This window comes from Ambystoma mexicanum, unplaced genomic scaffold (assembly GCF_040938575.1).
Source record: "Ambystoma mexicanum isolate Mex_15411 unplaced genomic scaffold, UKY_AmexF1_1 Mex_scaf12, whole genome shotgun sequence".
Classification (NCBI taxonomy): domain Eukaryota; kingdom Metazoa; phylum Chordata; class Amphibia; order Caudata; family Ambystomatidae; genus Ambystoma; species Ambystoma mexicanum.
This window is the reverse complement of record NW_027182347.1, coordinates 1,030,826-1,175,004: the sequence shown is the minus strand read 5'-3', so window position 1 is coordinate 1,175,004 and position 144,179 is coordinate 1,030,826.

The following is a 144,179-nucleotide window of genomic DNA, read 5'->3' as shown; positions in this document are numbered from 1 at the left end:
GATACTTGGCTCCTGTATTCCTTCGTTCGTGAGAACTCAGGAGATCGACATGGTAGTGGTGTTTCCAGCCCCCTCTTATCCACGGTTCCCTTCGCGCCAAAACGGAGGGGACCCAATGGGAGATCCGCTCATCAACACTCACACCATTCGTGGACCTATCACGGACCACGGTGGTCCCAGGCATTCACACCACCCTAGACTCTCTGGCACCCAGGATGTGTATTGGGACCAGACATCACAGCCCACATCCTGGAGGCACACACAAGACATGTAGAAGCCTGCGAAAGCATCTGTGTTTCGCGGGAAAGCACATGCCCAAATAAGGAAGGCCCCAGGTCGGCTCGACCTGGGGAAGGTGAAGGGAGCAAGACGGTCAGCGGACAGGACAAAGGAGCCTCGTGGTCTGGCCATTTTGGGATCTAGGCCACCATTTTGGGTTAAGCGCGAGAAACGCGCTTAGAACGCCAAAAGGAGCTCAAAACACAAGAAACGATCGCTGCCACCATTCCCGTCCGTGAATCACTTGCACCAATCAGTTACAATCCTGAAAGAGTATCTAGGGCCTGTAGAAGGCTAGAGACCCAAGAGAGCAGTAACTTAGCTTACAGTGCCCTCTTGTGTCATGTTGCACGAAAGCCGCAACATGATACAAGAAACTACGGAAACCAGCGTTTCCTGGTACTGACTGTCTTAAGGGCATGACAGTTTCCCCGTAAGAAAGGAGCGAAAGCCCAGAGGAGTGCGGCAGAAGGCTGCACTTCTTGGGCAAAGTCGAGAACAAGGTGAAAAACAACAGCAAAAAGTTTAGGGGTTGCCACATGGAAGGAAAATTACCTACAATTACGAAATCGTTCCTAACACTCGCCCCTCCCAGACTATGGACAGGGGGAACTAATCCACCCCTGGATGAGTCTCTTGTTCAGGTCGGTTAAACATTCTGCACAACCCATCAGCATTGCTATGTTGGACACCTGGCCTATGCTCAATAGTGAAGTCGAAGCCTTGTAGACTTATGGACCACCTAAGCAACTTTGGATTCTCCCCCTTCATGTTTATTAGCCACTTTAAGGGCTTATGGTCAGTTTGCACAGTGAAGTGGGTCCCATAGAGGTAGGGCCTCAGCTTCCTTAGGGCCCACACAACAGAGAAACATTCTTTCTCTACCGTGGACCATCTGAGCTCTCTGTCCTTAAACTGGCGACTAATAAAACCAATAGGGTGTTCCTTACCCTTCTCATCTACTTGCGATAGTACAGCTCCTATCCCAGTGTCAGAGGCGTCCGTCTGCACGATAAAAGGTCTTTGATAATCAGGGGCCCTGAGGACAGGGGCCTGGCACAAGGAGTCTTTTAAGCCATTGAAGGCCTTCTCACACTCGTCGGTCCAAGTTACCTTCTTGGGTTTCTTCAGAGTTGTGAGGGCAGTCAGAGGGGCAGCTATGGTGCCATAGTCTGCCACAAAATTGCGGTAATACCCCGTGAGTCCTAAGAAGGCTCTCACTTGGGTTTGTGTAGTGGGGGTAGGCCAGTCTTGTACTGCTTGTACTTTACTGGGTAGAGGCTGTATCCTCCCTCCACCTACTTCATGTCCAAGGTAAAACACTGAGCCTTGTCCAATCTGGCGTTTACTAGCCTTTATGGTCAAGTGTGCTTTCTGAAGAGCCTGGAGCACAATCCCGAGGTGTTTCACATGGTCTTCCCAGGTGGCACTGAAAACTGCTATATCGTCCAGATATGCAAGACAGAATTCGTCCAACCCATTCAAAACATGATGCACAAGCCTCTGAAAAGTGGCAGGTGCATTCTTCAACCCGAACGGCATTACCCGGAATTGGTAAAGGCCGTCTGGAGTAGAAAACGCTGTCTTCTCCTTGGCATGTTCTGCTAAAGCTATTTGCCAATAGCCAGCAGTGAGGTGAAACGTGCTGAGGTACTTGGAGGCACCCAAAGTATCCACCAGCTCATCTGTTCGAGGCAAGGGGTGTGCATCTGTCTTGGTGACAGCATTCAGAGCCCTGTAATCCACGCAGAACCTCAATTCAGAAGTGCCTGCCTTAGGAACGAAAACCACAGGGCTGGACCAAGGACTACTAGAGGGTTCAATCACCCCAAGGTCTAACATCTTGTTGACCTCGGTCTTAATATAAGACCGTACTTTGTCTGACATCCTGTATCCCCTACTTTTGGTAGGTACACTGTCTCCTGTGTCTATGTTATGTTTGCACCAAGGTGTCAAACCAGGCGACTGTGAAAACAGGGGGGAAAACTGCCTAAGCAAACTTTTCACCTCAGCCTGCTGATCAGAAGTCAGGTGAGGGGCCACTCGGACACCCTCAAAGGAGCTATCTGAAGGACCGCTTTGGAACAGGTCGGGGAGAGGTTCAGACTCCTCTTCCTCAACATCTGAAGCCAGTAACAGTGCTGCGATTTCGACTCTTGGGACGAAAGCCTTCAGCCTATTCACGTGAAACACTTTTGGAGCATGTCCAGGCCTTCCAAGGTCCACTAAATAGTTAACCTCACCCAGGAGCTCCACCACTGTGTAAGGGCCTGACCATTTGTCCTGTAAAGCTCAAGGCCTTATGGGATTCATGATCAGGACTTTCTGACCAGGTGTAAAGTTGATGAGGGAAGCTTTCTGGTCGTACCAATGTTTCACCAGCGCTTGTACTGCCTTCAATTTATCACTAGCCAAGCCCATCAGAAGTACCATCCGTTTTCTGAGCCCTAGCACATAATCAACTACGTTGGTAGTAACAGGGGGAGTGGGCATCTCCCATCCCTCTTTGACTATGGCTAAGGGTCCCCGTACAGGATGACCAAACAGAAGTTTGAAGGGGCTGAAGCCAATACCCTCCTGTGGTACCTCTCGGTAGGCAAACAGTAAGCATGGTAAAAGAAGATCCCATTGTCTTCTCTGAAGCTTCTCCAGAGCCCCAATCATGCTTTTTAACGTTCTGTTGAAACGTTCCACCAGACCATTGGTCTGGGGGTGGTATGCAGAAGAGAACTTGTAGGTGACCCCACATTCTTTCCACATAGCCTGCATATACTTCGACATAAAGTTGCTGCCACGATCTGACACAACTTCTTTAGGGAAGCCAACCCTAGTAAATATGCCAAGTAAAGCTTTTGCAACTGACTTGGCAGTTACAGTTTTCAATAGGATGGCCTCAGGATATCTGGTTGCATGGTCGACCAGCACCAGGATAAACCTATTGCCCGAGGATGTTTGCGGGTCAAGGGGACCAACGATGTCGATCCCTACCCTTTCAAATGGTACCCCCACAACTGGGAGCGGTACCAACGGAGCTTGGATTGTCGAGCCAACCTTACCAGATAACTGGCAGGAGGCACAACTCCTGCAGTGACTTTCTACTTGCACCCCCATCTTGGGCCAGTAGAAGTGCATGGATAACCTTTGCTTGGTCCTCTTAATACCAAGGTGACCAGCAAGGAGCACTTCATGCGCCAACTGCAGGAGGAAGGGCCTAACAGCAAGGGGAACCACCAACCTCCTATGGTCTCCTTCTGTAGACTCTGTGGGCTCACTATACAGGAGTCCACCTTCCCAATAAATCCTATGCGTCCCAGGAGGTTCACCCTCAAGCTGGGAGCAGGCCTGTCTCCTTAGGCCTTCCAGAGATGGGCACTCACGTTGGCCTTTACTGAATTCGTCCCTATCAGGACCTCCTTCAACTAACAAGTCTTTTAGTTCAGGATGGTCGTTGGGGTCAAATACTTCAGGCATCGCCACCTCCTCGTCAGGCCCGGGCGATTGACCAACTTCCTCCACCGCAGTGGTAGGCGAGCTCGGGGGAATATTCTCTTTCCCTCGTCTTGACTTGTTGACTCCTTTCGCCTTGGGTTTCCCCTTCGGCTGGGGCGGCGTATTGGTCTTGGCCAATGCTGCCCGTGCTTGAGACCGTGTGTAGGGTCTTTCGGCAGTGTCTCCTACGAGCCCTAAAGCTCTGAGATCATTACCTAACAAGACCTTTCCCGGGACGTTTCTCTGAATGCTCACTGGAATCCTGACTGCTGTACCATTTAAAGTAAGATTTACAGGTATTACTGGGAACATACGGAGTGGGCCGTCAGCCAACTTAGTGGGCATCAGAGTAGCTCTGGCAACTTCCTCTGAGTCTACCAAGGTAGAATCCACTACAGTTCGACTGCACCCACTATCCCTAAGAGCTGGAGTATCTACTCCATTGATCAGCACACTGTCTTTAAAGTAGTGCTTGGTATTATCTGGAATCCTAGCATAAGCCTCTGCGACTTTAAGCTCCCAGGAACCCAGGGAAACTAAAACTACCTCAGCCTCTATCCCGCTGGGAAATGAGTCTGAGGAGAAGGATGCTCCTGTAATCTCTTCTTCCTCGTAGGAGGAGAAGGCCAGATTAGCGGAGTGGACCCCCAAAGGTCTAACCTTACACCGGGGATCCGCCTTCACGTGGTCAGTTGCTCCACAAGCAAAACAAGATCCATTGGGTCTGTTTACATAGGGAGGCTTATTGTAACCAGAGTTCTGTTTCGGAGGCTGACCTCCACTACCCTGTGAGTTCTCTTGTGTCTTACCCTTATTTTTCTTTTTGTGGCCCTTTTGAGAAGAAGATTTATCAGATTCTCCACCCTCCTTATCTTTGGACTTTTTCCCTTCCTCCTGCTTACCAGGATGAGTTTTGTCCTTATGGGACACTCGATGTGACACCCATAAGTCTGCTGCAATGGCCAGCTTCTTAGGATCTATCTCCTTCGAATCGGCCAAATGCTGCTTAAGCTCCGGGGAAGAAGATGCAAAAATGTGTTCCAGCATGACAAGATTTATCATGCCTTCGAAGGTAGAAACCTTATAACCTTCGACCCAGCCAGTTAAGTTTTTCAAGGATTCAGTGACATAAGATACCCAAGTACCACCTTCCTTTTTCTTATACTCTATGAATCGTTTCAAATATTGGGCCGGAGTCTTCCCAAACTTTAAAATGAGAGTTTGCTTTAACATTGCGAAATCAGCTCGCTCAGCCTTCGACATTTCCATAATGGCACTACAGTCAGAATGGGGCAGTCTGCTGAGTAACCAGGCAATCTTATCAGCATTGTCAACTTGTTGAACTTCGCATGCATACTCAAACGCATTCAGCCAGTCCATAATGTCATTCCTTTCCTCATACACACTGACCAGATCTTTCAGAAACCGTGGATGAGAGGAGGCCCCAGACCCATGTCCAGGACCCTTGGACCCATTTGCAACCTGAAGCTTGGCCAGTTCCAACTGGTGATCCCTGTCTTTCTGTTTTTCTGACTGTTCGATTTTTAGTTTGGCTATGCTGAATTCAAGCTCCTTCTGCCTAAACCGCAGCTCTTGCTTCTTGAATTCAAGCATAGCCTCCCCATCAACACTGGCAGAGGAAACATTAGACATCTCATCCTCCCTGTCCTCGTGGTCGCGGTGGATCAGTGCAGCGGCAGAACCGTCGGTTCTACCAGTGAGAGCAGCCCCACCTCCTTCCGCACTGTCCTCAGAAGTTATAGCGTCAAGCTGCGCTTCTTGCCACGCCACGATTCTTTGGATCATATCCAATTTCGTGCCTTGAGAGGAAACACCTCTCTCCGCACACATCTTTTTCAATGTTTCTGATTTGGAAGCATTTAAAGTTAACAAGGTATTTGTTTCCATACTGTTAGATAGGACTATGGCCTTTTGAAAGTTATACTACAACAATTCACTACGTGTCCTGGTAGGAATAACTTGAAATGCCTTAGTTCGTGCGCAACACTGGATACCTTCAGTGGTATCCCACCGCTGTACACCAATATGTTAAGACGGATTTCTGAACTCTGTCCTGGTGGCGCAGAAGTTCAGAAGGCCAACCTAATTACTTGGAACAGGGTAACCTCTGGACAAGCCAGACCAATCAAGGTAGCGATCGCGGCGGTCAAGACTAGGTCTCAAGAGGGGTGAGGGTGACTGAAAGCCTGCAATGAGCACACAAAGCAAGGACACTTACAAACTACTCCAAACAGGTGCTATATTAAAAATATATACACATTTATTCCAAGGCCTTTAAAACAATGACCGTAGTGAGAAATCACAAACCAACTCTAGTAAACCAACACATACGGGCAAAAGGGGAGTCTCTTCGAGGGAGATCAGGCAGTTCAGTTTAGTGCACAAACGAAGAAGAACAGTGTTCCGCGACTCAAGCGCAGCCTCCACTGTGGGCAGAAGCAGAGCGCGAGTCCGGAAAGGCGTGCTGTTTTGACACAGCGGGGAAAAGCTATGGGCTCCTGCAGGAGGGTGACCAGTTCCTAGCTATGCTACTCACCGGTCCCCGATGCAAGCAGACCCAGGCTTCTCCGCGTCAGTTTCAGTCGCTGGCAGGTTCAGAAGAGCAGGGGACGTCTCGTCGTCGTGTTGAGTCTGCAGCAGCAGAGTTGAGTAAAAGACGTCCCAAACGAAGGAACCCGCACAGTTTGTTACCACAGCAGGGCAACGGAGCGGCCGTGTGTATCTGAGCCAAATGTACACTACTCACTTCAGACCTGGGAACGCCAAGTGTACGAATCGTGTGAGAGTGACAAGGACTCGATATACTACACAACCTGGTGGCAGTTACAGAGCAAGACTCCTGTGTAGGCTGGTCAGTCTGCTGGATGGCCCAGAGACGCTTCCGAAGGCTTACTAGCAGGAGCTGGTGAAGATGCCGAGAATAGCTGTCCCCGCTATTCCAAGGGTCGAAGTACTAGTACAGGCCTTCTGGTTCGATCAAAGGTGAAAAGGGTTTCACAAGGCGACAGCAGTGCAGAGGAGCAGTCCTTCAGCGGGTCACCAGCGATTCCTCGGTTCAGCCTCTTGGTTGCAGGATACTTGACTCCTGTATTCCTTCGTTCGTGAGAACTCAGGAGATCGACATGGTAGTGGTGTTTCCAGTCCCCTCTTATCCACGGTTCCCTTCGTGCCAAAACGGTGGGGACCCAATGGGAGATCCGCTCATCAACACTCACACCATTCATGGACCTATCACGGACCACGGTGGTCCCAGGCATTCACACGGGACCAGACATCCCAGCCCACATCCTGGAGGCACACACAAGACATGTAGAAGCCCGCGAAAGCATCCGTGTTTCGTGGGAAAGTACATGCCCAAATAAGGAAGGCCCCGGGTCGGCTCGACCTGGGGAAGGTGAAGGGAGCAAGACGGTCAGCGGACAGGACAAAGGAGCCTCGTGGTCTGGCCATTTTGGGAGCCAGGCCACCATTTTGGGTTAAGTGCGAGAAACGCGCTTAGAACGCCAAAAGGAGCTCAAAACACAAGAAACGATCGCTGCCACCATTCCCGTCCGTGAATCACTTGCACCGATCAGTTACAATCCTGAAAGAGTATCTAGGGCCTGTAGAAGGCTAGAATCCCAAGAGAGCAGTAACTTAGCTTACAGTGCCCTCTTGTGTCATGTTGCACGAAAGCCGCAACATGATAAAAGAAACTACGGAAAACAGCGTTTCCCGGTACTGACTGTCTTAAGGCCATGTCAGTTTCCCCGTAAGAAAGGAGCGAAAGCCCAGAGGAGTGCGACAGAAGGCTGCACTTCTCTGGCAAAGTCGAGAACAAGGTGAAAAACAACAGCAAAAAGTTTAGGGGTTGCCACATGGAAGGAAAATTACCTACAATTACGAAATCTTTCCTAACAAATATCACATCTCATGTTATAGGAAGAGTCTCAGGTTTGGTATAAGCATTGAGATATCACATCTCTGCAATCGGAAGTGTCTCAGGATTGGGATGGGAAGGAGTTGGATATCCCATCTCATGTTATAGGACGGGTCTCAGGATTGTTATTAGAATCATTGAGATATCATATATATTGCATGCTGTAGGAAGGGTCTAATGATTGGAATGGGAAGGACTTGGATATCACATCTCATGCTATGGATAGGCTCTCAGGTTTGGAAAGGGAAGGAGTTGGATATCACATTTCATGTTAGAGGAAGGATCTCAGGTTTGGTATTAGAGGCATTGAGATATCACATCTCATGCTATAGGAAGGGTCTCAGGATTGGAATGGGAAGGAGTTGGATATCACATCTCATGCTATAGGAAGGGTCTCAGGTTTGGTATAAGCATTGAGATATCACATCTCATGCTATAGGAAGGGTCTCAGGATTGGAATGGAAGGAGTTGGATATCACATCTCATGTTAAACGAAGGATCTCAGGTTTGGTATTAGAAGCATTGAGACATCACATCTCATGCTATAGGAAGGGTCTCAGGATTGGAATGGGAAGGAGTTGGATATCACATCTCATGCTATAGGAAGGGTCTCAGGTTTGGTATAAGCATTGAGATATCACATCTCATGCTATCGGAAGGGTCTCAGGATTGGAATGGGAAGGAGTTGTATATGACATCTCAAGCCATAGGAAGGGTCTCAGGTTTGGTATAAGCTTTGAGATATCACATCTCTGCTATCGGAAGGGTCTCATGATTGGAATGGGAAGGAGTTGGATATCCCATCTCATGTTATAGGAAGAGTCTCAGGTTTGGTATTAGAAGCATTGAGATATCACATCTCATGCTATAGGAAGTGTCTCAGGATTGGAATGGGAAGGACTTGGATATCACATCTCATGCTATAGGGAGGGTCTCAAGTTTGATATTAGAAGCATTGAGATATCACATCCTATGCTATAGGAAGGGTCTCAGGATTGGAATGGGAAGGAGTAGGATATCACATCTCATGCTATAGGAAGGATCTCAGGTTTGGTATAAGCATTGAGATATCACATCTCTTCTATCGGAAGGGTCTCAGGATTGGAATGGGAAGGAGTTGGATATTCCCATCTCATGTTATAGGAAGGGTCTCAGGTTTGGTATTAGAAGCATTGAGATATCACATCTCATGCTATAGGAAGGGTCTCAGGATTGGAATGGGAAGGACTTGGATATCACATCTCATGCTATAGGGAGGGTCTCAAGTTTGATATTAGAAGCATTGAGATATCACATCTCACGATATCGGAAGGGTCTCAGGATTGGAATGGGAAGGAGTTGGATATCACATCTCATGATAAAGGAAGGGTCTAAGGTTTGGAAGGGGAAGGATTTGGATATCACATCTCATGTTATAGGACGGGTCTCAGGTTTGGTATTAGAAGCACTGAGATATCAAGTCTCATGGTATAGGAAGGGTCTCAGAATTGGAATGAGAAGGAGGTGGATATCACATCTCAAGCTATAGGAAGGGTCTCAGGATTGGAATGGGAAGGAGTTTGATATCACATCTCATGCAATAGTATGGGTCTCAGGTTTGGTATAAGCATTGGGATATCACATCTCATGCTATCGGAAGGGTATCAGGATTGGATTTGGAAGGAGCTGGATATCCCATCTCATGCTATAGGAAGGGTCTCAGGTTGGAATGGGAAGGAGTTGGATATCACATCTCATGTTATAGGAAGGGTCTCAGGATTGGAATGGGAAGGACTTGGATATCACATCTCATGCTATAGGAAGGCTCTCAGGTTTGGAAGGGGAAAGAGTTGAATATCACATTTCATGTTAGAGGTAGGATCTCAGGTTTGGTATTAGAGGCATTGAGATATCACATCTCATGCTATCAGAAGGGTCTCAGGATTGGAATGGGAAGGAGTTGGATATCACATCTCATGCTAAAGGGAGGGTCTCAGGTTTGGAAGGGGAAGGATTTGGATATCACATCTCATGTTATAGGAAGGATCTCAGGTTTGGTATTAGAAGCATTGAGATATCACATCTCATGCTATCGGAAGGATCTCAGGTTTGGTATTAGAAGCATTGAGATATCACATCTCATGCTATCAGAATGGTCTCAGGATTGGAATCGGAAGGAGTTGGATATCACATCTCATGCTAAAGGGAGGGTCTCAGGTTTGGAAGGGGAAGGATTTGGATATCACATCTCATGTTATCAGAAGGATCTCAGGTTTGGTATTAGAAGTATTGAGATATCACATCTCATGCTATAGGAAGGGTCTCAGGATTGGAATGGGAAGGAGTTGGATATCACATCTCAAGCTATAGGAAGGGTCTCAGGTTTGGTATAAGCATTGAGATATCACATCACATGCTATAGGAAGGGTCTCAGGATTGGAATGGGAAGGAGTTGGATATCACATCTCATGTTATAGGAAAGATCTCAGGTTTGGTATTAGAAGCATTGAGACATCACATCTCATGTTATAGGAAGGGTCTCAGGATTGGAATGGGAAGAAGTTGGATATCACATCTCATGCTATAGGAAGAGTCTCAGGTTTGGTATAAGCATTGAGATATCACATCTCATGATATAGGAAGGGCTCAGGATTGGAATGGGAAGGAGTTGTATATGACATCTCATGCCATAGGAAGGGTCTCAGGTTTGGTATAAGCATTGAGATATCACATCACATGCTATAGGAAGGGTCTCAGGATTGGAATGGGAAGGACTTGGATATCACATCTCATGTTAAACGAAGGATCTCAGGTTTGGTATTAGAAGCATTGAGACATCACATATCATGCTATCGGAAGAATCTCAGATTTCCAAACCTGAGAGCCTTCCTACAGCATGAGATGTGATATCCAAGTCATTCCCATTCCAATCCTGAGACCCTTCCTATAACATGAGATGTCATATCCAACTCCTTCCCATTCCAACCTGAGACCCTTCCTATAGCATGAGATGGGATATCCAACTCCTTCCAAATCCAATCCTGATACCCTTCCGATAGCATGAGATGTGATATCCCAATGCTTCTACAAAACCTGAGACCCATACCATGGCATGAGATGTGATATCAAACTCCCGTCCTATACCATGAGACTTGATATCTCAATGCTTCTAATACCAAACCTGAGACCGGTCCAATAACATGAGATGTGATATCCAAATCCTTCCCCTTCCAAACCTTAGACCCTTCCTTTATCATGAGATGTGATATCCAAGTCCTTCCCATTCCATTCCTGAGACCCTTCCTATAGCATGAGATGTGATATCTCAATGCTTCTAATACCAAACCTGAGACCCTTCCTATAACATGAATTCTGATATCCAAGTCCTTCCCATTCCAATCCTGAGACCCTTCCAATAGCAGAGATGTGATATCTCAATGCTTCTAATATCAAACCTGAGACCTGTCCTATAACATGAGATGGGATATCCAACTCCTTCCCGTTCCAAACCTGATACCCTTCCTATAGCATGAGATGTGATATCCAATTCCTTCCCATCCCAATCCTGAGACACCTCCGATAGCAGAGATGTGATATCTCAATGCTTATACCAAACCTGAGACTCTTCCTATAACATGAGATGTGATATCTAACTCCTTCCAGTTCCAAACCTGAGACCCTTCCTATAGCATGAGATGTGATATCCAACTCCTTCCCATTCCAATCCTGAGACCCTTCCTATAGCATGAGATGTGATATCTCAATGCTTATACCAAATCTGAGACCCTTCCTATAGCATAAGATGTGATATCCAACTCCTTCCCATTCCAATCCTGAGACCCTTCCTATAGCATGAGATGTGATATCTCAATGCTTCTAATACCAAACCTGAGATCCTTCCTATAACATGAGATGTGATATCCAACTCCTTCCCATTCCAATCCTGAGACCCTCATGATAGCATGAGATGTGATATCTCAATGCCTCTAATACCAAACCTGAGATACTTCCGATAGCATGAGATGTGATATCTCAATGCTTTTAATACCAAACCTGAGATCCTTACTATAACATGAGATGTGATTTCCAAATCCTTCCCCTTCCACACCTGAGACCCTCCCTTTAGCATGAGATGTGATATACAACTTCTTCCCATTCCAATCCTGAGACCCTTCTGATAGCATGAGATGTGATATCTCAATGCCTCTAATACCAAACCTGAGATCCTACCTCTAACATGAAATGTGATATCCATCTCCTTCCCTTTCCAAACTTGAGACCCTGCCTATAGCATGCGATGTGATATTCAAGTCCTTCCCATTCCAATCCTGAGACCCTTCCTATAGCATGTGATGTGATATCTCAATGCGTATACCAAACCTGAGACCCTTCCTATGGCATGAGATGTCATATACAACTCCTTCCCATTCCAATCCTGAGACCCTTCCTATAGCATGAGATGTGATATCTCAATGCTTATACCAAACCTGAGACCCTTCCTATAGCATGAGATGTGATATCCAACTTCTTCCCATTCCAATCCTAAGACCCTTCCTATAACATGAGATGTGATGTCTCAATGCTTCTAATACCAAACCTGAGATCTTTCCTATAACATGAGATGTGATATCCAACTCCTTCCCATTCCAATCCTGAGACCCTTCTTATAGCATGAGATGTGATATCTCAATGCTTATACCAAACCTGAGACCCTTCCTATAGCTTGAGATGTGATATCCAACTCCTTCCCATTCCAATCCTGAGACCCTTCCTATAGCATGAGATGTGATATCTCAAGGCCTCTAATACCAAACCTGAGATCCTTCCTCTAACATGAAATGTGATATCCAACTCCTTCCCCTTCCTAACCTGAGACCCTTCCTATAGCATGAGATGTGATATCCAACTCCTTCCCATTCCAATCCTGAGACCCTTCCGATAGCTTGAGATGTGATATCTCAATGCTTCTAATATCAATACTGAGACCCTCCCTATAGCATGAGATGTGATATCTAAGTCCTTCCCATTCCAATCCTGAGACCCTTCCGATAGCAGAGATGTGATATCTCAATGCTTATACCAAACCTGAGACCCTTCCTATAGCATGAGATGTGATATCCAACTCCTTCCCATTCCAATCCTGAGACCCTTCCTATAGCATGATATGTGAAATCTCAATGCTTCTACCAAAACTGAGACCCTTCCTTTAGCATGAGATGTGATATCCAACTCCTTCCCATTCCAATCCTGAGACCAGTCCTATAGCATGAGATGTGATATCTCAATGCTTCTAATACCAAACCTGAGATCCTTCCTATAACATGAGATGTGATATCCAACTCCTTCCCATTCCAATTGTGAGACCCTTCCTATAGCATGAGATGTGATATCTCAATGCTTCTAATACCAAACCTGAGATCCTTCCTATAACATGAGATGTGATATCCAACTCCTTCCCATTCCAATCCTGAGACCCTCATGATAGCATGAGATGTGATATCTCAATGCCTCTAATACCAAACCTGAGATACTTCCGATAGCATGAGATGTGATATCTCAATGCTTTTAATACCAAACCTGAGATCCTTACTATAACATGAGATGTGATTTCCAAATCCTTCCCCTTCCACACCTGAGACCCTCCCTTTAGCATGAGATGTGATATACAACTTCTTCCCATTCCAATCCTGAGACCCTTCTGATAGCATGAGATGTGATATCTCAATGCCTCTAATACCAAACCTGAGATCCTACCTCTAACATGAAATGTGATATCCATCTCCTTCCCTTTCCAAACTTGAGACCCTGCCTATAGCATGCGATGTGATATTCAAGTCCTTCCCATTCCAATCCTGAGACCCTTCCTATAGCATGTGATGTGATATCTCAATGCGTATACCAAACCTGAGACCCTTCCTATGGCATGAGATGTCATATACAACTCCTTCCCATTCCAATCCTGAGACCCTTCCTATAGCATGAGATGTGATATCTCAATGCTTATACCAAACCTGAGACCCTTCCTATAGCATGAGATGTGATATCCAACTTCTTCCCATTCCAATCCTAAGACCCTTCCTATAACATGAGATGTGATGTCTCAATGCTTCTAATACCAAACCTGAGATCTTTCCTATAACATGAGATGTGATATCCAACTCCTTCCCATTCCAATCCTGAGACCCTTCTTATAGCATGAGATGTGATATCTCAATGCTTATACCAAACCTGAGACCCTTCCTATAGCTTGAGATGTGATATCCAACTCCTTCCCATTCCAATCCTGAGACCCTTCCTATAGCATGAGATGTGATATCTCAAGGCCTCTAATACCAAACCTGAGATCCTTCCTCTAACATGAAATGTGATATCCAACTCCTTCCCCTTCCTAACCTGAGACCCTTCCTATAGCATGAGATGTGATATCCAACTCCTTCCCATTCCAATCCTGAGACCCTTCCGATAGCTTGAGATGTGATATCTCAATGCTTCTAATATCAATACTGAGACCCTCCCTATAGCATGAGATGTGATATCTAAGTCCTTCCCATTCCAATCCTGAGACCCTTCCGATAGCAGAGATGTGATATCTCAATGCTTATACCAAACCTGAGACCCTTCCTATAGCATGAGATGTGATATCCAACTCCTTCCCATTCCAATCCCGAGACCCTTCCTATAGCATGATATGTGAAATCTCAATGCTTCTACCAAAACTGAGACCCTTCCTTTAGCATGAGATGTGATATCCAACTCCTTCCCATTCCAATCCTGAGACCAGTCCTATAGCATGAGATGTGATATCTCAATGCTTCTAATACCAAACCTGAGATCCTTCCTATAACATGAGATGTGATATCCAACTCCTTCCCATTCCAATTGTGAGACCCTTCCTATAGCATGAGATGTGATATCTCAATGCTTCTAATACCAAACCTGAGATCCTTCCGATAGCATGAGATGTGATATCTCAATGCTTCTAATACCAAACCTGAGATCCTTCCTATAACATGAGATGTGATATCCAAATCCTTCCCCTTCCGAACCTGAGACCCTCCCTTTAGCATGAGATGTGATATCCAACTCCTTCCCATTCCAATCCTGATACCCTTCTGATAGCATGAGATGTGATATCTCAATGCCTCTAATACCAAACCTGAGATCCTACCTCTAACATGAAATGTGATATCCAACTCCTTCCCTTTCCAAACCTGAGAGCCTTCCTACAGCATGAGATGTGATATCCAAGTCCTTCCCATTCCAATCCTGAGACCCTTCCTATAACATGAGATGTCATATCCAACTCCTTCTCATTCCAACCTGAGACCCTTCCTATAGCATGAGATGGGATATCCAACTCCTTCTTATGCCAAACCTGAGACCCTTCCTATGGCATGATATGTGATATCCAACTCCTTGCCATTCAAATCCTGAGACCCTTCCTATAGCATGAGAAGGAATATCCAACTCCTTCCCAATCCAATCCTGAGACCCTTCCGATAGCAGAGATGTGATATCTCAACGCTTCTACCAAACCTGAGAACCTTCCTATAACATGAGATGTGATATCCAATTCCTACCCATTCCAAACCTGAGACCCTTCCTATTGGATGAGATTTGATATCCAACTCCTTCCCATTCCAACCCTGAGACCCTTCCTATACCACGAGATGTGATATCTCAATGCTTCTAATACCAAACCTGGGTCCCGTCCTATAACATGAGATATGATATCCAAATCCTTCCCCTTCCAAACTTGAGACCCTTCCTTTAGCATGAGATGTGATATCCAAATACTTCCCATTCCAATCCTAAAACCCTTCCTATAGCATGAGATGTGATATCTCAATGTTTCTTTTTTTTTTAAATATTTATTTTTTGTTATTTTCCAAACAACAAACAACTTCTCACCCACATTAGGGTGGAATTAGCCTAGCCATGTCCCTCCCAACCTCCCCCTCTACTCCCCCCCACGCCTCCCGACCCTTATATATTGTGTACTGCACCAAGGCTATGAGTATGCGTCCGAGACGGATACTGTTTTTACTGCGTGGTGGTTGGGGAGGTCGGCGCCCCCACTGACTCATTCATCAAAAAAGTTACCAAAGGTCCCCAGATGTCAGGTGGGCGTGTGTGCTGTGGTAGCAACTTAATGAAGTCTGTCTCGACATCCTGGCAATAGAGTATGTCTCTGCGCCATGCGGTGATAGTTGGGGGAGGACCGCGGCTCCATGCCATGGCAACTCTTCTGCGAGCCAGTGTCAGTAGAATACCTGCTAACTTTCTCGTAGGGGCCTTCAACAGTCTGGTCATGCCCAGCAGAGCTGCAGTGTTGGCTGGGAGAATCGGTTCACCGATTATCTTACTCGTGATTTCCAGCACCTGGGGCCAGAATGAGGCCAGTTTAGGGCAGTCCCAAGCCAGATGTAAAAAGTCTGCCGACACCAATCCACACCTCTCACATCCGAAGGAGGAGTCTGGACTCTGCATTTTTGCTTTTGCAGGTGTGAAGTACGTTTGATGCAGGTAGTTGAAGTGGATTAACTTGAGGCGGGTATTGAGGGCAATCTTCTGGGTCTGTCTAAGGATAAAGGACCAGTCGGTGTCGGAGAAAGTTAAATTTAGGGCTTTTTCCCATCTAGATTTGGCTCGGGACACTGTGGAGGACGAGTCTGTAGTTATGGTTCTGTAGATCTGTGAGAGAGGTCTCCCCTCACCTTGAGATTGGATTGCCGAGTGCAAGAGCTGCCATATTTGGGGTTGCTGCGGAAAGGAAGGTAGGATTGCTCGCAGCGTGTGGCGTACCCTGAAATAGATAAATATGTCTAGCGAGGTAGTGCCGCCTTTTTCCCTCACCTGGTCGGGAGTTAGGAAACCGTCATCTGTGAAGAGGTCCCCCAGATTCCTGATTTGAAGTTTCTCTAGCCATTGGAGATAAACTTTTTCGGACGTCAACGGGATCCCGGGTATGAATTTTGCTGGTAGGAGTGGAGAGTATCTTGTGTCGATATTGTATCTTTGCACCAATAGCTTCCATATCTTGTATGTTGTTAGGATTACATTCATCGTATCGTTGGGGACCGGGATTTTTGCGAAGATGACGGCTCTCAGTAGGTTCGGCGAGGCTAGGGCTCTTTCAATTTGCACGTGTGGTCGGACAGGGTTTGTGGCGTACCAGTGGCTGAGAAATTGTGCCTGAGCCGCCCAGTAGTACCTCTCCAAATCGGGGAGTGCCAGGCCGCCTTTTGTTACTGGGAGGGCTAGCGTGGAGTGAGCCACTCTGGCGGGTTTGCCGGCCCACAGCAATTCCAGGACCAGACTCCTTAGTTTTTTCAGGAAGAGTTGTGGAAGTAGGATGGGAATGTTGGTGAAGAGATAGAGAAGCTTCGGCAGAATCACCATTTTGACAAGAGAGGCTCTGCCCCATAGTGTTAGGGGTAAGGTTTTCCAGCGGGCTACCTTTTCTGTTAGGGACTTGAAGACCACTTCGTAATTGTCCTGGAATATTTCTTGGTGATTTAGCGACATTTGAATGCCCAGGTATCGCACCTTGGATAATTTCCAGGTGAGGTGGAAGTCATCTTTAAATGGCTGAGTCGCCGGGGTGAGCGGGAAGATGATTGATTTTGTTTGATTAATTTTGAGGCCAGATGCTGCCCCGAATTTGATCACTTCGCGCATGATTGGGTTCAGGTTTTCTACTGGGTCTCTTATGTAAAGAACCACGTCATCCGCGTACAGTGAGATGATGAGTCTGTGCGGGCCTATGACCAGACCTCGGTGTTGACTATGCTCACGTAAATTGGAGGCAAGGGGTTCCATTACCAGGGCGAATAGTAGAGCTGACAGTGGGCAGCCCTGTCTGGTGCCTCGTTGCAGGTTGATGATGGACGATCTGGCTGTGCCGACTATTATGTTGGCTGTAGGTTTAGTGTATAGCAGAGAAACTAGTTTAATGAAGCGAGCCCCCAGGCCCATCCTTGCGAGTACTGAGAATAGGAATGGCCATTCCACCGAGTCGAATGCTTTTTCAGCATCAAGAAGGAGGGCGATGGCTTGTTGGGCTGGGTCTAGTGCTCCCATCACCCCAAACAGTCTCCTAATGCCGAAAGTGGTATTGCGGCCTGGTATGAATCCCGCCTGGTCAGCAAGAACTAGAGCAGGCATTAGCGGCATCAGTCTATTCGTTAGGATTTTTGCTAGAATCTTGTTATCTAGATTTAAGAGGGAGATGGGGCAGTAGGAAGCACATTCATCTGGTGGCTTGTCTGTTTTAAGCAGGAGAATCACATTGGCTTCACGCAAGGTCTGAGGTAGGGTACCTTTCTCCAGGGCTTCATTGTATACATCGGTCAAAAGGGGAGCAAGGGTAGACGTGAAGGCTTTATAGAATTCTCCGGTTAGGCCATCAGGGCCGGGGGCTTTGGCGTTCGGGAGCGATTTGATTGCTTCAGTTATTTCTGCTGGGGAGATCAGTTCATTGAGGGGTTCTCTCAGCTGTGCCTCTACCCAGTATAATTCGGTCTCCCTCAGGTAGCTCAGTGGCGCATCGGAATTTTCGGGGTGTTGGGAACTATAGAGTTCTTGATAGAAGCGTCCAAATTCTTCTGCCATGTCGACATCTGTGGACAATGTTCTTCCCTGTTGACTACGGATTTCTGTAATAGGCGTCGGTGTGTGGTCAGCTCTCACCAACCTCGCCAGGAGAGCTCCAGGTTTTTGTCCCTCGCCGTATTGTCTGATTACTGTGCTGCGGTGGAGAAATTTCAGTTCGCGCTCGGCGAGTGCGTGAAACCTCAGCAGTTCCTCTTTCAGGGCAGCTTTCGCCTTTGGTTCGCTCGAGTCTCTGGTTTGGCATTCGAGGTCTTTGAGGTGGTCCTCGCAGGTTGTAAGTTCACGTCTAATGAGTTTGATGATGCCGCTCTCTTTAGTCTGACATACGCCCCTTACGAAGCATTTCAGGGACTCCCACAGCACACCGGCCGAGGATACCGACCCTATATTGGCTTCAAGAAAAATCTCAACCTCTTCCTTTAGCTCTGCTGCGAAGACCGTGTCTAGCATGGAGCCCGTCTTGAAGCGCCAATTCTGTAGTCTGGGAACAGATTGGGAGGGGAGGAGACAAAGGACCATTGGAGAGTGGTCTGATAGAGTCCGTGGCAGGATGTGACAGGGACCGGGCTGCAGGGGGCCTGTTCTGGATAAGAATAGGTAGTCGATACGAGAGCTGGTATTGTGGACTGCTGAGTGGAAGGTGTAGTCCCTCAGGTCCCCGTTAACCGTTCTCCAGGCGTCCTTTAGGTCGAAGGCTCGGCAAATTTCTGTTATTTGCAAGCTGGCTTTAGAGATCTGTTGTGACGAGGAGTGTGATCTGTCCTTGGCCGGGTCTATGACAGTGTTCATGTCGCCTCCCCAAACCACCGTGGAGTGCTCGAGTGAGGAGAGTTGCGACACTACCCAGCCAAAGTTGTCTGGACCATCTACATTAGGGGCATAGGAATTAATGAAGGTTATCGCCTTGCCTGCTATTATGCCCTTGACTAGGACGGATCTTCCTATGGAGTCTTTTGCAACGTGCGTTAGACGGAAGTTGGTTCTTCTGTGTACCAGTATGGCCACTCCTCTGGAGTAGGAGGAGTATGACGAATAATATCTATGGCATCCCCACGATTTGGCCCATGTGCGTTCTTTCTCGGGTGTTAGGTGGGTTTCCTGTAACATTGCCACGTCAATTTCATGTCTCCTTAGGTATTGGAGGATTTTGCGGGTTTTGGATGGGATGTTACCACCCCTTATATTCCATGTTGCAACCTTGAATGTTGAGAGTAAGAGAAAACTCGAAATTGCGTTGGGAACGCATTGGTCCTGTGGTTGGTGTACATTGTTCGTGACATGATGGGCTTGGAGCATGTCGTAATATATCACATGGCGTATGGCGCATGGCGACTGGGAGTAGAGAGTGGGGAGCGAGTCTGAGGGGAGGCATCATGGGAGGGTGCTGGCTTTTCCTTGTGAGAGATTCGTACATAACAAGTTCTGGCGGTGCCAGGAGGGTGGTTGTTAGTCCATCCCTGAACAAAAAACAGTAAACAATCCAACAGTCCTTAGAACTAATCCCATTACGCGGACAACCCCCAACATGTCCGACGGGATCCCCCCCAACCTGAGTGAGGGAACAGATGCTGTGCTCGGGGCGCTAGGGGCCTCTCCAAGAACTCTGCCCTATTGTTTAATGGGGCGTGAGCATGTTCCGGCAGTTTGTGTGCGTTTCAGGGTCGGGCCCGGGTTTTATGGAGGATTCCTGGGGATCCTCTCTCTCCGTGCGCGGGGTCGTTGAGGGTCGTGAGCTGGGCAACCGTTACGGTCCAGAAATAGGTGTACTTCCTCAGGAGAATTAAAGAAGTGGGTCTGCTCATTATGTTGTACCCTGAGACGTGCAGGAAACATCATAGAATATACGAGCTTTGCCTCTCGAAGTCTTTGTTTGGCGCTGGTGAAGGCTCTTCTCTGGGTCTGTACTGTCGATGAGAAATCGGGATAAATATGGATTTTGTCTCCGTCGTGGTGTAAATCGCCTTTCTCCCTTGCTAGTCGCAGGATGGTGTCACGATCTCTGAAGTTGAGCAACCTTGCTATGATGACTCTGGGAGGTGCGCCCGGGGCCGGTCTGGAGGACGGGGTCCTGTAGGCCCTCTCTATCATGAACATTTGCGAGAAGGAGTCTCGGTCGAAGAGGGTGAGGCACACCGACTCCACAAAGTCCTCCATCTTCCTTGGGGTGTCGCTTTCCCTGACCCCAACAATACGGATGTTGTTTCGCCTAGAGCGACCCTCCAGGTCCTCGCATTTGGCCATTGTTGCGGCCATTTGGTTTTCGAGTCGCGTGACCTTGTTGGAGAGGGATGTGGCACCGTCATCGAGGTTCGAGATTCTCTGTTCGGTGTCATTTAGCCGTTCTGTATGTGTGTCTAGGCGATGTTGCATCAGGTCGACTTTGGAGGATAGACTGTCCAGCTTGTTGTTCAGACTCCCTATGCCTGCTTTTAGATCTAAAAGGAGTTATTTTATTTCCATCGGATAACTTTCGGTTACTGGTTGCCCAGAGCTGCATGGTGGTGGGTCATCTTCTTGTTGTGGGTTTGGGGTTTTGGGTGCCGTGTTGCTATCAAATGTCAGCTTTTTTTGTAGTTTGTCCACTTTGCCCATCTTGGCTGATGTATGTGAGCCTTCCAAGCAAAGTGGGTCCGTGGCGGCTAGGTGGCTTGTAGTTGTTGCCGAGACTGGGGGAGAATTGGTGGCGGGAGTGACGTTAGGCTGGCGGAGGTGTGACTACCAGTACAGTGTCAGGAGATTTGGGGCGATGTGGCCGAGACTGGGCCTCACCAAGGCCCTGGGGGAGATCAGCCCCCTGGGTCGTAGCCACTAACGGACAGCTTCGCCGGGGGCCGCGTTTTGGGAGTGAAGCAAAATATTCTCGTGGCTCACGGAGATCTTCGGCACGTACCTCAGGTCTTTGTCCTTCGGACGGGTGTCCCGACCTCCACCGCTCGCGTCTCCGCCTCCCGGATCGGCGCGGCCTGGCACAGCAGCCCTGGGGAATCGGGAGGGACGTCACCCCGATCGGCGTGCAGGAGTCGCAGCCGGGAGGAGGGGGGGGCTACTCCGGATCGTCAAGCGGCGACACCCAGCCTCCTGGGGGTCCGCCGGCGAGGTGGTCTCGGGAAGGATGGGCCCTCGGCGTCTCCACCAGCCCAGGCCTCAGCCTTGTGTCCGGAGCTCCGACACCGCACCAGCATGCGACGGGACCCGGACCGGCTCCGGGGGGGGGCGGCGGCACCCCACGAGGGCTGCCGGCGCTCGTGGATGATGGATCTCCGAGGGAAGGAACGGCTGTTCCGCGTCCTCCGCCAAGCCACACCTCTCTCCCCGGCGTCCGTCCGGCGCCCAGGCAGGCCCCGGCCCCCACGCCGATGCAGTGATGTGGGGTCCCGAGCTGGTCGATTTTCCTCCAGATTCCGCCGAGGAATGTTCAGAGCACCCAGAAGCAGGGAGAAGCCTTCTGTTTTCCAATGTGCAGCCGGGAACCGCAGGATTCAGCAGGATTTATTTCGGGCAGAGCGGGAGCTCAGGTGAGAGCGGCCATCTTGGTTGGTCCTCTAGCGCCCTCTATGTGTGATATCTCAATGTTTCTAATAAAAAACCTGAGACCCTTCCTATAGCAAGAGATGCGATATCCAAATCCTTCCCATTCCAATCCTGAGACCCTTCCTATAACATGAGATGTGATATCCAACTCCTTCCCATTCCAACCTGAGACCCTTCCTATAGCATGAGAAGGGATATCCAACTCCTTCCCAATCCAATCCTGAGACCCTTCCGATAGCAGAGATGTGATATCTCAATGCTTATACCAAACCTGAGACCCTTCCTATGGCATGAGATGTGATATCCAACTCCTTGCCATTCAAATCCTGAGACCCTCCCTATAACAAGAGATGTCATATCCAACTCCTTCCCATTCCAAACCTGAGACCCTTCCTTTAGCATGAGATGTAATATCCAAATCCTTCACATTCCAATCCGGAGACCCTTCCTATAGCATGAGATGTGATATCTCAATGCTTCTAATACCAAACATGAGATCCTTCCTATAACATGAGATGTGATATCCAACTCCTTCCCATTCCAAACCTGAGACCCTTCCGATAGCATGAGATGTGATATCTCAATGCTTCAAAAACCAAACATGAGAACCATCCTATAACATGAGATGTGAAATCCAAATCCTTCCCTTCCCAAACCTGAGACTCTTCCTATAGCATGAGATGTGATATCTCAATGCTTCTACCAAACCTGAAACCCTTCCTATAGCATGAGATGTGATATCCAACTCCTTCCCATTCCAATCCTGAGACACTTCCTATAGCATGAGATGTGATATCACAATCCTTCCCCTTCCAAACCTTAGACCCTTCCTTTATCATGAGATGTGATATCCAAGTCCTTCCCATTCCATTCCTGAGACCCTTCCTATAGCATGAGATGTGATATCTCAATGCTTCTAATACCAAACCTGAGACCCTTCCTATAACATGAGATGTGATATCCAAGTCCTTCCCATTCCAATCCTGAGACCCTTCCTATAGCATGAGATGTGATATCCTAGTCCTTCCCATTCCAATCCTGAGACCCTTCCGATAGCAGAGATGTGATATCTCAATGCTTATACCAAACCTGAGACCCTTCCTATGGCATGAGATGTCATATACAACTCCTTCCCATTCCAATCCTGAGACCCTTCCTATAGCATGAGATGTGATATCCAACTCCTTCCCATTCCAATCCTGATACGCTTCCTATAACATGAGTTGTGATGTCTCAATGCTTCTAATACCAAACATGAGATCCTTCCTATGGCATGAGATGTCATATAAAACTCCTTCCCATTCCATTCCTGAGACCCTTCCTATAGCATGAGATATGATATCCAACTCCTTCCCATTCCAATCCTGAGACCCTTCCTATAGCATGAGATGTGATATCTCAATGCTTCTAATAACAAACCTGAGATCCTTCCTATAACATGAGATGTGATATCCAAATCCTTCCCCTTCCAAACCAGAGACCCTCCCTTTAGCATGAGATGTGATATCCAACTCCTTCCCATTCCAATCCTGAGACCATTCTGATAGCATGAGATGTGATATCTCAATGCTTCTAATACCAAACCTGAGATCCTTCCGATAGCATGAGATGTGATATTTCAATTCTTCTAATACCAAACCTGAGATCCTTCCTATAACACGAGATGTGATTTTCAAATCCTTCCCCTTCCAAACCTGAGACCCTCCCTTTAGCATGAGATGTGATATCCAACTCCTTCCCATTCCAATCCTGAGACCCTTCTGATAGCATGAGATGTTATATCTCAATGCCTCTAATACCAAACCTGAGATTCTACCTCTAACATGAAATGTGATATCCAACTCCTTCCCCTTCCAAACCTGGGAGCCTTCCTATAACATGAGATGTGATATCGAAGTCCTTCCCATTCCAATCCTGAGACCCTTCCTATAACATGAGATGTGATATCCAACTCCTTCCCATTCCAATCCTGAGACCCTTCCTATAGCATGAGATGTGATATCTCAATGCTTCTAATACCAAATCTGAGATCCTTCCTATAACATGAGATGTGATATCCAACTCCTTCCATTCCAATCCTGAGACCCTTCCTATAGCATGGGATGTGATATTTCAATGCTTATACCAAACCTGAGACCCTTCCTATAGCATGAGATGTGATATCCAAATCCTTCCCATTCCAATCGTGAGACCCTTCCTATAGCATGAGATGTGATATCTCAATGCCTCTAATACCAAACCTGAGATCCTTCCTATAACATGAAATGTGATATCCAAATCCTTCCCCTTCCAAACCTGAGAGCCTACCTATAGCATGAGATGTGATATCCAACTCCTCCCCATTCCAATCCTGAGACCCTTCCTATAGCATGAGATGTGATATCTCAATGCTTATACCAAACCTGAGACCCTTCCTATAGCATGAGATGTGATATCCAAATCCTTCCCAGTCCAATCCTGAGACCCTTCCTATAGCATGAGATGTGATATCTCAATGCCTCTAATACCAAACCTGAGATCCTTCCTTGAACATGAAATGTGATATCCCACTCCTTCCCTTTCCAAACCTGAGAGTCTACCTATAGCATGAGATGTGATATCCAAGTCCTTCCCATTCCAATCCTTAGACACTTCCTACAGCATGAGATGTGATATCTCAATGATTCTATTACCAAACCTGAGACCCGTCCTATAACATGAGATAGGATATCCAACTCCTTCCCATTTCAATCCTGAGAAACTTCCGATAGCAGAGATGTGATATCTCAATGCTTAGACCAAACCTGAGACCCTTCCTATAACATGAGATGTGATATCCAACTCCTTCCCGTTCCAAACCTGAGACCCTTTCTATAGCAAGAATCTAATATCCAACTCCTTCCCATTCCAATCCTGAGACCATTCCTATAGCATGAGATGTGATATCTCAATGCTTCTAATACCAAACCTGAGATCCTTCCTATGACATGAGATGTGATATCCAATTCCTTCCCATTCCAAACCTGAGACCCTTCCTATAGCATGAGACGTGATATCTCAATGCTTCTAATACCAAACCTGAGATCCTTCCTATAACATGAGATGTGATATCCAAATCCTTCCCCTTCCAAACCAGAGACCCTCCCTTTAGCATGAGATGTGATATCCAACTCCTTCCCATTCCAATCCTGAGACATTTCTGATAGCATGAGATGTGATATCTCAATGCCTCTAATACCAAACCTGAGATCCTACCTCTAACATGAAATGTGATATCCAACTCCTTCCCCTTGCAAACCTGAGAGCCTTCCTATAGCATGAGATGTGATATCGAAGTATTTCCCATTCCAATCCTGAGACCCTTCCTATAACATGAGATGTGATATCCAACTCCTTCTCATTCCAACCTGAGACCCTTCCTATAGCATGAGATGGGATATCCAACTACTTCCAAATCCAATCCTGATACCCTTCCGATAGCATGAGATGTGATATCTCAATCCCTCTAATACCAAACCTGAGATCCTTCCTATAACATGAGATGTGATATCAAAATCCTTCCCCTTCCAAACCTGAGACCCTCCCTTTAGCATGAGATGTGATATCCAACTCCTTCCCATTCCAATCCTGAGACCCTTCTGATAGCATGAGATGTGATATTCAATGCCTCTAATACCAAACCTGAGATCCTACCTCTAACATGAAATGTGATATCCAACTCCTTCCCTTTCCAAACGTGAGAGCCTCCCTATAGCATGAGATGGGATATTCAAGTCCTTCCCATTCCAATCCTGAGACCCTTCCTATAGCATGAGATGGGATATCCAACTCCTTCCCATTCCAATCCTGAGACCCTTCCGATAACAGAGATGTGATATCTCATTGCTGATACCAAACCTGAGACCCTTCCTATGGCATGAGATGTCATATACAACTCCTTCCCATTCCAATCCTGAGACCCTTCCTATAGCATGGGATGTGATATCTCAATGCTTATACCAAACCTGAGACCCTTCCTATAGCATGAGATGTGATATCCAAGTCCTTCCCATTCCATTCCTGAGACCCTTCCTATAGCATGAGATGTGATATCTCAATGCTTCTAATACCAAACCTGAGACCCTTCCTATAACATGAGATGTGATATCCAAGTCCTTCCCATTCCAATCCTGAGACCCTTCCTATAGCATGAGATGTGATATCCTAGTCCTTCCCATTCCAATCCTGAGACCCTTCCGATAGCAGAGATGTGATATCTCAATGCTTATACCAAACCTGAGACCCTTCCTATGGCATGAGATGTCATATACAACTCCTTCCCATTCCAATCCTGAGACCCTTCCTATAGCATGTGATGTGATATCTCAATGCTTATACCAAACCTGAGACCCTTCCTATAGCATGAGATGTGATATCCAACTCCTTCCCATTCCAATCCTGATACGCTTCCTATAACATGAGTTGTGATGTCTCAATGCTTCTAATACCAAACATGAGATCCTTCCTATGGCATGAGATGTCATATAAAACTCCTTCCCATTCCATTCCTGAGACCCTTCCTATAGCATGAGATATGATATCCAACTCCTTCCCATTCCAATCCTGAGACCCTTCCTATAGCATGAGATGTGATATCTCAATGCTTCTAATAACAAACCTGAGATCCTTCCTATAACATGAGATGTGATATCCAAATCCTTCCCCTTCCAAACCAGAGACCCTCCCTTTAGCATGAGATGTGATATCCAACTCCTTCCCATTCCAATCCTGAGACCATTCTGATAGCATGAGATGTGATATCTCAATGCTTCTAATACGAAACCTGAGATCCTTCCGATAGCATGAGATGTGATATTTCAATTCTTCTAATACCAAACCTGAGATCCTTCCTATAACACGAGATGTGATTTTCAAATCCTTCCCCTTCCAAACCTGAGACCCTCCCTTTAGCATGAGATGTGATATCCAACTCCTTCCCATTCCAATCCTGAGACCCTTCTGATAGCATGAGATGTTATATCTCAATGCCTCTAATACCAAACCTGAGATTCTACCTCTAACATGAAATGTGATATCCAACTCCTTCCCCTTCCAAACCTGGGAGCCTTCCTATAACATGAGATGTGATATCGAAGTCCTTCCCATTCCAATCCTGAGACCCTTTTTATAACATGAGATGTGATATCCAACTCCTTCCCATTCCAATCCTGAGACCCTTCCTATAGCATGAGATGTGATATCTCAATGCTTCTAATACCAAATCTGAGATCCTTCCTATAACATGAGATGTGATATCCAACTCCTTCCATTCCAATCCTGAGACCCTTCCTATAGCATGGGATGTGATATTTCAATGCTTATACCAAACCTGAGACCCTTCCTATAGCATGAGATGTGATATCCAAATCCTTCCCATTCCAATCGTGAGACCCTTCCTATAGCATGAGATGTGATATCTCAATGCCTCTAATACCAAACCTGAGATCCTTCCTATAACATGAAATGTGATATCCAAATCCTTCCCCTTCCAAACCTGAGAGCCTACCTATAGCATGAGATGTGATATCCAACTCCTCCCCATTCCAATCCTGAGACCCTTCCTATAGCATGAGATGTGATATCTCAATGCTTATACCAAACCTGAGACCCTTCCTATAGCATGAGATGTGATATCCAAATCCTTCCCAGTCCAATCCTGAGACCCTTCCTATAGCATGAGATGTGATATCTCAATGCCTCTAATACCAAACCTGAGATCCTTCCTTGAACATGAAATGTGATATCCCACTCCTTCCCTTTCCAAACCTGAGAGTCTACCTATAGCATGAGATGTGATATCCAAGTCCTTCCCATTCCAATCCTTAGACACTTCCTACAGCATGAGATGTGATATCTCAATGATTCTATTACCAAACCTGAGACCCGTCCTATAACATGAGATAGGATATCCAACTCCTTCCCATTTCAATCCTGAGAAACTTCCGATAGCAGAGATGTGATATCTCAATGCTTAGACCAAACCTGAGACCCTTCCTATAACATGAGATGTGATATCCAACTCCTTCCCGTTCCAAACCTGAGACCCTTTCTATAGCAAGAATCTAATATCGAACTCCTTCCCATTCCAATCCTGAGACCATTCCTATAGCATGAGATGTGATATCTCAATGCTTCTAATACCAAACCTGAGATCCTTCCTATGACATGAGATGTGATATCCAATTCCTTCCCATTCCAAACCTGAGACCCTTCCTATAGCATGAGACGTGATATCTCAATGCTTCTAATACCAAACCTGAGATCCTTCCTATAACATGAGATGTGATATCCAAATCCTTCCCCTTCCAAACCAGAGACCGTCCCTTTAGCATGAGATGTGATATCCAACTCCTTCCCATTCCAATCCTGAGACATTTCTGATAGCATGAGATGTGATATCTCAATGCCTCTAATACCAAACCTGAGATCCTACCTCTAACATGAAATGTGATATCCAACTCCTTCCCCTTGCAAACCTGAGAGCCTTCCTATAGCATGAGATGTGATATTGAAGTATTTCCCATTCCAATCCTGAGACCCTTCCTATAACATGAGATGTGATATCCAACTCCTTCCCATTCCAACCTGAGACCCTTCCTATAGCATGAGATGGGATATCCAACTACTTCCAAATCCAATCCTGATACCCTTCCGATAGCATGAGATGTGATATCTCAATCCCTCTAATACCAAACCTGAGATCCTTCCTATAACATGAGATGTGATATCAAAATCCTTCCCCTTCCAAACCTGAGACCCTCCCTTTAGCATGAGATGTGATATCCAACTCCTTCCCATTCCAATCCTGAGACCCTTCTGATAGCATGAGATGTGATATTCAATGCCTCTAATACCAAACCTGAGATCCTACCTCTAACATGAAATGTGATATCCAACTCCTTCCCTTTCCAAACGTGAGAGCCTCCCTATAGCATGAGATGGGATATTCAAGTCCTTCCCATTCCAATCCTGAGACCCTTCCTATAGCATGAGATGGGATATCCAACTCCTTCCCATTCCAATCCTGAGACCCTTCCGATAACAGAGATGTGATATCTCATTGCTGATACCAAACCTGAGACCCTTCCTATGGCATGAGATGTCATATACAACTCCTTCCCATTCCAATCCTGAGACCCTTCCTATAGCATGGGATGTGATATCTCAATGCTTATACCAAACCTGAGACCCTTCCTATAGCATGAGATGTGATATCCAACTCCTTCCCATTCCAATCCTGAGACCTTTCCTATAGCATGAGATGTGATATCTCAATGCTTATACCAAACCTGAGACCCTTCCTATAGCATGAGATGTGATATCCAACTCCTTCCCATTCCAATCCTGAGACCCTTCCTATAACATGAGATGTGATATCTCAATGCTTCTAATACCAAACCTGAGACCCTTCCTATAACATAAGATGGGATATCCAACTCCTTCCCATTCCAATCCTGAGACCCTTCCGATAGCAGAGATGTGATATCTCAATGCTGATACCAAACATGAGACCCTTCCTATGGCATGAGATGTCATATACAACTCCTTCCCATTCCAATCCTTAGACCCTTCCTATAGCATGAGATGTGATATCTCAATGCTTATACCAAACCTGAGACCCTTCCTATAGCATGAGATGTGATATCCAACTCCTTCCCATTCCAATCCTGAGACCCTTCCTATAACATGAGATGTTATGTCTCAATGCTTCTAATACCAAACCTGAGATCCTTCCTATGGCATGAGATGTCATATAAAACTCCTTCCCATTCCATTCCTGAGACCCTTCCTATAGCATGAGATGTGATATCCAACTCCTTCCCATTCCAATCCTGAGATCCTTCCTATTGGATGAGATGTGATATCCAACTCCTTCCCATTCCAATACTGAGCCCCTTCCTATACCATGAGATGTGATATCCAAAACCTTCCCTTTCCAAAACTGAGAGCCTACCTATAGCATGAGATGTGATATCCAACTCCTTCCCATTCCAATCCTGAGACCCTTCCTATAGCATGAGATGTGATATCTCAATGCTTATACCAAACCTGAGACCCTTCCTATAGCATGAGATGTGATATCCAAATCCTTCCCATTCCAATCCTGAGACCCTTCCTATAGCATGAGATGTGATATCCAAATCCTTCCCCTTCCAAACCTGAGACCCTCCCTTTAGCATGAGATGTGATATCCAACTCCTTCCCATTCCAATCCTGAGACCCTTCTGATAGCATGAGATGTTATATCTCAATGCCTCTAATACCAAACCTGAGATCCTACCTCTAACATGAAATGTGATATCCAACTCCTTCCCCTTCTAAACCTGGAAGCCTTCCTATAACATGAGATGTGATATCGAAGTGCTTCCCATTCCAATCCTGAGACCCTTCCTATAACATGAGATGTGATATCCAACTCCTTCCCATTCCAATCCTGAGACACTTCCTATAGCATGAGATGTGATGTCTCAATGCTTCTAATACCAAATCTGAGATCCTTCCTATAACATGAGATGTGATATCCAACTCCTTCCCATTGCAATCTTGAGACCGTTTCTATAGCATGAGATGTGATATCTCAATGCTTATACCAAACCTGAGACCCTTCCTATAGCATGAGATGTGATATCCAAATCCTTCCCCTTCCAAACCTGATAGCCTTCCTATAGCATGAGATGTGATATCCAAGTCCTTCCCATTCCAATCCTGATACCCTTCCTATAACATGAGATGTGATGTCCAACTCCTTCCCATTCCAACCTTAGACCCTTCCTATAGCATGAGATGGGATATCCAACTCCTTCCAAATCCAATCCTGATACCCTTCCGATAGCATGAGATGTGATATCCCAATGCTTCTACAAAACCTGAGACCCATACCATGGCATGAGATGTGATATCAAACTCCTTCCCATTCCAATCCTGACACCCTTCCTATAGCTTGAGATGTGATATCCAACTCCTTCCCATTCCAATTCTGAGACCCGTCCTATACCATGGGACTTGATATCTCAATGCTTCTAATACCAAACCTGAGACCGGTCCTATAACATGAGATGTGATATCCAAATCCTTCCCCTTCCAAACCTTAGACCCTTCCTTTATCATGAGATGTGATATCCAAGTCGTTCCCATTCCAATCCTGAGACCCTTCCTATAGCATGAGATGTGATATCTCAATGCTTCTAATACCAAACCTGAGACCCTTGCTATAATGAGATGGGATATCCAACTCCTTCCCATTCCAATCCTGAGACCCTTCCGATAGCAGAGATGTGATATCTCAATGCTTATACCAAACCTGAGACCCTTCCTATGGCATGAGATGTCAAATACAACTCCTTCCGATTCCAATCCTGAGACCCTTCCTATAGCATGAGATGTGATATCTCAATGCTTCTAATAATAAACCTGAGATCCTTCCTATAACATGAGATGTGATATCCAACTCCTTCCCATTCCAAACCTGAGACCCTTCCGATTGCATGAGATGTGATATCAAACTCCTTCCCATTCCAATCCTGAGACCCTTCCTATACCATGAGATGTGATATCTCAATGCTTCTAATACCAAACCTGACACCCGTTCTAAAACATGAGATGTGATGTCCAAATCCTTCCCCTTCCAAACCTGAGATCTTTCCTTTAGCATGAGATGTGATATCCAACTCCTTCCCATTCCAATCCTGAGACCCTTCCTATACCATGAGATGTGATATCTCAATGCTTCTAATACCAAACCTGACACCCGTCCTAAAACATGAGATGTGATGTCCAAATCCTTCCCCTTCCAAACCTGAGATCTTTCCTTTAGCATGAGATGTGATATCCAACTCCTTCCCATTCCAATCCTGAGACCCTTCCTATACCATGAGATGTGATATCTCAATGCTTCTAATACCAAACCTGACACCCGTCCTAAAACATGAGATGTGATGTCCAAATCCTTCCCCTTTCAAACCTGAGATCTTTCCTATAACATAAGATGGGATATCCAACTCCTTCCCATTCCAATCCTGAGACCCTTCCGATAGCAGAGATGTGATATCTCAATGCTTATACCAAACCTGAGACCCTTCCTGTGGCATGAGATGTCATATCCAACTCCTTCCCATTCCAATCCTGAGACCCTTCCTATAGCATGATATGTGATATCAAAATGTTTCTAATACCAAACCTGAGATCCTTCCTATAACATGAGATGTGTATCCAACTCCTTCCCATTCCAAAACCTGAGACCCTTCCTATAGCATGGGATGTGATATCTTAATCCTTCTAAAACCAAACCTGAGAACCATCCAATAACATATGTGAAATCCAAATCCTTCCCTTTCCAAACCTGAGACCCTTCCGATAGCATTAGATGTGATATCTCAATGCTTCTAAAACCAAACATGAGAACCATCCTATAACATGAGATGTGAAATCCAAATCCTTCCCTTTCCAAACCTGAGACCCTTCCTATAGCTTGAGATGTGATATCAAACTCCTTCCCATTCCAATCCTGTGATAGCTTGAGATGTGATATCCAACTCCTTCCCATTCCAATCCTGAGACCCTTCCTATACCATGAGATGTGATATCTCAATGCTTCTAATACCAAACCTGAGACCCGTCCTAAAACATGAGATGTGAGATCCAAATCCTTCCCCCTCCAAACCTGAGAACCTTCCTATAGCTTGAGATGTGATATCAAACTCCTTCCCATTCCAATCCTGAGATAGCTTGAGATGTGATATCCAACTCCTTCCCATTCCTATCCTGAGACCCTTCCGATAGCAGAGATGTGATATCTCAATGCTTGTGCCAAACCTGAGACCCTTCCTATGGCATGAGATGTGATATCCAACTCCTTCCCATTCCAATCCTGAGACCCTTCCTATAGCATGAGATGTGATATCTCAATGCTTATACCAAACCTGAGACCCTTCCTATAGCATGAGATGTGATATCCAAATCCTTCCCATTCCAATCCTGAGACCCTTCCTATAGCATGAGATGTGATATCTCAATGCCTCTAATACCAAACCTGAGATCCTTCCTTGAACATGAAATGTGATATCCCACTCCTTCCCTTTCCAAACCTGAGAGTCTACCTATAGCATGAGATGTGATATCCAAGTCCTTCCCATTCCAATCCTTAGACACTTCCTACAGCATGAGATGTGATATCTCAATGATTCTATTACCAAACCTGAGACCCGTCCTATAACATGAGATGGGATATCCAACTCCTTCCCATTTCAATCCTGAGAAACTTCTGATAGCAGAGATGTGATATCTCAATGCTTAGACCAAACCTGAGACCCTTCCTATAACATGAGATGTGATATCCAACTCCTTCCCGTTCCAAACCTGAGACCCTTTCTATAGCAAGAATCTAATATCCAACTCCTTCCCATTCCAATCCTGAGACCATTCCTATAGCATGAGATGTGACATCTCAATGCTTCTAATACCAAACCTGAGATCCTTCCTATGACATGAGATGTGATATCCAATTCCTTCCCATTCCAAACCTGACACCCTTCCTATAGCATGAGATGTGATATCTCAATGCTTCTAATACCAAACCTGAGATCCTTCCTATAACATGAGATGTGATATCCAAATCCTTCCCCTTCCAAACCAGAGACCCTCCCTTCAGCATGAGATGTGATATCCAACTCCTTCCCATTCTAATCCTGAGACATTTCTGATAGCATGAGATGTGATATCTCAATGCCTCTAATACCAAACCTGAGATCCTACCTCTAACATGAAATGTGATATCCAACTCCTTCCCCTTGCAAACCTGAGAGCCTTCCTATAGCATGAGATGTGATATCGAAGTATTTCCCATTCCAATCCTGAGACCCTTCCTATAACATGAGATGTGATATCCAATTCCTTCCCATTCCAACCTGAGACCCTTCCTATAGCATGAGATGGGATATCCAACTACTTCCAAATCCAATCCTGATACCCTTCCGATAGCATGAGATGTGATATCTCAATCCCTCTAATACCAAACCTGAGATCCTTCCTATAACATGAGATGTGATATCAAAATCCTTCCCCTTCCAAACCTGAGACCCTCCCTTTAGCATGAGATGTGATATCCAACTCCTTCCCATTCCAATCCTGAGACCCTTCTGATAGCATGAGATGTGATATTCAATGCCTCTAATACCAAACCTGAGATCCTACCTCTAACATGAAATGTGATATCCAACTCCTTCCCTTTCCAAACGTGAGAGCCTCCCTATAGCATGAGATGGGATATTCAAGTCCTTCCCATTCCAATCCTGAGACCCTTCCTATAGCATGAGATGTGATATCTCAATGCTTCTAATACCAAACCTGAGACCCTTCCTATAACATAAAATGGGATATCCAACTCCTTCCCATTCCAATCCTGAGACCCTTCCGATAGCAGAGATGTGATATCTCAATGCTGATACCAAACCTGAGACCCTTCCTATGGCATGAGATGTCATATACAACTCCTTCCCATTCCAATCCTGAGACCCTTCCTATAGCATGAGATGTGATATCTCAATGCTTATACCAAACCTGAGACCCTTCCTATAGCATGAGATGTGATATCCAACTCCTTCCCATTCCAATCCTGAGACCCTTCCTATAACATGAGATGTGATGTCTCAATGCTTCTAATACCAAACCTGAGATCCTTCCTATGGCATGAGATGTCATATAAAACTCCTTCCCATTCCATTCCTGAGACCCTTCCTATAGCATGAGATGTGATATCCAACTCCTTCCCATTCCAATCCTGAGACCCTTCCTATAGCATGAGATGTGATATCCAAATCCTTCCCATTCCAATCGTGAGACCCTTCCTATAGCATGAGAACCATCCAATAACATATGTGAAATCCAAATCCTTCCCTTTCCAAACCTGAGACCCTTCCGATAGCATTAGATGTGATATCTCAATGCTTCTAAAACCAAACATGAGAACCATCCTATAACATGAGATGTGAAATCCAAATCAATGCTTCTCAATCCTGTGATAGCTTGAGATCTGATATCCAACTCCTTCCCATTCCAATCCTGAGACCCTTCCTATACCATGAAATGTGATATCTCAATGCTTCTAATACCAAACCTGAGACCCGTCCTAAAACATGAGATGTGAGATCCAAATCCTTCCCCTTCCAAACCTGAGAACCTTCCTATAGCTTGAGATGTGATATCAAACTCCTTCCCATTCCAATCCTGAGATAGCTTGAGATGTGATATCCAACTCCTTCCCATTCCTATCCTGAGACCCTTCCGATAGCAGAGATGTGATATCTCAATGCTTGTACCAAACCTGAGACCCTTCCTATGGCATGAGATGTGATATCCAACTCCTTCCCATTCCAATCCTGAGACCCTTCCTATAGCATGAGATGTGATATCTCAATGCTTCTAATACCAAACCTGAGACCCGTCCTAAAACATGAGATGTGAGATCCAAATCCTTCCCCTTCCAAACCTGAGAACCTTCCTATAGCTTGAGATGTGATATCCCAAAGCTTCTAATACCAAACCTGGGACCCGTCCTATAACATGAGATATGATATCCAAATCCTTCCCCTTCCAAACCTGAGACCCTTCCTTTAGCATGAGATGTGATATCCAAATCCTTCCCATTCCAATCCTGAAACCCTTCCTATAGCATGAGATGTGATATCTCAATGTTTCTAATAAAAAACCTGAGACCCTTCCTATAGCAAGAGATGTGATATCCAAATCCTTCCCATTCCAATCCTGAGACCCTTCCTATAACATGAGATGTGATATCCAACTCCTTCCCATTCCAACCTGAGAACCTTCCTATAGCATGAGAAGGGATATCCAACTCCTTCCCATTCCAATCCTGAGACCTTCCTATAGCATGAGATGTGATATCTCAAAGCTTCTAATACCAAACCTGCGACCCGTCCTATAACATGAGATATGATATCCAAATCCTTCCCCTTCCAAACCTGAGACCCTTCCTTTAGCATGAGATGTGATATACAAATCCTTCCCATTCCAATCCTGAAACCCTTCCTATAGCATGAGATGTGATATCTCAATGTTTCTAATAAAAAAACTGAGACCCTTCCTATAGCAAGAGATGTGACATCCAAATCCTTCCCATTCCAATCCTGAGATCCTTCCTATTGGATGAGATGTGATATCCAACTCCTTCCCATTCCAATACTGAGACCCTTCCTATACCATGAGATGTGATATCTCAATGCTTCTACCAAAACTGAGACCCTTCGTTTAGCATGAGATGTGATATCCAACTCCTTCCCATTCCAATCCTGAGACCCTTCCTATAGCATGAGATGTGATATCTCAATGCCTCTAATACCAAACCTGAGATTCTTCCTATAACATGAGATGTGATATCTCAATGCTTCTAATACCAAACCTGAGACCCTCCCTTTAGCATGAGATGTGATATCCGACTCCTTCCCATACCAATCCTGAGACCCTTCTGATAGCATGAGATGTGATATCTCAATGCCTCTAATACCAAACCTGAGATTCTACCTATAACATGAGATGTGATATCTCAATGCTTCTAATACCAAACCTGAGACCCTCCCTTTAGCATGAGATGTGATATCCGACTCCTTCCCATTCCAATCCTGAGACCCTTCTGATAGCATGAGATGTGATATCTCAATGCTTCTAATACCAAACCTGAGACCTTTCCTATAACATAAGATGGGATATCCAACTCCTTCCCATTCCAATCCTGAGACCCTTCCGATAGCAGAGATGTGATATCTCAATGCTTATACCAAACCTGAGACCCTTCCTGTGGCATGAGATGTCATATACAACTCCTTCCCATTCCAATCCTGAGACCCTTCCTATAGCATGAGATGTGATATCCAACTCCTTCCCATTCCAATCCTGAGACCCTTCCTATAGCATGAGATTTGATATCTCAATGCTTCTAACACCAAACCTGAGATCCTTCCGATAGCATGAGATGTGATATCTCAATGCTTCTAATACCAAACCTGAGATAATTCCTATAACACGAGATGTAATATCCAAATCCTTCCCCTTCCAAACCTGAGACCCTCCCTTTAGCATGAGATGTGATATCCAACTCCTTCCCATTCCAATCCTGAGATCCTTCTGATAGCATGAGATGTGATATCTCAATGCCTCTAATACCAAACCTGAGATCCTACCTCTAACATGAAATGTGATATCCAACTCCTTCCCCTTCCAAACCTGAGAGCCTTCCTATAGCATGAGATGTGATATCCAAGTCCTTCCCATTCCAATCCTGAGACCCTTCCTATAGCTTGAGATGTGATATCCAACTCCTCCCCATTCCAATTCTGAGACCCTTCCTATAGCATGAGATGTGATATCTCAATGCTTCTAATACCAAACCTGGGACCCTTCCTATAACATGAGATGGGATATCCAAGTCCTTCCCATTCCAATCCTGAGACCCTTCCTATAGCATGAGATGTGATATCTCAATGCTTCTAATACCAAACCTGAGACCCTTCCTATAACAAGAGATGTGATATCCATGTCCTTCCCATTCCAATCCTGAGACCCGTCCTATACCATGAGATGTGATATCTCAATGCTTCTAATACCAAACCTGAGACCCTTCTGTAGTATCGGGAATGGTAAGAAGACATCTGGGTTCAGGTAAGGCACAGGAGACCAGTATATATAAAAGGAGTGAGTTTATTTATAAGTTACAGAGTTACAGGGCTAGTTATATAGAAAGGGGCAGAGAGCTAAACAGATGACATCCTTTCAGTCAGGTTCTCCCATCCTGTGTTCCCAACTGTAGTTCCTGGAACCCTCAGGTCCCATCACATTCCATATGACATAGCTGTATTCTACTAGCAGCACTGTGTGCACCCAGTGCAAATAGATAGGTACAATACTACACATCTCCCTCTCTTCAATTGAACACTAAACAAAGCATCACAAACCAAGCATTAAAAGAGGCTCTCAAAATTACACACTCCTGCAAATCCGTAAAACCTATACAACATTCACAACCAAGAAAGCGTATCCACATTCACGTAACTAACAATCAAAACAATCAAATACACAAATCACCACCTGCCCGGGACTGCCACTCCCGGGCCTCACAACTGCCACTTGCGAGCACATACGTTCTTTGCCACACTCTCAACCATCAAAGCGTATCTCCTCCCACTCCACCTGTCACATGGAGACAAGGGTCTGCCACACCCAGCACAACCGCGTACTCACGCAACCATCAGGAACTATCTAACATTCATATGAACCTCTTATATTTTATCCTTATCAACATTACATTTGCCTCACAACCATAACTGCATAACTACATACACCACCATTCCTCTCCGAAACACCTGTGGTTTGCGCCATCACATATTCACATACACACCCTGCCATAAGAAACAATGAAAAGTGGGAAAATGCAGAAAAGAAAACTCACAAAACAAAGATCACATTAAAACAACGCAACTGGAAAAGAACAGCGCGAGAAGAGAATACACCGCGACAGAGACTGATCAGATCTGAGTCCAAGTGCAAAAGATCTTTGAAAACAAAATTGTTTTGAATGCAGCCAAAAATTGAAAGCATCCAAAGTTTTAAAAAACATGTTAGGCCAAGGAAAATAAACTGGTAATATATTAATATGCATGCCATAAGTACTATGCCCAAAAATTGTATACGTACCACGCAACATTCGTGTCACATTTAACCATAGGGCTTTCTCATTTAACATGAAATCACTCATTTTTTTCACTCATGTATTGCATGACATCAGAACGATGCTGTGCCAAAATGTTATACTATAACATGGCATCAGAACGATGCTGTGCCATTTAAATTATACTTATTACAATCCACATCATGGATAATATATCATTAATGAACATATTTCCCCTTTGGATTGATACACATTTAAAATATCAATATGCATTGCAAATATATATATGAATTGCAGCATTTGGAGACCTGAAAATCCTATAATATTGTTAAACACTACACACAGGAAAAAAACATTTTCTTTTTCTTTGTGTTGTTTGTTGGTTAGGTTGTTGGTGTGATATAGTGTTATGCATAAACACACACAACCTCTCTCCCTCATAAAGTGAATGCAATCACCAATTGCACTCTGTTACCCTTTTAAATATTGGCATATGCATCCATACAAGGTAACATATACTACCATGGCACACACCCTAAACATTCAGATTATGGCAATACTGACTGGTTCCTATTAGTTGCAAGCATTACAAAATTTCATTACTATTAAACATTTAAATAGATTGAAGTGCATAAAATACACATGAAACATCAGCCAGAAACATTTCTGTACTTAAAAGTAAAATGTCCATGAATTACACGTGGAATAAACACTGCTTTCATTAGTGTGGAAGGCATTGCTAATGCCCCCTTCATTTCGTACCATAAATAAGTTCTGGCAGGTTAATGGCAAAGTAAATCATTAACCTTTAACCTTGTCTCGGCAGCGCTGCGGTTTATAAAACACAGTATCTGTCAATTCGTCCATTTCTCCATGAAGTACTGCCAACACTCTGTAAATACAGCAGCAAACGTATCGGCATTCATTTTAATTAAAACCCATTTCATTGTGCTCCAGATGCAGCGCTGGTGTTGCACTGCGAGTCATCTGCTTTCCTTTTAAAATTGACCAGAACAACTCCATCGTAACGCGGTGTATAAATCCCTGGAGGTTAACATCCCATCCTCGTCGCCATTTGTAGTATCAGGGATGGTAAGAAGACATCTGGATTCAGGTAAGGCACAGGAGACTTGTATATATAAAAGGAGTAAGTTTATTTATAAGTTAGAGTTACAGGGCTAGTTATATAGAAAGGGGCAGGGAGCTAAACAGATGACATCCTTTCAGTACGGTTCTCCCATCCTGTGTTACCAACTGTAGTTCTTGGAACCTTCAGGTCCCATCACATTCCATATGACATAGCTGTGTTCTACCATCAGCAGCACTGTGTGCACCCAGTGCAAATAGATAAGTACAACACTACACATCTCCCTCTCTTCAATTGAACACCAAAGTATCACAAACCAAGCATTAAAAGAGGCTATCAAAATTACACACTCCTGCAAATCCGTAAAACCATTACAACATTCACAACCCAGAAAGCGTATCCACATTCACGTAACTAACAATCAAAACAATCAAGTACACAAATCACCACCTGCCTGGGACTGCCACTCCCGGGCCTCACAACTGCCACTTGCGAGCACATACGTTCCTTGCCACACTCTCAACCAACAGAGCGTATCTCCTCCCACTCCATCTGCCACCTGGAGACAAGGGTCTGCCACACCCAGCACAACCGCGTACTCACGCAACCATCAGGAACTATCTAACATTCATATGAACCTATTATATTTTATCCTTATCAACATTTGCCTCACAACCATAACTGCATAACTACATACACCACCATTCCTCACAGAAATACCTGTGGTTTGCGCCATCACATATTCACATACACACCCTGCCATAAGAAACAATGAAAAGTGGGAAAATGCAGAAAAGAAAACTCAGAAAACAAAGATCACATTAATACAACGCAGCTGGAAAAGAACATCGCGAGAAGAGAATACACCACGACAGAGACTGATCAGATCTGAGTCCAAGTGCAAAAGATCTTTGAAAACAAAATTGTTTTGAATGCGGCCAAAAATTGAAAGCATCCAAAGTTTAAAAAAAAACATGTTAGGCCAAGGAAAATAAACCGGTAATATCTTCACATGCATGCCATATGTAATATGCCCAAAAAATGGTATACATACCATGCAACATTCATGTCACATTTAACCATAGGGCTATCTCCTTTAACATGGAGATCACTCAGCAATTTCACTTATATATTTCATGACATCAGAACGATGCTGTGCCAAGAAAAAAATATTATACTCTAACATGACAACAGAACGATGCTGTGCCACTTAAATTATACTTATTCCAATCCACATCTTGGATAATATATTATTAATGAACATATTTCCCCTTGGAAATAACACATTTAAAATATCAATATGCATTGCAAACATATATGAAATACAGCATTTGAAAACCTGAAAATCTTATAATATTGTTAAACACTACACGCAGGAAAAAAACATTTTTTTCTTTGTGTTTGTTGGTTAGGTTGTTGGTGTGATATAGTGTTATGCATAAACCCATACAACCACTCATCCTCATAAAGTAAATGCAATCACCTATTACACTATTCACCCTTTTAGTCATTAGCACTTACCAATACATACATTCATGGCACAATCCATAATAATAATAATACATTGCATCAGATTTAAACATGCAATTAAAATTCCACATAAAAACTGAGAATAATATCATCAAAACTGAAAATTGTCCATGAATTGCTCGAAGACATATATCGGGAGTAAAAACAATATGTTCCTCAAAATTATCAGTTTCCAGCAAAATGAGGCAAAACATATTTAACTGGCATTCTCAATAAAATTGATAACGTGCATATATAGTCCATAATTTACACGTTGACTGTAACTGCATTCGAAACACAAGAGGAAACACCAAAAGTACCTGTGCCTCGTGTTTACTCAGCATGAAAATCAGAAACGTTGTCAGAAACGTTGTCAGTGCCATAAATTTCACGCAGAAAATATCCGCAGCAACACGAAAACACACAGTGCCCTTAGTGCTCTCGTTGGCGTGAAAGGCATGCAAAAGCCCCCTTCAGTAAGCATCATAAATAAACTCTGGCAGGTTAATGGCAAAGTAAATAAATAGTTTCAATCGCGGCAACGCTGTGTTTCAATCATCTCATGCAAGAATGTGTCATCCATCCATAAATCCGCTGGAACTGCTGCCGGTGAATTTCTTCACAATCAGCACACGACTGCTGTGAAATCATTTTTAATAGGAATCCTAGATTAAATGCTTTTAAAATCCCTTGTGCATTTAACACAGCGCTTCCCTTGACGATGAGATGTTCACAATATTGCCTGCCCTCACACGATAACGTGGGAAATACACTGGATTCTACAAAGCCTCCTTAGGAAACGTCATCACGCCAGGCACGCAGCTAGGGCTTTTCCTTTAAAGTTCAAGTCTCATACGGAAACAAATGCAGGCATTTCTCTGCGCAGCAAATGGAACTTAGAATTCCAAGTTCATAACATTCTGAACTCTGCCAACACAACGGAGCACTATGCAACGTCATCATTTGTCTGAGGTAATCTGTGGTGTACAGAACACCGGCACCTCCATATTAAGGACGGTGTGGTCACCGCTGCACATAATATACCAGTGACTGTGTAGCCCCATTTTACACTTCTGTTGTGTGTCGCTCGGAAGTCTCATTCACACCAGCCCTGTAACTCAGCAGCTGCAATGAGCACCCTAGCCCTTAATTAAACGCTGCTGCAACTCCCCAGGCATGCCGCACAGTACCTTAATCAATGCTCTTCAACAGTCTTTTGCGTGCCGGCTGCCTGCCACATAGATACAAAATGGCAGGACTTATACCTTGTGTAGGCTGATATATGAAGTATCTCACTGGAAGCAGGCGCTGGGCTGTGCCACTGCTGGGCTCATCATGGACCTCTGCCAAGAGCATTTTTATGATGCCAGGAGTCATCAGAATTTCCATCAGTGGGTCCTTTTATTTTGGGATCAACAGGCAAACATATATCAATCCAACTGGAACCAGCAACACCTGTTAATCCCATCCTCGTCGCCATTTGTAGTATCGGGAATGGTAAGAAGACATCTGGGTTCAGGTAAGGCACAGGAGACCAGTATATATAAAAGGAGTGAGTTTATTTATAAGTTACAGAGTTACAGGGCTAGTTATATAGAAAGGGGCAGAGAGCTAAACAGATGACATCCTTTCAGTCAGGTTCTCCCATCCTGTGTTCCCAACTGTAGTTCCTGGAACCATCAGGTCCCATCACATTCCATATGACATAGCTGTATTCTACTAGCAGCACTGTGTGCACCCAGTGCAAATAGATAGGTACAATACTACACCTTCCTATAATGAGATGGGATATCCAACTCCTTCCCATTCCAATCCTGAGACCCTTCCAATAGCAGAGATGTGATATCTCAATGCTTATACCAAACCTGAGACCCTTCCTATGGCATGAAATGTCATATACAACTCCTTCCGATTCCAGACCTGAGACCCTTCCTATAGCATGAGATGTGATATCCAACTCCTTCTCATTCCAATCCTGAGACCCTTCCTATAGCTTGAGATGTGATATCCAACTCCTTCCCATTCCAATCCTGAGACCCTTCCTATAGCATGAGATGTGATATCTCAATGCTTCTAATACCAAACCTGAGATCCTTCCTATAACATGAGATATGATATCCAAATCCTTCCACTTCCAAACCTGAGACCCTCCCTTTAGCATGAAATGTGATATCCGACTCCTTCCCATTCCAATCCTGAGACCCTTCTGATAGCATGAGATGTGATATCTCAATGCCTATAATACCAAACCTGAGGTCCTTCCGATAGCATGAGATGTGATATCTCAATGCTTCTAATACCAAACCTGAGATCCTTCCTATAACATGAAATGTGATATCCAAATCCTTCCAAATCCAATCCTGATACCCTTCCGATAGCATGAGATGTGATATCCCAATGCTTCTACAAAACCTGAGACCCATACATGGCATGAGATGTGATATCAAACTCCTTCCCATTCCAATCCTGAGACACTTCCTATAGCATGAGATGTGATATCTCAATGCTTCTAATACCAAACCTGAGACTCTTCCTATAACATGAGATGGGATATCCAACTCCTTCCCATTCCAATCCTGAGACCCTTCCGATAGCAGAGATGTGATATCTCAATGCTTATACCAAACCTGAGACCCTTCCTATGGCATGAGATGTCATATACAACTCCTTCCCATTGCAATCCTGAGACCCTTCCTATAGCATGAGATGTGATATCTCAATGCTTATACCAAACCTGAGACCCATACATGGCATGAGATGTGATATCAAACTCCTTCCCATTCCAATCCTGAGACCATTCCTATAGCATGAGATGTGATATCTCAATGCTTCTAATACCAAACCTGAGACTCTTCCTATAACATGAGATGGGATATCCAACTCCTTTCCATTCAAATCCTGAGACCCTTCCGATAGCAGAGATGTGATATCTCAATGCTTATACCAAACCTGAGACCCTTCCTATGGCATGAGATGTCATATACAACTCCTTCCCATTCCAATCCTGAGACCCTTCCTATAGCATGAGATGTGATATCTCAATGCTTATACCAAACCTGAGACCCTTCCTATAGCATGAGATGTGATATCCAACTTCTTCCATTTCAATCCTGAGACCCTTCCTATAGCATGAGATGTGATGTCTCAATGCTTCTAATACCAAACCTGAGATCCTTCCTATAACATCAGATGTGATATCCAACTCCTTCCCATTCCAATCCTGAGACCCTTCCTATAGCATGAGATGTGATATCTCAATGTTTATACCAAACCTGAGACCCTTCCTATAGCATGAGATGTGATAACCAACTCCTTCCCATTCCAATCCTGAGACCCTTCCTATAGCATGAGATGTGTGTTAGGAAAGATTTCGTAATTGTAGGTAATTTTCCTTCCATGTGGCAACCCCTAAACTTTTTGCTGTTGTTTTTCACCTTGTTCTTGACTTTGCCAGAGAAGTGCAGCCTTCGGCCGCACTCCTCTGGGCTTTCGCTCCTTTTCTTACGGGGAAACTGGCATGCCCTTAAGACAGTCAGTACCGGGGAACGCTGTTTCCCGTAGTTTCTTTTATCGTGTTGCGGCTTTAGTGCAACATGACACAAGAGGGCACTGTAAGCTAAGTTACAGCTCTCTTGGGTCTCTAGCCTTCTACAGGCCCTAGATACTCTTTTAGGATGGTATTTGATCGGTGCAAGTCATTCAGGGACTGGAATGGTGGCAGCGATCGTTTTGTTTATTTTGAGCTCCTTTTGGCGTTCTGAGCACGTTTTTCGCACTGAACCCAAAATGGTGGCCTGGCTCCCAAAATGGCCAGACCACGAGGCTCCTTTGTCCTGTCCACTGACCGTCTTGCTCCCTTCACCTTCCCCAGGTCGAGCGACCCGGGGCCTTCCTTATTTGGGCATGTACTTTCCCGTGAAACGTGGTTGCTTTCGCGGGCTTCTACATGTCTTTTGTGTGCCTCCAGGGTGTGGGCTGGGATGTCTGGTCCCAATACACATCCTGGGTGCCAGAGAGTCTAGGGTGGTGTGAATGCCTGGGACCACCGTGGTCCGTGATTGGTCCACGTATGGTATGTGTGTTGATGAGCGGATCTCCCATTGGCTCCCCTCCGTTTTGGCGCGAAGGGAACCGTGGATAAGAGGGGGCTGGAAACACCACTACCATGTCGATCTCCTGAGTTCTCACGAACGAAGGAATACAGGAGCCAAGTATCCTGCAACCAAGAGGCTGGACCGAGGAATCGCTGGTGACCCGCTGAAGGAATCCTCCTTTGCACTGCTGTCGTCCTGTGAAACCCTTTCCTCCTTTGATCGAACCAGAAGGCCTGTACTGGTGCTTCGACCTTTGGAATAGCAGGAACAGCTATTCCCGGCGACTTCATCAACTCCTGCCAAGTAAGCCTTCGGAAGTGTCTCTGGGCCATCCAGTTGACTGACCAGCTTACAAGGGAGTCCTGCTCTGTAACCGCCGCCAGGTTGTGTTGTATTTCGAGTCCTTGTCACTCTCCCACGCTTCGTACACTTGGCGTTCCCAAGTCTGAAGGGAGGAGTGTACATTTGGCTCGAATACACACGGCCGCTCCGTTGTCCTGCTGCGGCAACAAACTGTGCTGGTTTCGTCGATTGGGACGTCTTTTTGCTCTACACGACTACGAGGCGTTCCCTGCTCTTCTGAACCTGCCAGCTGCTGAAACTAACGTGGAGAAGCCTGGGTCTGCTTGCTTCGGGGACCGGTGAGTAGTTTAGCTAGGATCTGGTCGCCCTCCTGCAGTAGCCCATTGCTTTTCCCCGCTGTGTAAAAACAGCACCCTTTTGTCCGTACTCGCGCTCTGCTTCTGCCCGCTGTGGAGGCTGCGCTTGAGTTGCGGAACCTGTTCTCCTTCTGCTGTGCACTAACCCGAACTGCCTGACTTCCTCCGAAGAGCTTCTCCTTTTGCCCGTTGGCACCAGCGTGTGCAGGTACTTTGAGCACAAGGCTCCACTCTTCGCAGGGCTCGGACTTCCATCTAGTTAGGTGCCTCTGAAGGCGAACTGAGTCTAAAGCATTATCGCACTGCCTGTTTTCCTTCCCTTGCAGGTGGACTACACATTTCGTGCCTCTAATGCTTGAGACTGTCGTATTTGTATATATATTGTGTTGATATGGTATGTGTTGGCTTAATATTGTGATATTGTGATTTTCTCGCTACGGTCGTTGTTTTAAAGGCCTTAAAATAAATGTGTATATATTTTTGATATAACAACTGTTTGGAGTAGTTTGTAAGCGCTCTTGCTTTTTGTGCTCATTGCGGGCTTTCAGTCACCCTCACCCCTCTTGAGACCTAGTCTTGACCGCCGCGATCGCTACCTTGATTGGTCTGGCTTGTCCAGAGGTTACCCTGTTCCAAGTAATTAGGTTGGCCTTCTGAACTTCTGCGCCACCAGGACAGAGTTCAGAAATCCGTCTTAACAATGTGATATCTCAATGCCTCTAATACCAAATCTGAGATCCTTCCTCTAACATGAAATGTGATATCCAACTCCTTCCCTTTCCAAATCTGAGAGCCTACCTATAGCATGAGATGTGATATCCAAGACCTTCCCATTCCAATCCTTAGACCCTTCCCACAGCATACAATATGATATCTCAATGATTCTAATAACAAACCTGAGACCCGTCCTATAACATGAGATGTGATATCCAACTCCTTCCCATTCCAATCCTGAGACACTTCCGATAGCAGAGATGTGATTTCTCAATGCTTATTCCAAACCTGAGACCCTTCCTATAGCATGAGATGTGATATCCAACTCCTTCCCGTTCCAAACCTGAGACCCTTCCTATAGTATATGTGATATCCAACTCCTTCCCATTCCAAACATGAGACCCTTCCTATAGCAAGAATGTAATATCCAACTCCTTCCCATTCCAATCCTGAGACCCTTCCTACAGCATGCGATGTGATATCTCAATGCTTCTAATACCAAACCTGAGACCCGTCCTATAACATGAGATGGGATATCCAACTCCTTCCCGTTCCAAAACTGAGACCCTTCCGATAGCATGAGATGTGATATCCAACTCATTCCCATCCCAATCCTGAGACACTTCCGATTGCAGAGATGTGATATCTCAATGCTTATACCAAACCTGAGACTCTTCCTATAACATGAGATGTGATATCCAACTCCTTCCCGTTCCAAACCTGAGACCCTTCCTATAGCATAAGATGTGATATCCAACTCCTTCCCATTCCAATCCTGAGACCCTTCCGATAGCATGAGATGTGATATCTCAATGCTTCTAATACCAAACCTGAGATCCTTCTTATAACATGTGATGTGATATCCAAATCCTTCCCCTTCCAAACCTGAGACCCTCCCTTTAGCATGAAATGTGATATCCAACTCCTTCCCATTCCAATCCTGAGACCCTTATGATAGCATGATATGTGATATCTCAATGCCTCTAATACCAAACCTGAGACCCTTCCGATAGCATGAAATGTGATATCTCAATGCTTCTAATACCAAACCTGAGATCCTTCCTATAACATGAGATGTGATATCCAAATCCTTCCCCTTCCAAACCTGAGACCCTCCCTTTAGCATGAGATGTGATATCCAACTCCTTCCCATTCCAATCCTGAGACCCTTCTGATAGCATGAGATGTGATATCTCAATGCCTATAATACAAACCTGAGATCCTACCTCTAACATGAAATATGATATCCAACTCCTTCCCTTTCCAAACCTGAGATCCTGCCTATAGCATGAGATGTGATATCCAAGTCCTTCCCATTCCAATCCTGAGACCCTTCCTATAGCATGAGATGTGATATCTCAATGCTTATACCAAACCTGAGACCCTTCCTATGGCATAGGATGCCATATACAACTCCTTCCCATTCCAATCCTGAGACCCTGCTTATAGCATGAGATGTGATATCTCAATGCTTCTAATACCAAACCTGAGATCTTTCCTATAACATGAGATGTGATATCCAACTCCTTCCCATTCCAATCCTGAGACCATTCCTATAGCATGAGATGTGATATCTCAATGCTTATACCAAACCTGAGACCCTTCCTATAGCTTGAGATGTGATATCCAACTCCTTCCCATTCCAATCCTGAGACCCTTCCTATAGCATGAGATGTGATATCTCAATGCCTCTAATACCAAACCTGAGATCCTTCCTCTAACATGAAATGTGATATCCAACTCCTTCCCCTTCCAAACCTGAGAGCCTTCCTATAGCATGAGATATGATATCCAAGTCCTTTCCATTCCAATCCTGAGACCCTTCCTATAACATGAGATGTGATATCCAACTCCTTCCCATTCCAACCTGAGACCCTTCCTATAGCATGAGATGGGATATCCAACTCCTTCCAAATCCAATCCTGATACCCTTCCGATAGCATGAGATGTGATATCCCAATGCTTCTACCAAACCTGAGACCCATACTATGGCATGAGATGTGATATCAAACTCCTTCCCATTCCAATCCTGAGACCCTTCCTATAGCTTGAGATGTGATATCAAACTCCTTCCCATTCCAATTCTGAGACCCTTCCTATACAATGAGACTTGATATCTCAATGCTTCTAATACCAAACCTGAGACCCGTCCTATAACATGAGATGTGATATCCAAATCCTTCCCCTTCCAAACCTTAGACCCTTCCTTTATCATGAGATGTGATATCCAACTCCTTCCCATTCCAATCCTGAGACTCTTCCGATATCATGAGATGTGATATCTCAATGCTTCTAATATCAAACTTGAGACCCTCCCTATAGCATGAGATGTGAAAACCAAGGCCTTCCCATTCCAATCCTGAGACCCTTCCTATAGCATGAGATGTGATATCTCAATGCTTCTAATACCAAACCTGAGACCCTTCCTATAACATGAGATGGGAATATCCAACTCCTTCCCATTCCAATCGTGAGACCCTTCCGATAGCAGAGATGTAATATCTCAATGCTTATACCAAACCTGAGATCCTTCCTATAACATGAGATGTGATATCCAACTCCTTCCCATTCCAATCCTGAGACACTTCCTATAGCATGAGATGTGATATCTCACTGCTTATACCAAACCTGAGACCCTTCCTATAGCATGAGATGTGATATCCAACTCCTTCCCATTCCAATCCTGAGACCCCTCCTATAGCATGAGATGTGATATCTCAATGCTTCTAATATCAAATTTGAGACCCTCCATATAGCATGAGATGTGATACCCAAGTCCTTCCCATTCCAATCCTGAGACCCTTCCTACAGCATGCGATGTGATGTCTCAATGCTTCTAATACCAAACCTGAGACTCTTCCTATAACATGAGATGGGATATCCAACTCCTTCCCATTCCAATCCTGAGACCCTTCCGATAGCAGAGATGTGATATCTCAATGCTTATACCAAACCTAAGACCCTTCCTATGGCATGAGATGTCATATACAACTCCTTCCCATTCCAATCCTGAGACCCTTCCTATAGCATGAGATGTGATATCTCAATGCTTATACCAAACCTGAGACCCTTCCTATAGCATGAGATGTGATATCCAACTCCTTCCCATTCCAATCCTGAGACCCTTCCTATAGCATGAGATGTGATGTCTCAATGCTTCTAATACCAAACCTGAGATCCTTCCTATAACATGAGATGTGATATCCAACTCCTTCCCATTCCAATCCCGAGACCCTTCCTATAGCATGAGATGTGATATCTCAATGCTTATACCAAACCTGAGACCCTTCCTATAGCATGAGATGTGATATCCAACTCCTTCCCATTCCAATCCTGAGACTCTTCCTATAGCATGAGATGTGATATCTCAATGCCTCTAATACCAAACCTGAGATCCTTCCTCTAACATGAAATGTGATATCCAACTCCTTCCCTTTCCAAACCTGAGAGCCTACCTATAGCATGGGATGTGATATCCAAGTCCTTCCCATTCCAATCCTTAGACCCTTCCTACAGTATGCAATATGATATCTCAATGATTCTAATAACAAACCTGAGACCCGTCCTATAACATGAGATGGGATATCCAACTCCTTCCCATTCCAATCCTGAGACACTTCCGATAGCAGAGATGTGATATCTCAATGCTTATACCAAACCTGAGACCCTTCCTATAACATGAGATGTGATATCCAACTCCTTCCCGGTCCAAACCTGAGACCCTTCCTATAGCATATGTGATATCCAACTCCTTCCCATTCCAAACATGAGACCCTTCCTATAGCAAGAGTGTAATATCCAACTCCTTCCCATTCCAATCCTGAGACCATTCCTATAGCATGAGATGTGATATCTCAATGCTTCTAATACCAAACCTGAGATCCTTCCTATGACATGAGATGTGATATCCAATTCCTCCCCATTCCAAACCTGAGAACCTTCCTACAGCATGTGATGTGATATCTCAATGCTTCTAATACCAAACCTTAGACCAGTCCTATAACATGAGATTGGATATCCAACTCCTTCCCCTTCCAAACCTGAGACTCTTCCTATAGCATGAGATGTGATATCCATCTTCTTCCCATTCCAATCCTGAGACCCTTCCTATAACATGAGATGTGATGTCTCAATGCTTCTAATACCAAACCTGAGATCTTTCCTATAACATGAGATGTGATATCCAACTCCTTCCCATTCCAATCCTGAGACCCTTCCTATAGCATGAGATGTGATATCTCAATGCTTATACCAAACCTGAGACCCTTCCTATAGCTTGAGATGTGATATCCAACTCCTTCCCATTCCAATCCTGAGACCCTTCCTATAGCATGAGATGTGATATCTCAAGGCCTCTAATACCAAACCTGAGATCGTTCCTCTAACATGAAATGTGATATCCAACTCCTTCCCCTTCCAAACCTGAGAGCCTTCCTATAACATGAAATGTGATATCCAATTCCTTCCCATTCCAACCTGAGACCCTTCCTATAGCATGAGATGGGATATCCAACTCCTTCCAAATCCAATACTGATACCCTTCCGATAGCATGAGATGTGATATCCCAATGCTTCTACCAAACCTGAGACCCATACTATGGCATGAGATGTGATATCAAACTCCTTCCCATTCCAATCCTGAGACCCTACCTATAGCTTGAGATGTGATATCCAACTCCTTCCCATTCCAATTCTGAGACCCTTCCCATACCATGAGACTTGATATCTCAATGCTTCTAATACCAAACCTGAGACCCGTCCTATAACATGAGATGTGATATCCAAATCCTTCCCCTTCCAAACCTTAGACCCTTCCTTTATCATGAGATGTGATATCCAATTCCTTCCCATTCCAATCCTGAGACCCTTCCGATATCATGAGATTTGTTATCTCAATGCTTCTAATATCAAACTTGAGACCCTCCCTATAACATGAGATGTGACATCCAAGTCCTCCCCATTCCAATCCTGAGACCCTTCCTATAGCATGAGATGTGATATCTCAATGCTTCTAATACCAAACCTGAGACCCTTCCTATAACATGATTTGGGATATCCAACTCCTTCCCATTCCAATCCTGAGACCCTTCCGATAGCAGAGATGTGATATCTCAATGCTTATACCAAACCTGAGACCCTTCCTATGGCCTGAGATGTCATATGCAACTCCTTCCCATTCCAATCCTGAGACCCTTCCTATAGCATTAGATGTGATATCTCAATGCTTATACCAAATCTGGGACCCTTCCTATAGCATGAGATGTGATATCCAACTTCTTCCCATTCCAATCCTGAGACCCTTCCTATAGCATGAGATGTGATGTCTCAATTCTTCTAATACCAAACCTGAGATCCTTCCTATAACATGAGATGTGATATCCAACTCCTTCCCATTCCAATCCTGAGACCCTTATGATAGCATGAGATGTGATATCTCAATGCCTCTAATACCAAACCTGAGATACTTCTGATAGCATGAGATGTGATATCTCAATGCTTCTAATACCAAACCTGAGATCCTTCCTATGACATGAGATGTGATTTCCAAATCCTTCCACTTCCAAACCTGAGACCCTCCCTTTAGCATGAGATGTGATATCCAACTCCTTCCCATTCCAATCCTGAGACCCTTCTGATAGCATGAGATGTGATATTTCAATGCCTCTAATACCAAACCTGAGATCCTACCTCTAACATGAAATGTGATATCCATCTCCTTCCCTTTCCAAACCTGAGACCCTGCCTATAGCATGAGATGTGATATCCAAGTCCTTCCCATTCCAATCCTGAGACCCGTCCTATAGCATGTGATGTGATATCTCAATGCTTATACCAAATCTGAGACCCTTCCTATAGCATGAGATGTGATATCCAACTCCTTCCCATTCCAATCCTGAGACCCTTCCTATAGCATGAGATGTGATGTCTCAATGCTTCTAATACCAAACCTGAGATCCTACCTATAACATGAGATGTGATATCCAACTCCTTCCCATTCCAATCCTGAGACCCTTATGATAGCATGAGATGTGATATCTCAATGCCTCTAATACCAAACCTGAGATACTTCCGATAGCATGAGATGTGATATCTCAATGCTTCTAATACCAAACCTGAGATCCTTCCTATAACATGAGATGTGATTTCCAAATCCTTCCCCTTCCAAACCTGAGACCCTCCCTTTAGCATGAGATGTGATATCCAACTCCTTCCCATTCCAATCCTGAGACCCATCTGATAGCATGAGATGTGATATTTCAAAGCCTCTAATACCAAACCTGAGATCCTACCTCTAACATGAAATGTGATATCCATCTCCTTCCCTTTCCAAACCTGAGACCCTTCCTATAGCATGTGATGTGATATCTCAATGCTTATACCAAACCTGAGACCCTTCCTATGGCATGAGATGTCATATACAACTCCTTCCCATTCCAATCCTGAGACCCTTCCTATAGCATGAGATGTGATATCTCAATGCTTATACCAAACCTGAGACCCTTCCTATAGCATGAGATGTGATATCCAACTTCTTCCCATTCCAATCCTGAGACCCTTCCTATAACATGAGATGTGATGTCGCAATGCTTCTAATACCAAACCTGAGATCTTTCCTATAACATGAGATGTGATATCCAACTCCTTCCCATTCCAATCCTGAGACCCTTCCTATAGCATGAGATGTGATATCACAATGCTTATACCAAACCTGAGACCGTTCCTATAGCTTGAGATGTGATATCCAACTCCTTCCCATTCCAATCCTGAGACCCTTCCTATAGCATGAGATGTGATATCTCAAGGCCTCTAATACCAAACCTGAGATCGTTCCTCTAACATGAAATGTGATATCCAACTCCTTCCCCTTCCAAACCTGAGAGCCTTCCTATAACATGAGATGTGACATCCAAGTCCTCCCCATTCCAATCCTGAGACCCTTCCTATAGCATGAGATGTGATATCTCAATGCTTCTAATACCAAACCTGAGACCCTTCCTATAACATGATTTGGGATATCCAACTCCTTCCCATTCCAATCCTGAGACCCTTCCGATAGCAGAGATGTGATATCTCAATGCTTATACCAAACCTGAGACCCTTCCTATGGCCTGAGATGTCATATGCAACTCCTTCCCATTCCAATCCTGAGACCCTTCCTATAGCATTAGATGTGATATCTCAATGCTTATACCAAATCTGAGACCCTTCCTATAGCATGAGATGTGATATCCAACTTCTTCCCATTCCAATCCTGAGACCCTTCCTATAGCATGAGATGTGATGTCTCAATTCTTCTAATACCAAACCTGAGATCCTTCCTATAACATGAGATGTGATATCCAACTACTTCCCATTCCAATCCTGAGACCCTTATGATAGCATGAGATGTGATATCTCAATGCATCTAATACCAAACCTGAGATACTTCTGATAGCATGAGATGTGATATCTCAATGCTTCTAATACCAAACCTGAGATCCTTCCTATAACATGAGATGTGATATCCAACTCCTTCCCATTCCAATCCTGAGACCCTTCTGATAGCATGAGATGTGATATTTCAATGCCTCTAATACCAAACCTGAGATCCTACCTCTAACATGAAATGTGATATCCATCTCCTTCCCTTTCCAAACCTGAGACCCTGCCTATAGCATGAGATGTGATATCCAAGTCCTTCCCATTCCAATCCTGAGACCCTTCCTATGGCATGTGATGTGATATCTCAATGCTTATACCAAACCTGAGACCCTTCCTATGGCATGAGATGTCATATACAACTCCTTCCCATTCCAATCCTGAGACCCTTCCTATAGAATGAGATGTGATATCTCAATGCTTATACCAAACCTGAGACCCTTCCTATAGCATGAGATGTGATATCCAACTTCTTCCCATTCCAATCCTGAGACCCTTCCTATAACATGAGATGTGATGTCTCAATGCTTCTAATACCAAACCTGAGACCCTTCCTATAACATGAGATGGGATATCCAACTCCTTCCCATTCCAATCCTGAGACCCTTCCGATAGCAGAGATGTGATATCTCAATGCTTTTACCAAACCTGAGACCCTTCCTATGGCCTGAGATGTCATATACAACTCCTTCCCATTCCAATCCTGAGACCCTTCCTATAGCATGAGATGTGATATCTCAATGCTTATACCAAATCTGAGACCCTTCCTATATCATGAGATGTGATTTCCAACTCCTTCCCATTCCAATCCTGAGACCCTTCCTATAGCATGAGATGTGATGTCTCAATGCTTCTAATACCAAACCTGAGATCCTTCCTATAACATGAGATGTGATATCCAACTCCTTCCCATTCCAATCCTGAGACCCTTATGATAGCATGAGATGTGATATCTCAATGCCTCTAATACCAAACCTGAGATACTTCCGATAGCATGAGATGTGATATCTCAATGCTTCTAATACCAAACCTGAGATCCTTCCTATAACATAAGATGTGATTTCCAAATCCTTCCCCTTCCAAACCTGAGACCCTCCCTTTAGCATGAGATGTGATATCCAACTCCTTCCCATTCCAATCCTGAGACCCATCTGATAGCATGAGATGTGATATTTCAATGCCTCTAATACCAAACCTGAGATCCTACCTCTAACATGAAATGTGATATCCATCTCCTTCCCTTTCCAAACCTGAGACCCTTCCTATAGCATGTGATGTGATATCTCAATGCTTATACCAAACCTGAGACCCTTCCTATGGCATGAGATGTCATATACAACTCCTTCCCATTCCAATCCTGAGACCCTTCCTATAGCATGAGATGTGATATCTCAATGCTTATACCAAACCTGAGACCCTTCCTATAGCATGAGATGTGATATCCAACTTCTTCCCATTCCAATCCTGAGACCCTTCCTATAACATGAGATGTGATGTCGCAATGCTTCTAATACCAAACCTGAGATCTTTCCTATAACATGAGATGTGATATCCAACTCCTTCCCATTCCAATCCTGAGACCCTTCCTATAGCATGAGATGTGATATCACAATGCTTATACCAAACCTGAGACCGTTCCTATAGCTTGAGATGTGATATCCAACTCCTTCCCATTCCAATCCTGAGACCCTTCCTATAGCATGAGATGTGATATCTCAAGGCCTCTAATACCAAACCTGAGATCGTTCCTCTAACATGAAATGTGATATCCAACTCCTTCCCCTTCCAAACCTGAGAGCCTTCCTATAACATGAGATGTGACATCCAAGTCCTCCCTATTCCAATCCTGAGACCCTTCCTATAGCATGAGATGTGATATCTCAATGCTTCTAATACCAAACCTGAGACCCTTCCTATAACATGATTTGGGATATCCAACTCCTTCCCATTCCAATCCTGAGACCCTTCCGATAGCAGAGATGTGATATCTCAATGCTTATACCAAACCTGAGACCCTTCCTATGGCCTGAGATGTCATATGCAACTCCTTCCCATTCCAATCCTGAGACCCTTCCCATAGCATTAGATGTGATATCTCAATGCTTATACCAAATCTGAGACCCTTCCTATAGCATGAGATGTGATATCCAACTTCTTCCCATTCCAATCCTGAGACCCTTCCTATAGCATGAGATGTGATGTCTCAATTCTTCTAATACCAAACCTGAGATCCTTCCTATAACATGAGATGTGATATCCAACTCCTTCCCATTCCAATCCTGAGACCCTTATGATAGCATGAGATGTGATATCTCAATGCATCTAATACCAAACCTGAGATACTTCTGATAGCATGAGATGTGATATCTCAATGCTTCTAATACCAAACCTGAGATCCTTCCTATAACATGAGATGTGATTTCCAAATCCTTCGACTTCCAAACCTGAGACCCTCCCTTTAGCATGAGATGTGATATCCAACTCCTTCCCATTCCAATCCTGAGACCCTTCTGATAGCATGAGATGTGATATTTCAATGGCTCTAATACCAAACCTGAGATCCTACCTCTAACATGAAATGTGATATCCATCTCCTTCCCTTTCCAAACCTGAGACCCTGCCTATAGCATGAGATGTGATATCCAAGTCCTTCCCATTCCAATCCTGAGACCCTTCCTATGGCATGTGATGTGATATCTCAATGCTTATACCAAACCTGAGACCCTTCCTATGGCATGAGATGTCATATACAACTCCTTCCCATTCCAATCCTGAGACCCTTCCTATAGAATGAGATGTGATATCTCAATGCTTATACCAAACCTGAGACCCTTCCTATAGCATGAGATGTGATATCCAACTTCTTCCCATTCCAATCCTGAGACCCTTCCTATAACATGAGATGTGATGTCTCAATGCTTCTAATACCAAACCTGAGACCCTTCCTATAACATGAGATGGGATATCCAACTCCTTCCCATTCCAATCCTGAGACCCTTCCGATAGCAGAGATGTGATATCTCAATGCTTTTACCAAACCTGAGACCCTTCCTATGGCCTGAGATGTCATATACAACTCCTTCCCATTCCAATCCTGAGACCCTTCCTATAGCATGAGATGTGATATCTCAATGCTTATACCAAATCTGAGACCCTTCCTATATCATGAGATGTGATTTCCAACTCCTTCCCATTCCAATCCTGAGACCCTTCCTATAGCATGAGATGTGATATCTCAATGCTTCTAATACCAAACCTGAGATCCTTCCTATAACACGAGATGTGATATCCAACTCCTTCCCATTCCAATCCTGAGACCCTTATGATAGCATGAGATGTGATATCTCAATGCCTCTAATACCAAACCTGAGATACTTCCGATAGCATGAGATGTGATATCTCAATGCTTCTAATACCAAACCTGAGATCCTTCCTATAACATAAGATGTGATTTCCAAATCCTTCCCCTTCCAAACCTGAGACCCTCCCTTTAGCATGAGATGTGATATCCAACTCCTTCCCATTCCAATCCTGAGACCCATCTGATAGCATGAGATGTGATATTTCAATGCCTCTAATACCAAACCTGAGATCCTACCTCTAACATGAAATGTGATATCCATCTCCTTCCCTTTCCAAACCTGAGACCCTGCCTATAGCATGAGATGTGATATCCAAGTCCTTTCCATTCCAATCCTGAGACCCTTCCTATAGCATGTGATGTGATATCTCAATGCTTATACCAAACCTGAGACCCTTCCTATGGCATGAGATGTCATATACAACTCCTTCCCATTCCAATCCTGAGACCCTTCCTATAGCATGAGATGTGATATCTCAATGCTTATACCAAACCTGAGACCCTTCCTATAGCATGAGATGTGATATCCAACTTCTTCCCATTCCAATCCTGAGACCTTTCCTATAACATGAGATGTGATGTCGCAATGCTTCTAATACCAAACCTGAGATCTTTCCTATAACATGAGATGTGATATCCAACTCCTTCCCATTCCAATCCTGAGACCCTTCCTATAGCATGAGATGTGATATCACAATGCTTATACCAAACCTGAGACCGTTCCTATAGCTTGAGATGTGATATCCAACTCCTTCCCATTCCAATCCTGAGACCCTTCCTATAGCATGAGATGTGATATCTCAAGGCCTCTAATACCAAACCTGAGATCGTTCCTCTAACATGAAATGTGATATCCAACACCTTCCCCTTCCAAACCTGAGAGCCTTCCTATAACATGAGATGTGATATCCAACTCCTTCTCATTCCAATCCTGAGACCCTTATGATAGCATGAGATGTGATATCTCAATGCCTCTAATACCAAACCTGAGATACTTCCGATAGCATGAGATGTGATATCTCAATGCTTCTAATACCAAACCTGAGATCCTTCCTATAACATGAGATGTGATTTCCAAATCCTTCCCCTTCCAAACCTGAGACCCTCCCTTTAGCATGAGATGTGATATCCAACTCCTTCCCATTCCAATCCTGAGACCCTTCTGATAGCATGAGATGTGATATTTCAATGCCTCTAATACCAAACCTGAGATCCTACCTCTAACATGAAATGTGATATCCATCTCCTTCCCTTTCCAAACCTGAGACCCTGCCTATAGCATGAGATGTGATATCCAAGTCCTTTCCATTCCAATCCTGAGACCCTTCCTATAGCATGTGATGTGATATCTCAATGCTTATACCAAACCTGAGACCCTTCCTATGGCATGAGATGTCATATACAACTCCTTCCCATTCCAAACCTGAGACCCTTCCTATAGCATGAGATGTGATATCTCAATGCTTATACCAAACCTGAGACCCTTCCTATAGCATGAGATGTGATATCCAACTTCTTCCCATTCCAATCCTGAGACCCTTCCTATAACATGAGATGTGATGTCTCAATGCTTCTAATACCAAACCTGAGATCTTTCCTATAACATGAGATGTGATATCCAACTCCTTCCCATTCCAATCCTGAGACCCTTCCTATAGCATGAGATGTGATATCACAATGCTTATACCAAACCTGAGACCGTTCCTATAGCTTGAGATGTGATATCCAACTCCTTCCCATTCCAATCCTGAGACCCTTCCTATAGCATGAGATGTGATATCTCAAGGCCTCTAATACCAAACCTGAGATCGTTCCTCTAACATAAAATGTGATATCCAACTCCTTCCCCTTCCAAACCTGAGAGCCTTCCTATAGCATGAGATATGATAGCCAAGTCCTTCCAATTCCAATCCTGAGACCCTTCCTATAACATGAAATGTGATATCCAACTCCTTCCCATTCCAACCTGAGACCCTTCCTATAGCATGAGATGGGATATCTCAATGCTTCTAATACCAAACCTGAGACTCTTCCTATAACATGAGATTGGATATCCAACTCATTCCCATTCCAATCCTGAGACCCTTCCGATAGCAGAGATGTGATATCTCAATGCTTATACCAAACCTGAGACCCTTCCTATGGCCTGAGATGTCATATACAACTCCTTCCCATTCCAATCCTGAGACCCTTCCTATAGCATGAGATGTGATATCTCAATGGTTATACCAAATCTGAGACCCTTCCTATAGCATGAGATGTGATATCCAACTCCTTCCCATTCCAATCCTGAAACCCTTATGATAGCATGAGATGTGATATCTCAATGCCTCCAATACCAAACCTGAGATACTTCCGATAGCATGAGATGTGATATCTCAATGCTTCTAATACCAAACATGAGATCCTTCCTATAACATGAGATGTGATTTCCAAATCCTCCCCCTTCCAAACCTGAGACCCTCCCTTTAGCATGAGATGTGATATCCAACCCCTTCCCATTCCAATCCTGAGACCCTTCTGATAGCATGAGATGTGATATCTCAATGCCTCTAATTCCAAACCTGAGATCCTACCTCTAACATGAAATGTGATATCCATCTCCTTCCCTTTCCAAACCTGAGACCCTGCCTATAGCATGAGATGTGATATCCAAGTCCTTCCCATTCCAATCCTGAGACCCTTCCTATAGCATGTGATGTGATATCTCAATGCTTATACCAAACCTGAGACCCTTCCTATGGCATGAGATGTCATATCCAACTCCTTCCCATTCCAATCCTGAGACCCTTCCTATAGCATGAGATGTGATATCACAATGCTTATACCAAACCTGAGACCGTTCCTATAGCTTGAGATGTGATATCCAACTCCTTCCCATTCCAATCCTGAGACCCTTCCTATAGCATGAGATGTGATATCTCAAGGCCTCTAATACCAAACCTGAGATCCTTCCTCTAACATGAAATGTGATATACAACTCCTTCCCCTTCCAAACCTGAGAGCCTTCCTATAGCATGAGATATGATATCCAAGTCCTTCCCATTCCAATCCTGAGACCCTTCCTATAACGTGAAATGTCATATCCTACTCCTTCCCATTCCAACCTGGGACCCTTCCTATATCATGAGATGGGATATCTCAATGCTTCTAATACCAAACCTGAGACCCTTCCTATAACATGAGATGGGAATATCCAACTCCTTCCCATTCCAATCCTGAGACCCTTCCGATAGCAGAGATGTGATATCTCAATGCTTATACCAAACCTGAGATCCTTCCTATAACATGAGATGTGATATCCAACTCCTTCCCATTCCAATCCTGAGACACTTCCTATAGCATGAGATGTGATATCTCACTGCTTATACCAAACCTGAGATCTTTCCTATAACATGAGATGTGATATCCAACTCCTTCCCATTCCAATCCTGAGACCCTTCCTATAGCATGAGATGTGATATCACAATGCTTATACCAAACCTGAGACCGTTCCTATAGCTTGAGATGTGATATCCAACTCCTTCCCATTCCAATCCTGAGACCCTTCCTATAGCATGAGATGTGATATCTCAAGGCCTCTAATACCAAACCTGAGATCGTTCCTCTAACATGAAATGTGATATCCAACTCCTTCCCCTTCCAAACCTGAGAGCCTTCCTATAACATGAGATGTGATATCCAACTCCTTCCCATTCCAATCCTGAGACCCTTATGATAGCATGAGATGTGATATCTCAATGCCTCTAATACCAAACCTGAGATACTTCCGATAGCATGAGATGTGATAGCTCAATGCTTCTAATACCAAACCTGAGATCCTTCCTATAACATGAGATGTGATTTCCAAATCCTTCCCCTTCCAAACCTGAGACCCTCCCTTTAGCATGAGATGTGATATCCAACTCCTTCCCATTCCAATCCTGAGACCCTTCTGATAGCATGAGATGTGATATTTCAATGCCTCTAATACCAAACCTGAGATCCTACCTCTAACATGAAATGTGATATCCATCTCCTTCCCTTTCCAAACCTGAGACCCTGCCTATAGCATGAGATGTGATATCCAAGTCCTTTCCATTCCAATCCTGAGACCCTTCCTATAGCATGTGATGTGATATCTCAATGCTTATACCAAACCTGAGACCCTTCCTATGGCATGAGATGTCATATACAACTCCTTCCCATTCCAAACCTGAGACCCTTCCTATAGCATGAGATGTGATATCTCAATGCTTATACCAAACCTGAGACCCTTCCTATAGCATGAGATGTGATATCCAACTTCTTCCCATTCCAATCCTGAGACCCTTCCTATAACATGAGATGTGATGTCTCAATGCTTCTAATACCAAACCTGAGATCTTTCCTATAACATGAGATGTGATATCCAACTCCTTCCCATTCCAATCCTGAGACCCTTCCTATAGCATGAGATGTGATATCACAATGCTTATACCAAACCTGAGACCGTTCCTATAGCTTGAGATGTGATATCCAACTCCTTCCCATTCCAATCCTGAGACCCTTCCTATAGCATGAGATGTGATATCTCAAGGCCTCTAATACCAAACCTGAGATCGTTCCTCTAACATAAAATGTGATATCCAACTCCTTCCCCTTCCAAACCTGAGAGCCTTCCTATAGCATGAGATATGATAGCCAAGTCCTTCCAATTCCAATCCTGAGACCCTTCCTATAACATGAAATGTGATATCCAACTCCTTCCCATTCCAACCTGAGACCCTTCCTATAGCATGAGATGGGATATCTCAATGCTTCTAATACAAAACCTGAGACTCTTCCTATAACATGAGATTGGATATCCAACTCATTCCCATTCCAATCCTGAGACCCTTCCGATAGCAGAGATGTGATATCTCAATGCTTATACCAAACCTGAGACCCTTCCTATGGCCTGAGATGTCATATACAACTCCTTCCCATTCCAATCCTGAGACCCTTCCTATAGCATGAGATGTGATATCTCAATGCTTATACCAAATCTGAGACCCTTCCTATAGCATGAGATGTGATATCCAACTCCTTCCCATTCCAATCCTGAGACCCTTCCTATAGCATGAGATGTGATGTCTCAATGCTTCTAATACCAAACCTGAGATCCTTCCTATAACATAAGATGTGATATCCAACTCCTTCCCATTCCAATCCTGAAACCCTTATGATAGCATGAGATGTGATATCTCAATGCCTCTAATACCAAACCTGAGATACTTCCGATAGCATGAGATGTGATATCTCAATGCTTCTAATACCAAACATGAGATCCTTCCTATAACATGAGATGTGATATCCATCTCCTTCCCTTTCCAAACCTGAGACCCTGCCTATAGCATGAGATGTGATATCCAAGTCCTTCCCATTCCAATCCTGAGACCCTTCCTATAGCATGAGATGTGATATCTCAATGCTTATACCAAACCTGAGACCCTTCCTATAGCATGAGATGTGATATCCAACTTCTTCCCATTCCAATCCTGAGACCCTTCCTATAACATGAGATGTGATGTCTCAATGCTTCTAATACCAAACCTGAGATCTTTCCTATAACATGAGATGTGATATCCAACTCCTTCCCATTCCAATCCTGAGACCCTTCCTATAGCATGAGATGTGATATCACAATGCTTATACCAAACCTGAGACCGTTCCTATAGCTTGAGATGTGATATCCAACTCCTTCCCATTCCAATCCTGAGACCCTTCCTATAGCATGAGATGTGATATCTCAAGGCCTCTAATACCAAACCTGAGATCGTTCCTCTAACATAAAATGTGATATCCAACTCCTTCCCCTTCCAAACCTGAGAGCCTTCCTATAGCATGAGATATGATATCCAAGTCCTTCCAATTCCAATCCTGAGACCCTTCCTATAACATGAAATGTGATATCCAACTCCTCCCCCTTCCAAACCTGAGACCCTCCCTTTAGCATGAGATGTGATATCCAACTCCTTCCCATTCCAATCCTGAGACCCTTCTGATAGCATGAGATGTGATATCTCAATGCCTCTAATTCCAAACCTGAGATCCTACCTCTAACATGAAATGTGATATCCATCTCCTTCCCTTTCCAAACCTGAGACCCTGCCTATAGCATGAGATGTGATATCCAAGTCCTTCCCATTCCAATTCTGAGACCCTTCCTATAGCATGTGATGTGATATCTCAATGCTTATACCAAACCTGAGACCCTTCCTATGGCATGAGATGTCATATCCAACTCCTTCCCATTCCAATCCTGAGACCCTTCCTATAGCATGAGATGTGATATCACAATGCTTATACCAAACCTGAGACCGTTCCTATAGCTTGAGATGTGATATCCAACTCCTTCCCATTCCAATCCTGAGACCCTTCCTATAGCATGAGATGTGATATCTCAAGGCCTCTAATACCAAACCTGAGATCCTTCCTCTAACATGAAATGTGATATACAACTCCTTCCCCTTCCAAACCTGAGAGCCTTCCTATAGCATGAGATATGATATCCAAGTCCTTCCCATTCCAATCCTGAGACCCTTCCTATAACGTGAAATGTGATATCCTACTCCTTCCCATTCCAACCTGGGACCCTTCCTATATCATGAGATGGGATATCTCAATGCTTCTAATGCCAAACCTGAGACCCTTCCTATAACATGAGATGGGAATATCCAACTCCTTCCCATTCCAATCCTGAGACCCTTCCGATAGCAGAGATGTGATATCTCAATGCTTATACCAAACCTGAGATCCTTCCTATAACATGAGATGTGATATCCAACTCCTTCCCATTCCAATCCTGAGACACTTCCTATAGCATGAGATGTGATATCTCACTGCTTATACCAAACCTGAGACCCTTCCTATAGAATGAGATGTGATATCCAACTCCTTCCCATTCCAATCCTGAGACCCTTCCTATAGCATGAGATCTGATATCTCAATGCTTCTAATATCAAACTTGAGACCCTCCCTATAGCATGAGATGTGATACCCAAGTCCTTCCCATTCCAATCCTGAGACCCTTATGATAGCATGAGATGTGATATCTCAATGCCTCTAATACCAAACCTGAGATACTTCCGATAGCATGAGATGTGATATCTCAATGCTTCTAATACCAAACCTGAGATCCTTCCTATAACATGAGATGTGATTTCCAAATCCTTCCCCTTCCAAACCTGAGACCCTCCCTTTAGCATGAGATGTGATATCCAACTCCTTCCCATTCCAATCCTGAGACCCTTCTGATAGCATGAGATGTGATATTTCAATGCCTCTAATACCAAACCTGAGATCCTACCTCTAACATGAAATGTGATATCCAACTCCTTCCTCTTCCAAACCTGAGAGCCTTCCTATAACATGAGATGTGACATCCAAGTCCTCCCCATTCCAATCCTGAGACCCTTCCTATAGCATGAGATGTGATATCTCAATGCTTCTAATACCAAACCTGAGACCCTTCCTATAACATGATTTGGGATATCCAACTCCTTCCCATTCCAATCCTGAGACCCTTCCGATAGCAGAGATGTGATATCTCAATGCTTATACCAAACCTGAGACCCTTCCTATGGCCTGAGATGTCATATGCAACTCCTTCCCATTCCAATCCTGAGACCCTTCCTATAGCATTAGATGTGATATCTCAATGCTTATACCAAATCTGAGACCCTTCCTATAGCATGAGATGTGATATCCAACTTCTTCCCATTCCAATCCTGAGACCCTTCCTATAGCATGAGATGTGATGTCTCAATTCTTCTAATACCAAACCTGAGATCCTTCCTATAACATGAGATGTGATATCCAACTCCTTCCCATTCCAATCCTGAGACCCTTATGATAGCATGAGATGTGATATCTCAATGCCTCTAATACCAAACCTGAGATACTTCTGATAGCATGAGATGTGATATCTCAATGCTTCTAATACCAAACCTGAGATCCTTCCTATAACATGAGATGTGATTTCCAAATCCTTCGACTTCCAAACCTGAGACCCTCCCTTTAGCATGAGATGTGATAACCAACTCCTTCCCATTCCAATCCTGAGACCCTTCTGATAGCATGAGATGTGATATTTCGATGCCTCTAATACCAAACCTGAGATCCTACCTCTAACATGAAATGTGATATCCATCTCCTTCCCTTTCCAAACCTGAGACCCTGCCTATAGCATGAGATGTGATATCCAAGTCCTTCCCATTCCAATCCTGAGACCCTTCCTATAGCATGTGATGTGATATCTCAATGCTTATACCAAACCTGAGACCCTTCCTATGGCATGAGATGTCATATACAACTCCTTCCCATTCCAATCCTGAGACCCTTCCTATAGCATGAGATGTGATATATCAATGCTTATACCAAACCTGAGACCCTTCCTATAGCATGAGATGTGATATACAACTTCTTCCCATTCCAATCCTGAGACCCTTCCTATAACATGAGATGTGATGTCTCAATGCTTCTAATACCAAACCTGAGACCCTTCCTATAACATGAGATGGGATATCCAACTCCTTCCCATTCCAATCCTGAGACCCTTCCGATAGCAGAGATGTGATATCTCAATGCTTTTACCAAACCTGAGACCCTTCCTATGGCCTGAGATGTCATATACAACTCCTTCCCATTCCAATCCTGAGACCCTTCCTATAGCATGAGATGTGATATCTCAATGCTTATACCAAATCTGAGACCCTTCCTATATCATGAGATGTGATTTCCAACTCCTTCCCATTCCAATCCTGAGACCCTTCCTATAGCATGAGATGTGATGTCTCAATGCTTCTAATACCAAACCTGAGATCCTTCCTATAACATGAGATGTGATATCCAACTCCTTCCCATTCCAATCCTGAGACCCTTATGATAGCATGAGATGTGATATCTCAATGCCTCTAATACCAAACCTGAGATACTTCCGATAGCATGAGATGTGATATCTCAATGCTTCTAATACCAAACCTGAGATCCTTCCTATAACATAAGATGTGATTTCCAAATCCTTCCCCTTCCAAACCTGAGACCCTCCCTTTAGCATGAGATGTGATATCCAACTCCTTCCCATTCCAATCCTGAGACCCATCTGATAGCATGAGATGTGATATTTCAATGCCTCTAATACCAAACCTGAGATCCTACCTCTAACATGAAATGTGATATCCATCTCCTTCCCTTTCCAAACCTGAGACCCTGCCTATAGCATGAGATGTGATATCCAAGTCCTTTCCATTCCAATCCTGAGACCCTTCCTATAGCATGTGATGTGATATCTCAATGCTTATACCAAACCTGAGACCCTTCCTATGGCATGAGATGTCATATACAACTCCTTCCCATTCCAATCCTGAGACCCTTCCTATAGCATGAGATGTGATATCTCAATGCTTATACCAAACCTGAGACCCTTCCTATAGCATGAGATGTGATATCCAACTTCTTCCCATTCCAATCCTGAGACCCTTCCTATAACATGAGATGTGATGTCGCAATGCTTCTAATACCAAACCTGAGATCTTTCCTATAACATGAGATGTGATATCCAACTCCTTCCCATTCCAATCCTGAGACCCTTCCTATAGCATGAGATGTGATATCTCAAGGCCTCTAATACCAAACCTGAGATCGTTCCTCTAACATGAAATGTGATATCCAACTCCTTCCCCTTATAAACCTGAGAGCCTTCCTATAACATGAGATGTGATATCCAACTCCTTCCCATTCCAATCCTGAGACCCTTATGATAGCATGAGATGTGATATCTCAATGCCTCTAATACCAAACCTGAGATACTTCCGATAGCATGAGATGTGATATCTCAATGCTTCTAATACCAAACCTGAGATCCTTCCTATAACATGAGATGTGATTTCCAAATCCTTCCCCTTCCAAACCTGAGACCCTCCCTTTAGCATGAGATGTGATATCCAGCTCCTTCCCATTCCAATCCTGAGACCCTTCTGATAGCATGAGATGTGATATTTCAATGCCTCTAATACCAAACCTGAGATCCTACCTCTAACATGAAATGTGATATCCATCTCCTTCCCTTTCCAAACCTGAGACCCTGCCTATAGCATGAGATGTGATATCCAAGTCCTTTCCATTCCAATCCTGAGACCCTTCCTATAGCATGTGATGTGATATCTCAATGCTTATACCAAACCTGAGACCCTTCCTATGGCATGAGATGTCATATACAACTCCTTCCCATTCCAAACCTGAGACCCTTCCTATAGCATGAGATGTGATATCTCAATGCTTATACCAAACCTGAGACCGTTCCTATAGCTTGAGATGTGATATCCAACTCCTTCCCATTCCAATCCTGAGACCCTTCCTATAGCATGAGATGTGATATCTCAAGGCCTCTAATACCAAACCTGAGATCGTTCCTCTAACATAAAATGTGATATCCAACTCCTTCCCCTTCCAAACCTGAGAGCCTTCCTATAGCATGAGATATGATAGCCAAGTCCTTCCAATTCCAATCCTGAGACCCTTCCTATAACATGAAATGTGATATCCAACTCCTTCCCATTCCAACCTGAGACCCTTCCTATAGCATGAGATGGGATATCTCAATGCTTCTAATACCAAACCTGAGACTCTTCCTATAACATGAGATTGGATATCCAACTCATTCCCATTCCAATCCTGAGACCCTTCCGATAGCAGAGATGTGATATCTCAATGCTTATACCAAACCTGAGACCCTTCCTATGGCCTGAGATGTCATATACAACTCCTTCCCATTCCAATCCTGAGACCCTTCCTATAGCATGAGATGTGATATCTCAATGCTTATACCAAATCTGAGACCCTTCCTATAGCATGAGATGTGATATCCAACTCCTTCCCATTCCAATCCTGAGACCCTTCCTATAGCAAGAGATGTGATGTCTCAATGCTTCTAATACCAAACCTGAGATCCTTCCTATAACATGAGATGTGATATCCAACTCCTTCCCATTCCAATCCTGAAACCCTTATGATAGCATGAGATGTGATATCTCAATGCCTCTAATACCAAACCTGAGATACTTCCGATAGCATGAGATGTGATATCTCAATGCTTCTAATACCAAACATGAGATCCTTCCTATAACATGAGATGTGATTTCCAAATCCTCCCCCTTCCAAACCTGAGACCCTCCCTTTAGCATGAGATGTGATATCCAACTCCTTCCCATTCCAATCCTGAGACCCTTCTGATAGCATGAGATGTGATATCTCAATGCCTCTAATTCCAAACCTGAGATCCTACCTCTAACATGAAATGTGATATCCATCTCCTTCCCTTTCCAAACCTGAGACCCTGCCTATAGCATGAGATGTGATATCCAAGTCCTTCCCATTCCAATCCTGAGACCCTTCCTATAGCATGTGATGTGATATCTCAATGCTTATACCAAACCTGAGACCCTTCCTATGGCATGAGATGTCATATCCAACTCCTTCCCATTCCAATCCTGAGACCCTTCCTATAGCATGAGATGTGATATCACAATGCTTATACCAAACCTGAGACCGTTCCTATAGCTTGAGATGTGATATCCAACTCCTTCCCATTCCAATCCTGAGACCCTTCCTATAGCATGAGATGTGATATCTCAAGGCCTCTAATACCAAACCTGAGATCCTTCCTCTAACATGAAATGTGATATACAACTCCTTCCCCTTCCAAACCTGAGATCCTTCCTATAACATGAGATGTGATATCCAACTCCTTCCCATTCCAATCCTGAGACACTTCCTATAGCATGAGATGTGATATCTCACTGCTTATACCAAACCTGAGACCCTTCCTATAGAATGAGATGTGATATCCAACTCCTTCCCATTCCAATCCTGAGACCCTTCCTATAGCATGAGATGTGATATCTCAATGCTTCTAATATCAAACTTGAGACCCTCCCTATAGCATGAGATGTGATACCCAAGTCCTTCCCATTCCAATCCTGAGACCCTTATGATAGCATGAGATGTGATATCTCAATGCCTCTAATACCAAACCTGAGATACTTCCGATAGCATGAGATGTGATATCTCAATGCTTCTAATACCAAACCTGAGATCCTTCCTATAACATGAGATGTGATTTCCAAATCCTTCCCCTTCCAAACCTGAGACCCTCCCTTTAGCATGAGATGTGATATCCAACTCCTTCCCATTCCAATCCTGAGACCCTTCTGATAGCATGAGATGTGATATTTCAATGCCTCTAATACCAAACCTGAGATCCTACCTCTAACATGAAATGTGATATCCATCTCCTTCCCTTTCCAAACCTGAGACCCTGCCTATAGCATGAGATGTGATATCCAAGTCCTTTCCATTCCAATCCTGAGACCCTTCCTATAGCATGTGATGTGATATCTCAATGCTTATACCAAACCTGAGACCCTTCCTATGGCATGAGATGTCATATACAACTCCTTCCCATTCCAAACCTGAGACCCTTCCTATAGCATGAGATGTGATATCTCAATGCTTATACCAAACCTGAGACCCTTCCTATAGCATGAGATGTGATATCCAACTTCTTCCCATTCCAATCCTGAGACCCTTCCTATAACATGAGATGTGATGTCTCAATGCTTCTAATACCAAACCTGAGATCTTTCCTATAACATGAGATGTGATATCCAACTCCTTCCCATTCCATTCCTGAGACCCTTCCTATAGCATGAGATGTGATATCACAATGCTTATACCAAACCTGAGACCGTTCCTATAGCTTGAGATGTGATATCCAACTCCTTCCCATTCCAATCCTGAGACCCTTCCTATAGCATGAGATGTGATATCTCAAGGCCTCTAATACCAAACCTGAGATCGTTCCTCTAACATAAAATGTGATATCCAACTCCTTCCTCTTCCAAACCTGAGAGCCTTCCTACAGCATGAGATATGATAGCCAAGTCCTTCCAATTCCAATCCTGAGACCCTTCCTATAACATGAAATGTGATATCCAACTCCTTCCCATTCCAACCTGAGACCCTTCCTATAGCATGAGATGGGATATCTCAATGCTTCTAATACCAAACCTGAGACTCTTCCTATAACATGAGATTGGATATCCAACTCATTCCCATTCCAATCCTGAGACCCTTCCGATAGCAGAGATGTGATATCTCAATGCTTATACCAAACCTGAGACCCTTCCTATGGCCTGAGATGTCATATACAACTCCTTCCCATTCCAATCCTGAGACCCTTCCTATAGCATGAGATGTGATATATCAATGCTTATACCAAATCTGAGACCCTTCCTATAGCATGAGATGTGATATCCAACTCCTTCCCATTCCAATCCTGAGACCCTTCCTATAGCATGAGATGTGATGTCTCAATGCTTCTAATACCAAACCTGAGATCCTTCCTATAACATGAGATGTGATATCCAACTCCTTCCCATTCCAATCCTGAAACCCTTATGATAGCATGAGATGTGATATCTCAATGCCTCTAATACCAAACCTGAGATACTTCCGATAGCATGAGATGTGATATCTCAATGCTTCTAATACCAAACATGAGATCCTTCCTATAACATGAGATGTGATTTCCAAATCCTCCCCCTTCCAAACCTGAGACCCTGCCTATAGCATGAGATGTGATATCCAAGTCCTTCCCATTCCAATCCTGAGACCCTTCCTATAGCATGTGATGTGATATCTCAATGCTTATACCAAACCTGAGACCCTTCCTATGGCATGAGATGTCATATCCAACTCCTTCCCATTCCAATCCTGAGACCCTTCCTATAGCATGAGATGTGATATCACAATGCTTATACCAAACCTGAGACCGTTCCTATAGCTTGAGATGTGATATCCAACTCCTTCCCATTCCAATCCTGAGACCCTTCCTATAGCATGAGATGTGATATCTCAAGGCCTCTAATACCAAACCTGAGATCCTTCCTCTAACATGAAATGTGATATACAACTCCTTCCCCTTCCAAACCTGAGAGCCTTCCTATAGCATGAGATATGATATCCAAGTCCTTCCCATTCCAATCCTGAGACCCTTCCTATAACGTGAAATGTGATATCCTACTCCTTCCCATTCCAACCTGGGACCCTTCCTATATCATGAGATGGGATATCTCAATGCTTCTAATACCAAACCTGAGACCCTTCCTATAACATGAGATGGGAATATCCAACTCCTTCCCATTCCAATCCTGAGACCCTTCCGATAGCAGAGATGTGATATCTCAATGCTTATACCAAACCTGAGATCCTTCCTATAACATGAGATGTGATATCCAACTCCTTCCCATTCCAATCCTGAGACACTTCCTATAGCATGAGATGTGATATCTCACTGCTTATACCAAACCTGAGACCCTTCCTATAGAATGAGATGTGATATCCAACTCCTTCCCATTCCAATCCTGAGACCCTTCCTATAGCATGAGATGTGATATCTCAATGCTTCTAATATCAAACTTGAGACCCTCCCTATAGCATGAGATGTGATACCCAAGTCCTTCCCATTCCAATCCTGAGACACTTCCTATAGCATGAGATGTGATATCTCAATACTTCTAATACCAAACCTGAGACTCTTCCTATAACATGAGATGGGATATCCAACTCCTTCCCATTCCAATCCTGAGACCCTTCCAATAGCAGAGATGTGATATCTCAATGCTTATACCAAACCTAAGACCCTTCCTATGGCATGAGATGTGATATCCAACTCCTTCCCATTCCAATCCCGAGACCCTTCCTATAGCATGAGATGTGATAGCCAAGTCCTTCCAATTCCAATCCTGAGACCCTTCCTATAACATGAAATGTGATATCCAACTCCTTCCCATTCCAATCCTGAGACGCTTCCTATAGCATGATATGTGATATCTCAATGCCTCTAATACCAAACCTGAGATCCTTCCTCTAACATGAAATGTGATATCGAACTCCTTCCCTTTCCAAACCTGAGAGCCTACCTATAGCATGAGATGTGATATCCAAGTCCTTCCCATTCCAATCCTTAGACCCTTCCTACAGCATGCAATATGATATCTCAATGATTCTAATAACAAACCTGAGACCCGTCCTATAACATGAGATGTGATATCCAACTCCTTCCTGTTTCAAACCTGAGACCCTTCCTATAACATGAGATGTGATATCCAACTCCTTCCCGTTTCAAACCTGAGACCCTTCCTATAGCATATGTGATATCCAACTCCTTCCCATTCCAAACATGAGACCCTTCCTATAGCAAGAATGTAATATCCAACTCCTTCCCATTCCAATCCTGAGACCATTCCTATAGCATGAGATGTGATATCTCAATGCTTCTAATACCAAACCTGAGATCCTTCCTATGACATGAGATGTGATATCCAATTCCTCCCCATTCCAAACCTGAGAACCTTCCTACAGCATGCGATGTGATATCTCAATGCTTCTAATACCAAACCTGAGACCAGTCCTATAACATGAGATTGGATATCTAACTCCTTCCCCTTCCAAACCTGAGACCCTTCCTATAGCATGAGATGTGATATCCAACTTCTTCCCATTCCAATCCTGAGACCCTTCCTATAACATGAGATGTGATGTCTCAATGCTTCTAATACCAAACCTGAGATCTTTCCTATAACTTGAGATGTGATATCCAACTCCTTCCCATTCCAATCCTGAGACCCTTCCTATAGCATGAGATGTGCTATCTCAATGCTTATACCAAACCTGAGACCCTTCCTAAAGCTTGAGATGTGATATCCAACACCTTCCCATTCCAATCCTGAGACCCTTCCTATAACATGAAATGTGATATCCAACTCCTTCCCATTCCAACCTGAGACCCTTCCTATAGCATGAGATGGGATATCCAACTCCTTCCAAATCCAATACTGATACCCTTCCAATAGCATGAGATGTGATATCCCAATGCTTCTACCAAACCTGAGAACCATACTATGGCATGAGATGTGATATCAAACTCCTTCCCATTCCGATCCTGAGACTCTTCCTATAGCTTGAGATGTGATATCCGAAATCCTTCCCATTCCAATTCTGAGACCCTTCCTATACCATGAGACTTGATATCTCAATGCTTCTAATACCAAACCTGAGACCCGTCCTATAACATGAGATGTGATATCCAAATCTTTCCCCTTCCAAACCTTAGACCCTTCCTTTATCATGAGATGTGATATCCAACTCCTTCCCATTCCAATCCTGAGACCCTTCCGATATCATGAGATTTGTTATCTCAATGCTTCTAATATCAAAATTGAGACCCGCCTATAACATGAGATGTGATATCCAAATCTTTCCCCTTCCAAACCTTAGACCCTTCCTTTATCATGAGATGGGATATCCAACTCCTTCCCATTCCAATCCTGAGACCCTTTCGATAGCAGAGATGTGATATCTCAATGCTCATACCAATCCTGAGACCCTTCCTATGGCCTGAGATGTCATATACAACTCCTTCCCAATCCAATCCTGAGACCCTTCCTATAGCATGAGATGTGATATCTCAATGCTTATACCAAATCTGAGACCCTTCCTATAGCATGAGATGTGATATCCAACTCCTTCCCATTCCAATCCTGAGACCCTTCCTATAGCATGAGATGTGATGTCTCAATGCTTCTAATACCAAACCTGAGATCCTTCCTATAACATGAGATGTGATATCCAACTCCTTCCCATTCCAATCCTGAGACCCTTCCTATAGCATGAGATGTGATGTCTCAATGCTTCTAATACCAAACCTGAGAACCTTCCTACAGCATGCGATGTGATATCTCAATGCTTCTAATACCAAACCTGAGACCAGTCCTATAACATGAGATTGGATATCCAACTCCTTCCCCTTCCAAACCTGAGACCCTTCCTATAGCATGAGATGTGATATCCAACTTCTTCCCATTCCAATCCTGAGACCCTTCCTATAACATGAGATGTGATGTCTCAATGCTTCTAATACCAAACCTGAGATCTTTCCTATAACATGAGATGTAATATCCAACGCCTTCCCATTCCAATCCTGAGACCCTTCCTATAGCATGAGATGTGCTAACTCAATGCTTATACCAAACCTGAGACCCTTCCTAAAGCTTGAGATGTGATATCCAACTCCTTCCCATTCCAATCCTGAGACCCTTCCTATAGCATGAGATGTGATATCTCAATGCTTCTAATATCAAACTTGAGACCCTCCCTATAGCATGAGATGTGATACCCAAGTCCTTCCCATTCCAATCCTGAGACACTTCCTATAGCATGAGATGTGATATCTCAATGCTTATACCAAACCTGAGACCCTTCCTATAGCATGAGATGTGATATCCAACTCCTTCCCATTCCAATCCTGAGACCCTTCCTATAGCATGAGATGTGATGTCTCAATGCTTCTAATACCAAACCTGAGATCCTTCCTATAACATGAGATGTGATATCCAACTCCTTCCCATTCCAATCCCGAGACCCTTCCTATAGCATGAGATGTGATATCTCGATGCTTATACCAAACCTGAGACACTTCCTATAGCATGAGATGTGATATCCAACTCCTTCCCATTCCAATCCTGAGACCCTTCCTATAGCATGAGATGTGATATCTCAATGCATCTAATACCAAACCTGAGATCCTTCCTCTAACATGAAATGTGATATCCAACTCCTTCCCTTTCCAAACCTGAGAGCCTACCTATAGCATGAGATGTGATATCCAAGTCCTTCCCATTCCAATCCTTAGACCCTTCCTACAGCATGCAATATGATATCTCAATGATTCTAATAACAAACCTGAGACCCATCCTATAACATGAGATGGGATATCCAACTCCTTCCCATTCCAATCCTGAGACACTTCCGATAGCAGAGATGTGATATCTCAATGCTTATACCAAACCTGAGACCCTTCCTATAACATGAGATGTGATATCCAACTCCTTCCCGGTCCAAACCTGAGACCCTTCCTATAGCATATGTGATATCCAACTCCTTCCCATTCCAAACATGAGACCCTTCCTATAGCAAGAATGTAATATCCAACTCCTTCCCATTCCAATCCTGAGACCATTCCTATAGCATGAGATATGATATCTCAATGCTTCTAATACCAAACCTGAGATCCTTCTTATGACATGAGATGTGATATCCAATTCCTCCCCATTCCAAACCTGAGAACCTTCCTACAGCATGCGATGTGATATCTCAATGCTTCTAATACCAAACCCGAGACCAGTCCTATAACATGAGATTGGATATCCAACTCCTTCCCCTTCCAAACCTGAGACCCTTCCTATAGCATGAGATGTGATATCCAACTTCTTCCCATTCCACTCCTGAGACCCTTCCTATAACATGAGATGTGATGTCTCAATGCTTCTAATACCAAACCTGAGATCTTTCCTATAACATGAGATGTGATATCCAACTCCTTCCCGGTCCAAACCTGAGACCCTTCCTATAGCATATGTGATATCCAACTCCTTCCCATTCCAAACATGAGACCCTTCCTATAGCAAGAATGTAATATCCAACTCCTTCCCATTCCAATCCTGAGACCATTCCTATAGCATGAGATATGATATCTCAATGCTTCTAATACCAAACCTGAGATCCTTCTTATGACATGAGATGTGATATCCAATTCCTCCCCATTCCAAACCTGAGAACCTTCCTACAGCATGCGATGTGATATCTCAATGCTTCTAATACCAAACCCGAGACCAGTCCTATAACATGAGATTGGATATCCAACTCCTTCCCCTTCCAAACCTGAGACCCTTCCTATAGCATGAGATGTGATATCCAACTTCTTCCCATTCCACTCCTGAGACCCTTCCTATAACATGAGATGTGATGTCTCAATGCTTCTAATACCAAACCTGAGATCTTTCCTATAACATGAGATGTGATATCCAACTCCTTCCCATTCCAATCCTGAGACCCTTCCTATAGCATGAGATGTGATATCTCAATGCTTATACCAAACCTGAGACCCTTCCTATAGCTTGAGATGTGATATCCAACTCCTTCCCATTCCAATCCTGAGACCCTTCATATAGCATGAGATGTGATATCTCAAGGCCTCTAATACCAAACCTGAGATCCTTCCTCTAACATGAAATGTGATATCCAACTCCTTCCCCTTCCAAACCTGAGAGCCTTCCTATAGCATAAGATATGATATCCAAGTCCTTCCCATCCAATCCTGAGACCCTTCCTATAACATGAAATGTGATATCCAACTCCTTCCCATTCCAACCTGAGACCCTTCCTATAGCATGAGATGGGATATCCCAATGCTTCTACCAAACCTGAGACCCATACTATGGCATGAGATGTGATATCAAACTCCTTCGCATTCCAATCCTGAGACCCTACCTAGAGCTTGAGATGTGATATCCAACTCCTTCCCATTCCAATTCTGAGACCCTTCCTATACCATGAGACTTGATATCTCAATGCTTCTAATACAAAACCTGAGACCCGTCCTATAACATGAGATGTGATATCCAAATCCTTCCCCTTCCAAACCTTAGACCCTTCCTTTATCATGAGATGTGATATCCAATTCCTTCCCATTCCAATCCTGAGACCCGTCCTATACCATGAGATGTGATATCTCAATGCTTCTAATACCAAACCTGAGACCCTTCCTATAATGAGATGGGATATCCAACTCCTTCCCATTCCAATCCTGAGACCCTTCCAATAGCAGAGATGTGATATCTCAATGCTTATACCAAACCTGAGACCCTTCCTATGGCATGAAATGTCATATACAACTCCTTCCGATTCCAGACCTGAGACCCTTCCTATAGCTTGAGATGTGATATCCAACTCCTTCCCATTCCAATCCTGAGACCCTTCCTATAGCATGAGATGTGATATCTCAATGCTTCTAATACCAAACCTGAGATCCTTCCTATAACATGAGATGTGATATCCAAATCCTTCCACTTCCAAACCTGAGACCCTCCCTTTAGCATGAGATGTGATATCCGACTCCTTCCCATTCCAATCCTGAGACCCTTCTGATAGCATGAGATGTGATATCTCAATGCCTATAATACCAAACCTGAGGTCCTTCCGATAGCATGAGATGTGATATCTCAATGCTTCTAATACCAAACCTGAGATCCTTCCTATAACATGAAATGTGATATCCAAATCCTTCCAAATCCAATCCTGATACCCTTCCGATAGCATGAGATGTGATATCCCAATGCTTCTACAAAACCTGAGACCCATACATGGCATGAGATGTGATATCAAACTCCTTCCCATTCCAATCCTGAGACACTTCCTATAGCATGAGATGTGATATCTCAATGCTTCAAATACCAAACCTGAGACTCTTCCTATAACATGAGATGGGATATCCAACTCCTTCCCATTCCAATCCTGAGACCCTTCCGATAGCAGAGATGTGATATCTCAATGCTTATACCAAACCTGAGACCCTTCCTATGGCATGAGATGTCATATACAACTCCTTCCCATTCCAATCCTGAGACCCTTCCTATAGCATGAGATGTGATATCTCAATGCTTATACCAAACCTGAGACCCATACATGGCATGAGATGTGATATCAAACTCCTTCCCATTCCAATCCTGAGACCATTCCTATAGCATGAGATGTGATATCTCAATGCTTCTAATACCAAACCTGAGACTCTTCCTATAACATGAGATGGGATATCCAACTCCTTTCCATTCAAATCCTGAGACCCTTCCGATAGCAGAGATGTAATATCTCAATGCTTATACCAAACCTGAGACCCTTCCTATGGCATGAGATGTCATATACAACTCCTTCCCATTCCAATCCTGAGACCCTTCCTATACCATGAGATGTGATATCTCAATGCTTATACCAAACCTGAGACCCTTCCTATAGCATGAGATGTGATATCCAACTCCTTCCATTTCAATCCTGAGACCCTTCCTATAGCATGAGATGTGATGTCTCAATGCTTCTAATACCAAACCTGAGATCCTTCCTATAACATCAGATGTGATATCCAACTCCTTCCCATTCCAATCCTGAGACCCTTCCTATAGCATGAGATGTGATATCTCAATGTTTATACCAAACCTGAGACCCTTCCTATAGCATGAGATGTGATATCCAACTCCTTCCCATTCCAATCCTGAGACCCTTCCTATAGCATGAGATGTGATATCTCAATGCCTCTAATACCAAATCTGAGATCCTTCCTCTAGCATGAAATGTGATTTCCAACTCCTTCCCTTTCCAAACCTGAGAGCCTACCTATAGCATGAGATGTGATATCCAAGACCTTCCCATTCCAATCCTTAGACCCTTCCTACAGCATACAATATGATATCTCAATGATTCTAATAACAAACCTGAGACCCGTCCTATAACATGAGATGTGATACCCAACTCCTTCCCATTCCAATCCTGAGACACTTCCGATAGCAGAGATGTGATATCTCAATGCTTATTCCAAACCTGAGACCCTTCCTATAGCATGAGATGTGATATCCAACTCCTTCCCGTTCCAAACCTGAGACCCTTCCTATAGCAAGAATGTAATATCCAACTCCTTCCCATTCCAATCCTGAGACCCTTCCTACAGCATGCAATGTGATATCTCAATGCTTCTAATACCAAACCTGAGACCCGTCCTATAACATGAGATGGGATATCCAACTCCTTCCCGTTCCAAACCTGAGACCCTTCCTATAGCATGAGATGTGATATCCAACTCCTTCCCATCCCAATCCTGAGACACTTCCGATTGCAGAGATGTGATATCTCAATGCTTATACCAAACCTGAGACTCTTCCTATAACATGAGATGTGATATCCAACTCCTTCCCGTTCCAAACCTGAGACCCTTCCTATAGCATAAGATGTGATATCCAACTCCTTCCCATTCCAATCCTGAGACCCTTCCGATAGCATGAGATGTGATATCTCAATGCTTCTAATACCAAACCTGAGATCCTTCTTATAACATGTGATGTGATATCCAAATCCTTCCCCTTCCAAACCTGAGACCCTCCCTTTAGCATAAAATGTGATATCCAACTCCTTCCCATTCCAATCCTGAGACCCTTATGATAGCATGAGATGTGATATCTCAATGCCTCTACTACCAAACCTGAGATACTTCCGATAGCATGAGATGTGATATCTCAATGCTTCTAATACCAAACCTGAGATCCTTCCTATAACATGAGATGTGATATCCAAATCCTTCCCCTTCCAAACCTGAGACCCTCCCTTTAGCATGAGATGTGATATCCAACTCCTTCCCATTCCAATCCTGAGACCCTTCTGATAGCATGAGATGTGATATCTCAATGCCTCTAATACCAAACCTGAGATCCTACCTCTAACATGAAATATGATATCCAACTCCTTCCCTTTCCAAACCTGAGATCCTGCCTATAGCATGAGATGTGATATCCAAGTCCTTCCCATTCCAATCCTGAGACCCTTCCTATAGCATGAGATGTGATATCTCAATGCTTATACCAAACCTGAGACCCTTCCTATGGCATGAGATGCCATATACAACTCCTTCCCATTCCAATCCTGAGACCCTGCTTATAGCATGAGATGTGATATCTCAATGCTTCTAATACCAAACCTGAGATCTTTCCTATAACATGAGATGTGATATCCAACTCCTTCCCATTCCAATCCTGAGACCATTCCTAGAGCATGAGATGTGATATCTCAATGCTTATACCAAACCTGAGACCCTTCCTATAGCTTGAGATGTGATATCCAACTCCTTCCCATTCCAATCCTGAGACCCTTCCTATAGCATGAGATGTGATATCTCAATGCCTCTAATACCAAACCTGAGATCCTTCCTCTAACATGAAATGTGATATCCAACTCCTTCCCCTTCCAAACCTGAGAGCCTTCCTATAGCATGAGATATGATATCCAAGTCCTTTCCATTCCAATACTGAGACCCTTCCTATAACATGAGATGTGATATCCAACTCCTTCCCATTCCAACCTGAGACCCTTCCTATAGCATGAGATGGGATATCCAACTCCTTCCAAATCCAATCCTGATACCCTTCCGATAGCATGAGATGTGATATCCCAATGCTTCTACCAAACCTGAGACCCATACTATGGCATGTGATGTGATATCAAACTCCTTCCCGTTCCAACCTGAGACCCTTCCTATAGCATGAGTTGGGATATCCAACTCCTTCCAAATCCAATCCTGAAATCCTTCCGATAGCATGAGATGTGATATCCCAATGCTTCTACCAAACCTGAGACCCATACTATGGCATGAGATGTGATATCCAACTCCTTCCCATTCCAATTCTGAGACTCTTCTGATAGCATGAGATGTGATATCTCAATGCCTCTAATACCAAACCTGAGATCCTACCTCTAACATGAAATGTGATATCCAACTCTTTCCCGTTGCAAACCTGAGAGCCTTCCTATAGCATGAGATGTGATATCCAAGTCCTTCCCATTCCAATCCTGGGACCCTTCCTATAACATGAGATGTGATATCCAACTCCTTCCCATTCCAACCTGAGACCCTTCCTATAGCATGAGATGGGATATCCAACTCCTTCCAAATCCAATCCTGATACCCTTCCGATAGCATGAGATGTGATATCCCAATGCTTCTACCAAACCTGAGACCCATACTATGGCATGAGATGTGATATCAAACTCCTTCCCATTCCAATCCTGAGACCCTTCCTATAGCTTGAGATGTGATATCCAACTCCTTCCCATTCCAATTCTGAGACCCTTCCTATACAATGAGACTTGATATCTCAATGCTTCTAATACCAAACCTGAGACCCGTCCTATAACATGAGATGGGATATCCAATTCCTTCCCATTCCAATCCTGAGACACTTCCGATAGCAGAGATGTGATATCTCAATGCTTATACCAAACCTGAGACCCTTCCTATAGCAAGAGTGTAATATCCAACTCCTTCCCATTCCAATCCTGAGACCATTCCTATAGCATGAGATGTGATATCTCAATGCTTCTAATACCAAACCTGAGATCCTTCCTATGACATGAGATGTGATATCCAATTCCTCCCCATTCCAAACCTGAGAACCTTCCTACAGCATGCGATGTGATATCTCAATGCTTCTAATACCAAACCTTAGACCAGTCCTATAAAATGAGATTGGATATCCAACTCCTTCCCCTTCCAAACCTGAGACTCTTCCTATAGCATGAGATGTGATATCCAACTTCTTCCCATTCCAATCCTGAGACCCTTCCTATAACATGAGATGTGATGTCTCAATGCTTCTAATACCAAACCTGAGATCTTTCCTATAACATGAGATGTGATATCCAACTCCTTCCCATTCCAATCCTGAGACCCTTCCTATAGCATGAGATGTGATATCTCAATGCTTATACCAAACCTGAGACCCTTCCTATAGCTTGAGATGTGATATCCAACTCCTTCCCATTCCAATCCTGAGACCCTTCCTATAGCATGAGATGTGATATCTCAAGGCCTCTAATACCAAACCTGAGATCCTTCCTCTAACATGAAATGTGATATCCAACTCCTTCCCCTTCCAAACCTGAGAGCCTTCCTATAACATGAAATGTGATATCCAATTCCTTCCCATTCCAACCTGAGACCCTTCCTATAGCATGAGATGGGATATCCAACTCCTTCCAAATCCAATACTGATACCCTTCCGATAGCATGAGATGTGATATCCCAATGCTTCTACCAAACCTGAGACCCATACTATGGCATGAGATGTGATATCAAACTCCTTCCCATTCCAATCCTGAGACCCTACCTATAGCTTGAGATGTGATATCCAACTCCTTCCCATTCCAATTCTGAGACCCTTCCTATACCATGAGACTTGATATCTCAATGCTTCTAATACCAAACCTGAGACCCGTCCTATAACATGAGATGTGATATCCAAATCCTTCCCCTTCCAAACCTTAGACCCTTCCTTTATCATGAGATGTGATATCCAATTCCTTCCCATTCCAATCCTGAGACCGTTCCGATACCATGAGATTTGTTATCTCAATGCTTCTAATATCAAACTTGAGACCCTCCCTATAACATGAGATGTGACATCCAAGTCCTCCCCATTCCAATCCTGAGACCCTTCCTATAGCATGAGATGTGATATCTCAATGCTTCTAATACCAAATCTGAGACCCTTCCTATAACATGATTTGGGATATCCAACTCCTTCCCATTCCAATCCTGAGACCCTTCCGATAGCAGAGATGTGATATCTCAATGCTTATACCAAACCTGAGACCCTTCCTATGGCCTGAGATGTCATAGGCAACTCCTTCCCATTCTAATCCTGAGACCCTTCATATAGCATTAGATGTGATATCTCAATGCTTATACCAAATCTGAGACCCTTCCTATAGCATGAGATGTGATATCCAACTTCTTCCCATTCCAATCCTGAGACCCTTCCTGTAGCATGAGATGTGATGTCTCAATTCTTCTAATACCAAACCTGAGATCCTTCCTATAACATGAGATGTGATATCCAACTCCTTCCCATTCCAATCCTGAGACCCTTATGATAGCATGAGATGTGATATCTCAATGCCTCTAATACCAAACCTGAGATACTTCTGATAGCATGAGATGTGATATCTCAATGCTTCTAATACCAAACCTGAGATCCTTCCTATAACATGAGATGTGATTTCCAAATCCTTCCACTTCCAAACCTGAGACCCTCCCTTTAGCATGAGATGTGATATCCAACTCCTTCCCATTCCAATCCTGAGACCCTTCTGATAGCATGAGATGTGATATTTCAATGCCTCTAATACCAAACCTGAGATCCTACCTCTAACATGAAATGTGATATCCATCTCCTTCCCTTTCCAAACCTGAGACCCTGCCTATAGCATGAGATGTGATATCCAAGTCCTTCCCATTCCAATCCTGAGACCCTTCCTATAGCATGTGATGTGATATCTCAATGCTTATACCAAATCTGAGACCCTTCCTATAGCATGAGATGTGATATCCAACTCCTTCCCATTCCAATCCTGAGACCCTTCCTATAGCATGAGATGTGATGTCTCAATGCTTCTAATACCAAACCTGAGATCCTTCCTATAACATGAGATGTGATATCCAACTCCTTCCCATTCCAATCCTGAGACCCTTATGATAGCATGAGATGTGATATCTCAATGCCTCTAATACCAAACCTGAGATACTTCCGATAGCATGAGATGTGATATCTCAATGCTTCTAATACCAAACCTGTGATCCTTCCTATAACATGAGATGTGATTTCCAAATCCTTCCCCTTCCAAACCTGAGACCCTCCCTTTAGCATGAGATGTGATATCCAACTCCTTCCCATTCCAATCCTGAGACCCATCTGATAGCATGAGTGTTAGGAAAGATTTCGTAATTGTAGGTAATTTTCCTTCCATGTGGCAACCCCTAAACTTTTTGCTGTTGTTTTTCACCTTGTTCTTGACTTTGCCAGAGAAGTGCAGCCTTCTGCCGCACTCCTCTGGGCTTTCGCTCCTTTCTTACGGGGAAACTGACATGCCCTTAAGACAGTCAGTACCGGGGAACGCTGTTTCCCGTAGTTTCTTTTATCGTGTTGCGGCTTTAGTGCAACATGACACAAGAGGGCACTGTAAGCTAAGTTACAGCTCTCTTGGGTCTCTAGCCTTCTACAGGCCCTAGATACTCTTTTAGGATGGTATTTGATCGGTGCAAGTCATTCAGGGACTCGAATGGTGGCAGCAATCGTTTTGTTTATTTTGAGCTCCTTTTGGCGTTCTGAGCGCGTTTTTCGCACTGAACCCAAAGTGGTGGCCTGGCTCCCAAAATGGCCAGACCACGAGGCTCCTTTGTCTTGTCCACTGACCGTCTTGCTCCCTTCACCTTCCCCAGGTCGAGCGACCCGGGGCCTTCCTTATTTGGGCATGTACTTTCCCGCGAAACGTGGTTGCTTTCGCGGGCTTCTACATGTCGTTTGTGTGCCTCCAGGGTGTGGGCTGGGATGTCTGGTCCCAATACACATCCTGGGTGCCAGAGAGTCTAGGGTGGTGTGAATGCCTGGGACCACCGTGGTCCGTGATTGGTCCGCGTATGGTATGTGTGTTGATGAGCGGATCTCCCATTGGCTCCCCTCCGTTTTGGCGCGAAGGGAACCGTGGATAAGAGGGAGCTGGAAACACCACTACCATGTCGATCTCCTGAGTTCTCACGAACGAAGGAATACAGGAGCCAAGTATCCTGCAACCAAGAGGCTGGACCGAGGAATCGCTGGTGACCCGCTGAAGGAATCCTCCTTTGCACTGCTGTCGTCCTGTGAAACCCTTTCCTCCTTTGATCGAAACAGAAGGCCTGTACTGGTGCTTCGACCTTTGGAATAGCAGGAACAGCTATTCCCGGCGACTTCATCAACTCCTGCCAAGTAAGCCTTCGGATGTGTCTCTGGGCCATCCAGTTGACTGACCAGCTTACAAGGGAGTCCTGCTCTGTAACCGCCGCCAGGTTGTGTTGTATTCCGAGTCCTTGTCACTCTCCCACGCTTCGTACACTTGGCGTTCCCAAGTCTGAAGGGAGGAGTGTACATTTGGCTCGGATACACACGGCCGCTCCGTTGCCCTGCTGTGGTGACAAAACTGTGCTGGATTCGTCGATTGGGACGTCTTTTTGCTCTACACAACTACGAGGCGTTCCCTGCTCTTCTGAACCTGCCAGCTGCTGAAACTAACGTGGAGAAGCCTGGGTCTGCTTGCTTCGGGGACCGGTGAGTAGTATAGCTAGGATCTGGTCGCCCTCCTGCAGTAGCCCATTGCTTTTCCCCGCTGTGTAAAAACAGCCCCCTTTTGTCCGTACTCGCGCTCTGCTTCTGCTCGCTGTGGAGGCTGCGCTTGAGTTGCGGAACCTGTTCTCCTTCTGCTGTGCACTAACCCGAACTGCCTGACTTCCTCCGAAGAGCTTCCCCTTTTGCCCGTTGGCACCGGCGTGGCAGGTACTTTGAGCACAAGGCTCCACTCTTCGCAGGGCTCGGACTTCCATCTAGTTAGGTGCCTCTGAAGGCGAACTGCGTCTAAAGCATTATCGCACTGCCTGTTTTCCTTCCCTTGCAGGTGGACTACACATTTCGTGCCTCTAATGCTTAAGACTGTCGTATTTGTACATATATTGTGTTGATATGGTATGTGTTGGTTTAATATTGTGATATTGTGATTTTCTCGCTACGGTCATTGTTTTAAAGGCCTTAAAATAAATGTGTATCTATTTTTGATATAACAACTGTTTGGAGTAGTTTGTAAGCGCTCTTGCTTTGTGTGCTCATTGCGGGCTTTCAGTCACCCTCACCCCTCTTGAGACCTAGTCTTGACCGCCGCGATCGCTACCTTGATTGGTCTGGCTTGTCCAGAGGTTACCCTGTTCCAAGTAATTAGGTTGGCCTTCTGAACTTCTGCGCCACCAGGACAGAGTTCAGAAATCCGTCTTAACAAATTGGTGTACAGCGGTGGGATACGACTGAAGGTATCCAGTGTTGCGCTCGAACTAAGGCATTTCAGGTTATTCCAACCAGTACACGTAGTGAATTGTTGTAGTATAACTTTAAAAAGGTCATAGTCCTATCAAACAGTATGGAAACAAATACCTTGTTAACTTTAAATGCTTCCAAATCAGAAACATTGAAGAAGATGTGTGCGGAGAGAGGGGTTTCCTCTCAAGGCACTAAATTGGAAATGATCCAAAGAATCGTGGCGTGGCAAGAAGCGCAGCTTGACGCTATTACTTCTGAGGACAGTGCAGAAGGTGGTGGGGCTGCTCTCACTGGTAGAACCGACGGTTCTGCCGCTGCACTGATCCATCGCGACCACGAGGACAGGGAGGATGTGATGTCTAATGTTTCCTCTGCCAGTGCTGATGGGGAGGCTATGCTTGAATTCAAGAAGCAAGAGCTGCGGTTTAGGCAGCAGGAGCTTGAATTCAGCATAGCCAAACTAAAAATCGAACAGGCAGAAAAACAGAAAGACAGGGATCACCAGTTGGAACTGGCCAAGCTTCAGGTTGCAAATGGGTCCAAGGGTCCTGGACATGGGTCTGGGGCTTCCTCGCATCCACGGTTTCCGAAAGATCTGCTCAGTGTGTATGAAGAAAGGAATGACATTATGGACTGGCTGAATGCGTTTGAGTATGCATGCGAGGTTCAAGAAGTTGACAATGCTGATAAGATTGCGTGGTTGCTCAGTAGACTGCCCCATTCTGGCTGTAGTGCCATTATGGAAATGTCAAAGGCTGAGCGAGCTGATTTCGCAATGTTAAAGCAAACTCTCATTTTAAAGTTTGGGAAGACTCCGGCCCAATATTTAAAGCGTTTTCGAGAGTATAAGAAAAAGGAAGGTGGTACTTGGGTATCTTATGTCGCTGAATCCTTGAAAAACTTAACTGGCTGGGTCGAAGGTTATAAGATTTCTACCTTCGAAGGCATGATAAATCTTGTCATGCTGGAACACATTTTTGCTTCGTCTTCCCCGGAGCTTAAGCAGCATTTGGCCGATTCGAAGGAGATAGATCCTAAGAAGCTGGCCATTGCAGCAGACTTATGGGTGTCACATCGAGTGTCCCATAAGGACAAAACTCATCCTGGTAAGCAGGAGGAAGGGAAAAAGTCCAAAGATATGGAGGGTGGGGAATCTGCTAAATCTTCTTCCCATAAGGGCCACAAAAAGAAAAACAAGGGTAAGACACAAGAGAACTCACAGGGTAGTGGAGGTCAGCCTCCGAAACAGAACTCTGGTTACAATAAGCCTCCCTACGTAAACAGACCCACTGGGGCTTGTTTTTCTTGTGGAGCAACTGACCACGTGAAGGGGGATCCCCGTTGTAAGGTTAGACCTTTGGGGGTCCACTCCGCTAATCTGGCCTTCTCCTCCTACGAGGAAGAAGAGATTACAGGAGCATCCTTCTCCTCAGACTCATTTTCCAGCGGAATAGAGGCTGAGGTAGTTTTAGTGTCCCTGGGTTCCTGGGAGCCTAAAGTCGCAGAGGCTTATGCTAGGATTCCGGATAATACCAAGCACTACTTTAAAGACAGTGTGCTGATCAATGGAGTGGATCAAGTTTGATATTAGAAGCATTGAGATAACAAATCTCATGATATCGGAAGGGTCTCAGGATTGGAATGGGAAGGAGTTGGATATCACCACTCATGATAAAGGAAAGGTCTAAGGTTTGGAAGGGGAAGGATTTGGATATCACATCTCATGTTATAGGACGGGTCTCAGGTTTGGTATTAGAAGCATTGAGATATCAAGTCTCATGGTATAAGAAGGGTCTCAGAATTGGAATGGGAAGGAGTTGGATATCACATCTCAAGCTATAGGAAGCGTCTCAGGATTGGAATGGGAAGGAATTGGATATCACATCTCATGTTATAGGAAGGGTCTCAGGTTTTTTATTAGAAACATTGAGATATCACATCTCATGTTATAGGACGGTTCCCAGGTTTGGTATTAGAAGCATTGAGATATCACATCTCATGGTATAGGAAGGGTCTCAGGGTTGGAATGGGAAGGAGTTGGATATCACATCTCATCCAATAGGAAGGGTCTCAGGTTTGGAATGGGAAGGAATTGGATATCACATCTCATGTTATAGGAAGGATCTCAGGTTTGGTATTAGAAGCATTGAGATATCACATCTCATGCTATAGGAAGGGTCTCAGGATTGGAATGTGAAGGATTTGGATATCACATCTCATGCTAAAGGAAGGGTCTCAGGTTTGGTAGAAGCATTGAGATATCACATCTCATGCTATAGGAAGGGTCTCAGGATTTGAATGGCAAGGAGTTGGATATCACATCTCATGCCATAGGAAGGGTCTCAGGTTTGGTATAAGCATTGAGATATCACATCTCTGCTATCGGAAGGTTCTCAGGATTGGATTGGGAAGGAGTTGGATATCCCTTCTCATGCTATAGGAAGTGTCTCAGGTTGGAATGGGAAGGAGTTGAATATCACATCTCATGTTATAGGAAGGGTCTCAGGATTGGAATGGGAAGGATTTGGATATCACATCTCTTGCTATAGGAAGGGTCTCAGGATTGGAATGGGAAGGATTTGGATATCACATCTCATGTCATAGGAAGGATCTCAGGTTTGGTATTAGAAGCATTGATATATCACATCTCATGCTATAGGAATGGTCTCAGGATTGGAATGGGTAGGAGTTGGATATTACATTCTTGCTATAGGAAGGGTCTCATGTTTGGAATGGGAAGGAGTTGGATATCACATATGCTATAGGAAGTGTCTCAGGTTTGGAACGGGAAGGAGTTGGATATCACATCTCATGTTAGAAGAAGGATCTCAGGTTTGGTATTAGAGGCCTTGAGATATCACATCTCATGCTATAGGAAGGGTCTCAGGATTGGAATGGGAAGGACTTGGATATCACAGCTCATGCTATAGGCAGGGTCTCAGGTTTGGAAAGGGAAGGAGATGGATATCACATTTCATGTTAGAGGTAGGATCTCAGGTTTGGTATTAGAGGCATTGAGATATCACATCTCATGCTATCAGAAGGGTCTCAGGATTGGAATGGGAAGGAGTTGTATATCACATCTCATGCCAAAGGGAGGGTCTTAGATTTGGAAGGGGAAGGATTTGAATATCACATCACATGTTATAGGAAGGATCTCAGGTTTGGTATTAGAGGCATTGAGATATCACATCTCATGCTATCGGAAGGGTCTCAGGATTGGAATGGGAAGGAGTTGGATATCACATCTCATGCTATAGGAAGGGTCTCAGGTTTGGAACGGGAAGGAGTTGGATATCACATCTCGTGTTATAGGAAGAGTCTCAGGTTTGGTATAAGCATTGAGATATCACATCTCTGCAATTGGAAGTGTCTCAGGATTGGGATGGGAAGGATTTGGATATCACATCTCATGCTATAGGAAGGGTCTCAGGTTTGGAACGGGAAGGAGTTGGATATCACATCTCATGCTATAGGAAGAGTCTCAGGTTTGGTATAAGCATTGAGATATCAAATCTCTGCAATCGGAAGTGTCTCAGGATTGGAACGGGAAGGAGTTGGATATCCCATCTCATGTTATAGGACTGGTCTCAGGTTTGGTATTAGAAGCATTGAGATATCACATCGCATGCTGTAGGAAGGGTCTCAGGTTTGGAATGGGAAGGAATTGGATATCACATCTCATGTCATAGGAAGGATCTCAGGTTTGGTATTAGAAGCATTGAGATATCACATCTCATGCTATAGGAATGGTCTCAGGATTGGAATGGGAAGGAGTTGGATATTACATTCTTGCTATGGGAAGGGTCTCATGTTTGGAATTGGAAGGAGTTGGATATCACATATGCTATAGGAAGGGTCTCAGGTTTGGAATGGGAAGGAGTTGGATATCACATCTCATGTTATAGGAAGGGTCTCAGGTTGGTATACGCATTGAGATATCACATCTCTGCTATCGGAAGTGTCTCAGGATTGGAATGGGAAGGAGTTGGATATCCCATCTCATGTTATAGGAAGGGTCTCAGGTTTGGTATTAGAAGCATTGAGATATCACATCTCATGCTATAGGAAGGGTCTCAGGATTGGAATGGGGAGGACTTGGATGTCACATCTCATGCTATAGGGAGGGTCTCAAGTTTGATATTAGAAGCATTGAGATAACAAATCTCATGATATCGGAAGGGTCTCAGGATTGGAATGGGAAGGAGTTGGATATCACATCTCATGATAAAGGAAGGGTCTAAGGTTTGGAAGGGGAAGGATTTGGATATCACATCTCATGTTATAGGACGGGTCTCAGGTTTGGTATTAGAAGCATTGAGATATCAAGTCTCATGGTATAGGAAGGGTCTCAGAATTGGAATGGGAAGGAGTTGGATATCACATCTCAAGCTATAGGAAGGGTCTCAGGATTGGAATGGGAAGGAGTTTGATATCACATCTTATGCCATAGTATGGGTCTCAGGTTTGGTAGAAGCATTGGGATATCACATCTCATGCTATTGGAAGGGTATCAGTATTGGATTTGGAAGGAGTTGGATATCCCATCTCATGCTATAGGAAGGGTCTCAGGTTGGAATGGGAAGGATTTGGATATCACATTTCATGTTATAGGAAGGGTCTCAGGATTGGAATGGGAAGGACTTGGATATCATATCTCATGCTATAGGAAGGCTCTCAGGTTTGGAAGGGGAAGGAGTTGGATATCACATTTCATGTTAGAGGAAGGATCTCAGGTTTGGTATTAGAGGCCTTGAGATATCACATCTCATGCTATAGGAAGGGTCTCAGGATTGGAATGGGAAGGAGTTGGATATCACATCTCAAGCTATAGGAAGGGTCTCAGGTTTGGTATAAGCATTGAGATATCACATCTCATGCTATAGGAAGGGTCTCAGGATTGGAATGGGAAGGAGTTGGATATCACATCTCATATTATAGGAAAGATCTCAGGTTTGGTATTAGAAGCATTGAGACATCACATCTCATGTTATAGGAAGGGTCTTAGGATTGGAATGGGAAGAAGTTGGATATCACATCTCATGCTATAGGAAGGGTCTCAGGTTTGGTATAAGCATTGAGATATCACATCTCATGCTATAGGAAGGGTCTCAGGATTGGAATGGGAAGGAGTTGTATTTGACATCTCATGCCATAGGAAGGGTCTCAGGTTTGGTATAAGCATTGAGATATCACTTCACATGCTATAGGAAGGGTCTCAGGATTGGAATGGGAAGGACTTGAATATCACATCTCATGCTATAGGCAGGGTCTCAGGTTTGGAAAGGGAAGGAGATGGATATCACATTTCATGTTAGAGGTAGGATCTCAGGTTTGGTATTAGAGGCATTGAGATATCACATCTCATGCTATCAGAAGGGTCTCAGGATTGGAATGGGAAGGAGTTGTATATCACATCTCATGCTAAAGGGATGGTCTCAGGTTTGGAAGGGGAAGGATTTGGAAATCACATCTCATGTTATAGGAAGGATCTCAGGTTTGGTATTAGAAGCATTGAGATATCACATCTCATGCTATCGGAAGTATCTCAGGTTTGGTATTAGAGGCATTGAGATATCACATCTCATGCTATCATAAGGGTCTCAGGATTGGAATGGGAAGGATTTGGATATCACATCTCATGTTATAGGAAGGATCTCAGGTTTGGTATTAGAAGCATTGAGATATTACATCTCATGCTATAGGAAGGGTCTCAGGATTGGAATGGGAAGGAGTTGGATATCACATCTCATGCTATAGGAAGGGTCTCAGATTTGGTATAAGCATTGAGATATCACATCTCATGCTATAGGAAGGGTCTCAGGATTGGAATGGGAAGGAGTTGGATATCACATCTCATGCTATAGGAAGGGTCTCAGGTTTGGAACGGGAAGGAGTTAGATATCACATCTCATGTTATAGGAATAGTCTCAGGTTTGGTATAAGCATTGAGCTATCACATCTCTGCTATCGGTGGTGTCTCAGGATTGGGATGGGAAGGAATTGGATATCACATCTCATGCTATAGGAAGGGTATCAGGTTTGGAACGGGAAGGAGTTGGATATCCCATCTCATGTTATAGGACAGGTCTCAGGTTTGATATTAGAAGCATTGAGATATCACATCTCATGCTATAGGAAGGGTCTCAGGATTGAAATGGGAAGGACTTGGATATCACATCTCATGTTATAGGAAGGGTCTCAGGTTTGGTATTAGAAGCATTGAGATATCACATCTCATGCTATAGGAAGGGTATCAGGATTGAAATGGGAAGGACTTGGATATCACATCTCATGTTATGGGAAGGGTCTCAGGTTTGGTATTAGAAGCATTGAGATATCACATCTCATGCTATAGGAAGGGTCTCAGGAATGGAATGGGAAGGACTTGGATATCACATCTCATGATAAAGGAAGGGTCTAAGGTTTGGAAGGGGAAGGATTTGGATATCACATCTCATGTTATTGGACCGGTCTCAGGTTTGGTATTAGAAGCATTGAGATATCAAGTCTCATGGTATAGGACGGGAGTTTGATATCACATCTCATGCCATGGTATGGGTCTCAGGTTTTGTAGAAGCATTGAGATATCACATCTCATGCTATCGGAAGGGTATCAGGATTGGTTTTGGAAGGAGTTGGATATCCCATCTCATGCTATAGGAAGGGTCTCAGGTTGGAATGGGAAGGAGTTGGATATGACATCTCATGTTATAGGAAGGGTCTCAGGATTGGAATGGGAAGGACTTGGATATCACATCTCATGCTGTAGGAAGGCTCGCAGGTTTGGAAAGGGAAGGAGTTGGATATCACATTTCATGTTAGAGGTAGGATCTCAGGTTTGGTATTAGAGGCATTGAGATATCACATCTCATGCTATCAGAAGCGTATCAGGATTGGAATGGGAAGGAGTTGGATATCACATCTCATGCTAAAGGGAGGGTCTCAGGTTCGGAAGGGGAAGGATTTGGATATCACATCTCATGTTATAGGAAGGATCTCAGGTTTGGTATTAGAAGCATTGAGATATCACATCTCATGCTATCGGAAGGATCTCAGGTTTGGTATTAGAAGCATTGAGATATCACATCTCATGCTATAGGAAGGGTCTCAGGATTGGAATGGGAAGGAGTTGGATATCACATCTCATGATAAAGGAAGGGTCTAAGGTTTGGAAGGGGAAGGATTTGGATATCACATCTCTTGTTATAGGACGGGTCTCAGGATTGGAATGGGAAGGAGTTGGATATCACATCTCATGCTATAGGAAGGGTCTCAGGTTTGGAACGGGAAGGAGTTAGATATCACATCTCATGTTATAGGAAGAGTCTCAGGTTTGGTATAAGCATTGAGATATCACATCCCTGCTATCGGAGGTGTCTCAGGATTGGGATGGGAAGGAATTGGATATCACATCTCATGCTATAGGAAGGGTATCAGGTTTGGAACGGGAAGGAGTTGGATATCCCATCTCATGTTATACGACAGGTCTCAGGTTTGATATTAGAAGCATTGAGATAGCACATCTCTGCTATTGGAAGGGTCTCAGGATTGGAATGGGAAGGACTTGGATATCAGAATTCATGTTATAGGAAGGGTCTCAGGTTTGGTATTAGAAGCATTGAGATATCACATCTCATGCTATAGGAAGGGTCTCAGGAATGGAATGGGAAGGACTTGGATATCACATCTCATGATAAAGGAAGTGTCTAAGGTTTGGAAGGGGAAGGATTTGGATATCACATCTCATGTTATTGGACCGGTCTCAGGTTTGGTATTAGAAGCATTGAGATATCAAGTCTCATGGTATGGGACGGGAGTTTGATATCACATCTCATGCCATGGTATTTGTCTCAGGTTTTGTAGAAGCATTGGGATATCACATCTCATGCTATCGGAAGGGTATCAGGATTGGATTTGGAAGGAGTTGGATATCCCATCTCATGCTATAGGAAGGGTCTCAGGTTGGAATGGGAAGGAGTTGGATATGACATCTCATGTTATAGGAAGGGTCTCAGGATTGGAATGGGAAGGACTTGGATATCACATCTCATGCTGTAGGAAGGCTCTCAGGTTCGGAAGGGGAAGGATTTGGATATCACATCTCATGTTATAGGAAGGATCTCAGGTTTGGTATTAGAAGCATTGAGATATCACATGCTATCGGAAGGATCTCAGGTTTGGTATTAGAAGCATTGAGATATCACATCTCATGCTATAGGAAGGGTCTCAGGATTGGAATGGGAAGGAGTTGGATATCACATCTCATGTTATAGGAAGGATCTCGGGTTTGGTATTAGAAGCATTGAGATATCACATCTCATGCTATAGGACTGGTCCCAGGATTGGAATGGGAAGGAGTTGGATATCACATCTCATGCTAAAGGAAGGGTCTCAGTTTTGGTAGAAGCATTGAGATTTCACATATCATGCTATAGGAAGGGTCTCAGGATTGGAATGGGAAGGAGTTGGATATCACATCTCATGCTATAGGAAGGGTCTCAGGTTTGGTATAAGCATTGAGATATCACATCTCTGCTATCGGAAGGGTCTCAGGATTGGAATGGGAAGGACTTAGATATCACATCTCATGCTATAGGGAGGGTCTCAGTATTGATATTAGAAGCATTGAGATATCACATCTCATGTTATAGGAAGGGTCTATCAGGTCTTAGCATGAGACTCTTCCAATAACATGAGATGGGAATATCCAACTCCTTCCCATTCCAATCCTGAGACCCTTCCTATAGCATGAGATGTGATGTCTCAATGCTTCTAATACCAAACCTGAGATCCTTCCTATAACATGAGATGTGAAATCCAACTCCTTCCATTCCAATCCTGAGACCCTTCCTATAGCATGAGATGTGATATCTCAATGCTTATACTAAACCTGAGACCCTTCCTTTAGCATGAGATGTGATATCCAACTCCTTCCCATTCCAATCCTGAGACCCTTCCTATAGCATGAGATGTGATATCTCAATGCCTCTAATACCAAACCTGTGATCCTTCCTCTAACATGAAATGTGATATCCAACTCCTTCCCTTTCCAAACCTGAGAGCCTATCCATAGCATGAGATGTGATATCCAAGTCCTTCCCATTCCAATCCTTAGACCCTTCCTACAGCATGCAAATGATATCTCAATGATTCTAATAACAATCCTGAGACCCGTCCTATAACATGAGAGGGGATATCCAACTCCTTCCCATTCCAATCCTGAGACACTTCCGATAGCAGAGATGTGATATCTCAATGCTTATACCAAACCTGAGACCCTTCCTATAACATGAGATCGGATATCCAACTCCTTCCCGTTCCAAACCTGAGACCCTTCCTTTAGCATGAGATGTGATATCCAGCTCCTTCCCATTCCAATCCTGAGACACTTCCGATAGCATGAGATGTGATATCTCAATGCTTCTAATATCAAAAATGAGACCCTCCCTATAGCATGATATGTGATATCTAAGTCCTTCCCATTCCAATCTTGAGACCCTTCCTATAGCATGAGATGTGATATCTCAATGCTTCTACCAAACCTGAGACCGTTCCTTTAGCATGAGATGTGATATCCAACTCCTTCCCATTCCAATCCTGAGACCCTTCCTATAGCATGAGATGTGATATCTCAATACTTCTAATACCAAACCTGAGATCCTTCCGATAACATGAGATGTGATATCCAAATCCTTCCCCTTCCAAACCTGAGACCCTCCCTTTAGCATGAGATGTGATATCCAACTCCTTCCCATTCCAATCCTGAGAACCTTCTGATAGCATGAGATGTGATATCTCAATGCTTCTAATACCAAACCTGAGATCCTTCCTATAACATGAGATGTGATATCCAAATCCTTCCCCTTCCAAACCTGAGACCCTCACTTTAGCATGAGATGTGATATCCAACTCCTTCCCATTCCAATCCTGAGACCCTTCTGATATCATGAGATGTGATATCTCAATGCCTCTTATACCAAACCTGAGATCCTACCTCTAACATGAAATGTGATATCCAACTCTTTCCCCTTCCAAACCTGAGAGCCTTCCTATAGCATGAGATGTGATATCCAAGTCCTTCCCATTCCAATCCTGAGACCCTTCCTATAACATGAGATGTGATATCCAACTCCTTCCCATTCCAACCTGAGACCCTTCCTATAGCATGAGATGGGATATCCCAATGCTAATACCAAACCTGAGACCCATACTATGGCATGAGATGTGATATCAAACTCCTTCCCATTCCAATCCTGAGACCCTTCCTATAGCTTGAGATGTGATATCCAACTCCTTCCCATTCCAGTTCTGAGACCCTTCCTATACCATGAGACTTGATATCTCAATGCTTCTAATACCAAACCTGAGACCGGTCCTATAACATGAGATGTGATATCCAAATCCTTCCCCTTCCAAACCTTAGACCCTTCTTTTATCATGAGATGTGATATCCAACTCCTTCCTATTCCAATCCTGAGATCCTTCCGATATCATGAGATGTGATATCTCAATGATTCTAATATCAAACTTGAGACCCTCCCTATAGCATGAGATGTGATATCCAAGTCCTTCCCATTGCAATCCTGAGACCCTTCATATAGCATGAGATGTGATGTCTCAATGCTTCAAATACCAAACCTGAGACCCTTCCTATAACATGAGATGGGAATATCCAACTCCTTCCCATTCCAATCCTGAGACCCTTCCGATAGCAGAGATGTGATATCTCAATGCTTCTAATATCAAAAATGAGACCCTCCCTATAGCATGATATGTGATATCTGTAAGTCCTTCCCATTCCAATCTTGAGACCCTTCCTATAGCATGAGATGTGATATCTCAATGCTTCTACCAAACCTGAGACCGTTCCTTTAGCATGAGATGTGATATCCAACTCCTTCCCATTCCAATCCTGAGACCCTTCCTATAGCATGAGATGTGATAGCTCAATACTTCTAATACCAAACCTGAGATCCTTCCGATAACATGATTTGTGATATCCAAATCCTTCCCCTTCCAAACCTGAGACCCTCCCTTTAGCATGAGATGTGATATCCAACTCCTTCCCATTCCAATCCTGAGAACCTTCTGATAGCATGAGATGTGATATCTCAATGCTTCTAATACCAAACCTGAGATCCTTCCTATAACATGAGATGTGATATCCAAATCCTTCCCCTTCCAAACCTGAGACCCTCACTTTAGCATGAGATGTGATATCCAACTCCTTCCCATTCCAATCCTGAGACCCTTCTGATAGCATGAGATGTGATATCTCAATGCCTCTTATACCAAACCTGAGATCCTACCTCTAACATGAAATGTGATATCCAACTCTTTCCCCTTCCAAACCTGAGAGCCTTCCTATAGCATGAGATGTGATATCCAAGTCCTTCCCATTCCAATCCTGAGACCCTTCCTATAACATGAGATGTGATATCCAACTCCTTCCCATTCCAACCTGAGACCCTTCCTATAGCATGAGATGGGATATCCCAATGCTAATACCAAACCTGAGACCCATACTATGGCATGAGATGTGATATCAAACTCCTTCCCATTCCAATCCTGAGACCCTTCCTATAGCTTGAGATGTGATATCCAACTCCTTCCCATTCCAGTTCTGAGACCCTTCCTATACCATGAGACTTGATATCTCAATGCTTCTAATACCAAACCTGAGACCGGTCCTATAACATGAGATGTGATATCCAAATCCTTCCCCTTCCAAACCTTAGACCCTTCTTTTATCATGAGATGTGATATCCAACTCCTTCCCATTCCAATCCTGAGATCCTTCCGATATCATGAGATGTGATATCTCAATGCTTCTAATATCAAACTTGAGACCCTCCCTATAGCATGAGATGTGATATCCAAGTCCTTCCCATTGCAATCCTGAGACCCTTCCTATAGCATGAGATGTGATGTCTCAATGCTTCAAATACCAAACCTGAGACCCTTCCTATAACATGAGATGGGAATATCCAACTCCTTCCCATTCCAATCCTGAGACCCTTCCGATAGCAGAGATGTGATATCTCAATGCTTATACCAAACCTGAGATCCTTCCTATAACATGAGATGTGATATCCAACTCCTTCCCATTCCAATCCTGAGACACTTCCTATAGCATGAGATGTGATATCTCACTGCTTATACCAAACCTGAGACCCCTCCTATAGCATGAGATGTGATATCCAACTCCTTCCAATTCCAATCCTGAGACCCTTCCTATAGCATGAGATGTGATATCTCAATGCTTCTAATATCAAACTTGAGACACTCCCTATAGCATGAGATGTGATATCCAAGTCCTTCCCATTCCAATCCTGAGACACTTCCTATAGCATGAGATGTGATGTCTCAATGCTTCTAATACCAAACCTGAGATCCTTCTTATAACATGAGATGTGATATCCAACTCCTTCCATTCCAATCCTGAGACCCTTCCTATAGCATGAGATATGATATCTCAATTCTTATACCAAACCTGAGACCCTTCCTATAACATGAGATGTGATATCCAACTCCTTCCCATTCCAATCCTGAGACCCTTCCTATAGCATGAGATGTGATATCTCAATGCCTCTAATACCAAACCTGAGATCCTTCCTCTAACATGAAATGTGATATCCAACTCCTTCCCTTTCCAAACCTGAGAGCCTATCCATAGCATGAGATGTGATATCCAAGTCCTTCCCATTCCAATCCTTAGACCCTTCCTACAGCATGCAATATGATATCTCAATGATTCTAATAACAATCCTGAGACCCGTCCTATAACATGAGATGGGATATCCAACTCCTTCCCATTCCAATCCTGAGACACTTCCGATAGCAGATTTGTGATATCTCAATGCTTATACCAAACCTGAGACCCTTCCTATAACATGAGATCGGATATCCAACTCCTTCCCGTTCCAAACCTGAGACCCTTCCTTTAGCATGAGATGTGATATCCAGCTCCTTCCCATTCCAATCCTGAGACACTTCCGATAGCATGAGATGTGATATCTCAATGCTTCTAATATCAAAACTGAGACCCTCCCTATAGCATGATATGTGATATCTAAGTCCTTCCCATTCCAATCCTGAGACCCTTCCTATAGCATGAGATGTGATATCTCAATGCTTCTACCAAACCTGAGACCCTTCCTTTAGCATGAGATGTGATATCCAACTCCTTCCCATTCCAATCCTGAGACCCTTCCTATAGCATGAGATGTGATATCTCAATACTTCTAATACCAAACCTGAGATCCTTCCGATAACATGAGATGTGATATCCAAATCCTTACCCTTCCAAACCTGAGACCCTCACTTTAGCATGAGATGGGATATCCAACTCCTTCCCATTCCAATCCTGAGAACCTTCTGATAGCATGAGATGTGATATCTCAATGCTTCTAATACCAAACCTGAGATCCTTCCGATAGCATGAGATGTGATATCTCAATGCTTCTAATACCAAACCTGAGATCCTTCCTATAACATGAGATGTGATATCCAAATCCTTCCCCTTCCAAACCTGAGACCCTCCCTTTAGCATGATATGTGATATCCAACTCCTTCCCATTCCAATCCTGAGACCCTTCAGATAGCATGAGATGTGATATCTCATTGCCTCTAATACCAAACCTGAGATCCTACCTCTAACATGAAATGTGATATCCAACTCTTTCCCCTTCCAAACCTGAGAGCCTTCCTATAGCATGAGTTGTGATATCCAACTCCTTCCAATTCCAACCTGAGACCCTTCCTATAGCATGAGATGTGATATCTCAATGCCTCTAATACCAAACCTGAGATCCTTCCTCTAACATGAAATGTGATATCCAACTCCTTCCCTTTCCAAACCTGAGAGCCTATCTATAGCATGAGATGTGATATCCAAGTCCTTCCCATTCCAATCCTTAGACCCTTCCTACAGCATGCAATATGATATCTCAATGATTCTAATAACAAACCTGAGACCCGTCCTATAACATGAGATGGGATATCCAACTCCTTCCCATTCCAATCCTGAGACACTTCCGATAGCAGAGATGTGATATCTCAATGCTTATACCAACATGAGACCCTTCCTATAACATGAGATGTGATATCCAACTCCTTCCCGTTCCAAACCTGAGACCCTTCCTTTAGCATGAGATGTGATATCCAGCTCCTTCCCATTCCAATCCTGAGACACTTCCGATAGCATGAGATGTGATATCTCAATGCTTCTAATATCAAAACTGAGACCCTCCCTATAGCATGATATGTGATATCTAAGTCCTTCCCATTCCAATCCTGAGACCCTTCCTATAGCATGAGATGTGATATCTCAATGCTTCTACCAAACCTGAGACCCTTCCTTTAGCATGAGATGTGATATCCAACTCGTTCCCATTCCAATCCTGAGACCCTTCCTATAGCATGAGATGTGATATCTCAATACTTCTAATACCAAACCTGAGATCCTTCCGATAACATGAGATGTGATATCCAAATCCTTCCCCTTCCAAACCTGAGACCCTCCCTTTAGCATGAGATGTGATATCCAACTCCTTCCCATTCCTATCCTGAGACCCTTCTGATAGCATGAGATGTGATATCTCAATGCTTCTAATACCAAACCTGAGATCCTTCCTATAACATGAGATGTGATATCCAAATCCTCCCCCTTCCAAACCTGAGACCCTCCCTTTAGCATGAGATGTGATATCCAACTCCTTCCCATTCCAATCCTGAGACCCTTCTGATAGCATGAGATGTGATATCTCAATGCCTCTAATACCAAACCTGAGATCCTACCTCTAACATGAAATGTGATATCCAACTCTTTCCCCTTCCAAACCTGAGAGCCTTCCTATAGCATGAGATGTGATATCCAAGTCCTTCCCATTCCAATCATGAGACCCTTCCTACAGCATGCAATATGATATCTCAATGATTCTAATAACAATCCTGAGACCCGTCCTATAACATGAGATGTGATATCCAACTCCTTCCCATTCCAATCCTGAGACCCTTCCTATAGCATGAGATGTGATATCTCAATACTTCTAATACCAAACCTGAGATCCTTCCGATAACATGAGATGTGATATCCAAATCCTTCCCCTTCCAAACCTGAGACCCTCCCTTTAGCATGAGATGGGATATCCAACTCCTTCCCATTCCAATCCTGAGAACCTTCTGATAGCATGAGATGTGATATCTCAATGCTTCTAATACCAAACCTGAGATCCTTCCGATAGCATGAGATGTGATATCTCAATGCTTCTAATACCAAACCTGAGATCCTTCCTATAACATGAGATGTGATATCCAAATCCTTCCCCTTCCAAACCTGAGACCCTCCCTTTAGCATGAGATGTGATATCCAACTCCTTCCCATTCCAATCCTGAGACCCTTCTGATAGCATGAGATGTGATATCTCATTGCTTCTAATACCAAACCTGAGATCCTACCTCTAACATGAAATGTGATATCCAACTCTTTCCCCTTCAAAACCTGAGAGCCTTCCTATAGCATGAGATGTGATATCCAAGTCCTTCCCATTCCAATCCTGAGACCCTTCCTATAACATGAGATGTGATATCCAACTCCTTCCAATTCCAACCTGAGACCCTTCCTATAGCATGATATGTGATATCTCAATGCCTCTAATACCAAACCTGAGATCCTTCCTCTAACATGAAATGTGATGTCCAACTCCTTCCCTTTCCAAACCTGAGAGCCTATCTATAGCATGAGATGTGATATCCAAGTCCTTCCCATTCCAATCCTTAGACCCTTCCTACAGCATGCAATATGATATCTCAATGATTCTAATAACAAACCTGAGACCCGTCCTATAACATGAGATGGGATATCCAACTCCTTCCCATTCCAATCCTGAGACCCTTCCGATAGCAGAGATGTGATATCTCAATGCTTATACCAACCTGAGACCCTTCCTATAACATGAGATGTGATATCCAACTCCTTCCCGTTCCAAACCTGAGACCCTTCCTTTAGCATGAGATGTGATATCCAGCTCCTTCCCATTCCAATCCTGAGACACTTCCGATAGCATGAGATGTGATATCTCAATGCTTTTAATATCAAAACTGAGACCCTCCCTATAGCATGATATGTGATATCTAAGTCCTTCCCATTCCAATCCTGAGACCCTTCCTATAGCATGAGATGTGATATCTCAATGCTTCTACCAAACCTGAGACCCTTCCTTTAGCATAAGATGTGATATCCAACTCGTTCCCATTCCAATCCTGAGACCCTTCCTATAGCATGAGATGTGATATCTCAATACTTCTAATACCAAACCTGAGATCCTTCCGATAACATGAGATGTGATATCCAAATCCCTCCCCTTCCAAACCTGAGACCCTCCCTTTAGCATGAGATGTGATATCCAACTCCTTCCCATTCCTATCCTGAGACCCTTCTGATAGCATTTGATGTGATATCTCAATGCTTCTAATACCAAACCTGAGATCCTTCCTATAACATGAGATGTGATATCCAAATCCTTCCCCTTCCAACCTTGAGACCCTCCCTTTAGCATGAGATGTGATATCCAACTCCTTCCCATTCCAATCCTGAGACCCTTCTGATAGCATGAGATGTGATATCTCAATGCCTCTAATACCAAACCTGAGATCCTACCTCTAACATGAAATGTGATATCCAACTCTTTCCCCTTCCAAACCTGAGAGCCTTCCTATAGCATGAGATGTGATATCCAAGTCCTTCCCATTCCAATCATGAGACCCTTCCTATAACATGAGATGGGATATCCAACTCCTTCCCATTCCAATCCTGAGACCCTTCCGATAGCAGAGATGTGATATCTCAATGCTTATACCAAACCTGAGACCCTTCCTACGGCATGAGATGTCATATACAACTCCTTCCCATTCCAATCCTGAGACCCTTCCTATAGCATGAGATGTGATGTCTCAATGCTTCTAATACCAAACCTGAGATCCTTCGTATAACATGAGATGTGATATCCAACTCCTTCCCATTCCAATCCTGAGACCCTTCCTATAGCATGAGATGTGATATCCAACTCCTTCCCATTCCAATCCTGAGACCCTTCCTAAAGCATGAGATGTGATATCTCAATGCTTCTAATACCAAACCTGAGACTCTTCCTATAACATGAGATGGGATATCCAACTCCTTCCCATTCCAATCCTGAGACCCTTACGATAGCAGAGATGTGATATCTCAATGCTTATACCAAACCTGAGACCCTTCCTACGGCATGAGATGTCATATACAACTCCTTCCCATTCCAATCCTGAGAACCTTCCTATAGCATGAGATGTGATATCTCAATGCTTATACCATACCTGAGACCCTTCATATAGCATGAGATGTGATATCCAACTCCTTCCCATTCCAATCCTGAGACCCTTCCTATAGCATGAGATGTGATGTCTCAATGCTTCTAATACCAAACCTGAGATCCTTCCTAAAACATGAGATGTGATATCCAACTCCTTCCATTCCAATCCTGAGACCCTTCCTATAGCATGAGATGTGATATCTCAATGCTTCTAATATCAAACTTGAGACCCTCCCTATAGCATGAGATGTGATATCCAAGTCCTTCCCATTCCAATCCTGAGACACTTCCTATAGCATGAGATGTGATATCTCATTGCTTCTAATACCATACCTGAGACTCTTCCTATAACATGAGATGGGATATCCAACTCCTTCCCATTCCAATCCTGAGACCCTTCCAAAAGCACAGATGTGATATCTCAATGCTTATACCAAACCTGAGACCCTTGCTATGGCATGAGATGTCATATACATATCCTTCCCTTTCCAATCCTGAGACCCTTCCTATAGCATGAGATGTGATATCTCAATGCTTATACCAAACCTGAGACCCTTCCTATAGCATGAGATGTGATATCTAACTCCTTCCCATTCCAATCCTGAGACCCTTCCTATAGCATGAGATGTGATATCTCAATGCCTCTAATACCAAACCTGAGATCCTTCCTCTAACATGAAATGTAATATCCAACTCCTTCCCTTTCCAAACCTGAGAGCCTACCTATAGCATGAGATGTGATATCCAAGTCCTTCCAATTCCAATCCTTAGACCCTTCCTATAGCATGCAATATGATATCTCAATGATTCTAATAACAAACCTGAGACCCGTCCTATAACATGAGATGGGATATCCAACTCCTTCCCATTCCAATCCTGAGACCCTTCCGATAGCAGAGATGTGATATCTCAATGCTTATACCAAACCTGAGACCCTTCCTACGGCATGAGATGTCATATACAACTCCTTCCCATTCCAATCCTGAGACCCTTCCTATAGCATGAGATGTGATATCTCAATGCTTATACCAAACCTGAGACCCTTCATATAGCATGAGATGTGATATCCAACTCCTTCCCATTACAATCCTGAGACCCTTCCTATAGCATGAGATGTGATGTCTCAATGCTTCTAATACCAAACCTGAGATCCTTCCTATAACATGAGATGTGATATCCAACTCCTTCCATTCCAATCCTGAGACCCTTCCTATAGCATGAGATGTGATATCTCAATGCTTCTAATATCAAACTTGAGACCCTCCCTATAGCATGAGATGTGATATCCAATTCCTTCCCATTCCAATCCTGAGACACTTCCTATAGCATGAGATGTGATATCTCAATGCTTCTAATACCAAACCTGAGACTCTTCCTATAACATGAGATGGGATATCCAACTCCTTCCGATTCCAATCCTGAGACCCTTCCAAAAGCAGAGATGTGATATCTCAATGCTTATACCAAACCTGAGACCCTTCCTATGGCATGAGATGTCATATACATATCCTTCCCATTCCAATCCTGAGACCCTTCCTATAGCATGAGATGTGATATCTCAATGCTTATACCAAACCTGAGACCCTTCCTATAGCATGAGATGTGATATCCAACTCCTTCCCATTCCAATCCTGAGACCCTTCCTATAGCATGAGATGTGATATCTCAATGCCTCTAATACCAAACCTGAGATCCTTCCTCTAACATGAAATGTGATATCCAACTCCTTCCCTTTCCAAACCTGAGAGCCTACCTATAGCATGAGATGTGATATCCAAGTCCTTCCCATTCCAATCCTTAGACACTTCCTATAGCATGCAATATGATATCTCAATGATTCTAATAACAAACCTGAGACCCGTCCTATAACATGAGATGTGATATCCAACTCCTTCCCATTCCAAACCTGAGACCCTTCCTATAGCATATGTGATATCCAACTCCTTCCAATTCCAAACATGAGACCCTTCCCATAGCAAGAATGTAATATCCAACTCCTTCCCATTCCAATCCTGAGACCATTCCTATAGCATGAGATGTGATATCTCAATGCTTCTAATACCAAACCTGAGATCCTTCCTATGACATGAGATGTGATATCCAATTCCTTCCCATTCCAAACCTGAGACCCTTCCTACAGCATGCGATGTGATATCTCAATGCTTCTAATACCAAACCTGAGACCAGTCCTATAACATGAGATGGGATATCCAACTCCTTCCCGTTCCAATCCTGAGACACTTCCGATTGCAGAGATGTGATATCTCAATGCTTATACCAAACCTGAGACCCTTCCTATAACATGAGATGTGATATCCAACTCCTTCCCGTTCCAAACCTGAGACCCTTCCTATAGCATGAGATGTGATATCCAACTCCTTCCCATTCCAATCCTGAGACCCTTCCGATAGCATGAGATGTGATATCTCAAAGCCTCTAATACCAAACCTGAGATCCTTCCTATAACATGTGATGTGATATTCAAATCCTTCCCCTTCCAAACCTGAGACCCTCCCTTTAGCATGAGATGTGATATCCAACTCCTTCCCATTCCAATCCTGAGACCCTTATGATAGCATGAGATGTGATATCTCAATGCCTCTAATACCAAACCTGAGATACTTCCGATAGCATGAGATGTGATATCTCAATGCTTCTAATACCAAACCTGAGATCCTTCCTATAACATGAGATGTGATATCCAAATCCTTCCCCTGCCAAACCTGAGACCCTCCCTTTAGCATGAGATGTGATATCCAACTCCTTCCCATTCCAATCCTGAGACCCTTCGGATAGCATGAGATGTGATATCTCAATGCCTCTAATACCAAAAATGAGATCCTACCTCTAACATGAAATGTGACATCCAACTCCTTCCCTTTCCAAACCTGAGACCCGGCCTATAGCATGAGATGGGATATCCAAGTCCTTCCCATTCCAATCCTGAGACCGTTCCTATAGCATGAGATGTGATATCTCAATGCTTCTACCAAACCTGAGACCCTTCCTATAGCATGAGATGTGATATCCAACTTCTTCCCATTCCAATCATGAGACCCTTCCTATAACATGAGATGTGATGTCTCAATGCTTCTAATACCAAACCTGAGATCTTTCCTATAACATGAGATGTGATATCCAACTCCTTCCCATCCTAATCCTGAGACACTTCCGATTGCAGAGATGTGATGTCTCAATGCTTCTAATACCAAACCTGAGATCTTTCCTTAAACATGAGATGTGATATCCAACTCCTTCCCGTTCCAAACCTGAGACCCTTCCTATAGCATGAGATGTGATATCTCAATGCTTCTAATACCAAACCTGAGATCCTTCCTATAACATGTGATGTGATATTCAAATCCTTCCCCTTCCAAACCTGAGACCCTCCCTTTAGCATGAGATGTGATATCCAACTCCTTCCCATTCCAATCCTGAGACCCTTACGATAGCATGAGATGTGATATCTCAATGCCACTAATACCAAACCTGAGATACTTCCGATAGCATGAGATGTGATATCTCAATGCTTCTAATACAAAACCTGAGATCCTTCCTATAACATGAGATGTGATATCCAAATCCTTCCCCTTCCAAACCTGAGACCCTCCCTTTAGCATGAGATGTGATATCCAACTCCTTCCCATTCCAATCCTGAGACCCTTCCTATAGCATGAGATGTGATGTCTCAATGCTTCTAATACCAAACCTGAGATCCTTCCTAAAACATGAGATGTGATATCCAACTCCTTCCATTCCAATCCTGAGACCCTTCCTATAGCATGAGATGTGATATCTCAATGCTTCTAATATCAAACTTGAGACCCTCCCTATAGCATGAGATGTGATATCCAAGTCCTTCCCATTCCAATCCTGAGACACTTCCTATAGCATGAGATGTGATATCTCAATGCTTCTAATACCAAACCTGAGACTCTTCCTATAACATGAGATGGGATATCCAACTCCTTCCCATTCCAATCCTGAGACCCTTCCAAAAGCACAGATGTGATATCTCAATGCTTATACCAAACCTGAGACCCTTCCTATGGCATGAGATGTCATATACATATCCTTCCCATTCCAATCCTGAGACCCTTCCTATAGCATGAGATGTGATATCTCAATGCTTATACCAAACCTGAGACCCTTCCTATAGCATGAGATGTGATATCTAACTCCTTCCCATTCCAATCCTGAGACCCTTCCTATAGCATGAGATGTGATATCTCAATGCCTCTAATACCAAACCTGAGATCCTTCCTCTAACATGAAATGTGATATCCAACTCCTTCCCTTTCCAAACCTGAGAGCCTACCTATAGCATGAGATGTGATATCCAAGTCCTTCCAATTCCAATCCTTAGACCCTTCCTATAGCATGCAATATGATATCTCAATGATTCTAATAACAAACCTGAGACCCGTCCTATAACATGAGATGGGATATCCAACTCCTTCCCATTCCAATCCTGAGACCCTTCCGATAGCAGAGATGTGATATCTCAATGCTTATACCAAACCTGAGACCCTTCCTACGGCATGAGATGTCATATACAACTCCTTCCCATTCCAATCCTGAGACCCTTCCTATAGCATGAGATGTGATATCTCAATGCTTATACCAAACCTGAGACCCTTCATATAGCATGAGATGTGATATCCAACTCCTTCCCATTACAATCCTGAGACCCTTCCTATAGCATGAGATGTGATGTCTCAATGCTTCTAATACCAAACCTGAGATCCTTCCTATAACATGAGATGTGATATCCAACTCCTTCCATTCCAATCCTGAGACCCTTCCTATAGTATGAGATGTGATATCTCAATGCTTCTAATATCAAACTTGAGACCCTCCCTATAGCATGAGATGTGATATCCAATTCCTTCCCATTCCAATCCTGAGACACTTCCTATAGCATGAGATGTGATATCTCAATGCTTCTAATACCAAACCTGAGACTCTTCCTATAACATGAGATGGGATATCCAACTCCTTCCGATTCCAATCCTGAGACCCTTCCAAAAGCAGAGATGTGATATCTCAATGCTTATACCAAGCCTGAGACCCTTCCTATGGCATGAGAGGTCATATACATATCCTTCCCATTCCAATCCTGAGACCCTTCCTATAGCATGAGATGTGATATCTCAATGCTTATACCAAACCTGAGACCCTTCCTATAGCATGAGATGTGATATCCAACTCCTTCCCATTCCAATCCTGAGACCCTTCCTATAGCATGAGATGTGATATCTCAATGCCTCTAATACCAAACCTGAGATCCTTCCTCTAACATGAAATGTGATATCCAACTCCTTCCCTTTCCAAACCTGAGAGCCTACCTATAGCATGAGATGTGATATCCAAGTCCTTCCCATTCCAATCCTTAGACCCTTCCTATAGCATGCAATATGATATCTCAATGATTCTAATAACAAACCTGAGACCCGTCCTATAACATGAGATGGGATATCCAACTCCTTCCCATTCCAATCCTGAGACACTTCCGATAGCAGAGATGTGATATCTCAATGCTTATACCAAACCTAAGACCCTTCCTATAACATGAGATGTGATATCCAACTCCTTCCCATTCCAAACCTGAGACCCTTCCTATAGCATATGTGATATCCAACTCCTTCCAATTCCAAACATGAGACCCTTCCCATAGCAAGAATGTAATATCCAACTCCTTCCCATTCCAATCCTGAGACCATTCCTATAGCATGAGATGTGATATCTCAATGCTTCTAATACCAAACCTGAGATCCTTCCTATGACATGAGATGTGATATCCAATTCCTTCCCATTCCAAACCTGAGACCCTTCCTACAGCATGCGATGTGATATCTCAATGCTTCTAATACCAAACCTGAGACCAGTCCTATAACATGAGATGGGATATCCAACTCCTTCCCGTTCCAATCCTGAGACACTTCCGATTGCAGAGATGTGATATCTCAATGCTTATACCAAACCTGAGACCCTTCCTATAACATGAGATGTGATATCCAACTCCTTCCCGTTCCAAACCTGAGACCCTTCCTATAGCATGAGATGTGATATCCAACTCCTTCCCGTTCCAAACCTGAGACCCTTCCTATAGCATGAGATGTGATATCTAACTCCTTCCCATTCCAATCCTGAGACCCTTCCTATAGCATGAGATGTGATATCTCAATGCCTCTAATACCAAACCTGAGATCCTTCCTCTAACATGAAATGTGATATCCAACTCCTTCCCTTTCCAAACCTGAGAGCCTACCTATAGCATGAGATGTGATATCCAAGTCCTTCCAATTCCAATCCTTAGACCCTTCCTATAGCATGCAATATGATATCTCAATGATTCTAATAACAAACCTGAGACCCGTCCTATAACATGAGATGGGATATCCAACTCCTTCCCATTCCAATCCTGAGACCCTTCCGATAGCAGAGATGTGATATCTCAATGCTTATACCAAACCTGAGACCCTTCCTACGGCATGAGATGTCATATACAACTCCTTCCCATTCCAATCCTGAGACCCTTCCTATAGCATGAGATGTGATATCTCAATGCTTATACCAAACCTGAGACCCTTCATATAGCATGAGATGTGATATCCAACTCCTTCCCATTACAATCCTGAGACCCTTCCTATAGCATGAGATGTGATGTCTCAATGCTTCTAATACCAAACCTGAGATCCTTCCTATAACATGAGATGTGATATCCAACTCCTTCCATTCCAATCCTGAGACCCTTCCTATAGTATGAGATGTGATATCTCAATGCTTCTAATATCAAACTTGAGACCCTCCCTATAGCATGAGATGTGATATCCAATTCCTTCCCATTCCAATCCTGAGACACTTCCTATAGCATGAGATGTGATATCTCAATGCTTCTAATACCAAACCTGAGACTCTTCCTATAACATGAGATGGGATATCCAACTCCTTCCGATTCCAATCCTGAGACCCTTCCAAAAGCAGAGATGTGATATCTCAATGCTTATACCAAACCTGAGACCCTTCCTATGGCATGAGAGGTCATATACATATCCTTCCCATTCCAATCCTGAGACCCTTCCTATAGCATGAGATGTGATATCTCAATGCTTATACCAAACCTGAGACCCTTCCTATAGCATGAGATGTGATATCCAACTCCTTCCCATTCCAATCCTGAGACCCTTCCTATAGCATGAGATGTGATATCTCAATGCCTCTAATACCAAACCTGAGATCCTTCCTCTAACATGAAATGTGATATCCAACTCCTTCCCTTTCCAAACCTGAGAGCCTACCTATAGCATGAGATGTGATATCCAAGTCCTTCCCATTCCAATCCTTAGACCCTTCCTATAGCATGCAATATGATATCTCAATGATTCTAATAACAAACCTGAGACCCGTCCTATAACATGAGATGGGATATCCAACTCCTTCCCATTCCAATCCTGAGACACTTCCGATAGCAGAGATGTGATATCTCAATGCTTATACCAAACCTGAGACCCTTCCTATAACATGAGATGTGATATCCAACTCCTTCCCATTCCAAACCTGAGACCCTTCCTATAGCATATGTGATATCCAACTCCTTCCAATTCCAAACATGAGACCCTTCCCATAGCAAGAATGTAATATCCAACTCCTTCCCATTCCAATCCTGAGACCATTCCTATAGCATGAGATGTGATATCTCAATGCTTCTAATACCAAACCTGAGATCCTGCCTATGACATGAGATGTGATATCCAATTCCTTCCCATTCCAAACCTGAGACCCTTCCTACAGCATGCGATGTGATATCTCAATGCTTCTAATACCAAACCTGAGACCAGTCCTATAACATGAGATGGGATATCCAACTCCTTCCCGTTCCAATCCTGAGACACTTCCGATTGCAGAGATGTGATATCTCAATGCTTATACCAAACCTGAGACCCTTCCTATAACATGAGATGTGATATCCAACTCCTTCCCGTTCCAAACCTGAGACCCTTCCTATAGCATGAGATGTGATATCCAACTCCTTCCCATTCCAATCCTGAGACCCTTCCGATAGCATGAGATGTGATATCTCAAAGCCTCTAATACCAAACCTGAGATCCTTCCTATAACATGTGATGTGATATTCAAATCCTTCCCCTTCCAAACCTGAGACCCTCCCTTTAGCATGAGATGTGATATCCAACTCCTTCCCATTCCAATCCTGAGACCCTTATGATAGCATGAGATGTGATATCTCAATGCCTCTAATACCAAACCTGAGATACTTCCGATAGCATGAGATGTGATATCTCAATGCTTCTAATACCAAACCTGAGATCCTTCCTATAACATGAGATGTGATATCCAAATCCTTCCCCTGCCAAACCTGAGACCCTCCCTTTAGCATGAGATGTGATATCCAACTCCTTCCCATTCCAATCCTGAGACCGTTCCTATAGCATGAGATGTGATATCTCAATGCTTCTACCAAACCTGAGACCCTTCCTATAGCATGAGATGTGATATCCAACTTCTTCCCATTCCAATCATGAGACCCTTCCTATAACATGAGATGTGATGTCTCAATGCTTCTAATACCAAACCTGAGATCTTTCCTATAACATGAGATGTGATATCCAACTCCTTCCCATCCTAATCCTGAGACACTTCCGATTGCAGAGATGTGATGTCTCAATGCTTCTAATACCAAACCTGAGATCTTTCCTTAAACATGAGATGTGATATCCAACTCCTTCCCGTTCCAAACCTGAGACCCTTCCTATAGCATGAGATGTGATATCTCAATGCTTCTAATACCAAACCTGAGATCCTTCCTATAACATGTGATGTGATATTCAAATCCTTCCCCTTCCAAACCTGAGACCCTCCCTTTAGCATGAGATGTGATATCCAACTCCTTCCCATTCCAATCCTGAGACCCTTACGATAGCATGAGATGTGATATCTCAATGCCTCTAATACCAAACCTGAGATACTTCCGATAGCATGAGATGTGATATCTCAATGCTTCTAATACAAAACCTGAGATCCTTCCTATAACATGAGATGTGATATCCAAATCCTTCCCCTTCCAAACCTGAGACCCTCCCTTTAGCATGAGATGTGATATCCAACTCCTTCCCATTCCAATCCTGAGACCCTTCTGATAGCATGAGATGTGATATCTCAATGCCTCTAATACCAAACCTGAGATCCTACCTCTAACATGAAATGTGATATCCAACTCCTCCCCTTTCCAAACCTGAGACCCTGCCTATAGCATGTGATGTGATATCTCAATGCTTATACCAAACCTGAGACCCTTCCTATGGCATGAGATGTCATATACAACTCCTTCCCAATCCAATCCTGAGACCCTTCCTATAGCATGAGATGTGATATCTCAATGCTTATACCAAACTGAGACCCTTCCTATAGCATGAGATGTGATATCCAACTTCTTCCCATTCCAATTCTGAGACCCTTCCTATAACATGAGATGTGATGTCTCAATGCTTCTAATACCAAACCTGAGATCTTTCCTATAACATGAGATGTGATATCCAACGCCTTCCCATCCCAATCCTGAGACACTTCCGATTGCAGTGATGTGATGTCTCAATGCTTCTAATACCAAACCTGAGATCTTTCCTATAACATGAGATGTGATATCCAACTCCTTCCCGTTCCAAACCTGAGACCCTTCCTATAGCATGAGATGTGATATCCAACTCCTTCCCATTCCAATCCTGAGACCATTCCGATAGCATGAGATGTGATATCTCAATGCTTCTAATACCAAACCTGAGATCCTTCCTATAACATGTGATGTGATATTCAAATCCTTCCCCTTCCAAACCTGAGACCCTCCCTTTAGCATGAGATGTGATATCCAACTCCTTCCCATTCCAATCCTGAGACCCTTATGATAGCATGAGATGTAATATTTCAATGCCTCTAATACCAAACCTGAGATACTTCCGATAGCATGAGATGTGATATCTCAATGCTTCTAATACCAAACCTGAGATCCTTCCTATAACATGAGATGTGATATCCAAATCCTTCCCCTTCCAAACCTGAGACCCTACCTTTAGCATGAGATGTGATATCCAACTCCTTCCCATTCCAATCCTGAGACCCTTCTGATAGCATGAGATGCGATATCCAAGTCCTTCCCATTCCAATCCTGAGACCCTTCCTATAGCATGTGATGTGATATCTCAATGCTTATACCAAACCTGAGACCCTTCCTATGGCATGAGATGTCATATACAACTCCTTCCCATTCCAATCCTGAGACCCTTCCTATAGCATGAGATGTGATATCTCAATGCTTATGCCAAACCTGAGACCCTTCCTATAGCATGAGATGTGATATCCAACTTCTTCCCATTCTAATCCTGAGACCCTTCCTATAACATGAGATGTGATGTCTCAATGCTTCTAATACCAAACCTGAAATCTTTCCTATAACATGAGATGTGATATCCAACTCCTTCCCATTCCAATCCTGAGACCCTTCCTATAGCATGAGATGTGATATCCAACTCCATCCCATTCCAATCCTGAGACCCTTCCTATAGCATGAGATGTGATATCTCAATACTTCTAATACCAAACCTGAGATCCTTCCGATAACATAAGATGTGATATCTCAATGCTTCTAATACCAAACCTGAGATCCTTCCTATAACATGAGATGTGATATCCAAATCCTTCCCCTTCCAAACCTGAGACCCTCCCTTTAGCATGAGATGTGATATCCAACTCCTTCCCATTCCAATCCTGAGACCCTTCTGATAGCATGAGATGTGATATCTCAATGCCTCTAATACCAAACCTGAGATCCTACCTCTAACATGAAATGTGATATCCAACTCTTTCCCCTTCCAAACCTGAGAGCCTACCTATAGCATGAGATGTGATATCCAAGTCCTTCCCATTCCAATCCTGAGACCCTTCCTATAACATGAGATGTGATATCAAACTCCTTCCCATTCCAATCCTGAGACCCTTCCTATAGAATGAGATGTGATATCCAACTCCTTCCCATTCCAATTCGGAGACCCTTCCTATACCATGAGATTTGATATCTCAATGCTTCTAATACCAAACCTGAGACCCGTCCTATAACATGAGATGTGATATCCAAATCCTTCCCCTTCCAAACCTTAGACCCTTCCTTTATCATGAGATGTGATATCCAACTCCTTCCCATTCCAATCCTGAGACCCTCCCTATAGCATGAGATGTGATATCCAAGTCCTTCCCATTCCAATCCTGAGACCCTTCCTATAGCATGAGATGTGATATCTCAATGCTTCTAATACCAAACCTGAGACCCTTCCTATAACATGAGATGGGAATATCCAACTCCCTCACATTCCAATCCTGAGACCCTTCCGATAACAGAGATGTGATATCTCAATGCTTATACCAAACCTGAGATCATTCCTATAACATGAGATGTGATATCCAACTTCTTCCCATTCCAATCCTGAGACCCTTCCTATAACATGAGATGTGATATCCAACTCCTTCCCATTACAACCAGAGACCCTTCCTGTAGCATGAGATGGGATATCCAACTCCTTCCAAATCCAATCCTGATAACCTTCCGATAGCATGAGATGTGATATCCCAATGCTTCTACCAAACCTGAGACCCATACTATGGCATGAGATGTGATATCAAACTCCTTCCCATTCCAATCCTGAGACCCTTCCTATAGAATGAGATGTGATATCCAACTCCTTCCCATTCCAATTCTGAGACCCTTCCTATACCATGAGATTTGATATCTCAATGCTTCTAATACCAAACCTGAGACCCGTCCTATAACATGAGATGTGATATCCAAATCCTTCCCCTTCCAAACCTTAGACCCTTCCTTTATCATGAGATGTGATATCCAACTCCTTCCCATTCCAATCCTGAGACCCTCCCTATAGCATGAGATGTGATATCCAAGTCCTTCCCATTCCAATCCTGAGACCCTTCCTATAGCATGAGATGTGATATCTCAATGCTTCTAATACCAAACCTGAGACCCTTCCTATAACATGAGATGGGAATATCCAACTCCCTCACATTCCAATCCTGAGACCCTTCCGATAACAGAGATGTGATATCTCAATGCTTATACCAAACCTGAGATCCTTCCTATAACATGAGATGTGATATCCAACTTCTTCCCATTCCAATCCTGAGACAGTTCCTATAGCATGAGATGTGATATCTCACTGCTTATACCAAACCTGAGACCCTTCCTATAGCATGAGATGTGATATCCAACTCCTTCCCATTCCAATCCTGAGACCCTTCCTATAGCATGAGATGTGATATCTCAATGCTTCTAATACCAAACCTGAGACTCTTCCTATAACATGAGATGGGATATCCAACTCCTTCCCATTCCAATCCTGAGACCCTTCCGATAGCAGAGATGTGATATCTCAATGCTTATACCAAACCTGAGACCCTTCCTACGGCATGAGATGTCATATACAACTCCTTCCCATTCCAATCCTGAGACCCTTCCTATAGCATGAGATGTGATATCTCAATGCTTATACCAAACCTGAGACCCTTCATATAGCATGAGATGTGATATCCAACTCCTTCTCATTCCAATCCTGAGACCCTTCCTATAGCATGAGATGTGATGTCTCAATGCTTCTAATACCAAACCAGAGATCCTTCCTAAAACATGAGATGTGATATCCAACTTCTTCCCATTCCAATCCTGAGACAGTTCCTATAGCATGAGATGTGATATCTCACTGCTTATACCAAACCTGAGACCCTTCCTATAGCATGAGATGTGATATCCAACTCCTTCCCATTCCAATCCTGAGACCCTTCCTATAGCATGAGATGTGATATCTCAATGCTTCTAATACCAAACCTGAGACCCTTCCTATAACATGAGATGGGAATATCCAACTCCCTCACATTCCAATCCTGAGACCCTTCCGATAACAGAGATGTGATATCTCAATGCTTATACCAAACCTGAGATCCTTCCTATAACATGAGATGTGATATCCAACTTCTTCCCATTCCAATCCTGAGACAGTTCCTATAGCATGAGATGTGATATCTCACTGCTTATACCAAACCTGAGACCCTTCCTATAGCATGAGATGTGATATCCAACTCCTTCCCATTCCAATCCTGAGACCCTTCCTATAGCATGAGATGTGATATCTCAATGCTTCTAATACCAAACCTGAGACTCTTCCTATAACATGAGATGGGATATCCAACTCCTTCCCATTCCAATCCTGAGACCCTTCCGATAGCAGAGATGTGATATCTCAATGCTTATACCAAACCTGAGACCCTTCCTACGGCATGAGATGTCATATACAACTCCTTCCCATTCCAATCCTGAGACCCTTCCTATAGCATGAGATGTGATATCTCAATGCTTATACCAAACCTGAGACCCTTCATATAGCATGAGATGTGATATCCAACTCCTTCCCATTCCAATCCTGAGACCCTTCCTATAGCATGAGATGTGATGTCTCAATGCTTCTAATACCAAACCTGAGATCCTTCCTAAAACATGAGATGTGATATCCAACTCCTTCCATTCCAATCCTGAGACCCTTCCTATAGCATGAGATGTGATATCTCAATGCTTCTAATATCAAACTTGAGACCTCCCTATAGCATGAGATGTGATATCCAAGTCCTTCCCATTCCAATCCTGAGACCATTCCTATAGCATGAGATGTGATATCTCAATACTTCTAATACCAAACCTGAGATCCTTACGATAACATGAGATGTGATATCCAAATCCTTCCCCTTCCAAACCTGAGACCCTCCCTTTAGCTTGAGATGTGATATCCAACTCCTTCCGATTCCAATCCTGAGACCATTCTGATAGCATGAGATGTGATATCTCAATGCTTCTAATACCAAACCTGAGATCCTTCCGATAGCATGAGATGTGATATCTAAATGCTTCTAATACCAAACCTGAGATCCTTCCTATAACATGAGATGTGATATCCAAATCCTTCCCCTTCCAAACCTGAGACCCTCCCTTTAGCATGAGATGTGATATCCAACTCCTTCCCATTCCAATCCTGAGACCCTTCTGATAGCATGAGATGTGATATCTCAATGCCTCTAATACCAAACCTGAGATCCTACCTCTAACATGAAATGTGATATCCAACTCTTTCCCCTTCCAAACCTGAGAGCCTTCCTATAGCATGAGATGTGATATCCAAGTCCTTCCCATTCCAATCCTGAGACCCTTCCTATAACATGAGATGTGATATCCAACTCCTTCCCATTCCAACCTGAGACCCTTCCTATAGCATGAGATGGGATATCCAACTCCTTGGAATTCCAATCCTGATACCCTTCCGATAGCATGAGATGTGATATCCCAATGCTTATACCAAACCTGAGACCCATACTATTGCATGAGATGTGATATCAAACTCCTTCCCATTCCAATCCTGAGACCCTTCCTATAGCTTGAGATGTGATATCCAACTCCTTCTCATTCCAATTCTGAGACCCTTCCTATACCATGAGACTTGATATCTCAGTGCTTCTAATACCAAACCTGAGACCCGTCCTATAACATGAGATGTGATATCCAAATCCTTCCCCTTCCCAACCTTAGACCCTTCCTTTATCATGAGATGTGATATCCAACTCCTTCCCATTCCAATCCTGAGACCCTTCCGATATCATGAGATGTGATATCTCAATGCTTCTAATATCCAACTTGAGACCCTCCCTATAGCATGAGATGTGATATCCAAGTCCTTCCCATTCCAATCCTGAGACCCTTCCTATAGCATGAGATGTGATATCTCAATGCTTCTAATCCCAAACCTGAGACCCTTCCTATAACATGAGATGGGAATATCAAACTCCTTCCCATTCCAATCCTGAGACCCTTCCGATAGAAGAGATGTGATATCTCAATGCTTATACCAAACCTGAGATCCTTCCTATAGCATGAGATGTGATATCCTACTCCTTCCCATTCCAATCCAGAGACCCTTCCTATAGCATGAGATGTGATATCTCAATGCTTCTAATATCAAACTTGAGACCTTCCCTATAGCATGAGATGTGATATCCAAGTCCTTCCCATTCCAATCCTGAGACACTTCCTATAGCATGAGATGTGATATCTCAATGCTTCTAATACCAAACCTGAGACTCTTCCTATAACATGAGATGGGATATCCAACTCCTTCCCATTCCAATCCTGAGACCCTTCCGATAGCAGAGATGTGATATCTCAAAGCTTATACCAAACCTGAGACCCTTCCTATGGCTTGAGATGTCATATACAACTCCTTCCCATTCCAATCCTGAGACCCTTCCGATAGCATGAGATGTGATATCTCAATGCTTATACCAAACCTGAGACCCTTCCTATAGCATGAGATGTGATATCCAACTCCTTCCCATTCCAATCCTGAGACCCTTCCTATAGCATGAGATGTGATATCTCAATGCTTCTAATACCAAACCTGAGATCCTTCGTTTAACATGAGATGTGATATCCAACTCCTTCCATTCCAATCCTGAGACCCTTCCTATAGCATGAGATGTGATATCTCAATGCTTATACCAAACCTGAGACCCTTCCTATAGCATGAGATGTGATATCCAACTCCTTCCCATTCCAATCCTGAGACCCTTCCTATAGCATGAGATGTGATATCTCAATGCCTCTAATACCAAACCTGAGATCCTTCCTCTAACATGAAATGTGATATCCAACTCCTTCCCTTTCCAAACCTGAGAGCCTATCCATAGCATGAGATGTGATATCCAAGTCCTTCCCATTCCAATCCTTAGACCCTTCCTACAGCATGCAATATGATATCTCAATGATTCTAATAACAATCCTGAGACCCGTCCTATAACATGAGATGGGATATCCAACTCCTTCCCATCCCAATCCTGAGACACTTCCGATTGCAGAGATGTGATATCTCAATGATTATACCAAACCTGAAACTCTTCCTATAACTTGAGATGTGATATCTGTTAGGAAAGATTTAATAATTGTAGGTAATTTTCCTTCCATGTGGCAACCCCTAAACTTTTTGCTGTTGTTTTTCACCTTGTTCTCGACTTTGCCAGAGAAGTGCAGCTTTCTGCCGCACTCCTCTGGGATTTCGCTCCTTTCTTACGGGGAAACTGACATGCCCTTAAGACAGTCAGTACCGGGAAACGCTGTTTTCCGTAGTTTCTTTTATCATGTTGCGGCTTTCGTGCAACATGACACAAGAGGGCACTGTAAGCTAAGTTGCTGCTCTCTTGGGATTCTAGCCTTCTACAGGCCCTAGATACTCTTTCAGGATTGTAACTGATCGGTGCAAGTGATTCACGGACGGGAATGGTGGCAGCGATCGTTTCTTGTGTTTTGAGCTCCTTTTGGCGTTCTAAGCACGTTTCTCGCACTTAACCCAAAATGGTGGCCTGGCTCCCAAAATGGCCAGACCACGAGGCTCCTTTGTCCTGTCCGCTGACCGTCTTGCTCCCTTCACCTTCCCAAGGTCGAGCCGACCCGGGGCCTTCCTTATTTGGGCATGTACTTTCCCGCGAAACACGGATGCTTTCGCGGGCTTCTACATGTCTTGTGTGTGCCTCCAGTATGTGGGCTGGGATGTCTGGTCCCGTGTGAATGCCTGGGACCACCGTGGTCCGTGATAGGTCCACGAATGGTGTGAGTGTTGATGAGCGGATCTCCCATTGGGTCCCCACCGTTTTGGCACGAAGGGAACCGTGGATAAGAGGGGGCTGGAAACACCACTACCATGTCGATCTCCTGAGTTCTCACGAACAAAGGAATACAGGAGCCAAGTATCCTGCAACCAAGAGGCTGAACCGAGGAATCGCTGGTGACCCGCTGAAGGACTGCTCCTCTGCACTGCTGTCGCCTTGTGAAACCCTTTTCACCTTTGATCGAACCAGAAGGCCTGTACTAGTACTTCGACCCTTGGAATAGCGGGGACAGCTATTCTCGGCATCTTCACCATCTCCTGCTAGTAAGCCTTCGGAAGCGTCTCTGGGCCATCCAGCAGACTGACCAGCCTACACAGGAGTCTTGCTCTGTAACCGCCACCAGGTTGTGTAGTATATCGAGTCCTTGTCACTCTCACACGATTCGTACACTTGGCGTTCCCAGGTCTGAAGTGAGTAGTGTACATTTGGCTCAGATACACACGGCCGCTCCGTTGCCCTGCTGTGGTAACAAACTGTGCGGGTTCCTTCGTTTGGGACGTCTTTTACTCAACTCTGCTGCTGCAGACTCAACACGACGACGAGACGTCCCCTGCTCTTCTGAACCTGCCAGCGACTGAAACTGACACGGAGAAGCCTGGGTCTGCTTGCATCGGGGTCCGGTGAGTAGCATAGCTATGAACTGGTCGCCCTCCTGCAGGAGCCCATAGCTTTTCCCCGCTGTGTCAAAACAGCACGCCTTTCCGTACTCGCGCTCTGCTTCTGCCCACAGTGGAGGCTGCGCTTGAGTCGCGGAACACTGTTGTTCTTCGTTTGTGCACTAAACTGAACTGCCTGATCTCCCTCGAAGAGAATCCCCTTTTGCCCGTTGGCACCAGCGTGTGCAGGTACTTTTGAGCACAAGGCTCCACTCTTCGTAGGGCTCGGACTTCCTTTTAGTTAGGTGCCTCTGAAGGCGGACTGGGTCTAAGCATTATTTCACACTGCCTGTTTTCCTTCCCTTTTAGGTGGACTACACATTTCGTGCATCTAACGCTTGAGACTTGTTTGTATTTGTATATATATTGTATTGGTATGGTATGTGTTGGTTTACTAGAGTTGTATTGTGATTTCTCGCTACGGTCATTGTTTTAAAGGCCTTGGAATAAATGTATATATATTTTTAATATAGCACCTGTTTGGAGTAGTTTGTAAGTGTCCTTGCTTTGTGTGCTCATTGCAGGCTTTCAGTCACCCTCACCCCTCTTGAGACCTAGTCTTGACCGCCGCGATCGCTACCTTGATTGGTCTGGCTTGTCCAGAAGTTACCCTGTTCCAAGTAATTAGGTTGGCCTTCTGAACTTCTGCGCCACCAGGACATAGTTCAAAAATCCGTCTTAACAAATTGGTGTACAGCGGTGGGATACGACTGAAGGTATCCAGTGTTGCGCACGAACTAAGGCATTTCAAGTTATTCCTACCAGGACATGTAGTGAATTGTTGTAGTATAACTTTAAAAAGGCCATAGTCCTATCTAACAGTATGGAAACAAATACCTTGTTAACTTTAAATGCTTCCAAATCAGAAACATTGAAAAAAATGTGTGCGGATAGAGGTGTTTCCTCTCAAGGCACGAAATTGGATATGATCAAAAGAATCGTGGCGTGGCAAGAAGCGCAGCTTGACGCTATAACTTCTGAGGACAGTGCGGAAGGAGGTGGGGCTGCTCTCACTGGTAGAACCGACGGTTCTGCCGCTGCACTGATCCACCGCGACCACGAGGACAGGGAGGATGAGATGTCTAATGTTTCCTCCGCCAGTGTTGATGGGGAGGCTATGCTTGAATTCAAGAAGCAAGAGCTGCGGTTTAGGCAGAAGGAGCTTGAATTCAGCATAGCCAAACTAACAATCGAACAGTCAGAAAAATAGAAAGACAGGGATCACCAGTTGGAACTGGCCAAGCTTCAGGTTGCAAATGGGTCCAAGGGTCCTGGACATGGGTCTGGGGCCTCCTCTCATCCACGGTTTCCGAAAGATCTGGTCATTGTGTATGAGGAAAGGAATGACATTATGGACTGGATGAATGCGTTTGAGTATGCATGCGAAGTTCAACAAGTTGACAATGCTGATAAGATTGCCTGGTTACTCAGCAGACTGCCCCATTCTGGCTGTAGTGCCATTATGGAAATGTCGAAGGCTGAGCAAGCTGATTTCGCAATGTTAAAGCAAACTCTCATTTTAAAGTTTGGGAAGACTCCGGCCCAATATTTGAAACGATTCATAGAGTATAAGAAAAAGGAAGGTGGTACTTGGGTATCTTATGTCACTGAATCCTTGAAAAACTTAACTGGCTGGGTCGAAGGTTATAAGGTTTCTACCTTCGAAGGCATGATATATCTTGTCATGCTGGAACACATTTTTGCATCTTCTTCCCCGGAGCTTAAGCAGCATTTGGCCGATTCGAAGGAGATAGATCCTAAGAAGCTGGCCATTGCAGCAGACTTATGGGTGTCACATCGAGTGTCCCATAAGGACAAAACTCATCCTGGTAAGCAGGAGGAAGGGAAAAAGTCCAAAGATAAGGAGGGTGGAGAATCTGATAAATCTTCTTCTCAAAAGGGCCACAAAAAGAAAAATAAGGGTAAGACACAAGAGAACTCACAGGGTAGTGGAGGTCAGCCTCCGAAACAGAACTCTGGTTACAATAAGCCTCCCTATGTAAACAGACCCAATGGATCTTGTTTTGCTTGTGGAGCAACTGACCACGTGAAGGGGGATCCCCGGTGTAAGGTTTGACCTTTGGGGGTCCACTCCGCTAATCTGGCCTTCTCCTCCTACGAGGAAGAAGAGATTACAGGAGCATCCTTCTCCTCAGACTCATTTCCCAGCGGGATAGAGGCTGAGGTAGTTTTAGTTTCCCTGGGTTCCTGGGATCCTAAAGTCGCAGAGGCTTATGCTAGGATTACAGATAATACCAAGCACTACTTTAAAGACAGTGTGCTGATCAATGGAGTAGATACTCCAGCTCTTAGGGATAGTGGGTGCAGTCGAACTGTAGTGGATTCTACCTTGGTAGACTCAGAGGAAGTTGCCAGAGCTACTCTGATGCCCACTAAGTTGGCTGACGGCCCACTCCGTATGTTCCCAGTAATACCTGTAAATCTTACTTTAAATGGTACAGCAGTCAGGATTCCAGTGAGCATTCAGAGAAACGTCCCGGGAAAGGTCTTGTTAGGTAATGATCTCAGAGCTTTAGGGCTCGTAGGAGACACTGCCGAAAGACCCTACACACGGTCTCAAGCACGGGCAGCATTGGCCAAGACCAATACGCCGCCCCAGCCGAAGGGGAAACCCAAGGCGAAAGGAGTCAAAAAGTCAAGACGAGGGAAAGAGAATATTCCCCCGAGCTCGCCTACCACTGCGGTGGAGGAAGTTGGTCAATCGCCCGGGCCTGACGAGGAGGTGGCGATGCCTGAAGTATTTGACCCCAACGACCATCCTGAACTAAAAGACTTGTTAGTTGAAGGAGGTCCTGATAGGGACGAATTCAGTAAAGGCCAACGTGAGTGCCCATCTCTGGAAGGCCTAAGGAGACAGGCCTGCTCCCAGCTTGAGGGTGAACCTCCTGGGACGCATAGGATTTATTGGGAAGGTGGACTCCTGTATAGTGAGCCCACAGAGTCTACAGAAGGAGACCATAGGAGGTTGGTGGTTCCCCTTGCTGTTAGGCCCTTCCTCCTGCAGTTGGCGCATGAAGTGCTCCTTGCTGGTCACCTTGGTATTAAGAGGAGCAAGCAAAGGTTATCCATGCACTTCTACTGGCCCAAGATGGGGGTGCAAGTAGAAAGTCACTGCAGGAGTTGTGCCTCCTGCCAGTTATCTGGTAAGGTTGGCTCGACAATCCAAGCTCCGTTGGTACCGCTCCCAGTTGTGGGGGTACCATTTGAAAGGGTAGGGATCGACATCGTTGGTCCCCTTGACCCGCAAACATCCTCGGGCAATAGGTTTATCCTGGTGCTGGTCAACCATGCAACCAGATATCCTGAGGCCATCCCATTGAAAAATGTAACTGCCAAGTCAGTTGCAAAAGCTTTACTTGGCATATTTACTAGGGTTGGCTTCCCTAAAGAAGTTGTGTCAGATTGTGGCAGCAACTTTATGTCAAAGTATATGCAGGCTATGTGGAAAGAATGTGGGGTCACCTACAAGTTCTCTTCTGCATACCACCCCCAGACCAATGGTCTGGTGGAACGTTTCAACAGAACGTTAAAAAGCATGATTGGGGCTCTGGAGAAGCTTCAGAGAAGACAATGGGATCTTCTTTTACCATGCTTACTGTTTGCCTACCGAGAGGTACCACAGGAGGGTGTTGGCTTCAGCCCCTTCAAACTTCTGTTTGGTCATCCTGTACGGGGACCCTGTTAATAAGTAAATGACCACACTTCACTGCAATCCTTGTCTTTAGTGAGGATTTATTTAGTTAGTTCATCCAAGAGAAAGGCCCCAGGCTGCAACATTCCAAGAATTCCTCGCTCGCTTGGTCGACTATTCGTTCACCTGACAGCCGGGTTCCATTCAAAGATAAACAACTGCAAGCCGCAGCCGTGTGTGTAACGGCAAGACAGTGAGTAATTAAGGTAATGGCAATCCAAATAGTGAGTGACCTCAGGTGGGACCTCTGCTGGTGTTGTCAGCGCAGTCTCTCGTAGTTGCAAATCACAAACCACAAATCATCCTCCTCAGTATTCGTGCTCTGCTCCAGGATTCCTTCGTGGTTCACTTCACTCCCAGGCACTGACTTTTTCCTCAAAATTCGTACTCCGCTCCAGGATAACGGCCGTGTTTCTCGCCGGCTATTACACATGTAGTGTGCCGCTCCGTCCGGTTGCATCCAAACTGTAATCAATATTGCTGCTGCTGGGGGCCTTTTCTCCTTGGCCCAATCCTCGTCGCCAATGTTAATAAGTAAATGACCACACTTCACTGCAATCCTTGTCTTTAGTGAGGATTTATTTAGTTAGTTCATCCAAGAGAAAGGCCCCCAGCTGTGGGCTGTCCTCCTGGTCTCAATCCTCTCTCTGCTGCTCGAATCTGGAACCCTTGCTTAATCATAACAACAAAGATTCTTTGGTAACTAGGTTACATGGCAGCAGCTGAAATGATGTAAGTATAAACACATTGATGTAAGTCTAAACACCTCCTAACAGACCCTTAGCCATAGTCAAAGAGGGATGGGAGATGCCCACTCCCCCTGTTACTACCAACGTAGTTGATTATGTGCTAGGGCTCAGAAAACGGATGGTACTTCTGATGGGCTTGGCTAGTGATAAATTGAAGGCAGGACAAGCACTGGTGAAACATTGGTACGACCAGAAAGCTTCCCTCATCAACTTTACACCTGGTCAGCAAGTCCTGATCATGAATCCCATAAGGCCTTGAGCTTTACAGGACAAATGGTCAGGCTCTTACACAGTGGTGGAGCCCCTGGGTGAGGTTAACTATTTAGTGGACCTTGGAAGGCCTGGACAGGCTCCAAAAGTGTTTCACGTGAATAGGCTGAAGGCTTTCGTCCCAAGAGTCGAAATCGCAGCACTGTTACTGGCTTCAGATGTTGAGGAAGAGGAGTCTGAACCTCTCCCCGACCTGTTCCAAAGCGGTCCTTCAGATAGCTCCTTTGAGGGAGTCCGAGGGGCCCCTCACCTGACTTCTGATCAGCAGGCTGAGGTGAAAAGTTTGCTTAGGCAGTTTTCCCCCCTGTTTTCACAGTCGCCTGGTTTGACACCTTGGTGCAAACATAACATAGACACAGGAGACAGTGTACCTACCAAAAGTAGGGGATACAGGATGTCAGACAAAGTACGGTCTTATATTAAGACCGAGGTCAACAAGATGTTAGACCTTGGGGTGATTGAACCCTCTAGTAGTCCTTGGTCCAGCCCTGTGGTTTTCGTTCCAAAGGCAGGCACTTCTGAATTGAGGTTCTGGTGGATTACAGGGCTCTGAATGCTGTCACCAAGACAGATGCACACCCCTTGCCTCGAACAGATGAGCTGGTGGATACTTTGGGTGCCTCCAAGTACCTCAGCACGTTTGACCTCACTGCTGGCTATTGGCAAATAGCTTTAGCAGAACATGCCAAGGAGAAGACAGCGTTTTCTACTCCAGACGGCCTTTACAATTCCGGGTAATGCCGTTCGGGTTGAAGAATGCACCTGCCACTTTCCAGAGGCTTGTGCATCATGTTTTGAATGGGTTGGACGAATTCTGTCTTGCATATCTGGACGATATAGCAGTTTTCAGTGCCACCTGGGAAGACCATGTGAAACACCTCGGGATTGTGCTCCAGGCTCTTCAGAAAGCACACTTGACCATAAAGGCTAGTAAATGCCAGATTGGACAAGGCTCAGTGTTTTACCTTGGACATGAAGTAGGTGGAGGGAGGATACAGCCTCTACCCAGTAAAGTACAAGCAGTACAAGACTGGCCTATCCCCACTACACAAACCCAAGTGAGAGCCTTCTTAGGACTCACGGGGTATTACCGCAATTTTGTGGCAGACTATGGCACCATAGCTGCCCCTCTGACTGCCCTCACAACTCTGAAGAAACCCAAGAAGGTAACTTGGACCGACGAGTGTGAGAAGGCCTTCAATGGCTTAAAAGACTCCTTGTGCCAGGCCCCTGTCCTCAGGGCCCCTGATTATCAAAGACCTTTTATCGTGCAGACGGACGCCTCTGACACTGGGATAGGAGCTGTACTATCGCAAGTAGATGAGAAGGGTAAGGAACACCCTATTGGTTTTATTAGTCACCAGTTTAAGGACAGAGAGCTCAGATGGTCCACGGTACAGAAAGAATGTTTCTCTGTTGTGTGGGCCCTAAGGAAGCTGAGGCCCTACCTCTATGGGACCCACTTCACTGTGCAAACTGACCATAAGCCCTTAAAGTGGCTAATAAACATGAAGGGGGAGAATCCAAAGTTGCTTAGGTGGTCCATAAGTCTACAAGGCTTCGACTTCACTATTGAGCATAGACCAGGTGTCCAACATAGCAATGCTGATGGGTTGTGCAGAATGTTTAACCGACCTGAACAAGAGACTCATCCAGGGGTGGATTAGTTCCCCCTGTCCATAGTCTGGGAGGGGTGAGTGTTAGGAAAGATTTCGTAATTGTAGGTAATTTTCCTTCCATGTGGCAACCCCTAATCTTTTTGCTGTTGTTTTTCACCTTGTTCTCGACTTTGCCAGAGAAGTGCAGCCTTCTGCCGCACTCCTCTGGGCTTTCGCTCCTTTCTTACAGGGAAACTGTCATGCCCTTAAGACAGTCAGTACCAGGAAACGCTCGTTTCCGTAGTTTCTTTTATCATGTTGCGGCTTTCGTGCAACATGACACAAGAGGGCACTGTAAGATAAGTTACTGCTCTCTTGGGTCTCTAGCCTTCTACAGGCCCTAGATACTCTTCCAGGATTGTAACTGATCGGTGCAAGTGATTCACGGACGGGAATGGTGGCAGCGATCGTTTATTGTGTTTTGAGCTCCTTTTGGCGTTCTAAGCGCGTTTCTCGCGCTTAACCCAAAATGGTGGCCTAGAGCCCAAAATGGCCAGACCACGAGGCTCCTTTGTCCTGTCCGCTGACCATCTTGCTCCCTTCACCTTCCCCAGGTCGAGCCGACCTGGGGCCTTCCTTATTTGGGCATGTACTTTCCCGCGAAACACAGATGCTTTCGCGGGCTTCTACATGTCTTGTGTGTGCCTCCAGGATGTGGGCTGGGATGTCTGGTCCCAATACACATCCTGGGTGCCAGAGAGTCTAGGGTGGTGTGAATGCCTGGGACCACCGTGGCCCGTGATAGGTCCACGAATGGTGTGAGTGTTGATGAGCGGATCTCCCATTGGGTCCCCTCCATTTTGGCGCGAAGGGAACCGTGGATAAGAGGGGGCTGGAAACACCACTACCATGTCGATCTCCTGAGTTCTCACGAACGAAGGAATACAGGCGCCAAGTATCCTGCAACCAAGAGGCTGAACCGAGGAATCGCTGGTGACCCGCTGAAGGACTGCTCCTCTGCACTGCTGTCGCCTTGTGAAACCCTTTTCACCTTTGATCGAACCAGAAGGCCTGTACTGGTACTTCGACCCTTGGAATAGCGGGGACAGCTATTCTCGGCATCTTCACCATCTCCTGCTAGTAAGCCTTCGGAAGCGTCTCTGGGCCATCCAGCAGACTGACCAGCCTACACAGGAGTCTTGCTCTGTAACCGCCGCCAGGTTGTGTAGTATATCGAGTCCTTGTCACTCTCACATGATTCGTACACTTGGCGTTCCCAGGTCTGAAGTGAGTAGTGTACATTTGGCTCAGATACACACCGCCGCTCCGTTGCCCTGCTGTGGTAACAAACTGTGCGGGTTCCTTCGTTTGGGACGTCTTTTACTCAACTCTGCTGCTGCAGACTCAATACGACGACGAGACATTGAGATATCACATCTCATGCTATAGGAAGGGTCTCAGGATTGGAATGGGAAGGACTTGGATATCACATCTCATGCTATAGGCAGGGTCTCAGGTTTGGAAAGGGAAGGAGTTGGATATCACATTTCATTTTAGAGGTAGGATCTCAGGTTTGGTATTAGAGGCATTGAGATATCACATCTCATGCTATCAGAAGGGTCTCAGGATTGGAATGGGAAGGAGTTGGATATCACATCTCATGTTATAGGAAGGATCTCAGGTTTGGTATTAGAACCATTGAGATATCACATCTCATGCTATCGGAAGTATCTCAGGTTTGGTATTAGAGGCATTGAGATATCACATCTCATGCTATCATAAGGGTCTCAGTATTGGAATGGGAAGGAGTTGGATATCACATCTCATGCTAAAGGGAGGGTCTCAGGCTTGGAAGGGGAAGCAATTGAATATCACATCACATGTTATAGGAAGGATCTCAGGTTTGATATTAGAGGCATTGAGATATCACATCTCATGCTATCGGAAGGGTCTCAGGATTGGAATGGGAAGGAGTTGGATATCACATCTCATGCTATAGGAAGGGTCTCAGGTTTGGAACGGGAAGGAGTTGTATATCACATCTCATGTTATAGGAAGAGTCTCAGGTTTGGTATAAGCATTGAGATATCACATCTCTGCAATCGGACGTGTCTCAGGATTGGAACGGGAAGGAGTTGGATATCCCATCTCATGTTATAGGACTGGTCTCAGGTTTGGTATTAGAAGCATTGAGATATCACATCGCATGCTGTAGGAAGGGTCTCAGGTTTGGAATGGGAAGGAATTGGATATCACATCTCATGTCATAGGAAGGATCTCAGGTTTGGTATTAGAAGCATTGAGATATCACATCTCATGCTATAGGAATGGTCTCAGGATTGGAATGGGAAGGAGTTGGATATTACATTCTTGCTATGGGAAGGGTCTCATGTTTGGAATTGGAAGGAGTTGGATATCACATCTCATGTTATAGGAAGGGTCTCAGGTTTGGTATAAGCATTGAGATATCACATCTCTGCTATCGGAAGTGTCTCAGGATTGGAATGGGAAGGAGTTGGATATCCCATCTCATGTTATAGGACGGGTCTCAGGTTTGTTATTAGAATCATTGAGATATCATATTGCATGCTATAGGAAGGGTCTAAGGATTGGAATGGGAAGGACTTGGATATCACATCTCATGCTATAGGTAGGCTCTCAGGTTTGGAAAGGGAAGGAGTTGGATATCACATTTCATGCTAGAGGTAGGATCTCAGGTTTGGTATTAGAGGCATTGAGATATCACATCTCATGCTATCAGAAGGGTCTCAGGATTGGAATGGGAAGGAGTTGGATATCACATCTCATGTTATAGGAAGAATCTCAGGTTTGGTATTAGAAGCATTGAGATATCACATCTCATGCTATCGGAAGTATCTCAGGTTTGGTATTAGAGGCATTGAGATATCACATCTCATGCTATCATAAGGGTCTCAGGATTGGAATGGGAAGGAGTTGGATATCACATCTCATGCTAAAGGGAGGGTCTCAGGTTTGGAAGGGGAAGGAATTGAATATCACATCACATGTTATAGGAAGGATCTCAGGTTTGGTATTAGAGGCATTGAGATATCACATCTCATGCTATCGGAAGGGTCTCAGCATTGGAATGGGAAGGAGTTGGATATTACATTCTTGCTATGGGAAGGGTCTCATGTTTGGAATTGGAAGGAGTTGGATATCACATATGCTATAGGAAGGGTCTCAGGTTTGGAATGGGAAGGAGTTGGATTTCACATCTCATGTTATAGGAAGGGTCTCAGGTTTGGTATAGGCATTGAGATATCACATCTCTGCTATCGGAAGTGTCTCAGGATTGGAATGGGAAGGATATGTATATGACATCTCATGACATAAGAAGGGTCTCAGGTTTGGTATAAGCATTGAGATATCACATCTCTGCTTTTGGAAGGGTCTCAGGATTGGAATGGGAAGGAGTTGGATATCCCATCTCATGTTATAGGAAGAGTCTCAGGTTTGGTATTAGAAGCATTGAGATATCACATCTCATGCTATAGGAAGTGTCTCAGGATTGGAATGGGAAGGAATTGGATATCACATCTCATGCTATAGGGAGGGTCTCAAGTTTGATATTAGAAGCATTGAGATATCACATCTCATGCTATAGGAAGGGTCTCAGGATTGGAATGGAAGGAGTTGGATATCACATCTCATGTTATAGGAAGGATCTCAGGTTTGGTATTAGAAGCATTGAGACATCACATCTCATGCTATAGGAAGGGACTCAGGTTTGGTATAAGCATTGAGATATCACATCTCATGCTATGGGAAGGGTCTCAGGATTGGAATGGGAAGGAGTTGTATATGACATCTCATGCCGTAGGAAGGGTCTCAGGTTTGGTATAAGTATTGAGATATCACATCTCTGCTATCGGAAGGGTCTCAGGATTGGAATGGGAAGGAGTTGGATATCACATCTCATGCTATATGAAGGGTCTCAGGTTTGGTATAAGCATTGAGATATCACATCTCATGCTATGGGAAGGGTCTCAGGATTGGAATGGGAAGGAGTTGTATATGACATCTCATGCCGTAGGAAGGGACTCAGGTTTGGTATAAGCATTGAGATATCACATCTCTGCTATCGGAAGGGTCTCAGGATTGGAATGGGAAGGAGTTGGATATCCCATCTCATGTTATAGGACGGGTCTCAGGTTTGTTATTAGAATCATTGAGATATCATATTGCATGCTATAGAAAGGGTCTAAGGATTGGAATGGGAAGGACTTGGATATCACATCTCATGCTATAGGAAGGGTCTCAGGTTTGGTATAAGCATTGAGATATCACATCTCATGCTATAGGAAGGGTCTCAGGATTGGAATGGGAAGGATATGTATATGACATCTCATGCCATAGGAAGGGTCTCAGGTTTGGTATAAGCATTGAGATATCACATATCTGCTTTTGGAAGGGTCTCAGGATTGGAATGGGAAGGAGTTGGATATCCCATCTCATGTTATAGGAAGAGTCTCAGGTTTGGTATTAGATTCATTGAGATATCATATTGCATGCTATAGGAAGGGTCTAAGGATTGAAATGGGAAGGACTTGGATATCACATCTCATGCTATAGGAAGGGTCTCAGGTTTGGTATAAGCATTGAGATATCACATCTCATGCTATAGGAAGGGTCTCAGGATTGGAATGGGAAGGATATGTATATGACATCTCATGCCATAGGAAGGGTCTCAGGTTTGGTATAAGCATTGAGATATCACATCTCTGCTTTTGGAAGGGTCTCAGGATTGGAATGGGAAGGAGTTGGATATCCCATCTCATGTTATAGGAAGAGTCTCAGGTTTGGTATTAGAAGCATTGAGATATCACATCTCATGCTATAGGAAGTGTCTCAGGATTGGAATGGGAAGGACTTGGATATCACATCTCATGCTATAGGGAGGGTCTCAAGATTGATATTAGAAGCATTGAGATATCACATCTCACGCTATAGGAAGGGTCTCAGGATTGGAATGGAAGGAGTTGGATATCACATCTCATGTTATAGGAAGGATCTCAGGTTTGGTATTAGAAGCATTGAGACATCACATCTCATGCTATAGGAAGGGTCTCAGGATTGTAATGGGAAGGAGTTGGATTTCACATCTCATGCTATATGAAGGGTCTCAGGTTTGGTATAAGCATTGAGATATCACATCTCATGCTATAGGAAGGGTCTCAGGATTGGAATGGGAAGGAGTTGGATATCACATCTCATGCTATAGAAAGGGTCTCGGGTTTGGTATAAGCAGTGAGATATCACATCTCTACTATCGGAAGGGTCTCAGAATTGGAATGGGAAGGAGTTGGATATCCCATCTCATGTTATAGGAAGAGTCTCGGGTTTGGTATTAGAAGCATTGAGATATCTCATCTCATGCTATAGGAAGGGTCTCAGGATTGGAATGGGAAGGAGTTGGATATCACATCTCATGCTATAGGAAGGGTCTTAGGTTTGGTATAAGCAGTGAGATATCACATCTCATGCTATAGGAAGTGTCTCAGGATTGGAATGGGAAGAAGTTGGATATTACATCTCATGTTATAGGAAGGATCTCAGGTTTGGTATAAGCATTGAGATATCACATCTCTGTTATCGGAAGGGTCTCAGGATTGGAATGGGAAGGAGTTGGATATTCCCATCTCATGTTATAGGAAGGGTCTCAGGATTGGAATGGGAAGGACTTGGATATCACATCTCATGCTATAGGGAGGGTCTCAAGTTTGATATTAGAAGCATTGAGATATCACATCTCATGATATCGGAAGGGTCTCAGGATTGGAATGGGAAGGAGTTGGATATCACATCTCATGATAAAGGAAGGGTCTAAGGTTTGGAAGGGGAAGGATTTGGATATCACATCTCATGTTATAGGACGGGTCTCAGGTTTGGTATTAGAAGCATTGAGATATCAAGTCTCATGGTATAGGAAGGGTCTCAGAATTGGAATGGGAAGGAGTTGGATATCACATCTCAAGCTATAGGAAGGGTCTCAGGATTGGAATGGGAAGGAGTTTGATATCACATCTCATGTTATAGGAAGGGTCTCAGGTTTGGTATAAGCATTGAGATATCACATCTCTGCTATCGGAAGTGTCTCAGGATTGGAATGGGAAGGAGTTGGATATCCCATCTCATGTTATAGGACGGGTCTCAGGTTTGTTATTAGAATCATTGAGATATCATATTGCATGCTGTAGGAAGGGTCTAAGGATTGGAATGGGAAGGACTTGGATATCACATCTCAAGCTATAGGTAGGCTCTCAGGTTTGGAAAGGGAAGGTGTTGGATATCACATTTCATGTTAGAGGAAGGATCTCAGGTTTGGTATTAGAGGCATTGAGATATCACATCTCATGCTATAGGAAGGGTCTCAGGATTGGAATGGGAAGGAGTTGGATATCACATCTCATGCTATAGGAAGGGTCTCAGGTTTGGTATAAGCATTGAGATATCACATCTCATGCTATAGGAAGGGTCTCAGGATTGGAATGGGAAGGATATGTATATGACATCTCATGCCATAGGAAGGGTCTCAGGTATGGTATAAGCATTGAAATATCACATCTCTGCTTTTGGAAGGGTCTCAGGATTGGAATGGGAAGGAGTTGGATATCCCATCTCATGTTATAGGAAGAGTCTCAGGTTTGGTATTAGAAGCATTGAGATATCACATCTCATGCTATAGGAAGTGTCTCAGGATTGGAATGTGAAGGACTTGGATATCGCATCTCATGCTATAGGGAGGGTCTCAAGTTTGATATTAGAAGCATTGAGATATCACATCTCATGCTATAGGAAGGGACTCAGGATTGGAATGGGAAGGAGTTGGATATCACATCTCATGCTATAGGAAGGGTATCAGGTTTGGTATAAGCAGTGAGATATCACATCTCATGCTATAGGAAGTGTCTCAGGATTGGAATGGGAAGGAGTTGGATATCACACCTCATGTTATAGGAAGGATCTCAGGTTTGGTATAAGCATTGAGATATCACATCTCTGCTATCGGAAGGGTCTCAGGATTGGAATGGGAAGGAGTTGGATATTCCCATCTCATTTTATAGGAAGGGTATATCAAGTCTTAGCATGAGATGTGATATCCAGCTCCTTCCATTCCAATCCTGAGACCCTCCCTATAGCATGAGATGTGATATCTAAGTCCTTCCCATTCCAATCCTGAGACCCTTCCGATAGCAGAGATGTGATATCTCAATGCTTATACCAAACCTGAGACCCTTCCTATAGCACGAGATGTGATATCCAACTCCTTCCCATTCCAATCATGAGACCCTTCCTATAGCATGAGATGTGATATCTCAATGCTTCTACCAAAACTGAGACCCTTCCTTTAGCATGAGATGTTATATCCAACTCCTTCCCATTCCAATCCTGAGACCCTTCCTATAGCATGAGATGTGATATCTCAATGCTTCTAATACCAAACCTGAGATCCTTCCTATAACATGAGATGTGATATCCAACTCCTTCCCATTCCAATCCTGAGACCCTTCCTATAGCATGAGATGTGATATCTCAATGGTTCTAATACCAAACCTGAGATCCTTCCGATAGCATGAGATGTGATATCTCAATGCTTCTAATACCAAACCTGCGACCCTCCCTTTAGCATGAGATGTGATATCCAATTCCTTCCCATTCCAATCCTGATACCCTTCTGATAGCATGAGATGTGATATCTCAATGCCTCTAATACCAAACCTGAGATCCTACCTCTAACATGAAATGTGATATCCAACTCCTTCCCTTTCCAAACCTGAGAGCCTTCCTACAGCATGAGATGTGATATCCAAGTCCTTCCCATTCCAATCCTGAGACCCTTCCTATAACATGAGATGTGATATCCAACTCCTTCCCATTCCAACCTGAGACCCTTCCTATAGCATGAGATGGGATATCCAACTCCTTCCAAATCTAATCCTGATATCCTTCCGATAGCATGAGATGTGATATCCCAATGCTTCTACAAAACCTGAGACCCATACCATGGCATGAGATGTGATATCAAACTCCCGTCCTATACCATGAGACTTGATATCTCAATGCTTCTAATACCAAACCTGAGACCAGTCCAATAACATGAGATGTGATATCCAAATCCTTCCCCTTCCAAACCTTAGACCCTTCCTTTATCATGAGATGTGATATCCAACTCCTTCCCACTTCACTCCTGAGACCCTTCCTATAGCATGAGATGTGATATCTCAATGCTTCTAATACCAAACCTGAGACTCTTCCTATAACATGAGATGTGATATCCAAGTCCTTCCCATTCCAATCCTGAGACCCTTCCTATAGCATGAGATGTCATATCTCAATGCTTCTAATACCAAACCTGAGACCCTTCCTATAACATGAATTGTGATATCCAAGTCCTTCCCATTCCAATCTTGAGACCTTTCCAATAGCAGAGATGTGATATCTCAATGCTTATACCAAACCTGAGATCCTTCCTATGACATGAGATGTGATATCTAAATCCTTCTCATTCCAAACCTGAGACCCTTCCTACAGCATGTGATGTGATATCTCAATGCTTCTAATATCAAAACTGAGACCCGTCCTATAACATGAGATGGGATATCCAACTCCTTCCCGTTCCAAACCTGATACCCTCCCTTTAGATGTGATATCCAATTCCTTCCCATCCCAATCCTGAGACACCTCCGATAGCAGAGATGTGAAATCTCAATGCTTATACCAAACCTGAGACTCTTACTATAACATGAGATGTGATATCTAACTCCTTCCCGTTCCAAACCTGAGACCCTTCCTATAGCATGAGATGCGATATCCAACTCCTTCCCATTCCAATCCTGAGACCCTTCCCATAGCATGAGATGTGATATCTCAATGCTTCTAATACCAAACCTGTGATCCTTCCTATAACAAGAGATGTGATATCCAAATCCTTCCCCTCCAAATCTGAGACCCTCCCTTTAGCATGAGATGCGATATCTCAATGCCTCTAATACCAAACCTGAGATCCTTCCGATAGCATGAGATGTGATATCTCAATGCTTCTAATACCAAACCTGAGATCCTTCCTATAACATGAGATGTGATATCCAAATACTTCCCCTTCCATTCCTGAGACCCTCCCTTTAGCATGAGATGTGATATCCAACTCCTTCCCATTCCAATCCTGAGACCCTTCTGATAGCATGAGATGTGATATCTCAATGATTCTAATACCAAACCTGAGATCCTACATCTAACATGAAATGTGATATCCAACTCCTTCCCTTTCCAAACGTGAGACCCTCCCTATAGAATGAGATGTGATATCCAAGTCCTTCCCATTCCAATCCTGAGACCCTTCCTATAGCATGAGATGTGATATCTCAATGCTTCTAATACCAAACCTGAGACCCTTCCTATAACGTAAGATGGGATATCCAACTCCTTCCCATTCCAATCCTGAGACCCTTCCGATAGCAGAGATGTGATATCTCAATGCTTATACCAAACCTGAGACCCTTCCTGTGGCATGAGATGTCATATACAACTCCTTCCCATTCCAATCCTGAGACCCTTCCTATAGCATGAGATGTGATATCTCAATACTTATACCAAACCTGAGACCATTCCTATAGCATGAGATGTGATATCCAACTCCTTCCCATTCCAATCCTGAGACCCTTCCTATAACATGAGATGTTATGTCTCAATGCTTCTAATACCAAACCTGAGATCATTCCTATGGCATGAGATGTCATATAAAACTCCTTCCCATTCCAATCCTGAGACCCTTCCCATAGCATGAGATGTGATATCGAACTCCTTCCCATTCCAATCCTGCGACCCTTCCTATAGCATGAGATTTGATATCTCAATGCTTCTAATACCAAACCTGAGATCCTTCCGATAGCATGAGATGTGATATCTGAATGCTTCTAATACCAAACCTGAGATCATTCCTACAACACGAGATGTAATATCCAAATCCTTCCCCTTCCAAACCTGAGACCCTCCCTTTTGCATGAGATGTGATATCCAACTACTTCCCATTCCAATCCTGAGACCCTTCCTATAGCATGAGATGTGATGTCTCAATGCTTCTAATACCAAACCTGAGATCCTTCCTATAACATGAGATGTGATATCCAACTCCTTCCCATTCCAATCCTGAGACACTTCCTATAGCATGAGAAGTGATATCTCCATGCTTATACCAAACCTGAGACCCTTCCTATAGCATGAGATGTGATATCCAAATCCTTCCCATTCCAATCCTGAGACCCTTCCTATAGCATTAGATGTGATATCTCAATGCTTATACCAAACCTGAGAGCCTACCTATAGCATGAGATGTGATATCCAACTCCTTCCCGTTCCAAACCTGAGACCCTTCCTATAGCATATGTGATATCCAACTCCTTCCCATTCCAAACATGAGACCCTTCCTATAGCAAGAGTGTAATATCCAACTCCTACCCATTCCAATCCTGAGACCATTCCTATAGCATGAGATGTGATATCTCAATGCTTCTAATACCAAACCTGAGATACTTCCTATGACATGAGATGTGATATCCAATTCCTTCCCATTCCAAACCTGAGATCCTTCCTACAGCATGCGATGTGATATCTCAATGCTTCTAATACCAAACCTGACACCCGTCCTATAACATGAGATGGGATATCCAACTCCTTCCCGTTCCAAACCTGATACCCTTCCTATAGCATGAGATGTGATATCCAACTCCTTCCCATCCCAATCCTGAGACACCTCCGATAGCAGAGATGTGGTATCTCAATGCTTATACCAAACCTGAGACTCTTCCTATAACATGAGATATGATATCCAACTCCTTCCCGTTCCAAACCTGAGACCCTTCCTATAGCATGAGATGTGATATCCAACTCCTTCCCATTCCAATCCTGAGACCCTTCTGATAGCATGAGATGTGATATCTCAATGCTTCTAATACCAAACATGTGATCCTTCCTATAGCATGAGATGTGATATCCAACTCCTTCCAATTCCAATCCTGAGACCCTTCCTACAGCAATAGAAGTGATATCTCAATGCTTCTAATACCAAACCTGAGACCCTTCCTATAACATGAGATGGGAATATCCAACTCCTTCCCATTCCAATCCTGAGACCCTTCCGATAGCAGAGATGTGATATCTCAATGCTTATACCAAACCTGAGATCCTTCCTATAACATGAGATGTGATATCCAACTCCTTCCCATTCCAATCCTGAGACCCTTCCTATAGCATGAGATGTGATATCTCACTGCTTATACCAAACCTGAGACCCTTCCTATAGCATGAGATGTGATATCCAACTCCTTCCCATTCCAATCCTGAGACCCTTCCTATAGCATGAGATGTGATATCTCAATGCTTCTAATATCAAACTTGAGACCCTCCCTATAGCATGAGATGTGATATCCAAGTCCTTCCCATTCCAATCCTGAGACACTTCCTATAGCATGATATGTGATATCCAATGCTTCTAATACCAAACCTGAGACTCTTCCTATAACATGAGATGGGATATCTAACTCCTTCCCATTCCAATCCTGAGACCCTTCCGATAGCAGAGATGTGATATCTCAATGCTTATACGAAACCTGAGACCCTTCCTACGGCATGAGATGTCATATACAACTCCTTCCCATTCCAATCCTGAGACCCTTCCTATAGCATGAGATGTGATATCTCAATGCTTATACCAAACCTGAGACCCTTCCTATAGCATGAGATGTGATATCCAACTCCTTCCCATTCCAATCCTGAGACCCTTCCTATAGCATGAGATGTGATGTCTCAATGCTTCTAATACCAAACCTGAGATCCTTCCTATAACATGAGATGTGATACCCAACTCCTTCCATTCCAATCCTGAGACCCTTCCTATAGCATGAGATGTTATATCTCAATACTTATACCAATCCTGAGCCTTCCTATAGCATGAGATGTGATACCCAACTCCTTCCCATTCCAATCCTGAGACGCTTCCTATAACATGAGATGTGATATCTCAATGCCTCTAATACCAAACCTGAGATCCTTCCTCTAACATGAAATGTGATATCCAACTCCTTCCCTTTCCAAATCTGAGAGCCTATCTATAGCATGAGATGTGATATCCAAGTCCTTCCCATTCCAATCCTTAGACCCTTCCTGCAGCGTGCAATATGATATCTCAATGATTCTAATAACAAACCTGAGACCAGTCCTATAACATGAGATGGGATATCCAACTCCTTCCCATTCCAATCCTGAGACACTTCTGATAACAGAGATGTGATATCTCAATGCTTATACCAAACCTGAGACCCTTCCTATAACATGAGATCGGATATCCAACTCCTTCCCGTTCCAAACCTGAGACCCTTCCTATAGCATATGTGATATCCAACTCCTTCCCATTCCAAACATGAGACCCTTCCTATAGCAAGAATGTAATATCCAACTCCTTCCCATTCCAACCCTGAGACCATTCCTATAGCATGAGATGTGATATCTCAATGCTTCTAATACCAAACCTGAGATCCTTCGTTTGACATGAGATGTGATATCCAATTCCTCCCCATTCCAAACCTGAGAACCTTCCTACAGCATGCAATGTGATATCTCAATGCTTCTAATACCAAACCTGAGACCAGTCCTATAACATGAGATTGGATATCCAACTCCTTCCCCTTCCAAACCTGAGACCCTTCCTATAGCATGAGATGTGATATCCAACTTCTTCCCATTCCAATCCTGAGACCCTTCCTATAACATGAGATGTGATGTCTCAATGCTTCTAATACCAAACCTGAGATCTTTCCTATAACATGAGATGTGATATCCAACTCCTTCCCATTCCAATCCTGAGACCCTTCCTATAGCATGAGATGTGATATCTCAATGCTTATACCAAACCTGAGACCCTTCCTATAGCTTGAGATGTGATATCCAACTCCTTCCCATTCCAATCCTGAGACCCTTCCTATAGCATGAGATGTGATATCTCAAGGCCTCTAATACCAAACCTGAGATCCTTCCTCTAACATGAATGTGATATCCAACTCCTTCCCCTTCCAAACCTGAGAGCCTTCCTATAGCATGAGATATGATATCCAAGTCCTTCCCATTCCAATCCTGAGACCCTTCCTATAACATGAAATGTGATATCCAACTCCATCCCATTCCAACCTGAGACCTTTCCTATAGCATGAGATGGGATATCCAACTCCTTCCAAATCCAATACTGATACCATTCCGATAGCATGAGATGTGATATCCCAATGCTTCTACCAAATCTGAGACCCATACTATGGCATAAGATGTGATATCAAACTCCTTCCCATTCCAATCCTGAGACCCTTCCTATAGCTTGAGATGTGATATCCAACTTCTTCCCATTCCAATTCTGAGACCCTTTCTATACCATGAGACTTGATATCTCAATGCTTATAATACCAAACCTGAGACCCGTCCTATAACATGAGATGTGATATCCAAATCCTTCCCCTTCCAAACCTTAGACCCTTCCTTTATCATGAGATGTAATATCCAACTCCTTCCCATTCCAATCCTGAGACCCTTCCGATATCATGACATTTGTTATCTCAATGTTTCTAATATCAAACTTGAGACCCTCCCTATAGCATGAGATGTGACATCCAAGTCCTCCCCATTCCAATCCTGAGACCCTTCCTATAGCATGAGATGTGATATCTCAATGCTTCTAATACCAAACCTGAGACCCTTCCTATAACATGAGATGGGATATCCAACTCAGATGGGATATCCAACTCCTTCCCATTCCAATCCTGAGACCCTTCCGATAGCAGAGATGTGATATCTCAATGCTTATATCAAACCTGAGACCCTTCCTATGGCCTGAGATGTCATATACAACTCCTTCCCATTCCAATCCTGAGACCCTTCCTATAGCATGTGATGTGATATCTCAATGCTTATACCAAATCTGAGACCCTTCCTATAGCATGAGATGTGATATCCAACTCCTTCCCATTCCAATCCTGAGACCCTTCCTATAGCATGAGATGTGATGTCTCAATGCTTCCAATACCAAACCTGAGAACCTTCCTATAACATGAGATGTGATATCCAACTCCTTCCCATTCCAATCCTGAGACCCTTATGATAGCATGAGATGTGATATCTCAATGCCTCTTATACCAAACCTGAGATCCTTCCGATAGCATGAGATGTGATATCTCAATGCTTCGAATACCAAACCTGAGATCCTTCCTATAATATGAGATGTGATTTCCAAATCCTTCCCCTTCCAAACCTGAGACCCTCCCTTTAGCATGAGATGTGATATCCAACTCCTTCCCATTCCAATCCTGAGACCCTTCTGATAGCATGAGATGTGATATCTCAATGCCTCTAATACCAAACCTGAGATCCTACCTCTAACATGAAATGTGATATCCATCTCCTTCCCTTTCCAAACCTGAGACCCTGCCTATAGCATGATATGTGATATCCAAGTCCTTCCCATTCCAATCCTGAGACCCTTCCTATAGCATGTGATGTGATATCTCAACGCTTATACAAAACCTGAGACCCTTTCTATGGCATGAGATGGCATATACAACTCCTTCCCATTCCAATCCTGAGACCCTTCCTATAGCATGAGATGTGATATCTCAATGCTTATACCAAACCTGAGACCCTTCCTATAGCATGTGATGTGATATCCAACTTCTTCCCATTCCAATCCTGAGACCCTTCCTATAGCATGAGATGTGATATCTCAATGCTTATACCAAACCTGAGACCCTTCCTATAGCTTGAGATGTGATATCCAACTCCTTCCCATTCCAATCCTGAGACCCTTCCTATAGCATGAGATGTGATATCTCAAGGCCTCTAATACCAAACCTGATATCCTTCCTCTAACATGAAATGTGATATCCAACTCCTTCCCCTTCCAAACCTGAGAGCCTTCCTATAGCATGAGATATGATATCCAAGTCCTTCCCATTCCAATCCTGAGACCCTTCCTATAACATGAAATGTGATATCCAACTCCTTCCCATTCCAACCTGAGACCCTTCCTATAGCATGAGATGGGATATCCAACTCCTTCCAAATCCAATACTGATACCCTTCCGATAGCATGAGATGTGATATCCCAATGCTTCTACCAAACCTGAGTCCCATACTATGGCATGAGATGTGATATCAAACTCCTTCCCATTCCAATCCTGAGACCCTTCTTATACCATGAGACTTGATATGTCAATGCTTCTAATACCAAACCTGAGACCCGTCCTATAACATGAGATGTGATATCCAAATCCTTCCCCTTCCAAACCTTAGACCCTTCCTTTATCATGAGATGTGATATCCAACTCCTTCCCATTCCAATCCTGAGACCCTTCCGATATCATGAGATGTGATATCTCAATGCTTATACCAAATCTGAGACCCTTCCTATGGCCTGAGATGTCATATACAACTCCTTCCCATTCCAATCCTGAGACCCTTCCTATAGCATGAGATGTGATATCTCAATGCTTATACCAAATCTGAGACCCTTCCTATAGCATGAGATGTGATATCCAACTCCTTCCCATTCCAATCCTGAGACCCTTCCTATAGCATGAGAAGTGATATCTCCATGCTTATACCAAACCTGAGACCCTTCCTATAGCATAAGATGTGATATGCAAATCCTTCCCATTCCAATCCTGAGACCCTTCCTATAGCATGAGATGTGATATCTCAATGCTTATACCAAACCTGAGACCCTTCCTATAGCATGAGATGTGATATCCAACTCCTTCCCATTCCAATCCTGAGACCCTTCCTATAGCATGAGATGTGATGTCTCAATGCTTCTAATACCAAACCTGAGATCCTTCCTATAACATGAGATGTGATATCCAACTCCTTCCCATTCCAATCCTGAGACCCGTATGATAGCATAAGATGTGATATCTCAATGCCTCTTATACCAAACCTGAGATCCTTCCGATAGCATGAGATGTGATATCTCAATGCTTCTAATACCAAACCTGAGATCCTTCCTATAATATGAGATGTGATTTCCAAATCCTTCCCCTTCCAAACCTGAGACCCTCCCTTTAGCATGAAATGTGATATCCAACTCCTTCCCATTCCAATCCTGAGACCCTTCTGATAGCATGAGATGTGATATCTCAATGCCTCTAATACCAAACCTGAGATCCTACCTCTAACATGAAATGTGATATCCATCTCCTTCCCTTTCCAAACCTGAGACCCTGCCTATAGCATGAGATGTGATATCCAAGTCCTTCCCATTCCAATCCTGAGACCCTTCCTATAGCATGTGATGTGATATCTCAATGCTTATACCAAACCTGAGACCCTTGCTATGGCATGAGATGTCATAGACAACTCCTTCCCATTCCAACCCTGAGACCCTTCCTATAGCATGAGATGTGATATCTCAATGCTTATACCAAACCTGAGACCCTTCCTATAGCATGAGATGTGATATCCAACTTCTTCCCATTCCAATCCTGAGACCCTTCCTATAGCATGAGATGTGATATCTCAATGCTTATACCAAACCTGAGACCCTTCCTATAGCATAAGATGTGATATCCAAATCCTTCCCATTCCAATCCTGAGACCCTTCCTATAGCATGAGATGTGATATCTCAATGCTTATACCAAACCTGAGACCCTTCCTATAGCATGAGATGTGATATCCAACTCCTTCCCATTCCAATCCTGAGACCCTTCCTATAGCATGAGATGTGATGTCTCAATGCTTCTAATACCAAACCTGAGATCCTTCCTATAACATGAGATGTGATATCCAACTCCTTCCCATTCCAATCCTGAGACCCTTCCTATAGCATGAGATGTGATATCCAACTTCTTCCCATTCCAATCCTGAGACCCTTCCTATAGCATGAGATGTGATATCTCAATGCTTATACCAAACCTGAGATCCTTCCTCTAACATGAAATGTGATATCCAACTCCTTCCCCTTCCAAACCTGAGAGCCTTCCTATAGCATGAGATATGATATCCAAGTCCTCCCCATTCCAATCCTGAGACCCTTCCTATAACATGAAATGTGATATCCAACTCCTTCCCATTCTAACATGAGACCCTTCCTAT